Below are 144,179 nucleotides of genomic sequence, written 5' to 3'. Positions count from 1 at the left end.
CTAGGGGCCCAGATATGCTCAACTACAGGCGCATCCTAAGACACGGCGCTGGGCTCCTCTTCATGCTCCTTCATTTCGTCTGCCCCACTCTTAGCGCAGTTCTGCCAGCAACGCCACCTTAACACTACAAATTACCGCTTTAACCGGACAAGGCGGGCACTCGTCCCGCGCTTAGCGGCGACTGGCAACTTCTCTGCGCAGTCCCCAGCGGAGTGGCGAATGAATGAAACCACTGCTACGCTAGACAGTCGGCCCAAAAGAGAAAGTTTTAACTATCGTGAGCTCGTACGGAAGGCACCTCGCATCGGCGCAGCGTGATGAACTGGAGCCTACTTAAAGCCCCCACATGCAGTGGAACTTCGTGTCCCGCCTTTGAGGCAAACGCCATGCACTCCATTGGAGGGTTGCAGGCAAGCTCTTAAAGAGATTGCCCCCTTCAGCCAACGGTCTGTCACATTGCGCAGTTCCTGCTTGAGTTCACGCGTGATAAATCTGGCGAACAACGAGGTAACACCCCTCAGGAATCAAGAGTTGCGCTGAAAGCTCTCATGCCCTAGAAGCACCCGAGGGTTTTTAACAAGTGCATTCGTAATTAGTCAAGAAAACTATAAACATACATGCAGCCACTCTAACTCAGACCGCGTTGTCGGAGTCAGCCAGACACGATACACAGCAGTGCAAAGAAATGGAGGCATTATAAAATGCGAGGAATATTTCTCAGCATCTATCTGGATACATGTTCTACACTAAGCGTAGACAGCTGGGCTAGTTGGTTCACAGTCGCATTATGATACATCGTTCTGGCGCACGAAAAACACGGACGAAGGAAGAACAGACACACACAATCGCCGGACATCAACTGAAGTTTATTCACAGAAACCAGTCCTATATGTACACATGTGACCACCAGGTAACTGATATCAAAAGCACAAAATCGGGAAAACCAAAAGGCAATCAACCAGAGCCACAGGTTCCATATCGCACACGTGTCTTCATGCAAATCGCCCACAATTTCTGTGCCTAGCTGACACGATCAACACCGTTAGCCTTCAGATAATCTAGTTCCTTTCTTCTAAGCACAATAGAGGGAGTACTGACGCAGTGATCTTTATCATTGGCAATACAGAGGGCTTCAAAAATTTCCCGGCTTTTCTGGGTCCTGAACTTTCTTAACACACTTGTTTCTTCCAAAAACGCCTTGCATGCTGGCTTATACGAACAACGGCGAATGTGGTCAGCTAAATGACCTCCGCCACTAATCGAAGTTACTGTCCTGCGATGCTCTAGCAAGCGTTCGTTGATACAGCGCCCGGTTTGTCCAATGTAGCGTTTGCCACAGGCGAGAGGGATGTTATACACCACGCCAACCTTGCAGTCGACGAGGGCTTTGGTGTGCCTAATTTTGCAGGCAGACCTCTTTTTGGGTTCGTTTACTAGGCGGCACAGGCGTCCCAGCTTCTCCGGAGCTGAAAACACTACACGGACGCCGCACTTGTCCCCGACTTTCTTGAGGCGGTGCGAGACCTTGTGCCAGTAAGCCACAACGACAAGTCGCTGTTGCGGGCGTGTGTTATCCACCTGCATGTGCCGTCCACCAGATTTTACTTCGCTAATCTGGCTTTCGACCACTGAGGCCACGATTTCTCTCTGGAAACCTGCCTTCTCCAGACGCCTTAGTTGGGCATGGACACTCTCCCGGACTCGATGCTCACACGACTTGGCTAGAGCAGAGCGGATGCAGTTTTTTGCAATAGCTCTCTTCACGAGCTTAGAATGAGCCGATTTGTAGTTAATAATTTGTTTTCTCGACCGTGGCTTGTACTGCCAGCACACGCGCGTTTCCTCAAAAATAAAGCACACATCTAGATACTGGATGTGCCCTTCCTGCGGCAGTTCGTGCGTGAACCATGCCAAAGGCGTTGCAAACAAAAATGTCAATAATGTCGTCCACGACAATACCCCTATCCCGAGCCTCAGTCGCGTTCATTACTACAAGGTAGTCGTCTACGTATCTAAAAACTTTCAGCACGCTGGCGTTGTAAAGGGATGCCTGAATGCGCTTGTCAAGGGTAGATAAAAATATATCGCTTAAAAGCGGTGCTAGGCAAGAGCCTATGCACACTCCTTCTTTTTGGATGAGGCAACGATCATTGAAGGTGACAATGGTGGATGAAAGATAAAATCTTAAAAGCTCTAGAAAATTGTCGGTAGATAACCCTGTCATATTCTGAAAAGCCACAGGCCCGGCGTCTTCAATGAAAGTTCTGACCGCGCAAAACAGCTCAGGATGAGGTATTGAGTAGAAGAAATCTTCAACATCAATTGAAAAGGCAAATCTTTTTGGGCATGAAGCTTCTACGCCAGAAAAATATGCAATGACTTGAGTGGAATTTTTTACCAGAAAAGGGTCGTCTAAAGAAATGGCACTAAGGTGCTTATGCAGGAACCTTGACAAGGAGCCCTGCCAGGATCCCTTTTCCGTAACGATAGCGCGGAAAGGCGCCGATTCTTTGTGGGTTTTTACCGTGAAGAAAACACTAAGGGAGTTTACATCAGAAGCGGAGATACTCTTTCTTAATCTTTCCAAGTTCATTTCTTCACATAAAGCGATGGCCTTTTTCTTCACCTTGGCTAAAGACACCTTCCTATCAGCAAAGTTTTTTGTCAAGGCCTCGTTTGCCTTCTGACGGTACGTAGAATTTGGCATCACCACGAAGCCTCCCTCTTTGTCCGACACTAACAGGGTAAGATCGTTGCTCTTCAGAAAGTTTACAGTTGATCTAACTGGTATTTTGGGGGCAAAAGGTGCACCACTATACCTCAAACACTCTACACCTTCAGCAATAGAGCGGTCCTGTTCATCTGAGCTTGCTGCCGCCGCCACGTTCCTGACCATGGACAGTAAATGTACAGGTTCTTCTTTTGGTTCAATACAGAACATAGGACCACGAGATAGTGCAGCTTCAACCCTTTCGGGCAAATTACACTCACCAATACAGGTTACTTGGTTCGTTGCCAGTTGCTGGTGCACTGGCGCTTTCTTTAACGCACATAGGTTTGCAAGACACATGTTCCACAGGAACGCGGTGGTTTTTGCAGCTTCACGAGTGAACGTCCGGAAAAGGTGTTCACCACTCTGTCCAGGCACTAGAGAAGCTGAGAAGGCGTGCAGGTAGTTTTGCAGATGCCGAATCTGTCTCCACAGCTCGGAGCGCATGATCTTCATCATTCTCCTGGCATGACGCGCAGACGGGAAGCACGGCGAAAACAAGGCATGAACACCCGGCAGGACAAGGCGATGGTCGAGTGCAAACGTGAGTTCCCTTGCACGGCATGTGGTCACAGCTAAAAGGTTGACGAGCGTCGTAGAAGGATTCGCACACATAAAAGGAGGGATGACAGGGCCCAATGTACTAGAAAGTATATCGCTAAGCGTAGACAGCTGGGCTAGTTGGTTCACAGTCGCATTATAATACATCGTTCTGGCGCACGAAAAACACGGACGAAGGAAGAACAGACACACACAATCGCCGGACATCAACTGAAGTTTATTCACAGAAACCAGTCCTATATGTACACATGTGACCACCAGGTAACTGATATCAAAAGCACAAAATCGGGAAAACCAAAAGGCAAACAACCAGAGCCACAGGTTCCATATCGCACACGTGTCTTCATGCAAATCGTGTCAGCTAGGCACAGAAATTGTGGGCGATTTGCATGAAGACACGTGTGCGATATGGAACCTGTGGCTCTGGTTGATTGCCTTTTGGTTTTCCCGATTTTGTGCTTTTGATATCAGTTACCTGGTGGTCACATGTGTACATATAGGACTGGTTTCTGTGAATAAACTTCAGTTGATGTCCGGCGATTGTGTGTGTCTGTTCTTCCTTCGTCCGTGTTTTTCGTGCGCCAGAACGATGTATCATAATGCGAATGTTCTACACTGCAATAGCCTTAGCCACCATGAGACCTACGCAATGAATTTCGTGGTTAAAGTGTGTTGAAAGCATAAGAGTGATTTCGATTTAGGGCATGGCCGAAATGGATTTTACGTTTCAGAAGAATGCCGTATTGTCGATGACTTACTTTAATGTTGAATAGCGGCCAGTGTTGCCTGCCTGAGAACGCGCAGTACAGGGCCGAATTAAATTGTACTTTAACTTCACACGACGGCATGCACTGCATTCGTATCTAAAGGAAGCATCTCTGATGCATCCAATTGGTTTGGTGTAAGTAGCGGGGATTTGTCGGTCTGCTCCAAAAATGTACACCCCCTTCAAATGCTCCAAAAAAAGTATACACCGTTTCCTCCGAATTCTTGACGAACACTGCTGTTTTGTGCCTAGCTGTTTCGAATAGTGTGTTTTAATTCGCTTTAATTTAGTTGTTTTATTTACACACCGCAGTATTGATGACGTGGCACAAATCGGACAGATCTGTAACGGCAGCCTTCTCCGTTGACAAGTTCTCGCGATACAGGCTACCCTTAAACTGTGCAATATCTCCTATACCATTGGCGCCGCCTATGTCTTCCTGTCCACAGTGCGTAGCGCGACCACTACGAAGAACGACCCATGCTTGCGATTCTTCTTTGCCAGCAGGGGGGCGGTTCGGCCATTACCTTAACGGCAAACTGGTCCCCGGACAACTCTTAACTAACGGCAGGCATTACGGCCGGATTGTTATATGTGCACGGAAGAGAAAAACAAAGATCTGCTCTGTGGCACTTCGGAGGCGCATTGTCTTGACAAAGGCTTTAGTCTAGCAGTTCAGCGTAGTTGTGTAAGACCGTGGTCTACTCTTGCCGTAGTAACAGTGATGGGTTGCTTTTGTCCGCACGACCAAGACAGAAACCGAATTCCGAACAATTAGTTCTTTATTTTTATAAAACAAACTCTGTGCTAGGCGATTCGCACTTCTATCTTGTAAGCCAACGATATATTCAGTACAGTCGATGAAGGAGAAAGATGTGCCAGAAACAACCAAAGGCGACCCTGTCCATACAATTTTATTTGACATCCGGCTATAATACTTAAAAGTTACGTTTTTAGAGCAGCCTACAATATAATTCACTTAAGTTCTCTCTAATAAATTTTCGAAGATTGTGTAAAATTATACTTGTCCATCGAGGTGCGGACAGAACTCAAAAAGCTAGAGTAGTCAAGTGTTGAAACTTCGAAAAAAAATGCTAAGAAGAAAAAAAGATTTTACCTGTATGCAAATTCGGAAATATTAGCTCTGAAACCAATGTTTTCGATATCTTCAGATTTTGTGCACTAAAAGTACGAACTGCAGCTATGACATTAGGCAGAGCTTCTTGAATGACCAAGTCCGCCGTTGAGTACGCCCTTGAGTGAACTGGTTCCTCTTCTGAAGCAACCCTAACTCTACCTGAGCGAAAACACCAGGACAACAAACACAAGACAAAACCCGTACCCGCAAACGCGCATGGCATCTTCCAGGAGGGCAATTCCACTTCAGGATCAGAGTCCCTAAGGGTAGATTCTAAATACGCGGTCACATGTAGTTTTTAGTAATTAAAAATAATGCTAGGTAAATAATAAATAGGCTGTACATTTATTTATATTGAGAAAGGGATATCAGTGGCACTCAATTTGGGTGCTTGAGGTATGGATAAAATTGCAGACGTATAATGGGATACCATATCAGTAGGAAAAAATGTTTGTGCCATGATGTCGAATGATGATATCGTCACTAGAGTCGGGTTAAATCTTGAGTGCCATAAAAGCGTATTCTTCAGAGCGTATTGATTAAAAAGCGTTATCGTGAAGCAGTCAAAATAACAAAAGGGAAACGTTGTGGAACTACAGGATTACGTGAATTTCCCAGGTGTTGAAGGCTTCCACGTACTATTGAGAATGCATTACGCTTCTGCCTAAATGGGCGCAGACAACTTTAGATTTGCTCCAGCGGACGGGGCAAGCCTGCCCTTCATGCTGCCACGTCTTTAGGTGAACTGGTTTGTGGTACCAAGCAGAAATGAGGTTTTTCTCTCCGCGAGCCCATGTTCTGTAAAATTACGCCCCTAACTGTAAGCCCACTCTTCTTGGGCATGGGGAACGCAGAGGCCTAGCGATCATTTCGGTTATTCGTGCGGTTAGACGCACTTATATAACTGGGGCACTAAATCATACACACGATTCTTTAATTACCATCAGGAGCTGGCTCGTGCCTTCGAAGGGAGAGGCCTGCTGCCCACAGTCGTCGTGTCGCTTCCTGAGGAGTTTCTCGAGGCTGGATACGACATTCCCCAAATATCAAAGTGAGTTCGATTCAATTTGAGTTATCTGAAACTGATAACACAGATATGATACAATGCCAAATGTGTTGAACATCAGGACACTTCTCGATCAGTTCTGTCAGCAGTCGACAGCTGATTGTTGTGTGAAATTAAGCGTTGCCCTACCAAAATACCCGTGCTGCTCAGCCTGCTTTTAATTTAGTGAATTTTTTGCAATAACGAAGTGTATGCTTTCTGTCTACTCTTTTTTTTTGTGGGAATAGTGTCCACTGTGATAGTACTGTGATAGTGTGATAGCGTCTATTGTGATAGTAGAGGTCGCCAAGATTGGTTCGCGATAATCTTGGTTAGCGGCGTACTGCGCTTTGGCCCGCCGTGAGAACAGCAGTAACGACGGCCAGCGAAAACCGCAGTTACGCTAACCGCGGTAAAGCGTGTGCCGGTATGACACGGATAACGCAAACTGTTCCCTCCTGCGCTCGCACCGACAAGCTCTCACCAGAGCTGCTTCATGCTATCAGTTCGGACACTCCGCTTTAAGAATTGCATGACTAGACGCAATAGCCGGTTTGCAGAACCAGCTAAAATGCTGTCACCTGATGTCGCCATTATTTCCTGAACAGCTTTTATTTTTGAGTGCCATAGCACTTTTAATGCACATTCTCCCCATTTAGCCGCTGTGTGCTTGTCTGTTTGTTTGTTAGAAAAGCGACAAAAGGAGAGATAAAGGCGCTAAGAATCTCAAATCTAAATTCTGACTATAAATAACTCAGCTTCTGGAAAATGTATTAAAAGAATTCTTGCTGGAGAATATTTATGAAACGGCACCGTTTAACATCCCAGGAATACCGCATCTTTATTGAAAGCCCCTTTCAGAGCTTCCTTAATGCGTCTGTTTTACTGATTTTGTTGCCAGGCGGCTGTGCTTACTTCCTTGCTTCCTTTCTTCATTTATTTATTTATTTTCACTTTCTTTTTTATTTCTTTCTTCCTTCTTTCCTACTTTCACTCATTCGCGTTCGAAATTTTGCAGGTGTTAAGATTAAAGAGCTCTGGCTACAGCCATTGGAGTTTCATTGACTGCAAAACATTTTATTCGGTGGTAAGAGCTTAGTGGTAAGAAAGCTTAGAGTGTATCGAACATTTCAGAATTCCCGCGGTCACTTTTGGTGTTCAATGCTATGCAGCACGTGGTGTAGCCACGGAAATTAGAAGCGTTAATTTGTCCAGGCTCTCTGGGCCTGAGTATCGTTTACCTTGTAGACTTTATTTCGAAGAAAGCAAACATTTCTAGAGCAATCGATATAACGTTGTAAACTTGCACCATCTATTGTTTCAGATCTGTGTGAACCTGAAGGGCAACTGGAAACGTGAGTTCGACGAGGAAGGCAAGTGCCCGTACGTATACTACAGGGATCAGTAGATCGGCTACGATGGTGCTGTCAGCATTCGACACAAGGTATCTACGTACACCCTCGGTCACACTTGTCTGCACTTCAAACGAGATGCTGCAATGAGCACAGCTAAATTATTTTGCAAATTACTTAGTAAACTGCTCTTTTGTTTCGATCACAGCTTGTTTTGGATGTTGCAATAGCTCTGAAGTAGCTTTGTGCTCTTAATTCAGTTACCATAATCGAGTTCCAGCGGTAATTTGTGATTGAAGCTACAAGTGAAAATCACGCAACAATAAGTATTTAATTAATTTACACCATACACGAAGTATATATGTTATTCATTTCAAAAAGTAACAAATCTCAACATTATATATGTTACACAGACTCCTCCATAATATACACTTGAATTTTTTCCCGTTCTTTCCACTAGATCAACTTTTTTCTGCAAGAGGGCTACCGAGGTGTCTACGTGCTCAACAACGACCTGGACGACTTCCGAGGCTTGTGCGGCGAAACCAACATCCTCCTGAAGACCATCAAGGAAGGCCTGAACATCAACAAGACCGAGATTGCCGCATCGTCTTGAGAGGCGACCGGCAGTTTTAATCAGAGAAGGTAACTACTATAGTCACGATGTGCATACGAGCACGTAACAGAGAAATATCACTCTGATGTGAACTGAGAGCCCAGAATTTTTCTCGCGACTAGCGGGTGCCGTTTTTGTGAAGCCAACAGCATGTGTCTTATGTATCTGGCTAGTAGCTGGCCTTGCGTGAACTTGACGCGAAAATTTGCTCTAGGAGCAAACGTCCGCTTTTCGAGCAACCAAGCGTCGTACGCCCGCTGGTTTGCCAGAGCCCTCCGACTGCGGTCTTGACCTTATCAGACTCTACTGCTTCCGGGCATGGCTTGCCTCTGCTGGGAGTTGCGTGCGGAAAAAATTAAGGGATAAGAGTGTTCTTCCATGTCATTAACAAAATAAAAAAGTCCCACAACAGCCATGTTGCCAACATGTAATCGGATGCTGCTTCTATAGCTGTTGCTTCCATCAATGCAGCGTGTTTCCTTTGATCCGAAGTTGGCTAGCACTTGATGGCGCTAGTAAATTTCCGTTTCGCAACAAGCGCCTCTGCGCCGCCTGCTGCGTTAATCAGGTGCATTTACCTCTTCATTAAATGGCATTCCATCAACGATCTTCAATGAATGTTGAATAACATAGGTCCAGATTAATTTGCACAAGATAATCTCTCAACAAAAACAGCCGTAAAGTGAAGCTACTGCTGCCGTAAATGAAAATTGTACTCTTTGTTTTCCACAAAAATCAAGTTTTCTCTATACAGTAAGACGACTGTGACAAAAAGAATGAGTTTGATAAGTGATATTCACACATTTTTACTTATATTTTTTTTTGTTGGAATGGCGACAAGATTGAAAGCTTTCCTGGGAGAAGAAATAACTTGTTTACGTAAACGACCCTTCAGAAAACATAGGACGTAATGCTCTAATACCTACCCAAGTACCTATTTTTCTAGACTTATTTATATTCAAAGTCCAAAACCATAAGCACTACTTAGAAGAAGAAAGCAGAAGCTCCTTTAAAATTGAATGTTCTTAGTGCTTGCAGCCTCCTCTGATGTTGTATTTGAATACACTAAAGACACAAATTAAGACAAGGTGCAACAAAAACTCTTGTTTATTGCACGTACTACTTCCGAAAGATGAGAAAACGTACAGACTTCTTGACAATGAAAATGCCAGCAAGAAAAAGGTGAAGTGGTGCCATCACAAAAGCAGCAATGGTACACAAATAACTGTTATAGATCGTTAAAAGCAGTTCAAGCTTCAGCATCAACAAAATATGCTTTCCAAGGCAGCGTTGTCATGATTAATAATGAAAACAACAAACTTCATCATCAAAGGGCTTGCTTGACGTTAACCAAAAAATGCACGTTACCGATATAAAGTGGCTTTCAGGCCGCCTTTTCTAGGCGGCGTTGCAGAAGTACTTGCTGTTGGGCTAGTTGGTTCATCGTAAAGTTGAATGGCGCAAGGGGACGAACACAGGAAGACACACAGACAGAGAGAGCGCTTGAGTTGGTAGTAGGCGCTCTTTCTGTCTCTGTGTCTTCCTGTGTTCGTTCCCTTGTGCCATTCAACTTTATGATTTTCTAGGCGGCTTATTAAAGTTGGCGCGTTTTCTTCATTTTTTTCATAATCAGCATAAGCCTCTCAACTATTGGTTATCTCTGCAACCATCATGCATATATATTACTGCCACAGAAGTCGCGACAACCTTAAATTTACATTAGTAATTTTTTTGTAAAACAGAAACTACCTGGCTTGATTATACAGATTATGCCCACGTAGCTCGTAAGTGTCTCTTATTCGGCCATTGCAAGAGCGCAAGTGCGTACGAATTGTCTATATCTGGCAGTTTTCTTTTAGTTAGCTCAACTCCTCGCAGTACACTAGCGCGACTAACGTGCCGCTTATTTTCTCGCTTTGTTACTTTTTCTGAGCTCACAGTCACCAGCACCAGGGGAAAAAATCACGAGCTCCATTTGTGCATTCTCAAGCTTTTCTATCAGAACATAAGTTGTCGGCGTGTGTCTCTATTTTTTAGGCCCTGCATCCCCTTTTCCGTACCAATATCACCGCATCCAGAAGCGAAGCCTTAATCAAGTTATTCTTTAATTCTTCGGAACGTCAACATTGCGGCCACGCGAAGTAGAAGTGCGGTGTTTATGTGGGCCTTCTTTTCTCTAAAGACTACTTGGAGATCTTTTATTGTATAACTTAAACAATCTTATATGTTTAAGAGATAACATTCTGCAATGTGAATGAAGGGCAAAAATGGCGTTCATGTTCTGAATGCTTATTTTGAACTTTAACTTCAGGGATACTTTCATGCATTCCTTACTTCAGCATGAGCACTAGGTAGAAATTATAAAGGTTGTTTTGGATCACTCTTTAATATTTCCTCAATTTTTATGAATACATTTGAAATAATAAGAGTGGAACCAAAATTTAGGGTGCTTTAGAAATGCCATTTTTCAGTTCTATATGACATCCGTTATTGCTTGGGCAGGATGAATTTTGGTTGTTTCTGGCACATATTTTTTCTACTTCATCAACCGTACTGAATACATATTAGGTCTAGAAGCTACTGTTGCGAATCTCTCGGCAATAAGATTGTTTTATATGAAATGAAGCAACTCCTCTAATCTTATTTTGAACCTCGGTCTTGCAGCGGAAAGCAGCCCATCTTTATGTTGAAAATTTAGACTACGGGCGTCGATAACTCGGCTAATTGCTGCACTAAATGATGGGCGGGTAAGTTTATTGAATGAAACGACAGAGAGATCGGCCGGAAAGAGGTATATCGGGCCTGCTACTCTGCACTGGAGAAGGGGAAGAGAAGAAGAAAGAGTGTGGCGATGGTGATGATGCGGTGAGAAGAAAGATGAAAATATGAACACGCACAGTTATTGGCATCGCAGTCGCAAGTCGAGGCTCGTGTCGCTAAAGCCTTTGCCGCGGGAATGTGCCTCTGAAGTGCCACAGAAGGTATCTTTGTTTTTCTCTTCCGTGAAAGCACAACAATGTGGTCGTAATGTCTGCCATCACTTGTGAGGTGTCTGGGGAACAGTTTGCCATTAAGGTAATGACTGAACCGCCTCCCTGCAGGCAAGGAACAATCGCGCGCGTTGGTCGTTCTGCCTAGTGGCAGCGCTACGGACATTGGATGGGAAAACATGGATGGCACCAGCGCCACAAAGGGCAGGGTACGTCCAAAATCTTGTCTACACGGAGAAGAATGCCGCAAAAGATCTAGCTGCTTTTTGCTACGTAGATATTATTGTGGTGTGCATGCAAACAAATAAAATAAAACACACCGTTACAAATAGCTAAAAACAGCTTAAGTTGTGCAGTGTTTAAAGCCACATAGGTGACAGCTATCTCCAATATTTCGCCTCAGTAAAAATGCATTACACGGCTTGTTTTATTATGTTGATTGTTGTGCGGCAAGAAAAGGCGTGTTTATTGCTGCGGAAACTGGGTTTTAGAATTTTCCCGCAACTGGATTCAAAATCGCGTCGTCAAAATTGTGTCGTGTCGTGCGTGTCGTGTCGTGTCCTCAAAGTGATTGGCGGTGCACGCTACCCTCAGGAATCCTAATAATCCTAATGCCCAATATTTCGTTTACAAGGAGCCTGGTTCGAGGCGCATATATTCTGTAATGAATTTAATTTGCAACAAAATCTCACCTGAGGAGTGTTCTTCTTTAATATATATTGAGAACTTGCGGCGACACCTACATTATAAGAAAATATTTCAAACAACGGTCTTTGATTATACTTGTTACTAGAGAGAGATCAATGAAATGTGACGAAAGATTGCGAAGTGTGTTTCAAAATGAAATATCTAACAAGTAGTCGGCAGAATGACAAACCATAGCAATAAACATTATAGTATATAATAAGCATTACCTTTAACCGGTGAATGATTGCCTCTCTCGCTACTAATGCGCGTTTAATTTTAAGAGAAGCATATATTCATTTACTATCATTGTTTTGCTTTTGGAAATGCATGTAACAATTTTCAGCAGCAACACCTTGGCCCCTGTTACAATAGGTGGTCTGATGTTTAAAATCAAAGTTAAATTAAGAAAGGAGTTGCTGATGTTTATAACGCACCGATATCAGCATAGGCCGCTCAGATAACGTATGAAGTGCTATCGTGAGGTTTTTAGTAATTTCCTTAGTGCACTTCGGTGACAGGTTTCAACTCATTTTGAAGAAAATTATATTGTGCTTTACAACTTCGTCGTTTACAAATTTTACAACGATCCATGCTTTGTATTGCGCTGCCAAAGCGGTCCACACGCTGTCCGGGTTGCAAGCGAACGTTTTACTGCGCTCCGATCCCTACAAGGGCGATCTTGTACGGCACTGTGCATGCCACAAAGTCGATACTGCGCTCGGCACTTGGGTAGAGACCTTCGGCCGTACTTTAACGTCAGGCTCTATATTATAAAAAATAGCCGTCAATGGTGCATTCGCGAGAATGACTTGGGGTTCACCCTTACTCGGATGACCGCCCCAGCGACGAGTTTAATCGTCGCTGCCCGAGAAGCGTGAAAATAACTGGCGCCGCCGAAAGCGATGGCGCCTTCCCAAGCGGACACGCTGCGGGCACGCTTGAGATCCGAGGGACGTTTTCCCAGTACACGTGCTTTGAGTCTCTAACTTGAGCGAGAAACAATTTTCCTTCAGCCGTTCACCGCTCCGTTCAAGCGTGACAGTGGAGTGTCCATTAGAAAAAAACTACACAATTTGAAGACTTAGAGAAATATGGGCTAAAAACAAAATTTTTCTTCTACTAAGGGCAAGTTGAACCGGAAAACTGAAATCGGAAAAAGTAAGCGTCGCTGCCATGAACAGAAAGGTTGTCCGAACTTAACGCTTCGTTTCCACATGTCCATCTGTGCTGTAAAAAGGAACAGATGTACGGGCATTCCAAACAATACACCCCACGAAAGGGCATCCGCAGCCAGGTTCTAAGAAATCGCCGGTCTCCTGCGACCGTCTGTGGCTGCTGGAGTTCCTCTCAGAGGAAGCCAGTGGAGTCGATTTGAGGCATTTGTCAGAAAGCAAACGCAAAAGCGGTTTTTTTTAGACTCCCCCTGGTTCTTTGGATACAAGTTATTATTGCAACACTTTTTTAATGCACATGAACCTTTCATTTCTTGTTCTCACATCACCTATGGCTGAAGACGGAGCGACGATGCGTCCTATCAACGTCCTAATACAAACGGAAGCTAAAATCTTTTCCCAGTTCCTATTGATATTTATGGCGATGCCAGGTTCGTTTTTTTTTTTTTTTTTACGGTGCGAAATGTCACGGTGCTAAAGGCACTCACCGTATGTGTTACAGGCGTGACGAAACTATCATTTTCTTCCTGGAAAGATTTTTCTCCTTTTATATCGTGCGTAGTTTTGTCATCACTCAATATTTTTTCAACATTTGTCGGCATTGTTATAACCAGTTTCTAGCACCTCTTTTTCACTAATGAGCGCGGACATGAATGGCAGTAGCTGACTGCGGCAGTTCGATAAAGAAAACAAAATAAGAGCCAAATACTGAATCACAGAAAAAAATTGCGCTCACTGCGGCGATCCGCACTGGAGAAATGGGAAAGTATTGCGTTGCTTCTGTGCATAGACATGCAGTGACGTCAGCGTATGTGACGTGATGAAACTTCCTAGAACGCGGGTTTCTTCCACGACGCCGGTACGGGTTCCATGACGTCATCGCGTGACGTCCAAGTGTTAGTTATGTCGATGTTCGTGGCTGTTGCGAGGTCCAGATGTTATTTCGACATCCGTGGCTATTGTGATGTCTAATTGTGATTCTCATGTTAAATTAACTAATTACAACTCATCAACCAATTTTTTTTCCCACAGCAAGATCTCATCATGCACTATATATAACACAATCAAACTTTATCACATTTGTCTTAACAGAACGACATAATCGTGCGGACAACCTTTGCAGACACAAAAAATGGGACGTAGCCTAGCAGAGCTTTCGCATTAATAATGCAGTTGTTTTCGAGGCATACATTTTCATTACAGATAATATGCAGTCACATTTCTGGAACAACTATGTACAGAAATCTGCATGTTTGTATTACTCCTTAGGTGCTCCTTTTGAGTAAGCTAAGGACAAAAACGCTATAAGAAGAAGTAAAGCTATATTAGCTCTACTGCCTCAAACATGGCAAACCGTAGGCTGTGTAAGGACGCGCTCTAAAGGAAAGCACATTAAGATCTTTTGAGTAAAATAAAAAGAAGCAGGCAGCACTTTATAATTGTACCTGTAACCGTCTTATTCTAATCGTGCGCGTAAGGTTTTTGCTCTGAGCGTACGCCTGAGGTTAGATGCTATCGCAACTAGCGTTCAAAAAAATTTTTCTGAGTAGTTTATATCGCAACAATAAGTTATTTTCCTTGATCTCTTTTTCTCTTCGATCGGGACACTCAGACAGGTAATTGGTGATTCTTGTCACACCCTAATATTTTTTTGAAAGGCAGCAGTGCCATACATATGTCGAGGTAGGCATTTTGAGTACCTCTATTGTTTACAGTTCGAGAGCAAAGAATATAATTTGATTGCATTCGTGGTAGACACGAAAAAGAAACCGGATAAGGAATTATTGTAAAAGCACGAAGTGAATTCGTCACACGTTCAGGATTCAAAGACATGGCTGAAGTCTAGATGTGTAAGCCAATCCTCTGTATACTGCTTAATTGGAGAGCTAGCATATTCCCCGAGAGTAGGTCCTCACTGAAGGAGCGCCCTTTTGCAAAACAAACTGCACAAGAGAGCCACGAAAATATCTTAGGTACAATTACTTCGAAGGGTCGCTTGCAGACTTTTATTATAATTTTATTGCCCAGTGAACAATAAAGTGCTTCAGCGTCTTGATTAAGGCACCGAGAAGGCCTTCCCGGGCTAAGGGATATATACGCTAAAAGAAATATTACTCTTTCTAAAGAGGCTAGAAGTGCTCTCTTTCGCAGCATTGCTGACAAAATTCACCAATTAAGCAGCGCCGTCACAATTTCTTAAACAAACAGAAAAGGATGTAGGCTCATGAGAGGCTTTGAATTTTTTTTACTTAAATTTGTCAAAAAGTGTACTTGTTTAATCTCGTATGGAAGAGAGAGTCGGCGGATGAAATAGACCACTGAAAACGTGTGTTTCTGTGCGTATTTCTTTGTGGGTGCACGCCTAGAGTACAATGAAGAACAATGAAACGCCTATGCCCACAGCGGACTAAGCTGTCTGGGCAGCGACCGGCGGCTACACCGTGGCAGAGTCTGTATTCGCGGCGAGACAATAACTACAATGAATCAGCCAGGAGCGGCGCGCGAGTGCTTCGCGATTATTCAGAAGGGCTGATCGAGCGCTGGTGAGTCGGGCTGAAAGGCCGACTCAGCAGTCAGCCACAGATTTCCCAGGGGACCTTTCATTTCTCATTTTGTTTTGACGAGTTGCTATATTATCCAAAGCCGCTGCCCTGGGGGAAATAAAATGCCACTAGAGTAAAACCACGCATAGTGCCCGCAGGTGTCGCGATTCAAAAGAACAGGGCAATGCATATTGCAGATCTGCTGACTGTCCGTGCCCGCAAGGAGTGAAACTTGACACGCCTCTATAGCTTGACTCCAAGCATCTGTTGAGAATTACAGACAACGGCTCTTAAGCAATAGATCTGTACTGCCGGGGTAGGCCGCGGTAAGTTCCAGACATGGTTCGGATCAAAAAGGTTCCCGCTCTTATTCAGGCGGTTAGACAAAGAGTGTTTTACTTTCTTCGCTTTTTCTTTGCTTTCTATTCAATTATGTACCTTTCTGAAAGCAGTGCGTGCACAGGAAAAGTTTCTGCAGTATAGAAAGCCCTCAAAAAGGGTTATGGAGTTTTTCCCCAGCTTTTAAGAGACAAAGGTTGCTGCTGATGCAAAATTAAGGTTTTATCTTCAGATCTCGATTGGGCTGTCAATTTAACGAAGGTGCCTTATCTCGATCTCGTTTTCGGCAGCTGTAAGGAAATATGTCATGCATATCCTTCTTTTATGTGATAAAAAATCTATCCGTGACTGCAATTCTCTTGGTTTATCCCCTAACCGGTGCTACCTAACGTTCTTTCAACCAAGTGACTAGAATGGGAAAACCAGCAGCAACGCATAAAAGGCTTCCCATATTATGGCGAATGCGCGAAATACAAGTGACTCTAAATGAGGTGTGCTAGAACCACTGAAATGTCGCTTTTGTTTGATCAATTTTAGTGCTTGCCCGCGCGATCAATCTACGTACCCGGATCTTCTTCGGCTATGCTTTATTGTTTGGTTTGAATCACACATAGAACAACTGAATGAAATGTAGTGAAATGGACATAAAATGAAGCTAGAGAGCTCCAGGTGTATTTTTCTCCGTCTTTTTACAATTCCGTTATGTGCGTTTGTTGGGCGGTTTTCGTTCTTGGGCCTGCTCTTTTGGCAACGACCATCGGAGCCTGGGTGAAGCTTTCTGATGTGTAATCAATCATTTGCATTAAACAATGTGAGGAGAGAAGCAGTATGTAAAAATAAATGAAGAGAGCAGTTAGGCTCTGTCTTAAGGCCATGACGCGATAGCGTAAATGGGTTAATGCGTATATACGCGGAATTGGTTATTCTCGACTTCGCATTCCTAGATCCCCTGGAGTTTTCATACTATACTGGCGCAGCGGTGCAGCGGTTCAGACATGAGCCAATGCCCTTCGATGGCAGGTGCTGGTGCTGGTGGACCATCTGCGACCCAGGCTGCTCTTCCCGAGCGACCAATTCATAATTTACCTGCCACCTGCCACGGCGCGCAGTTTGCGCCCAATCTGGTGGGCAGGTCGTGATCACACAGCAAGGTCACGTGACCTAGATGGCGAGCCTAAGTTGCTACTGTGGGAATTTTTTTGTGCATTTTTCGTTCACAGCCAATGACGCCGACGACAAAGCCCGCTTTTCTGCGACACGGGCCCCTTAAAGCTTTCTCATCAAATTGAGACAAACGAAGACGTCAGACGAGAGAGTGGTGCAACGCAGAGCGCGTGATGGGCAGATGCGGTCCCATGTGTGAGCCTCTTCGGAGAAAGGTGTGTGACTCAAGCTAGGGAGATCGCAGTCAGGTACTGCTGGCTACGCAAGGCACTGAAAGTGGAAGATTGGCGACTTTATTCTTGGTCAGGAGCATAATACGCCAGCAGGCGAGGTTGAGGAGATCGGTATTGCTTCCTCTCGTGCCAGTAATGTGCCTCTTCGAACATATCACACGGATGTACACAGGTCCTTACAGCTGAAATTTTTGTTTCCTGAATACATCATCGCATGCTATTAGAGCACCTTTCTATTAAGCGCGTATGCAAGCCGCATGAGAGCTTTGACCAATTTCACTTTAGCAAGGCAACCATGAAACAAAGTTAGGAGCGAGCATTGTTTCTTCAAACAGTTCGCACGATGCCGTTACTTGAAGTTAGGAATGTAAAACAAGTGTGTATGCACTTCCAAAGTTGGAGATGGGCCAATGACTTCTCGCAGTTCGTATTTTTTCAGAGCATCTGCCTCCAACCCGTTTTCTTCGCGTTTCCTCTGCTCAAAAGCAAAGCTAACTTGGCTGAGGTTTGCTTTATATCCGGCATAGGGAAGACGTATTTCCCGCATCCCGAGACATATACGGTGTTGTCGATTTACAACACCTACGGTTTTACGTCTATGCTTTATTTTAATCTCTTTACAGCCTGGATAAAACACGAATACTTCACGAACTTTATGAAAGTGATGTCTTCGTTCGCCTTAAATATTTTGCGTTTTTTGTGGGGAAAGCACAAGAGCAGTTGTTCAAACCTGAACTGGCGACAGAACATGCCTAGTGCAGGCCTAATTTGACTACGAAATGAAACTGAGGAGATCGTACCGAAACACAATTAATTATACTACGTTGAAAAGGTGCGCCCCGTACTTTCTGGGGAGGGAAGTCGGCAGACGTGCAGTGATGTCCGTTAGATGCACAATATTAATCGCATTTGTACCTAAGCAAGATTATATAATCGCAGTTTCATTTCCTTGCAGTAGCATCCTTTTGTGTGTACTTAATGGGCAGGGCAATTTTATTTTTAGTTAATTTTTCTGCCCATCCTATTCTTTGGGGGTTCTTAGCCGCCGTGGTGGCTCACTGGTTATGGCGCTCGGCCGTTGACCCGAAAGACGCGGGTACGATCCCGGCCGCGGAGATCGAATTTAGATAGAGGCGAAATTCTAGAGGCTTGTCTCCTGTGCGATGTCAATGCACGTTAAAGAACCCCAAGTGGTTGAAATTACCGGAGCTCTTCTCTACGGCGTCCCTCATAGCCTGAGTCGCTTTGGGACGTTAAACCCCATAAGCCAGTCACATTATTGCATGGCAGTTAGATCTGGTTTTACTTGTTACCATTTGTCTAATGGGCCTTTAATTTTTCTTTCACTCTCATGGTGGCGTAATTTCGATAATAACAAAACGCTTTTAGCATTCAGTGTTACCGCACTGCGTCTCTTATTTAACCAAAGGTTTAGTAGCGTCCGGAAAAGGCCGAATCAAGTTGCGCATACTCGCACAATATATTCATGTCGGCGAGTCAAGGCTTGTCACCCACCTAACTGAAAGGCGTTGCCTTCAAGATGGGTCGCTTCAATACATGTTCATCTTTTTAAAAAATTTGAGCCGGCAGTGGGCTTTGTTGTCGTTTTCGCGCCCACAGGGGCTTCGTTTCTCTTCGCGTGCCTTCCACAGCAGCCACCCACTTCTACGACACGCCGCTATAGGTAAACAGAGATTTCGGTGCTTGAGTTTTGTACCAGAAAAAGTAAAAACAACGCAACTAGTGAATCGCTGGTTTTATGAAAAAAAAAAATGTCTTCTGCGCAGCCGCAAAGAAAACAAAAATAAGTAATTGAAAACCGCTCAAGAAATTGAGCGAAGACGGTATTGTTTAAAACTGAAAGTCAAGTCCGAGCAACTTTCATGGTATGCAGAAAAGCCTCCTGCAGAGTGGTGATAGCAGAGTGGAAGCCGCTACAGCAACAAAACTACCCGGTAGTCTCTTCCCTTCAGTTTTCGCCTCAGTTTGTCGCCTATAGCGCTTTACTTGTTTGTAATTCGTGGTTCTCTGCTAAGGAATTCCACACTTTCAGAAGCTTGGCGATAGCGATTAGGTGCAAGTACATGCGTTCTTTTGAAGAAGCTTTCAATACTTCTAAATGAGCCGCCATGCCTTTCACCATGCAAGCATATGTTGGTTTCCGTCAGTGTGACTCCAAGCCATTCATAGCGCTTGAGGAATCACTTGGGTGTTTTTAGTTTTAGATAACGAACAAAATTGGTCGTTTATACCAGTTAGAGTTCATTTTATGTAAGCATAGTAGTAGCCGAGCCGAGCAGTTTGTCGTCAGCTTTACGCATAGCATTCATTCCCAAAAGAGTAGAAGAGGAATGATGCGATGGGGCAGCAGTGTAGAGGGGAGGCTTGAAAGCAGTCTTACGTTGGAGGTATGATATATTTTGGACTGCGCTTGCGGCACAGGTTGAGACGTGCTCAGAGGCTTGCTCAGACTCACCCTTTGTCAGTCCCAAGAAGAGTCCAAAAATGGCAGCAAATTACACGTTTGAACAGAGTAGTCCTGGACGACCGGTTTCTTTCGGGCTTGTGGGGTGAAGGGAGTGCGTTAATAACAAGAAACGTGAGGCGAATTTTAAGGGGGCTAACAGGCATTTATCAAGGCAGGAAAACCTGTACTGCCGACGTGTTGCTTCCTGTCTAGATCTGTTTCGTGCAGTGCCCGCTTCTGCTCGTCCCTGTTACCAGAGGAACAAACTACTACGAGCCTCTCGTGACAGTGAATAAAGGCATACATTCTTAGACAATTTGGGTGGCTGTCATTCGGTTTTATATTTCATCAATCTTTTTTTTTAGTGTGAAATTACGTTTTGTGATTCCGTCAGTTATTCGGATCAGTAGTCTTGATCGAATAGAAATCAGTAATGCCTCCCCTTTTTCCTAGTGGTAAGTAGTGTGAAATAAAAACAAGGCAGAATAAAAATTAACCAGACAAATAAATCCCCCTCTATTAGCCGAGTCTCTAATGAAAGAAAACGCCCAGTTCGCATGTTGTGTGTTTCTGCGTGAGCCTTTAACTCAGTTTCTCTTCTCCATTTCTTCCTTTCATTCGAGGGTCACGTGAAGTGGCTATAACATCATTAATATTTGTTTCAATTTATGAGATATCGCTACATGCTTTGCATACTTTTTTTCCTTGAGAAAATTAGCTCCGTTTCAATAAAATAAAAATATGAATGGGCTACATGTTATGAACTCTCGTCTAATCGGTGGAGCGCAGCGCGATCTCGAAATTGCGAAAGAACTGCCGGTGGTGTCTTCAATTCAAGTTCGTATTGCCCGCAGCTCATTCGTTCGGTGAAGTTGTCGCCCTTTTTTCTTGAACCTTTTTTCTTATTAAAAACAGCAAAATTATCCACTGGGTCTCGTAATGCTCTGCCGAAGCAAAATATGGAAGGAACAATTCATTCCTTATTTCATTTGCCGGTATGAGAGAAGTACCTCAATTTGAGCTCTCGTTCGGCTTTACCAAAATGTGCACTTGAGGTGCTCTTATACAAAAAAAAACCGTGAACTAAGAATTAAAGCAATGGAAGTTAAAGCTCACTTTTCCTAAGTTTTCAGATTTATATTGGTGCCCTACTCTATCTCTACGGACTGCCCTACTCTCGTGAATCGATAATTTGAGTGAAACAACCACTAAATCCGCATTTACACACAGCCGCCTGCCAAGGTACGGCAAGACCAATATTGACTTTCAAGTCGGTTATTCCGCTCGTTTATTAAAAAGACGATTCCTAGACTGGTGATTCTTAAGATATCTCTAATTGATTACATCGATTCTAAAAGGATGTGGTTTGCGGTAGCACTGTTTTCTGGTATCTTGATTTTTCGTAGCTGACTCTTCTTGTTGTGCACTCAACAAGCTTTCAGTTGTTCGCCGACAACTGTGGCTAACTAATACATCTAACTGAAATAAAAGATATACAAACATTCACAGCAATACTGTACATAAGTACTAGTCACCAACATCCTAGACCGCTTGGTGGCCCGATGTATTTGCATCTAAAGTAGATTCTGATGTGGCAGCTGTGCTACCTACATTCTTGAGCTTCGGTTCAGACCTTCAGAGGTCAAAATTTGAGCGCGTCCTACCGGTCGTGGCGCGAACCATCGAAAGAGATAGGACTATGGCTTGTGGCTGGTCGACTGCAGGCATCAAGTGGGCGCAGTCACTGCTGCATGTCGATGCAAGGGCGAGAGCAGAAAAGGAAGAACTGCACGCGCATTCTGGAATTTTCAAAATCACAACGCGCAGCTTGATCATGAAACATTAAATAAGTATTCATTAGAGGACAATAATTTTTATAACACAATTGTATGTTCGTTGGATTAAACGGCACACCGTTTAGGTGCTCCGCCTGTTTTCGTGAATGTCGTTTTATGTGGACCGGCGTGCTCTTCATCAAGAGTGGTCGGGTAGAAGTCATCGTGGTTCCAAGTACACCATCATCATCAGTTATGCGTCTAAGCAAATGTCAGCAGAATGGGACCTGTGGACTAAGACGCTACAGTTTACTAGCCTTGCTTGGGTGAACACGGGAAGAGACTAAAAGCGCTGAAATTTGCTGTACGAATTACAATAAGAGCAGACGATGCCAAGAAGGCCAGCAAGGCAATGGTGAAGAGGCACTATATCGCCAGAAGTTAGATTCTCTTTGCTGCCGCCTTCATCCACACTTTATATTGGGAATATGGCCAGAAAAAAAAACTTCCACGCTGGACGTTGACCTCAGTTACGCTGAGAAACTTACGGCTCACAGTTATACATATACCCCATATGGGAATGCCACGGTCCTGTCATCACCTGCAACGGAAACGGTTCCCGTGGCGTCCTACTCTCCGGTTGAAGCATAGCTCCGACGGCATCTCCAAAGCCTGTCATGATGCTTTAAGAGCGACGCTCTAAACCATTCTCTTAGAGGTTACGCAAAGAGCGCCCACATGCTCCTGATTAAACCATTGTTAGCCCGAGTTATTCACTTAAGGGTTTAAGACTGAACGACAGAGGAGGGAAAAGAAACGCTCGGCTTGGCGCGCCGGATTGACATTCAGCTTCCAGACACCTTATAACAGGCCACGCACACAGTAAAACTATTAAAACATATCAGACAAAAAGTAGCTAGAGTTACTCTTTTGGAAGGTAAAGGTAGCCTGAGTGGTTTAGAATACAAATAGGTTCTCATATTTTTGTCATTTTCACTTCTGTTTCCAGCTCTTCCGTTTACGGTCATTGCGGTTTACGTCATTCCAGGAGTTTTGCATGAATTTGCTTAAAAGATCAATGAGGCCCGGGCAAATCATTACTTTGCTTTCGTCCTTTCTGTTCTTTATTTAGGATTTCGTATTTTTGTACCCCCTTTTTAAGGTTTCATATTTTTATGCACCCTTCGAAGAAAAGTAAAATGCTCTGTGTCGATCTTCAAACATCCAAACTAAAATGCCTTCCGCGTATTTTTTCAGGTCAAAAGAGCGGGGCTGCCGAGGGAAGAGAGCGTCAAAAAGTGCTTGTAAAATAATCACCTATATTTCTATCAAAATCTGGAAATGGCGGCATGTCGTTGAGAGCGGGGAGGGTTGATGGTGGGGATATGTGAAAAAAAAGAAAAGCAGTACAGCGGAAAGAAATTTTAAAAAAGGTTAGCAAAATAAGCAGCGACCTGCAAGCTTTAAGCCTTGCGCCCTTATTCGGCTATGTCAACAACCTGTCAGCCCCAGCGGCAGGTTTATTCCTGCGGCCGGAACCAGGACGCGAAAAACACACCATTGCAGTTGGGAGAATCACGGTGCAGCTGGAGCGTCCAGTAAGAGCAGCATGTGAACTTTGACCTTTTGCAAGGTAAACATAAGTAAATCGAAAAAAAATTGTCAAACCAGCACGACAGATTGATCGCGACTACGAATAAACGGAAGCCTTCCTCCATAAAGGCTTGCCCTTTTCACATTAATAAAGTGTAATGTGCGCAATGCTCGCGTGGATCCAGTTGCATTTTAATGCAATGTAAAGCACAACGCAAACTTTCAATTAAACGGGGTTACAATGCATGCTTCCTAAATGAGGGTGACTTAGGTAAACGTAAAATTTACTCTCGAGTCTCCGTGAAAAATTAAGTGTACTGCTGGGCTAGAGGTGATAAGCCGGGCCCAAAGTAACCGTTGGCAAGAAAAGTATGGCAAGTAAGAAGAAAAGAAAATAAACATATCGTGTATACAGCTCCTCGCGATCAATAGTTTCGCTTGGTAGGCGAACGACTGCCACGTATTTCTCGTTCATATATTTTTGTGCTCCCTGTTTTGCAGCGAGAAGCTTCACTACGCTAGTCAACACCTCGCTTCGCGCGAGCCGGCGTATGTCGGCGTATGTCGCGAGCACGGCGCAGGTGGCCGCCGCCGGCTCCGTCGCCTGACCTTTCGTCGCTGCCACGCGTGACGCCACGCGCTATGCGTCATAGTTTGACGTTCGCCGCAAGCGCGTGGTTATAATAATAATAATATTAATTGGTTTTTGGGGATAGGTAATGGCGCAGTATCTGTCTCATACATCGTTGGACACCTGAACCGCGCCGTAAGAGAAGGGATAAAGGAGGGAGTGAAAGAAGAAAGGAAGAAGAGGTGCCGTAGTGGAGGGCTCCGGAATAATCTCGACCACCTGGGGATCTTTAACGTGCACTGACATCGCACAGCACACGGGCGCCTTAGCGTTTTTCCTCCATAAAAACGCAGCCGCCGCGGTCGGGTTCGAACCCGGGAACTCCGGATCAGTGGCGTGGTTATCGCGGAGGCCGGCTATATAACCGCTTGCCAGAGAATAGGCGTGCGCAGCGAATGTCCGGACCTCGTAGAGTATCTGTTACGGGTCCAATTGGACTTATTTTTGGACATGAGGCGGAGAGTTTGAACGATGCTTCACTCCCGCCACCGGTTGGCCCGGTATTGCACTGCCTCTGGGATCGGCCTTGTCTTTAGCGCGTCTTTACTATCCTGTCTTTCGATCCCACCTTTCAACTCTCCTACTATTTGCACGTGGTAGCGATTGTGGCTCGCCTTGAGCCAGTGGGCAGGCCTGTGCACTTTATTTTCTTTCTTCCTGGCAGCAGCAACAGCAACATAGGCGTGCGCATTCAACATGGAAGGAGAAGAGAGTGACACTACCGATACAGAAGTGCTACCACGGGAGTTGGCTGTAAAGGAGCGAAGAAATGAAAGGCTGAAAACTCAACGAGCGTCCGAGACACCCGAACAACGAGAAGAACGTCTCGCTAAACGACGTGAAAATGAAGCTGAACAGAGACGTTCGCCCATGTCAGCTTAGAGTAGCCAAGATGGTGAAAGCTAAACCGTAAGCATATCCATAAGTTAAACCATAAGCATATTCATAAGTCAAACCGTAAGCATATCCGTAGGCTAAATCATAAAGCATAACCACAAGCTAAACCGTAAGCATAACCATACGCTAAATCATAAAGCATAATCATAAGCTAAACCATAAGCATCCCCGAACCTTTTCTCTTCGAGATATCCAGGCTTAACCTTAGCTAAGCCCCAGCCAATTTTTTTTTATACACTTGCGATCGGAGTAAACACCAACTTTTCTGGGCATGGAAATGGTTTGAGGTCAACGCACCTCTCTCTTTTTCTCGGAGAAAAGTAGCAATTGCAGGCTCTTTGAAAACGTGCTGCCTACCGTATTATAGGCATTTCGCGCAAGCTTTGAAGCTAGCAGAGGAAGGGTTATTCAGTTTGCTTTGTACAGACGCTGAGCAAAAGAGCTACTCCGGATAAGACGACTTGTACTTCCCTCCGGCAATACGAGATGGGAGGCAAGATGTGAGATAAAGACTCTTGGTTATGATGATGACAGTGAAGTTTTATGGCGCAAGGGCATTTGCGGTCAAAGAGCTCCATGGCACAAGGTATATTTCGTTTGCTCAAGGTGAGTTCAAAGACCCATTTACCAAGCATTTCACCCTAAATAAGTCAAGCACCAGGCTAGGGGAAGCCCGTACCCATTGCATCACCGGCGGATGCCCGGCGGCACTAGGGTTCGAACCGCGTACACCCCGCATGCGATGCGGATGTGCACCCACTAGGTCACCGCTGCGGTAACTCTGGGTCAGTCTGTTGAAACATCTGCAGAGCTCGAAGAAATTGCTTTGTTCTCGGCCGCAAAAAATAACCAAGAGTTGATGTTGCTTTTGTCCGGTCCTTGAATCTAGATCTGTCACCCCTTCATGCGCTAAAGAGGGATGCAAGTTTGTGCACCTTACGAAACTCCGTATTCGGTCCTGAGGTGACCGAAATTCAGCATCGCTAGAGATTAAAGCGGCGGACGCTAGACTCACTCTTTAAATGCATGTTTGCCTTGCTACGAAATTTTGCTACTATGAGGTGGATGGTTAGCTTAGTGGAATTATTTTCTTGGGTACTGACCACCCGCTACGTATAGAAACTGCAATGCCACTATATGAGATGTTCTGACAGAGCCACACATTTTTCCCGATTGCTTCTTACTTTGACCTTAGTCCTGATTACACGAAACCATGACTCATTTTTACCTCATTAAGTCGCACCAAAACACTGCTGACGGTCGCAATCGAATGTATTCTTGGTTTTTAACCCGAGAGCGTTAAGGATCGCCTGAGGCGGAAAAACCTGGTGTCGTTGTCGTCATCGCCGTCACCACCGCCACCGGTCTAAGACTACCGTTGCTGTAGCGGTTTCGTCGCGTCGTTAGTGCGGGAAAAACCTTGCGCAACCTTTCCACTTCTCGCGGAGGCCTCCGGAAGTGCTATAAGTGTGGCGTTGCCGTTTGTCCCTGAGGCAGCGGAGTCGAAAGCTTCCATTGCGCACGGGGGACTCTAGGGGCAGTGCAGAGTGATGCCGTCTTGTGGATGGTATAAAGAGTGGACGCTTGCTTGCTCCTGACATAAGTGTGTGATAAAGCCGGTAACGTGTACGGTTGCGATGCTTTCTTCTTAGTCTGTGCCTTCCCGGAATGCTGATGTGCCATCTACATCGACAAGTAGTAGACCACGAGGCTATCACGTTTCATTCTTAAGGTGGAGCTTAAGAATCGCTCGAGATTTTTTCTCTGCTTATATATTATTCTATTCTCTTTCTCTCTCGCAGGTCTTGTGAGCAAGATCATGGTTCTAAACAGCAGGAATGTTCAATGTAAAGTGGACGTCTGCACGACGTTCGTGCATACGTCCACGTTGAATAACTTTTAAATCATGTCATTTGTGTTGGAATTCTACTGTTTTTTTCATGCGGGAGGCTGACTTCTTACAGAGAGGCCTTGTTTTTGAGTCGGCTATTACAATGTAACGTAACTATCGAGATGAGCTGCAAATCATGATTGATGAGTTAGGCAGAGCAGTACTGTAAGTGCAAAATTGATAAGCAGAAAATTGAAGTAATGTTGAAGAGTCTCAAGAGGGAACAACAGTTCACAATTGGTAGCGAGGTTCTGAAATTGGTAAGGGAATACGTCTACTTAGAGCAGGTAGTGACCGCTGATCCGAATCATGAGAGGGAAATAACTAGAAGAATAAGAGTGGGATGGAACATATACGGCAGGTTCTCTCATATCATGAATGGCAGTTTACGAATATTCCTAAAGAGAAAAGTGTATGAAAGCTGTATCTACCGGTACTGTCCTATGGCGCAGAAATGTGGAAGCAAACGCAAAGGGTTGAACTCAAGTTAAGGACAGCTCAGGGAGCAATGGAAAGAAAAATGTTAGATGTAACGTTCAGACCTGAAGGGGGCGGAGTGAATCAGGGATCAAACACTAGTTAAGGACATCCTGGTCGCAATCAAGAGGAAGAAATGGGTTTGAGCGGGGCAAGTTATGCGAAGGAAAGATAAGCGATGGTCCTTAAAGTGGCAAGCTGTACTCCAAGGGAAGGGACACGCAGCAGTAGGTGTGAGAATGTTAGGGGCGCGGATGAGATCAAGAAGTTTGCGGGGAATGTGGTGGCCGCAACTGGCCAAGGACAGGGTTAATTGGAGAGACAGGGGAGAGGCCTTTGCCCTGCACTGGGCGTAGTCAGGCTGATGGCAATGATGATTATCGACGAGTATTTTCTAACTGCTGGCTTGAACCAGTTCAAGATCTGGGGTAGCCTTGGATTAAATTTTCGCTCTTCAGCCGCAGCTAATTCTGTTGGTCAGCCAGGAATCTCTAAGGCTTCTCTACGAGCGCGTACTCGCCTGCGGAGCGCTTGTGTAAGCGAACTAATGTTAAAGCACTAGACTTTTCTTCCATCATTTTCTTCTTGCCACGATAGCAAATAGGGTCTAAGGAAAGCAGGTAAATTACGAGTTTCTCTTCCCTCAGTTTGTTTCACTGCTCAGTATGTCCTTTTTGCAACCACATCGCTGCAGGGAGAAAACAAGATAAAAGGAATAATAAGCAGGCCACGTGTCGACCTTTTTCTTTCGTATGGCGTCCTTGGTGTTCCCCCATGTACATTATGTCTTCTTCAGGAAATGTCGTTAGAACCGACAACATTCTTGGGTTTGACAAGCTGATTGGAAATGCGGGATGAAAGGCTTTGCTGGCCGCCCATAGCAACCAGTAGAAAAAAAATGATGAAGTTGGAAACGAGTAGAGAAGCGCTGATTGAATGGTAGGGAAATAAAATCTTGCTTTTCTGCTTCACCTTTACGATGCATAAAAACTATACCGCCATGTTCACCGCGCCTCACAATATGAGTGGAGCCTGATTTCCTTTTTTTTAAACTTTACTTTTAAGGTAATCATTAAATTTTTCTCTTCGGGATGCAGAGCTGAAGTTCGCCACTCACTTCGCGGCTCCTGGAACGCAGTTTCACCTATTGACATAGATGACGGTGCATTCGCCAGGTGCCGAAAAGACGTATTTCAAGTCTTTCTGAAAAATACCTTGAGGAAGTTTTGTTTCTTGTAATACTTCCTCCCACACGTGTCCTGTTTTCTCCCGAAGGACTGCAGCACACATTTAAAACTAGCACATAGATTAGCCGAAGCCAACAGAAGATAGAAATAGTTTTATCCATACAGAAGTTGCATCTTCATCGTATTTCGTTCACTGTTAACTTGTTTTCCCCGTTTGGTGGAGCAATATTTTAATAACTCATGCCCAAGGTCGCAATACGTTATCGTATACCGTAGGATTTTTCCCCCACTGTTAGGCTCCTGTGATTAGTGAAGTTGTCCCTTTTGCGTAGATTTGTCCGGTGTTTTACTCAATTTTTTTGCTAATAGAGTCCATGAATAAAATGATACTAACAAAAAAAATTACTACCGTTCCATCTCATGTTGCCCACACTTAAGCACCCGTCTGACCTTTATTGCCATGCCGAGAAGCCGCATGCTTCCAAGTGCTCATGCAGCTTTAAAGATGGCTCGTACACCTAGTTTTTCTTCGACACAGAATGGACTTCCTCTAGGTGTGGAGCGCATTATCTGAATTTAGTAATGCATTTCCGGTTGATACATAACCGCCTGATGACACAGCAAGAAGTAAAATCTTATTTATAACTCGTGACATGCCAACGAAAGGCTGCTTTCTTGCGTTTTCCACCGCATTGGGTGAAGATGTTTTCGGTTAACGTGTGATTGGAAGAGGTTGTTGCCTTTTTCCTGCACTATGACTGACTTGAACGCCACATCCATCAAGTTGGCCTAGGCCAGAAAGATATTAAAAATATCGTCGCCCTGCGCACATTGCTTGACCACCACAAATGGAACCTTATGAGACAGGCGCCCAAATGCCGCACTTGTACGGGCAAGACTATCAATTGATGGGATATTGACATTAAAGATGCGCCACCGCATGCGTCACTGCACATTGTAAGAAAGGAAAAGTGGGAGTTGTTCACGCTGTCCTACTGAATTTTTGCAACCTAGAGCTCCCAAATGGCTGGCACAGTCAGGATTTCCCTCGTAATTTCTCCAAGTCCTGTCTGAGCCGTTGGTAAAGAAGCTTCTAGTGAGAGCTAGGGTAGCGCTCGAACTCTGCAATAAGAACCTTGAAGGTTTTTCTTTTTAAGTTGGTCTGTAAGAAAAGCTTATAGACGCTCCTGTTCATATGAAACTGTTAGCTTAAACATTTTTAATTTGTTGAAAAACTCGAATACGCATGAATCAACTGACAGTCATATGCTAAAATCAACAAAGATGCTAAAAAAATTAATCGAAGAGGAGTTCGAATCAACTACTCTAGGTACGACCGCGTCGATTAGTTGTTCATAATTACCGAAAGAAAATGACATCAAGACATTGGAGTAGACGTAAGGCTTTGCTTCTGAAATTATTATGCTTTCACGCAACCGCAAACGTGCTTCAGATCCTGACCTGTACAAAACTACATTTTTAACGCGCCAGGTTAATCGTACTCATACCCTCTGTAACCCCACGTGGTGGTATAAAAAATGTATTCATATTTTCTCTGTACCCCCGGATTGTATCTGAGTGAAATAGATTGCCTGAATTTCGCTCTTCTCTCGCTCGAGTCCCTATCAAGTGCGCTTTAATTGATTGATCTATATTAATATTTATTTGCGTTCTTTTACTGCCGCTTGAAGTGCATCTTGCTCATTTTTCATTCGTTTTTCTTTCAAATTTCAGCTTTATATGCTCGTATATCTGTTAGAATTTCTGTTTTTTATTTTCGCATATGTTTTGTGCGCCCCTCCTGCCTGCGCCTTAGCTTACGTTTCCTTTAAATAACCAAAACAAATAAAGGAAATCGGATTGGCTCAATGAAGACGTGGAGAGATTTTTGTATGTGGCACAGCAATGAAAACTGTGGAGAGCTTTTGTAGTTGCATCCTCCAAACAAAATTTCATAATTTCTGTAGCGAAATTTTTAAAATTTCTAAAAGCCACTTCTAGAATTGTTTGTAAGGAAGCTTTTATCAAAACTTGGCATCGTTAAAGGTACACCATCGAGAGATTCATTCCGTTTCAAACTGAAAGGTTTACTGGCTGCGAACTTGCGATTTCGCCATGGCGGCGCTCCGAGTAGGCACATGACGTCACAACGCGCGCCTCGCCGCGGATATTTCTCTCTCTCTTGCTCGCTCTCTAGTCACTACTGCGCATGCGCCACTAGTTGCACCAAGCCACAGGCGTTCCGCCACTGCCCAGTGGCGCGCCTTTCCTCAAAATCCAACTTTTAATTTCCAGTTTTCTCTTTCTTCTTTCCCTCCCTCCTCTATCCCTTCCTTTATGCCGCGGTTCGGCTGTCCAGCGAGATATGTGAGACTGTTACTGTGCCATTTCCTTTCCTCAAAAACCAAACAAAACAAGTGAGCCGAGGGCGTTCATAGAGTTTATTGGCGTTGACAACTTTGCAACGGCCGTTCAATTTCACGAAAGGAAAGGCTCACAACCGGCTCCGTGGATCAGTGGAGACCTCAATCTCGCTTTCAAGTAAGTACATGGCGGTAGTGTACAACTGCAAAAGCCTGCTTTTGTTGCGTTCCGCACACTGGATAGGCAGCGCGCCCTCCCTGCCACCTTGGGAGATGGCATGCAGTTAACGGTTGATCGCGAGAGATTGATCACGAAATGAACGCTGCGGCCTAGCTATTGCTGCAGTTCTGCATGTCACCCACAACGCTGTCAGCGCTAATGCATTCAGGCCACATCTCTCTTTCACCACCTCCACATATATAAAAGCACGAATGAGGCGTCCGCATATCCAGGGGGCCATTATTTATGCGCCCTTCCTTTGCTCAAAGGCATCGCCGTCTAGAACATTGGCAACGCCAACGCCAATGGACACAGTGAACGTCGACATTTTTCGCTTTGTATATCCTGGATAAATTGACCTTATCCACATTAATTAGTTTTTTCTGTGTAACAGTTTCTGGTGTTCAGAACAGAACATCCCAAAAGTCGGCTCGCACGATTCGTAGCTATGGTACTCTCATCAACGACTTCTGCTTTTTGCTGTCGCTGAATGCAATGAACGGAAGCAGGACGCGGTAATCGAAGCTTAATTCTGCTCCCTTGCTTTGATTTAGTGCTAGAATTTCATCTTATGTCATGTTTAGTTATTCGAAACCTTTTTCATTACATATTAATTATCTTTTAGATGCTTTACCCCGATCAGCACTTGGAAGACAAGCTGCGCTTGTTCAAGACACCAAATAATAACGCTGCTAAAGACGCAAGGAGGCTTATTATCTTTCTGAAATCACAGGAAACGATACACGTACACGGATCGCCGTCTTCTTCAACTCGAGCGGTCAGGGATCTGGGCAGTGGTCTACTCTTAAAAATAAATAATATTTATTTTGTAGAGGAAATACTGCTAATTTTTGAGGTAAGTTCATATCTCCGGCTGCCAGGGACTTGCTTTAGATGTACGGACAAAAAATTTGCGAGTATAGAAAGAGATCGTGATAATATAATTTCTGCAAAATAAGTTTATTTAAATTGCCAGAACCGTAGACAGTGAGCCTAGAGCGCAAAATTGTGTCCAAATGTATGTATGCATGCGCTGGAAATAAATTGTGCCCGCTGAGGTAATTAACAAAATATAGGGGTGTATAATCACATCTGATACTCAAAACACGAAACCTTACACGGAAAGAGAAGAATTTACATCCATTACGTGATCTGGAATTTAATTGTCAACAAAGAGTTCATATTTGGTGCACGTAGTAGCTAATCGTTGTCGTGTTCCTTATTCCCGGCGTAAAAATGGTTCTAAAATATTCCTGCCCCATAAATGTTGGTGTACCTTAAAAAGTTTAGGCTTCATTGCCAGTGTTCCGCGCACATGATCGTATTTTCGGAGATCAAGCCTTCTATACTTGTCATTGCCTCCAACTGGAGCAGTTCTTTCGCTTAGCTAGGCAACGGTAAGGTATAGCGTTCTGCCAGCGAGAGTACAGCGAGGCGAAACGACCCATATTCCATGCGATCAAAGATGCGGTTTGGTCATTACATGAATGGTAAGCTCGTTCCCACAGTCCTCAGGTGTGATGGGAAGCACTGCGAGTGCAGCAACAGCGGCGGAAGAAAGTGTACCCACAAAGAAAACATGATCTTGTTCTGTGGTGCCCTGGAGTTATATAAAAGTGGCAGATTTTAGTGCTGCAACATAATATAGCTCTCTAAGACGTTATCACGTCGGAAAAACTAAAGGTGCACAATCGGCATGGAAAAGTAATCTATTCTCTTGCAATTTTCTAATTGTTCATAACGAGGTTAAAATTAAATTACCTGGTCTTTTTGTAATTTCACCACATCGACGCTCCAAGCACAGGCACAGTTTATACATACAGTCACCAGTTACACGGAATGATACCTTCAAATATAGCTTTTTCCAAGGGAGATTAAGGAATAGAACGAACTACCAGATCCAGTTGCCATATCTTCTTCTGTCAGTGCTTTCACTGCTGGTTTAGAGGCTCTCATCATCTTTGATATGAATGCGTCTTAGTATGTAATTCTGTTTCTGATGCGCATAATACAAGTGTATTTTGTCTTTGTTCACGCCATGTCACTTTTTATAGATACTGCCACTGTTTTTCAATGTCGTTTCTCGTTCGACTTGGAGCGAGACTTATCTTTTCTTTGTTGTATTTTTTCTCCACTTCTGTAAAGGTCCTTACTTGGGGTGGCAGTATGAATAAAAAAACAAGCAAAATCTAGCAGCGGCTTTCAGAGCAGCGCGCTTACCTGGTAGCAACAAATAAAGTGAGTAAACAACAGCAACTTTGTTCTTCGAAGCGGCACAAAGTTGAGGGAACCACTGTCACTTTGGCCACGACAAGTTCAGGCGAGAGTCTAACCCCATCACGAAGTGTGTCACTTATTTATTGCCCAGATGTCCTCAAAACAATACGCGCAAATGTGCTAATAAGGGCGCCGAACAGGATTAAAAGTTTGTTATACACGTTAAGTCATCTCGTAATAGCTACAGCGCCACGGCTGTAACAAATTACAATTAGAGTTAAAGTGCTCAAGGCCGCCAAAAATCTGACACGATATTCAAGTAAGAATTAAACCGCCTTGGCGTGGCTTGTTCTTTAAAGTTCGTCCCCCTCTCCTGGAGTGTCTGGCTGCCATCAACGCAGTTAGAACACCAGCTTACCCTGGTAAACCAGTCATGAGAATTGTGAGTGCCTGATCTGGCTAGTTATTAGAACGACTCTGTCTTTTTCTCTTAGCGGAAATTTTAAGCATGAACAGTGCACCCGATACATGAATAGAGATAAAAACTGCTGCTCTAATTTTTAAAAGGAATCATCAAAAAACCTGACTGGCACAGAACCCGTGGAGCCTTTCGGACACCTTTCGTTAAATCATCCTGTGGCGATTGTCGAAGCTTTTGTGAATAGCAGCAGCTACCAAGAGCAGCGTCATTTCATCATTAAAAATCATCGTGTCGCCATCATTTCTCCTTCGCAACTCTTGGACTTGTTTAGTGTACAACGCGATGCAATACTTGTTGTTAAACTATGGACTTTGGCGACATTATGTGATGACTTTTTTTTCATACCGTATGCGAAGCACATGATTCAGTGAACACTAAAGAAAAGATTATTCATACACTTGGTAAAGAGAAGAGCACGTAAGGTCGTGCCACCAATCTGACCAAGCCTTCAACATCAGCAATGTTTATGCGACACTCTTTTGATAACGACTGTGTTCTGTATATAGGTTGGGGAAAGAGAATGTAAGCTTTGCTGCACTCCCTAATAGAATGGCAGCAAAACCTCCACTGCATATTCTGCGCTTTGTAAAAGTGTAGTGTATAAAAGAAAAGCACCAGTGAGGTGCTAAACTTAACAGCTCGCTCGCATGTGAGCGAAGTTGCTCCGGCAACCCATATCATGAAAAGACTCGACGGGCAGATGCTGCTGCATTTTTAGTGGTGAGAGATCCAGCAGTGAAGACAGAAAAAAAAGGGTAATCCGTATTTTCCTCTTTGATCATAACAAGGTTAGGGATGCTCCGTGTCGTTCTTCAGTCGCGATACACGTTAAATCTCGTTAGCTGCAGTGTGGGGCTGCGTTCTGCTTGCATCTTGCTTGGGGTTCTGGGCTTTTTTTCCCAAGCTCTTAGCCTTGCCGAAACATAGTGCACGTTGCCCGGTGAAGGGACGGTAATCCCATTCTTTTATAGCAGGGACTGGATTGCAACTGGAACTTTATGTGATCATGCCAAGCCAGCGAGACCATGCTGTGGCCATCCATTACACGTGGCAACATTGTTGTCTCATTTAGAACATCTTGGCATCAATTATAGATCCACCTCAGCTGATACTGAGGAGTGTAACGTTGCAGCTGGACTAACCGTGCATGCGATCGCAGATAACTTTTCTTCTTTCGCAGCATGCAACCGATGAATGTGCCTACTCCCCGACTTTCCCAATCGGAATTTTGTTTGCGAGTTTTGTGTATAGCATGAAGGTATCGGTCAGTGGTTGCTTCACTTCGTGTTACTTGGCGTTATTCGTGCACAATGTTCGTGTTGGCTCGCATAAATTAGGAGGTGTATCATAAGAGGCACATTTGTGACTTACTTTTTCTCTCTTCATTCTTTTCCATTTTGTGAGTGGTCAGCGTTGCCGTTGGAGCTAGTAGTGGTGACTTGAAATGTTTGCCAGGTATTGGACATGATATGAAAAAGCGTACCTGCTATTAAAGTGCATTGTGTTTGAGATGGACTCATGTCACTTAAAATTAAAGACAAAACAAGGCATTCTTGCAGCTCTTGCCTTCATCTTGCATTCATTCTTGCCTTAATCACGATTTAAGCAGCATACGCGCGTCTATGACTAACTTAGCGCTAGCGCTTTTCGAAGTATGAGGCAATGCAAACGGCTGCCTGATGCGAGCAGTACTCATGAAGTGGACTTATTGGGGTGCCTCTTGACAATAGTAAAAGGTACTGCACCACGAAACTTAATAAAACCGCACACAGACAAAAGATACACAAGCACAAAGTCATGAATAAGGAATTAGCTTGCGCCCTTACCCACGTTCTCGCCATACATGGTGGCCAATGTGATATCCGTCAGATAAGCTGATGCTGAGTGTGGATATGGAACGGGCATATCATAAAAACTTTCAAATTCAATTACCTTATATTCTTGGTATGGAAATCGTACATAAAGCCATATGGCAGTATCTGGTGCCTTTACCTGTTCGCTTTGCGTGAAGAACAGACAGCTATACGCTTGAGACCACCTTAGCGGTTATAGCGTTGGGCTGTTGACTCAAAATACATGGTTTCGATCACGGCCGCGGCGGTCGCACTTCTATGAAGGCGAAATCATAGAGGACCCTGTAATGTATGATGTGAAAACACGTTAAAGAACCCTAGGTCACTGCAATTCTCCGGAGCCCTCTACTACGGCGTCGCTCATAGCTAGAGTCGCTTTGGGACGTTAAGCTCTACAAAACTAAAAAAAAACATCCTGAAGCGTCCTCTACTTCTCATTTAGCTTGAGGCATCGGTACCACTGCAGAGGATTGCATCATACTGGCTCTATGAAAACATGAACTGCCGCTTAATTTTGAAGCCGAGTCTGCAAGCGATGCTGGGAGCGCACAGGGATGCTGAGAGAGGAAAAGAGCTTAGCAATAACGATAAAAATAGAACTTTTTGAGCATTCTCGGACGCGTAGACATGATGTCCTTGTCAATGTTAACACCTTCCTTCTTTCGTTGTATTACTGAAATATTCTGCGTTCCTGCAGGAGAAGGTCGGCTGCAAGTGACGCAATGCCATTAAAAGTCCTTAAACTTGCAATTTTTTCACTCAAAGCTGTCATCACTGTCACAGCACTGTCACCATTGTGTTATTCCTTTGACACCTCTCTCACAACTGTGACTCTCATTTACATATTTGGTGGGAGCGCTGTTGTTAAAAAGAGAACTCTGGCTGATACATTGTTTAATGTATCGGTTGTTTTTAGTATGTGTGACGGCTCCGATATGACAGCAAATGTTAGCGTAGAAACCGCAAGAGTTAATCAACTTCCCGACGGAAGCTTCATGCAGGTTTGAGTGCGACGGCGCTAGAGAAACATTTCCTCTTCTTCTTGCGGCGGCATTCAGGCCCCGAACAATGACGGCAGCAGTGAAGGTTGAAGTCATTCGTTGAACCTCTAATTAAGTATCAAACACTCGAAAAAAAGTTAAGCTGCCTTGCGGACATCAAACTTGTTCGTTTCGTTCCCAATAGGGTTTATCGCCCTGAATGTAAGCATGCAGTTTTTGAGTGACGAACGCAGTTTGAAGAGAAGAAAAAACCACAGAAAAGCTGCGTCCATGAGTACATTGTCTTCTACGAGGCCCCCTTCTTCCGCGCCATCATCTACTACTGCTTCCTGCTTTCTTTTGAAGCAAGGTTGGATAGGATGGGCAACCTAGGTTGCTAATGACGCCGTAATGTCTGTAGTTGCAGTGCACGTCCTCGCGCAGATAGTCTACGTGTATTGAGCTTTTATAATTCTTTATTGCTTTTTACAACACAATTATGTATGTTTTTATTTATGTTGACAGCGCCGTTGCAAAACTGCTTTCGATAAGCACGGGCTAAAGTGTGCTAGCGAAGTGTGCACAGAGAACTACGCAACGTGAAGTTTAGAATTCCAATTGCCCCGCCGCGGTGGCTCAGTGGTTAGGGCGCTCGACTACTGATCCGGAGTTCCCGGGTTCGAACCCGACCGCGGCGGCTGCGTTTTTATGGAGGAAAAACGCTAAGGCGCCCGTGTGCTGTGCGATGTCAGTGCACGTTAAAGATCCCCCAGGTGGTCGAAATTATTCCGGAGCCTTCCACTACGGACCTATTTGTTCCTCTCTTCTTTCACTCCCTCCTTTATCCCTTCCCTTACGGCGCGGTTCAGGTGTCCAACGATATATGAGACAGATACTGCGCCATTTCCTTTCCACCAAAAAAAACCAATTATTATTATAATCGCGCTCATTTCTTCGCGTCTAAAAATATCAGTGCACTTCAATACAAGTGAACCATAGCAACGTAAGACTAAAATACTGAGTAATAGCGCACTGATATGCACTATTTGTAGCTTACTCAGCTGTTGTTTATAGAGTACGCGTACTTAAAAATTTGAGAACTGTTACTATAGTCCCTGCGTCAAATTTTGTGGTTTTTAATTATAGTCTGTCATTGCAAAGAGTTCTGTAATTGCGGAGGTTAGCAGCAAGACTCAGAAATTACACAGTCACTTCAAGAAAGCCCGCCCTTTCATTCAGAAATGCGACCGTTAAAGTGCGTTAAAACTGATGCCGCGCATTTCTATTAAACCCTAAGAATCGACTTTCGAGCAGAAAAATTATGACTTCTTAAAGAATTACGCGGCATCCTGAAATACGATACGATAGGTAGAGGGTGTTCAAAGTCCCTTCGAAAGGGCTCGAAAGACGCGGAGCCGCGGCGCGATGCCTGGCCTATCTGATGCAGCATCCTTATTCTACTCAGCATCTCGTAGACCTCGAGAGGCTCTTTCTTCATATAATGGCTCACCTTTACACCCACTTCTAGAGTCATTGTTTCCGCCGGTGTGGGTCCACAGTGACAGCCCTCGGCTACTGAGCAGAGACGGCGGTTCGCTTTCGGTAGCGGTGAAATGCGAAAGACGTCCTTCTCCTGTACGACCAGGATGTCGAAATCAGTGCAGAGTTCTCAACTCTGGCCCCGCTTTTTCTTTTCCCAATTTCATTGCATTATTCATCCCTTCTTTTACGGCGTGGTTGAAGTGCCCGCTGAGGGTGAAACAGTTGCCGCGCCTTCCCTTTACGGAAATCTAATTTTCGCCGAATTTTTTCAAGACAATCGCATTCCTCTTCTCCAGGCTCCATTAGAATAAAAGGATATAGCTGAATACTGCTGAGGGCATCTCGCTTTCGCGCAGCCATCCTTGTCGCTTCGAAGCACGGGGTGGCTGCGACACGCATCGTCACTTTCCACCTATCCGTTTTTCGTAAAATTTTCTTCAGTTCGTGCGTGCCCCTAGTGGTAGTCCCGTTGGCGGTTGGTGGCCAATGCACTTTTTCGTTCATATTTTTTCTTGATATAGCCACTTTCTGATTACCAGCACTTAGCGAGAACTGAGTCTAGTGCGAAAGAATGTTTTTTGTACGCTATCCCTATAGGCCGTTCGAATTTCCGTTATTGGCTTGGCAAAATTATTTAACAGAAGAGCTGGTGAATAAAATTTTAGTGCAAATATGTCCGGCCGTAGAAAACGAAGATAGACCAAATTTTTCGCCCCCTGAACAAATACCTTCGGCATTCGCCCCTGTTGCACATTCGCGACGAAAATGATTAGCACAATGAAGTAACCGAAGCGACGAAAATCGCACCATGCGGCTGGCGCAGCACCGGGCTTCGCGAATACGCCTGGCATTTTTGTTATCGGCGTATCTATAATCGCAGTGCCTGCTTTTCTTTCTGGCTCTCCGGGCTCACATCACAGTGCTCATTTTTTTTCGTCACGATTTCACACTTGAGCATTCAAATGATTTTTCTTCTAGAGGGGTGTTCATGTGAGTTTAATCGACTGCAGCCATCTTATCGTTTCTGCGCACAGCGTAGCTGTCTAGAATTGTTAATCTGTGACTGATAAGCACCGCGGCTTTCTGTGTCGGCGCCTTGCATGAAACTTTAACATTATGGCCATACAACTAAGCAAACACGACAGATGGAGCATGGTAGCTTCCAGAAAATCTTTCTACCGCTACCGAAAAGTTTGGTTTATGGTTTATGGGGGTTTAACGTCCCAAAGCGACTCAGGCTATGAGAGACGCCGTAGTGAAGGGCTCCGGAGATTTCGACCACCTGGGGTTCTTTAACGTGCACTGACATCGCACAGCACACGAGCCTCTAGAATTTCGCCTCCATCAAAATTCGACCGCCGCGGCCGGGATCGAACCCGCGTCTTTCGGGCCAGCAGCCGAGCGCCATAACCACTCAGCCACCGCGGCGGCTGCTACCGAAAAGTGTCTTTTTGGTTTGTACAGTAAAAAACCGAACAAATGAAAGCGTTTGAATTTCCTACTCGTTTGTGGCACTCGGCCACATGGACTGAGATTTATTCGTTTTTTGTTTCGACGTATTCTAGATTTTCGATTTATTATTGGTAGTAGTTCATTGATATCTTTCCATCGTGACCTTTCCGGAAACTTTTTATTGCGTACTCACGGAAGCAGAATACGATAGTTATTTTCTTGGCATGTTTATTCCAATTCAAAATATTGTTACAGGACCACTGTCTCTTCTGCTACCAATACCTTCTCATATCTTTGGTAGCGACGCGTATTCATCTTGCTCATTTTTTATTTCAGAAGTTCTTGCGTCACCTTTGAATCTTGACAGTGATTATCTCCATTTGAGTACGCCGCTCCATGTCCCATCCTATTTAGCAAGAAAACATGTGAGCACAAAAAACCATCACGTCTGCGTTTGGTAGATGGTTCTATCTGAGAAGAGTGGAGCTATGTGTGTGCGCTCTGTGAATGTATGCTGACCTGATCTATATTCCCTGGTGGTGGCGGGACGCGATGAGATTTGCCCGTCCCGCTTCTCAAGCCTGCGGCCTGATTCTCTGGAAGACGCTTCCTCAGGAGTTGGCTCGCCGTCTATAAAAGTGCACTCTGATCTTGTCTCGAGGTTTGGTCTTGGGGATTACGAGTGCCCTGAGTTTGGGCGCTGAATATTGATTTTCTGTTTCCCTTGGTTTACCTCGTTTGCCTAACCAAAGGGCATGCTGCACAGTCGGCCAAAACTGCTTCCGAGTCTCTGCAGCCTATAGGGACCCACGCAGCTTAATTTTGTATCCTATCATCTGCCTATGCATCTGCGTATAAGTTCTGACCTTCTAAAGTGCGTTGCACTAGCTGATATTCATTTCGCGCTGTTTCTCCCTTCCAAGGTTACTGTGTCCCGTACGATTTCAAAAACAAATTATTTGGAAGCATTTAATTGTAAGTAGTAAAAAAAACAAAATCGGCAACTTTTTCGAGAAACTGAAAGAGTGGATATTGTAACAGTATTTTTGGTTCAAGAATTTTGTGGCGACTAATAAAAGACTTACAGGGTGTATACGGAAAGTAATGCAATTCAATCCGTAAAGAAATCTCATTCAAGATATCGTTAAAAGACGTTTATAATTATTTGAAGTAGACCCCTTTCGCATCTACACATTTTTGCCAATGATTCTGACTTACATTCTGTAAGTATCTAGGAATGCTTAGACTAGAACCTTGTTCAGAGCCTTTATCATGGCGGTTTAGATCATTTCGATGAAAACGTACTACTTTACAGGTTGGCCTCGATTCTCGGGAACAGGAAAAAGTCTGGCGGAGCGAAGTCAGGACTATACAGGCGTTGGAACAGTATTGCCAAGTGGTATTGGCCAGGAACTGCCGAACATGCAGACAGGCGTGGCTGGAAGCGCTGTAGTTGTAGAAATGCTACTAATGGCAATCTCTTTTCGCATTCGGACGGCCACATTTCTTAATTTCTCGAGCACATATCCACGTATTTGACAGCGTTGGCTGTCTGCCCATGGCGTGAAAATTTCTGTGCCACACCCTTGACGTCGGAAAGCACAACCCGCATGCTTTTTTAATTCCGACTTTTTCATTCTTTTCTTGGGACGAGCCGACTCCAAGATGTGTCATTCGGAACTTGGGCACTTCTTTTCAGGGTCATAATCAAACCCCTATATCGCCGCCGGTAATGACATTGTCCAAAAAAATTGAGTTCAAATTTCACACCTTCCAGAAGTTCACATGCGACCTCCACTACATTGTTGTTATGGTCGCCAGAAAACAGTGTGGCAAGTTAGCATGCTAAAATTACCACTAACTACGTGGTGCACAGTGGTTCTCCAAATATTGACCTCTACTGCGCACTGAATGTTTTTCATTCATACCTTCATTCGCAATATTTAGAGTCTCTGCTTTCATTCACGCGCTCATTCGACGGTCGGTGTTGAAAAGATCTGAACACGAGATATATTTTGGTCCCTATTGCCGCTTGACGGTCGTCCAGAGCGGGATTCATAATTAACTTTTTCCCGGCCCTTTTTAAACACCTTTAACCGCCTTAAAAGTTTAGAATATGTAAGAGAGGTCACTGTAGGCTTGCTGAATCATTTGGTAGGTGTCAGCTACACTTCTGCTGTGTTTAGTATGCAACTTGATGCCCTACTGTTGTTCGGGCTATCACTCCATCGCGTGGCACATGCACTATCAGGAAGTTGGCGGTAGCATCTATCCCCACACTCCCAGAGTTCGGCGCGGACTAAGCTAGCCAGCGCTTTAAAGTTATGAGGGACAGGGAGCCCAGATTCGTGACCCTTTTAGGATTGCCTGTTTCGGAGGGTCGAAGACCTCTTGAGGTATTCAGTGGTGATGGGAGTACGTTTGGAAGCCGAGGGACGCATATTCGAAGCTATCCACATGGTCCAAATTAAACAGACTTCAAATCAATTGCACTAAAACTAAAGCTATTATATTCCGCGCTAATAACAAATTAGTTGAAATAAATCACACTATAACCTATGAGCACCAAGAAATTGAAATCGTTGACAACCATAAAATATTAGGTGTACATTTTTCCTCACATCTAACCTGGGATGCTCACATTGATCACCTTCGTAAAAAACTTTCCTCGATTACAGGAGTTATATCGCGCTGTCGTACTGTACTTCCACCCAGGATAAAACTTCAAGTATATCATGCTTTGTTTAACTCTCGTTTAAGATACTGCAGTCTAGTTTGGCGCACAACCACAAAAACCAATTTAAATAAACTCCTGGTTTTACAGAAAAAAATCATCCGTTACATAGCAAATATTGAGCCCATGGAAACTACAAAGGGTGCATTTGAATCATTCAATATCATAAGTGTAGACAAGTTGTATGAATTTCGCCTATTACAGTCAATCTACTTTTCCTCCCCTGAAGTTACTAACCTTCTAAAGTCCTTGGCATCCTTAGAGCGACGAAATATTAGCGTGCAAACAAGAAATGTTGATGCGTGGGCAGTTCCTCATTTTCGTACATTTTATAAATATCAGTCACTTACCCATAACCTCCCTACAATACTAAACAAATATAGACACACAGTGGGCTTGAACAAAAAACAATTACATTCCTGTTTTGTGCAGTTGTGATCCATTAATTTTTGTTTGATGTTTCCGCGTATGTGCTTTTCAGTTGTTTTATTTTGGTTTCAGTTCATTACTGGTAGCTTTATGTGATTGACATCATTATTACCTGTCACAGCAACTGTTTTATAATTTACCTATTACTGTCTACCTATGTACTATTCATCTATTATGTTTCTATTCTTTACGCTGCTGCCTTGTAATGGTCTCTTGGGCCTCGTCAAGCTTTTGTGTAGCTTTTAGCCCAAGAGACCATCCAGTTGTCTTCTGGAAATAAAGATGTACTGTACTGTACTAAGAGGGAGCGCACGTCCTCTACCGAGACCTGAAAAGGAGCTCGGCTCTACCAGGATCACTTCATAAATTTCACGCTGTCCAATTCCCGTCTGAATTTACTTAACCCCTTTCCATCAATTTCAACCCTTTTACAACATTCTCATCTATTCCGGCTACTTGGAAGCTGTGATTAGGAGAATCTACGTAGGCCTGTTTCGCCGGCTGCTGTGTCGCGTTTGCTAGCCCTTTCTATTTATTTTCTTTGCCTCCTTTGGGCGAATCAAGCATCTTTGTTCTTTGGGACACAATTATAATTATAACTTAGATGAAATTTGTTACATCTAATAGCATGGGCGAAACGTTAATTTCATATTCGTCTACAAAGCTCAACCGTAACTTTTGCAAGCATCCATGGCCAAATACATATCCCTTATTATTCATATAGAAGCCGAAAAACAAAATATCACGACCGAAATATCAGAACCGCCTCAGCGTTGCTCACCAGTGGCGCTACTTCCGCCTGTTTTTACCTCATCATTGCCTAAACGCTAGCTTCAACTGCATAGTTTAAGGAACGGTGCAAAGAAAATGCGGTGCGTCCCCTACTGTGGGCTAGTGTCCCAATGCTTGGTCGGTGAGCCTGTATCTTTGTCCAACAATCACGACTTCACCGGCTGTGGTAGAGGCTGGCGTGTTTTTTTTTTTTTGCAATCGTGCTATACACGGCTGTCTTCACATCTAAGTACGTACGCACAACACAAGCAGCTTTCGACCAGTCAGAGAAAAGTGTGAGCGACTCGAGAGGAAGCTGGCGTAAAACCCAGAGAAGTGATATCTTCATGGAATGGGATAGCTTTGGTTTTCTTATTCTGCCGCAAATAAACTTACTCCTCGTACCTCAATATTTATTCATTTTAGTACAATTTGGCATTTTGTTTTCTTTAGCACGGTAGGAGGACGATTACATCTGCTTTTTTTTTGTTCACTTCTCCGCATAAAACTATTTTTCTTCACTCCTGTCACGTAACTTCTCATCTCGCCGATACGAGGCGGTAATTAGGCCTAAGCGATACTCCGACACACTGTATGCGCTTGCACATGATTTGTCACCACACACAAGCTGCGATTTCTACACTGCAATAATAAAACAGACGCTATGCTGAAACGGCTTCTCACATGGTTCTTGAGGCGTACACTTATGCGCTAGAATTGCAGCGTGTAGCAAGCTGTGACCACAGGGCATTCGGTTGTGAGCCCATAAGCATCGCCACCTCGACAACCGATAGAGCGACAATCGATCGACCCACAAGTTTCAAGAAGACATAAGAACAACGTGGAAAAAATTGGGAGTTGCACATCATCGCTCCATGCTGTGCCCTCATTTTGCCGTTTGCGCGTGGAGTACCACGTGTCGAATCAGCACGCTTCCCTTTTACTTCGCCTTTTATTTTCTGCCCATTGCAGGAGGCTGTGCAGGAGTAAACACGGGGGAAAAATTCGGCAAGAAGCGAGATGAACACGAGAGAGAAAAGGTACTGACTTCGTCACGAACAAACAATACAGAACGTGGCCGGCTTCACTAATGGCGCGAGGTAGGTTGTACAAAGTTTCTTCCGGTCGACAAATGTGATTCAGTGCGCAGAGGAGACAAGATCACGAGTAGCGCGCTTCTTTATGGTGTGTGTCTTCCTCCCCATGCGTGTGCATGATGGCGCGTATATCTTGTTTCATGCCTTTTTGCATCTGGACTTTCTATAGAAGATGAGCTCCTTCTTTCTTATTCGGTACAAACCTCGAGGTTGCCTTCTGATATTGTTAGACTTAATGATGACTCTAGGATTGCATATTTTTTTCTATATATGCAGCTTGCAATAACGTACTTCAAATGTTCGACTATTAGCTGACGAGTGGGTTATCTATCACCCAACAGCTAACCAGGCCGACGTCACCAACCTTGAAGAAGATCTTTCACGTGTCCAAGAGTGGTGTAACACCTAGCCAATGTAATTAAAGTATGCTGAAACCACCCTTCTTCTTTCCCGCCGCCAGCGCAACCACTAGGATCGTATCTGCAGAATTACCAATATCCCCATTAGGTCAGTAGACTGGTACAAAAATCTCGTCATTCACTTAAGTAAACCGGGTCGCATCCTGTTCACTATGACACTAATTAGGCTATTCAAGTTTTAGGGTACTTGCGCCCTAACCTTAACTTAGTCTTACATTTCATAAAACTGCTCGAATACTTAACACTCGTACGGTGGAAATTAGAGTTTGCATGAATTTGCGTGAGTTTGCATGCAAAGTTCTGAAATTTTAAATTTCATTATATTCCACTTCGTCTTGCTCTTTTACGTTTGGTGAGGGCGATTGCAAAGGGGCAGAAAATATTCAAGCTGTTCTTGCTGTTTCTAACTTCTAATAAAAAGGCGGTGTTTGCAAATTTGGGACGAGTTTTGCCCCAGATTTCTCCTAAACCAAGGAAAATGTTCGTGAAGACGGCATGTTCGCCCACATATTTAGCGTCTACAGAATTGCTCTTTGTCGGACAGTTTCACCACGTGCCTATTTGATATATTTGAAATTCGGTTTGTGTCGAGGCCAAGACTGCCCTTTACTACTTAACACTTGTGATTTCAGCAAAAGGGCCCTTTAAATATGGGATCTTGCGAGAATTTATTGCTCCCAGATGTGCTCCAATCCTTGCGGTAAACGTAGTTAATAATATTATGCATTTAATCACATCAGTGTAAACCATGTAAGCTTTTAATGCAGCGCTCTTATATAATGGATCTAACTCAAAGACAGAGTGCAATAAAGGAACACCACTAACTAAACGGGTATTCGTAAACGGCTGAAGAGAAGAAAAAGTGAATCACTGTACGACTTTACGAGAGCAAATTCTCCGAGCGGTCATCGAGGCTGTCTCATTGAGTAATGGAAGAAAGATTTCATGAAAATCTTCAAAAAGGTTGTTTCAACCAATATTTCGCTCAAATTACCGGTACAGCTCCACGTGGCATGGTTGGTATGCCGTGCAGAAAAGCAGAGAAGTTTATTTTTCGCTTTAAGCGCGTGCTGTTCCTTAAGTATTAATAATGGTACAGTAGTTGCCACGGCTCAGGAGGACATAGCGCTGTTGTTGGAAACTAAGCTCTCATACATATGACGAGTGCCTGTAATTAAGTTTTCAGCTCATGCAAAGAACCCGCTGTTGTTTCAAGATCCGTTCTAAAATTTTGTTCCTTAAATTTACACACCGCACGTGGTAAGGTCACATTTAACATCATTTCATTTTATTTAAAATCCCGCTTCATACAGATACCAAACACTGTGTGCAGATGTATAGAATTCAGAATGCGGGCATGAATCTTGAGAGGCTACTCAAAGGAGAACGTATACACGTGCCGCACCGCTTATGCACCCTCGAGTAGAGGCATAGAGCCACACAATACTGACGACACAAAGGATCCGCATGTGGCAGCGTCTCTAAAGAGCCTTGGCGAGTGTGCAAAACGAATTCAGGGTGAAAATAACATGACAAATTGCACCAAAGCGTTGAACAAAGATCTTTCTTTTCATATCTGCGGCTTTGTGGTAATTCGGAGCTGGAAAAAGATAACAAATGTGCAGTTTTCGGTGTTCATAACCATTGTCGAACATTCCGAATAGGACTCTTTGCAACTTCTTCTTTAGAATTAGTGCGCGCCACAAAAAGTAATGCTTTTTTGGCCTATGTATGACTTCACGTAGCACCGCTAGCAGGATGTTATAATGTTTCTTGAGTTCACTGTTTCCTTTTCCTTCGCAAAAGGGAGTTGTGCAAACTTCCAGTACTAATGTCGTTTGTTGAATGTGTAAATGCGCCTAGAAGGGATGCAATTTTTTATTTAAACCAACACGCTCTACTGGCAGAATTCTCGCAAACGTCTTCCTTTGTTGTGGTGTTGTTTGAGGTGCAAAAATGAAGAATATCTATTATAAGTCGGAAACCAAATTTATAATTGCAGCTAAGTACTGTGGTTACGGTAGCGCTAAACTTATTGTGTTGCGTTGGGTTTACTGGCGCATAAGTATCTAAGGCTACCTTTCACCAAACACAAGGTATAGAAAACTGTGGAAGCGTTAAACTCTACCGGAAAAACTGATTTAAGATATGGCAACAAGAAAAGTGGCTGAAATCTGCTCAACGTTCATAAAGTGTATTTTAGCAAGTAAGCAGTCGTGTCCATGCCAAGTGGAAATTATTAATTCACGCAATTGGCGTGGTATGCTATGAGTACGGTACGGTACGTTATGGCATGGTATGGTAAGGTATCATAAGGCGTGAATTAGTTTGATTTGATTTGGTATGACATGCTATGGTATGCTATGCTATGTTGTGTTATGATATGGAATGGCATGTTATAGTTTTGTATGGTATATTTTACGGTTCAACCATAATAATCAATGTATCCGCGCATCCCTCCTCGGAACGCTCGTATTTTTCTTATATTTATCGTCAAAAACAACACCTTTAGTTTTATATATCTTATCTAACTAATCTGTGGAAGCCAAGGACAAACTTTAAAAGCAGAATTTTGGGACACATCGTATGGTTGTACCATACCTATCATATATTCAACTGTGTATGAATACATCCCACAGGTTGACTCACACTAAAAGTGATGTAAAAGAAAATTAAACTCGAATAGGCGTTCTTCAATACATCACTACCTAAATTTAACGCATGCAAAAGCTCCTTGCTAGTCTGGTACGGAAACATTCATTGCATTCCTTCGAGGTTTGCCTCGAGAAGTGCCGAATTGTCACTGTTGTGCCCACGTTTTATGCACCAAAATAGCCACTCCAAGCACGAAACCATGTCTTCCCTGCATTTGTGCACGACGTCGAGGTGGACGAACTGTCAAACCACCAGTCTTCCTTCTAGTTAACATTGAAAAGCACTATGGTCGGTCATATGCCTCCACTTCGCAGCGAATTATCAACAGTGCTGAGTGTTTTCGAACAGTGGTTGGTATAATAGGCTTGTGTGTAGGCACTTCCATTCATAGTATTTATTCTAACGAGGAAGCCTGAACAAGAAAGAAGAGGAAGAAAAGAGAAAGACCGCGACCCTAAAGCCAGTTGTTTATTCGGGAAAGTCCAATATTGTACTCTAGTCGAATCTTCTTCCTAACTGCCTCGAGGCCGCTCAAAGACTTGCACCGTTTGCGGAGTTCGTTGCGCGCTTATAGCTCGCAAGTTCGTCGACATTTATGAAGTCAAAATAAACGGGGGTTTAGGCAATGTTTAATGTAGTTATTTCAAGAGATAACTATTTGTTCTTTTGAATTTAAGCAAACGGCCACAAGTAGGAATCTCATTGTGATTATGAGCAGCGGTTGCCAAATGTTTTTTCCTGCGTGCGGTCTACTTCGCTTGAAAGCGTTTCACAAATAACTGAGACATTACCTATTGAATGGGTTATACAAATAGAGGCTCATAACTCACATTTCTCATTCTAGCTCTAGAAATACCTTTGATGTTTGGATCATATGCTAGATGGCGGGTAGACACACCTACTATAGTGTAATGAAGTTTAAAGGAGCGGATATGTGTACCGACAAACAATAGCTTTTAACCCTCACAACACTACGTGCAGCACTAAGCACTAAGCATAATCCGCTTAGTGCGTGTAGCACTAAGCGGATTATGCTGGGTTGTGTAAATAAGGTCGATCGCGCAGCAACATCACTGATACTTGTGGCCCTCCACTTCACGATTCCATTGGACTTCTGGCTTGCAACAACTTAGTGATTAAGCAGAAGCCCAAAGTAACACAAGGCACGATCTCGAAAAATGCGCGCAAGGAAAGAAGGTAAGAATAAAAAAGTGCCTAACTATAAAAATTATAAAATATACAAAAATAAAAGTGTTTAAGATCTTTGCTTCTCACTAATACGTTCAGGTGTACGAAGTTCAGCTTGAGTTTTATGTGTTCGCGTTTGAATAACAGAGCTGAGTCCCACAGCGCCACGTCAATACATACTAAACACCCGACAACAGGCTTGCCCAATTTAGATTAGCGCTCAACGTGACGATTGCCCAATGACACGACGCAATATCGCTTCGTGCCCCCAGAACGGAATCAGGCTTGGCATTCTCATATTTAAAGATAGTAGCGCTACCATTGTAACGCAGCCTAATATCCTTGGCCTAATGGGTTACGAGGCGGTTTTTGAAGAGTGAGACCACTCGGTGGTACGTTTCGCGTTGAGGAAAAACCAGAAAGAAAGCAGCATTGCCATACAATTCCAAATTCCCTGAATGGGCCTGTAGTTGGGTACCTCGTCCCTTGGCGCATTTATTTTATTTTGCAGCGATTTTCTCCTCGCCATGATTACTGAAGAAAAGAAACTATCTTCGGCGTAGTGCTGCGAGAAAGAGATTATTCTGCCATTGAAGAAGCGTTTCTTATTGACCACTTCGTGTAAACTTCACAGAAAAAGCATTCTATGAGCAGGCCCGGGTTTCTTTCGCAAGGTCACTTTCAAGAAAGCTTCGGTGACAGCTCCTGGCTAACATTTCTCTCAGGCACGACCAGGCGGAGCAAAAAAAAAAAAAGACCCCCTGCTGCGACATTTCACCTTTAACATGTCTGACACATGGTTGAGGAAGCCATGAGAAACGGGGAAAACGTCCTTTCAGTACCATGTATGCTTAGTATTTATTTTTATTTATTTATTAGTGCATGATAGCATCTCTCAATATAAGCCCTAAAACTGGAATGAAATTTTTGCAGAGCGCTGACTGCCAAAAAATAGTTACCTAATGTGTGACTGGCATTGTTTACTCCTTTCAGAAATCCTTTCCAGTGGTAGGGCCTACATCGGCCAGACCGGCTAATGTATCAATGAGCCGTTAAGAGAGCTGCGCACATGAGTGACTCCTGATGATGCACCAAATCTGCCAAGACACTGCAGTAAGTTGAAAAATTGTACCCGCTCGTTTCTAACGAGAGAAATATTGGTCGCGGTGTGTCACAGCTCGAGCGGGATATATTATAGAAGCGTTTGAAACCAAGAAGCTAAGCGGTGGGTACATCAGTGACAACTCGGTTGCGTTTTCAGCAAAGGAATTTAAGTTAATGAAAGGGAACATTGAATCACGCGTGCTTGATCAGAGTGGTGCTCTACGGCTTTCAGAGTTTTTTTGTTTGTGTGTGCTCACGAGCGCCCCCCTCTATTGGAAGACTTTTTCAAGCAGTAAACTCAGTTCTTTTTCCAACGTTGCCCGTATCTGCTTCTTGTCCTGCGCATATCTTCTTTTTCCGCTGGTTTCTTCTGCGGGTCGCCCTAACAGCCGGGGTTCCTCAGCCAACAAACCAGTATAGTTTTACTCTTTTATAATCAACGAGACATATGTCGGCTTTGTTTTAAGACCATTTTTTATGGAGGAGTGTCTTTTGGTTTGGTTTGGTTTGTGGGTTTTAACGTCCCAAAGCTGCTCAGGCTGTGAGGGACACCGTAATTGACGCTCAGGAAATTTCGACCACCTGGAGTTCTTTAACGGGCACTGATATCAGAGACTACACAGGCCTCACGCAATTCGTCTCCATCAGAATTCGTTCGCCGCGGCCGCAATCGAACCCGCGGAGGAGTGGCTTTTGATTTTAAATAAAGATATTTTGGCTTATTGTGTAGTACTTTAATCCTGCAGAACATTTTCTAAAGAAGGTTCAACTCAAGGAGCAAGTCAATTCAATTAACCAATGTGTAGCAGCTAAAAAGACGAAGGAAGAAATCAGTGCTAAACAGGAGTTCAAATTGAAAGAAATTAAAAAATGGCAAAAGCAGCATGTCAGGAAAGCAGCAGGTGGTGATATTTAATATGCAACAAACGTAGAAGTTCAGTACATTCTATTCTAAACAGACGTTGAAATCGCTTTTAAGGTGGTCAGCGCCAATCTTCCGAGCATCTGCACAACTATGCAGGCTTTACGGAAATGCACTGTGTCTAGAGCTCTTCGGAAAAATGGAACATCTCTTTTTCTGCTCTTTTTTTTTAAGTCAGAACATAAACATTCGTGACCTTCGCCTCTTGACGGCAATTGAGTTTTAGTGTACTTTTTTCTAACGTAGCAAAACTTCCTCACATTAGGAAAGCAGCGCGACTCGGAAACAAAGATGGTTTGAAGGAATTGCTCTCATGTCACGGTCTCAGAGAAGCGGCCAAGAAAGTCGGGAAGATCGCTTCGCGATATAGCGGTTAACCCAAGCACGTCTCGTCAAAACCTTTTTTTTTCCAATCCACGTGTCCGGACAAAACATTTATGTCGGCCACGTAAGTCATCGATGCTGTTTGCTGTTAAGTTTCATGGCTACAGTAATGGAAGAGGCCCTGCTGTCGTTTCTAGCACGTCTCGTCAAAACCTTTTTTTTCCAATCCACGTGTCCGGACAAAACATTTATGCAGGCCACGTAAGTCATCGATGCTGTTTGCTGTTAAGCTTCATGGCTACAGTAATGGAAGAGACCCTGCTGTCGTTTCTAGCAGCCAGAGTCAAAAGGCTAGATAGACACTAAGTACGCTACTTCGCGACATTTTACCCAGTTTGAACTGTGTAGTTGAGAAGAGCTTCTTGGTGCGTTAAGACCTTCAGGTGAGCAAAATAACATTGACATTGTATCGGACAGCTTCCTACTTTCACTGCAGTGTGATTGCTAGCTGAGTAAAGCATTTCATCAGCGTCACTCTTAAACCTATTGCCTTTCACCAGGGCGTATTTTCTACGAAAGCACAGAATAATAATTAATAATTGGTTTTTCGGGGAAAGGAAATGGCGCAGTATCTGTCTCATATATCGTTGGACACCTGAACCGCGCCGTAAGGGAAGGAATAAAGGAGGGAGTGAAAGAAGAAAGGAATAGGTGCCGTAGTGGAGGGCTCCGGAATAATTTCGACCACCTGGGGATCTTTAACGTGCACTGACATCGCACAGCACACGGGCGCCTTAGCGTTTTTCCTCCATAAAAACGCAGCCGCCGCGGTCGGGTTCGAACCCGGGAATAATAATAATAATTGGTTTTTGGCGAAAGGAAATAGCGCAGTATCTGTCTCATATATCTTTGGACACCTGAACCGCGCCGTAAGGGAAGGGATAAAGGAGGGATTGAAAGAAGAAAGGAAGAAGAGGTGCCGTAGTGGAGGGCTCCGGAATAATTTCGACCACCTGGGGATCTTTAACGTGCACTGACATCGCACAGCACACGGGCGCCTTAGCGTTTTTCCTCCATAAAAACGCAGCCGCCGCGGTCGGGTTCGAACCCGGGAACTCCGGATCAGTAGTCGAGCGCCCTAACCACTGAGCCACCGCGGCGGGTACGAAAGCACAGAAAACGTGGTTTTGTGGCAGAGTACGCAGCTTTATTTTTCTCATGGAACTTAAGCAGCTGAGGAGTTAAGTTGTAATTCTCTAGTGAGCGTAAGCCTCGCGAAAAGTAAACCTGCGCAAGTATCAATCAAGTGCTAGAGCAGAACATCATGCGAAGTGCATAGATGGTGAAACGACATTTTGTTTGATTGGTGATGCCTACCGAACTTGCACGCTGTGGCACATCATAAAAGCTGCAGGCATCGCAATTCGTTTCAGCAGCGCTGCCCTGAAACAAAGCTAGGTTTCCCGTCTAAAAGTGGTCTGATTTTGCTGTCGCCAGTACAAGCTACACGTTGGGCTTCGAGTAATTTGCATATTCATATGGTGCCCTCTGTCGGAACCACTGACAACTCAGATTTCGCTTTCATGCCTGTTACAAAATTGGCCGATCCAACTGTGAAAGGCTTCCACACAAACCGTCGGAGGCTGGTGAAATTACAAAGGCACCTGAAAATTGAGGTACCGTTTGCCCTACTAGGGTTTCTCTCTATGTATTGGATGCTTCTTTTCTTCGACTGAACAAACCTTCGTTCGATTTGTTCTCCACTTCAACCGATGTTTGAAAAACAGAATTAAAGGTGACATTCACGCACATAAGCTTGGTAGAAGCTGTACTGCACGGCATAGAAAGATTTGACGCGGAAGTTTTGACGTTATACATTTAGTGGCTAACATTATTTTTGAGGCGGCTAACAAACGTGCAAAATTGCCCCATTTAAAGCGGAAAGCTGGGCTAGTTGGTGATCTTTAGATTCAATGCACATGGTAACTAGTGCTAAAGACAAGGACAGTAGAGAGACAGACACCACGAACGCTAGTTTTCGTGGTGTCCGTCTCTCTTCTGTCCTTGTCTTTAGCGGTAGTTGCCATGTGCCTTGAATCTAAAACTGACCCATTTAGTTGGCTTGGTGGCTTTGGTGCTTCATCACTGATATCGCCGCATTAAACAGGAAAGATGACAAAACAGAGCCTCGCGGCACGTCATTTTGAAAAGGGCGAGACGCGGAGAGAGCCCCTGAAACGCTAACAAGCATTGTGCACCCGCTCAAAAAGCCCTGCCCATAGCGCAACAGGCGCCCACTCTCCCGTGGCTACTGCGCCAAAAGCTGGTTGAGATGCTGACCGCGGCGACCTCATTTTGTCTGAATCAGAATGATAGAGGATTAACGCGGTGTGCAGTGTCAGTGCACTTTAAAGAATCTTGGATGATCGAACTTAGTTTGGATCCCTTCGCTATGCCATCCTTCACAGCCCATACGCGATTTCGGGATGTTACGCCTCACATATATTTAGACCACATTTCCCTCACTAAAATATATTGAAAAATTAACATCTAAAAAGAGATCACTACATTTTGGGAGTATTATTAGTCCTCTGCAACGAAAAGAATTGCAAGCAAATAGGTACACTTTGATATTTCATGCTTCAGTTAAGTTACTTTTTGAGCTGCGGAGCAGCGGCAGGTACCGTTCGCAGAATCATGCACAGGTGTCGTTGTGAAGCCTATCTTTTTAAAATCGCAAGGAAAGCTGCATGCTGTAAAGGTAAAGTATCTGTTTAATAAAGCTCACAGGAATGAGCCAGAAGCACAACAAGTTACGGCACAGTACATCACAGAGGAAAACAGGCAGCATAAAACGCAGACAATCCATGTCACCTATAGGAACCAATGAAGCTTGCTAAACCAGTGTATGGTTGGGTGTTCTTAACAATGCTTAACAGTTTAACACTCTTCATTCGTGAAAGAAAACAGGGGCACGTATAGACTCAAATTGATCATATCCCTAGCGCAGTTTCTTTTTTCGCGATATTTAGCCATGGGTCTGTAGCCAGTCACTTGAAAAATATGAGCACGCCCAAATTGCACAGGAAGAAGAATCGTGATTTCCAAAACTAAACCTTCCTCTGAGATTAATAGCATGCTTGTCCGATTTTCACCTAAATGCGTAAACCATGCGTATGGCGGCACATTCAGTTATGTAGAGTCTCTTGGAGAGAGACACGTAAGCAATTGGACAGCGAACAGCAGCAACACGCCAGCGGCAAGCACCAAGCCAGCGGGAGCAGCCCCGCCTCTGCTTCCCAAGAGAGGCGACAGGGGGCGTAGCCAGCTCTGGGCTCATGGCGTATACGCCAGTTCCTCTGTTCCGCTTCTCTAGCGCTGTTACTGACTATTTCATATCGAAAGACGCGTGAGCTCATTTTTGCGAAACAAATACTTTGCGAGAAGCCAGCATGGTTATCCCAGTGTGCTACTGACGCTCACGCAGCTGACACAGAGTACCATCGAATTCTTCCCGGTGCCATAGACAAAGGTAGGCGAATAGATATAATATTTCTCGACTTCTAAAAAGCGTTCAATCGGGTGCCGCATTCAAAGTTGAAGACTCTGTTACACAGCAGCCAATTTATCCAATAATACGGCTCTTATATTTCAAAGAGGTATCAGTACTTCCCGATACTCGAAACTAACAATACTGGATTGAAAAGCGCATAATTGACGAGGACACAAGGAAAGGAGCGGCGAGACGCACGAGTGCAGCTTTCCTTGTTCTCAACTATTGCCAGGAAGTATTTGAACGAACAGGGCTTACCAAGATTTCATACAGCCCCGACCATTCTCCCTGAGACTTCTTCCTGTTTCCGAAGATGAAACACGCGTTGAAAACGCATCGATACGACGCAGTAGAAGGCGTCCAAAGGGACCGCAACGAAGGTGCTCAACAAGATTCCAGAAAAGAGCTTCCAAAATGCCTAACAACCGCGCGAAACTTCGTGGACTTGCTAGGTCTACGGAGAGGTTTTATCAAATAAAGTTTTTTCTATGCCAAGCCTACTTACATTCAGGACAGACCTTGTAAGTGCCCAGCCTGGGTAAAAGAAGTTATGTTGCGATTACTGCAGCAAAAAAACAGATTATTGTGCTTCTATTATTGTCTTAATTCTTGCGTAAACCAAAATGTACGACAGAAAATATAAAGGCTGCAGTCTCGGAAACTATTTTATTCGAAAAGCTTTCCATTACCCTACAACAAGCACACCGCAAGTAAAGCCCAGAATGGGTAGCTAAACTAATTGCAACATTTGCAATTGCGACATAAACGAAGCAACTTACGTTGCAACTTTGCCCACTTTCTACCGTTGAACAGAAGGAACAAGAATCAAGCAGCAACGACTGGAATCAAAAAATAATGGGGGTGTAAGTGGCGCAATTTCATTCGTGAGACGTGCATTGGGTCTGCCAAGAGCTGATAATCAGGAAGCCTTGCCTGGATAGGAACAAAAGGTTGAGAAATTCGTTCTTACGGTGATGCGGGGCAGAGGCCGCGGCAAACGTATGCTTGTGAATCAGTCTCGCAGCGCAGCAACGACTGATCCTTAAAGTCACGGATGCAGTAGCATCCGCAATGCACGCGACTTTGAATTTCGGAAAGCAAACGCGGGAGAAGCGCGCTTCTGGCTCGTATCTTCTGAAGAGATGAGCGGGCAGAACGGGCTCTGCTAAAATAGCATCGCTTAAAAAAAAGATTGTTACGCTGGAAAATGCACTCTTGTGAAAGAGTCCCTAGCTAGAGATGTGTATGTCGGTCTTGCATTTTGCCATGTGTGCTGCTGGTTTTTGCTGTTAAGCTCACTGCGAAATTCGTAAAGCGTCCACGGGGAAATTGAAAGCGTTCTGCGGAAGTCAACTCTTGCGAATTGGATATGGTAGGTCTGCAACGAAGCTACCACGATCCGCCGCTCCGTTCTGCGCAGTCCATGACGCAGCCGGCAATCACAGAGCGAGAGTGTTCCCTCGACAACTGGAATCTCCATATTGTTCTCAGGGACGCAGTCCTGCTCTGACTAGCGTTCCAAGAAAACAAATTTTCCGCACGCAGAGTTTCGTTTCCGTCAATTCGATATTTTGTCTGTTGAAGCTTGATGCACCGGCTGTTCTTTATTCGTGGTCAGAAGCGAATCAGCCGAGAGTGAACACCAAATGCCTACGCAGAAAATGGCGACAACTGAAATCTTAGAACTTTAAGCGGTTACTGAAATATACCAACCTAATATACCAACACGAAATACCATGGAGTAAATATGAGCGATTACAGGCATAGTGAAGGCTGCAAGTTATTTATAGCCACAATACGGTGGGCAATCGTAAAAATGTAAATCAAAATGTGTGAAGTGTGCATCGCGTTTTTTGGAGAGCGGACGCAGGGGAAGGGAGGAGGCGTTTTCCCCTGCCCATGCGACAGAAAACACGCACGCTAGGCTGCTATTTCAGAACCTGAGTTGCTTAGGCAGAAAGTGCTTGAGAGCAGCGAAACTGTATAAATCTGCCTCACTACCTCGGACATGCTTGGCTGAAGCCACACGTAGAGCCCGACTACCGGACTGGTCTTGATTAGGTGCGCTGAAAAGCAGTGCTATGAATTAACACAGCGTTAGTTGTCGTGTAGAATATGTGAAGTCGCTGCAGAGGTTATAATTCTGGAGGTTTGAGTATAATTCTTTAAGAGCTGCAGAGCTTGGACTGGGCCGGTGCAGCTTTCTCTATACTGTACATAAAAAGTCACTTTTTTTTAGGAAAGGAAATAGTGCAGTAACTAACTCACTTCTCGGTGCAGACCTCAACCGCGCCGTAACGAAAGAAGGGAAGGTGGGAGTTAAAAGGAGGTGCCGTAGCGGAGGGCTTCGGAATAATTTGTACCACCTGGGGATTTTTAAGGCACACTGACATCACACAGCATACGGGCGCCTTTTAATGCGAAAGCGTTTTGTGGCTCATCAGTCAGAAATCCGGCAATGACCGGCCGTCCACGAGAAACGAACCGGAGCCCCACGTGACCAAATGACGTCATCGGCACAGTGCTTAAATCATGAGGAACGAAATAAAATAACATTTCTTCTGAAGTGGATTTGGAACACAGACCAGCGCGAACAGATCAGCTTCGCTGGCAAGTTCACTAGAGCCCTACTCCATCACCACATTTTTTTTCTTTATTGCTTTTATTTCTGAATACAAATTACGTACTCTGTTAATCGGAAAGTTGATCCCGTTTGCACATAACTGGTCTCAATATAAAGGGGTCAAGTTTGTCACGTTCTCTATTGCACTTCTCCAATGGGGTACACATGGCTCAGTTTCGAAAACCGCTACAAATACTTACAAATCTCTGACATGATTATCAGCATGTTGGACAGCTATTCGGCGTTTCTAGATGCGATTTAGACCCAATATCATTATTATATCATACGGCCCGCTATCATTATTATCGACTGCGAAACACTGAATTTCACGGGGATATAGAGGGAAATCGTTCACAAAAGTTGGCTGTTAAACAACCAGCAAAAACCTCATCTCAGCAATCTATAAATACATGCTCAACTGTATCCGGCTTTGTGCACAAAAGAGAACCAACATCGCAAGGTGAAGAAATTCTGCCTTCCGCCATCCATGCCTTCTTTGAACAACATGTTGGGGTTCTCCCCCGGTAACTACGCCATCACCGCAGCACAGCACCCCGCGCGCTAAACTGCCAGTCGGTGATGATGATGATGTCCTCAGGCTTAATGGCACATACCCACTGCGGGGGTTTGGCCAGGGTGCATTGCGGATGCAAGCGCAATCCACCCTGTCCAGTCTCTCGCGCCAGGTTTGGGTATCGTCGTCCTCTTCAACTTCCATTCGGGCGGCGCAAGCAGGTTAGCTTTGCTGACCACTGCATTACAGAGTTGAGTTGAGTTGAGGTGTTGAATGCTACAGGTGGGATTAGCCTTACTTTATCTGCCGGCATTTGCTCCACCGTAGCGTCCCTTCTATATTAACAATGTCCTGAAGCCACTCGCATCTACACCGCTATGCGCACAGTCTCTTAAAATAGCACACTACAGTAGGACGCCATCTCCGCAGCCTAACACCCCGCGAGCATGCTTTAGCATTCACAGCACGTGACTAGTCATAAGTGCCCTCCGTAATCTTGCGTTTCGTTACCTTTGAAACGCCACCGCCGCTGGGGAAAGTGAACCCGAGTCTTCTTGCTTCCCGCCCAATTGCACTGACAAGCGACACCGAGGTCACTGGAGTTCGACCAAGGTCACGGGAAGTGGCCCTTCAGGTGACACTGGCGATCAACACCTTTCAAAGCTGTCTGGGTTGTTTCGTCTGTCACTCATTAGCTGACCCAATTAAGTGATCCAACGGCCAAGAAGCGCAGGGGGCGTTCCAGCGTCCACCGATCTTTTACAGCGTTAGCAGTAGAGTATAATTTGCCAAAATGCGAGCGTTGTTTTGTGTTAGGAGCCGTAGGATAACCGGGACTCGAACCGTGGGTTGCACAAACATATCAGCTTCGCATTGTGCGTTCTCGCAAGCCGCTCACTGTGCGCGAGTTTCTCTTTTGTAAGTTCAAATGTACGATCTTGCTAAACATTTCCATGTTGCGTCTCGAACAATTTGAAGCTACAGATACGCGGCTTGCATTGCCAAGCGCATTAAACATGTACAGCATGCTTTGACAATCGAATAATACGTTTCCTGAAATGCATGCTGCCGCGCATCTTTACAGATAAAAACACTCAAACGATACCACGATGTAGCCGTGAGCATCGTTCTGTAAACAGTACGCCGAGTCTACGTGTAGTACCTGATCTAAAGTTGCGATCCTGAGTCCCGCTCTGTGCTGCTTCTGACACACCCTGGCGCCCTTGTGAAGGGAATAGCAAGCGGGCTTTGTGCAACTACGTGGCATGTGTACAAAAGATAACGGCATGAGGCTCATTTTCGCTTTCATTCGAATTTCTGTCTGCGAAGCCAATTTCTCGTAATGGGAGAATGGAGCGCAAATATATTGGAAGCGATCGTCTATTGACCGAAGTTTAAGAAGCAACCCTCCTAATTATGTAGAAAGAACAGAACGAGTGCTTATTTTTTGAGCTAGTTAAGTAGACGTGCATTATGCTGGCAGCAAGCCCTTTCGGACTGTTTTCAGACCTGTCATTGTTTATGTTTACGTCTTCAGTCCTTCAGAACTAACCAGAGATGTCTTCGGTCTTCAACCACGTGTAGTTTAAGCAATCGCAACACACAAAGAATACTATTTTGCAGAGGAAAAAGGGCCCTTCGGTAATGCAACAGCTTGATTATATTGGCTAATGTACGGCATAAAAGAAAGAAGAAAAATAGTGCCTGTTACTGCCATTCCAGTAAAATTGACAGGACGATCATGAAACCTAATGTGAGAAAGCTGCAATAGCAGTTGTAATTAAGCTGGATGATTACGTTAATGCTTTTTCTATAATGAACGTTTTTACAGCAAGTCGACGCTCCTCATAGGCAAAATATTATTTTTTTTTGGCAGTGTGAAGATGGTGGAAGCCTTTGGATGGGTGATGCGGGGAGTTTCTGAAGGGTGAAAGTGGTAGGAAGAAAGTAAACGGGAAATGTGGGAGCGCGGGCAGCTTTTTACCAAGGGGGTGAAGTGTCTGGTAAGGGTGGTGCTTCTGAAGGTCTGGTGGCTTTCTCACTGCGGTTTTAAATAGATTTCGCCGTAGCATTTTTGTTGCGGTGCTGCACGGTCTTCTTGTAAGTGCAGACCGTGCGGAGGGCGAAGTCATGCAGGTGAGTTGGTGGTAGCTCGTTTCAAGAAGGTGGAGAGGCGAATGGCGCTTCTGAAGGATGGAGGTTTCTGTCCACAACACTTCACAAGGAAGATATTTCATGTCTTCTCACAGACAACGCCAGAATTTTGGTCATTTGTCATTCGTAATGCGGCTACATTGAGCTTATTCTATCTTGTCGCCAAAAATAGGTGTAAGCATGACAAACATGTCTAGAAATGGATTACCGAATTCAATTGGTCCGCTCTGAAATGGTGGTAGCCGCTCTCAAGGGGATCGGCCAGGCTTATTAACTGCCCTCATCCGCTTCTGTTCTTCGAGCCGATTCTGCTTTTCGTGCTTGGTTGGACGCTCAGCGTCTCTTGCTGCTTTTGCTGTTCGACACGCCATGAAACTTGCTTGTTCTTCTTCAGCCTTAACGGCGCGTTTCACCTCCGTGTCGTTATCGTGCGCGGCTACACAAATCCGCGTTAGCAGTATAGCCGACCTTTCCTACCTCTTGGTTCAAATGGCGCTGTGGCACTGCCATGGTGCCAACGTGGCAATTGGAAGCCCAGAACGAAAAGGATATAGATGACAAAGACGACAGTTTTTAAATGTGCTGGCCCCTAAAACAATGCTCGAGAGATTGCGGTGGTGGCCGAGTAGCCTAACGTGCCGGGTTACAAAGCTGTTGGGTTCTATGGCACCGATTGGAATCACGCTCGGAGCTAGGCTTTGTTATAACATTTTACTGGATAAAATTCCCACAGAAACTTTCGGATTAATTAACGAAGGTTTGGCGTCAGGTCTGCCGTGGTCTCTGAACGATAGTCGCTAGGTTTTTCCAGAAAGAGAGATAAAAAAAGTACTTTTTGCATAGTCAGCTTCCAGACATCACGCCGGAGAGTTGAGAAGCACCAGTTTTAGCATTTCCGTCAGATGAATACCAGTTATGTCCGCAGACATCGGAAGGGGACGCAGGGGGAAGCTATGGCCGAGCCTGGCCCGTCGGCGGCTGCAGACATGGAGCGTCGCAGCCGCCATCTCACGCCGCTATGAATGAACCCCGAGGGGTTCATTCATATACTGCTAGCACACATACGTCTCGTTTAGTTTAACGAAGTAAATGAGAGGTTAGTTTTTCTGATCTCTCATAGCCCTCATTCCTTGCCATGTACTACTCATGCTCGCTCGCAGCTTGTCTATGCTTCTTTTATTTCAGACCTTAATTCTACGACACCAATAGCATTCTTAATAGCCTGGAGGTTCTAGAAAACAACCCGGCCCTATTAATCTTGAGAGTTAAACTCAACCTGTAGTACAGCAAACATGAAATCTCTATTAGCTTCTTGTGTTATCTAGTCGCAGAAAAAGCTCACGCATAATGTGCACAAAATCATTAACGAATAACCACAGCTGCTACTCTCTCTTGCTTGCTTTCAAGCATGAGGGCAAACTAATCTGAATAATTTTGCTGCAGAACGCCCTCAAAGTGTCATGAGTTTACCACTGATATTCGCGAACATTTCTAGGCATGTCGAAACGTTTATGTAGCAAAGAATGGCCGCTGCATGAGCAGGCAGCCTCTTAATAACTAGGCAGTGGTAATAGATATTGAACTGAAGTGGACTAAATAGCTATCCTCGTGATCCACCGACTTAGTACGGCCTATCGAACTACTACTCGAGTCAGGGGCAAACACGATAACGATTGGCGCCACCCGTTTTTCGTCGGGTTCATGGGGAAATGTACGTGAAAAAAAACAATAAACCTAACAGCAAGCAGGCAATAAGCACCCTTTGTGCGTCCCTCATGAAGTTTGCGCTGTTTTCATTGTGATTAACAGCCAACAAACCGAATTAATGGTTGACATGAGCGCCATCTCAGCCTCGGCTGAGCTCTATAGTAGTCCTGTGCTCGGAGCTTGCGTTCACATGGGTGCCCTTTATTGCACAATCGATTACGACTTGCGCAAACAGACGCGAATTTCGCCCTTACCCGTCAGCGTTTACGAGAGAGAGGAATGTTTTGTTGACACAGCGCTTGTCCGAACTCTGGTTGACGCAGAAACATCCGTCTGGTCTTTCTTCGGTCGTCCTCATCCAACCCACAGCAAGCTCTTCCGACCAGCTTGCATTAGCTCCGACTGCGCATTCGATGAAATCGATGGTTGAGCACTTCCTTAAATGCGTGAACACGCACACGCGGGTGCGGTCTTTGATGACTGTAAGCCCTGGCCTAACGCAGCTTGCCATTCCAGCCGAAAATGGATTGGTCTCATCGGGACAAAAGCTCATGACGATAACTTAGCCACCTTACTTGGCACGAAGACATCACAGAAAGAAGCAATTAGTGCTGATAAGGGTGCTCTAAATGCCCTTGAAAACAAATGTCTCTTTTCCTGGCCTAGAAGAAAATTTTACACTCGATTGCGATCCTTGCAAACCAAAGGTGAAGTTTCTACCTTTCTACCTGAATATTTCTTTCTTTCGAAAGCGAGGAGTCGTGTAATGCAGCGTTTGCTTGCGCTCGTGCCTGATATTATCTCGTATTTTTTGCCCATGCACAGAGAGGGAATATGAATAGTAATATTTTCACTACAAATCGACTGCTCGGTAGTTCTTTCGCCTTGCTAACTTATGCAATACTACGAATCCAGCTGTGCCAAAGGCACCAAGGGGAATTGACGTGTACACGTTTGCAACGAAGAAATATATGGTGCAGCATTCACTCTGTTACTGCATTCGGCAACGTGTCGAGCACTATGAACAGGTTTATTTCACAATAGTTGTGGCACAAGAATGCTCTGTAACGGCCATAATCTTTCAAAATAAATTTTCCTGTAGTTTTAAAAGCGGTACCCTTTCTCCTCTCTTCTGTACAGCGAAAGTGCAGTCGAAAATTAAGTTTCGAACAGCCCTGTAAATTCCTTAGCGAGAGTAGCTTATTAGCGGGCATCGCCATACGACGCTACATGTAGATAACTAAATTCATCTCTACCAATATCTCGAGCTCGAAGCGGGCGGAAAAATCGATGCGTATCGAATCTGTCACGCTTTCCCTATAGCCAACCAGTACAGTGCTACACCGAGTTTTAACCAATCACTTATAGGCCTGTATTATCAACATTTACCGAGCCATATTGCCTGCATGCCAACAAATTGTTAGCTTCAATAGGAGGGAAAACAGAAATGCGATAGGTTCGAACTAGCAATAACCTCACTTTAGCGAAACTTCTAAGATACTTCTTAAGTTGAAAGACTCAGCTGATAGCAGATAGACGCTTATCTTGCAATATTGGGCAGCTCTTGTTTCATCGAGCTCACGGTGGCCAAATTGAATGAAATCTGTACGGGCCACCGCACACGAGAGTCGTCTCCTATTTCACCCTGTCGAGAACCCTCCAACTGTCTTAAGAGCCAAGGGTATTGTGGGACGGTGAAAGTAAAAGGCAGACAAAGAGAGCAAGGACAATATTCTTCACTTTTCCGTCACAGAGGGCGGCAGGGCAGGATATTTTGGAACATCATAGAGCCTTCATAACCGCCGGCGAGTGTACTCACACGGAAACTCTTATTTCCTTTAGTAGCGGGAATCTGTCATTCTTCCCTCCCGTGGCACCACGGTTCTACCTCTTCCGTCGAGCTCCGACGCATTCTTGATGCAGGCGCATTATCAAGCCTTATCAAGCGTACGTGAATTTGCTCTTTCTTTAAAAATTTTACGTTTCTTTTAATTTTTTTTATTTCATAACGAAATCTCAAAGGAACTTTTCCATCTCACGTAAATCTGGCTGCTTGCTTTTGCACCCAAAGGCGCTTAGGAAAATTCGTCCGTACATTCATTCATTCTAGATAAAAAAAATAAATACAAAATCCTAAAAAATGTACACCATTCTTACTTCCAAATACGCACTTCTTTGGCAAGAAGAAGGCGCTGAAGGGTTTCGTATTCCGACAGTGGCGCTACTTATTCTGAAAGAAATCTCACATCAGTCGTATGTGTAAAGAAGGAAAAACACATTTTATTGGCTAAAAGAAAAAGGGGGAGATACAGGCCACAGACTGCACAGGACGAGTTTAGGTACATGTAGTTCAACGCGCAAATGTTTCTGCCTTTGTGCCAGGCTATTGGCGGCCATGCAGTCGGCTCTTGCCTCATAGCGATCACAATCGTGTGCATTCGCCTCAACAGCTAGCATTCATGGCCCTTGATCAAAGCGTAACTGACCCTATCACGTTCATTGAAATGCGCTCAGTCACTATGCAAAGAAAATAACAAGAACTTATCTATATTAATTTGTGGTTTTTAGGTGAAGAAAATGACGCAGTAACTGTCTCACTTCTCGGTGGACACCGCAACCGCGCACTGAGAGAAGGGGAGAACGTGCGAGTTTACGAAGAAACAGAGAAATAGATGCCGTAGTGGAGGGCTCCGGAATAATTTTGACACCCTGGGAACCTACAACGTTCACTGACATCGCCCAGCACACGGGCGCCTTTCGCGTGTCTCCTCCGTCGAAACGCGGCCGCCACTACCTAGCCGTAGCGCTGGAGACAGTGCAGTGATTGGGAGAGAGAGGGAAGTGAAGAGGAAGGAAGCAGGGGTCACGGACAAAAGAGAGACTTCACAAGGTTGTCACTCTGGGCAGAAGTTTGAGAAATCGGATAGAGGCAGACCATGAGGGGGGCCGAGAGGAGGAGGGAAAAATATGCTTTGGGGCACACCACGCACTTTCACAGGCGTGCGTGGGCAAGTCCAAACCACTTGTGGTTCATCTGTCTGTCCTTCTCAGTTACCGTAAATAATATATACTTTCTGGATCAAGAATTTTCAAAAGAGTGAAGACTTTACTTCATAAAAGAGCACACGAAACTTTCATTTCTCGCTTTTTTTTTCGGCATTAAAAAGACGAAAGTCTTCTGCATCTCACGCTTACTTGAAATTGCTTATTGTTGAAATTTGAGCATGTCTGAAGGATTTGCTATCACTGTGTCTGGTTTGTGAGCCGGGTATTAATCATGCAGTACTTGCCACAGAATACTTTAAAGTATGTTAATTTAGTTTCGTGATTAAAACCAACTCAAAATTATTTAGACATTGCTGCAATTATTTGCTTTAAAGAATTGTACCTAGTTAACAGTAACACTCTATTCACACCACTCAGCGTCGAGTATGAAACGACAACAAAGTGTCACTTCTCAAATATGTATATATTTTAAAGGCCTTCGTAATGATAGCTAGCCAGTGTGTCCTGCTTCCAGGTACCATTCCGCATCCCCGATGGGTGTGTAGTAGTCAGTTGATATTGCAGTGTACTGTTTATTGTGTACCCTACAACTTATCCTACTAAAATTTATTGTAGGCCTATCGGCATCAATAAAATTGCAAATACAATGGGAAGCTCCAAAATTACAATTGAAACGCTTTTTAATTAGCACATTAGTGCACGCTATGGTAGAAGCATTTAGCCTGTAGTTGTCTCCCCCATTCTTTGACTGAAGCCCTTCTACCTCTGTCTTATATGGAATGGAACAATTTAACACTGAGCGCATTATTAATATTGATAGACCAATAATCCTATTTCTTGACGTTTGCTTGAATAGAGTGAAAGCGAGTATTACGTGTGAAGTAGTGAAGGCGCTGCCGCTATAGAGCTTCACAGTGCACGTTTGCATAGCTGAATTGCAAGCACACGCCTACCACGAGCAAAAACGCTGCCCCCCCCCCCCCCCCCCTCCGAACCAATCCTCCGCTTTCTATCTCTTACTTTTCTTCCGACGAGACCAAAATGGTGAGTGCGTCGATAGCGCGCTCTTGTCATTTATCGTGAGGCCAATATCGGCAAGAATGAAGCGTCTAGGGTACTGAACCTGAGGATGAACTTTACAGAGCCTGATGTACCAGCGCCTAGAATATATGCAATACATGACAAATTCAATGCATAAATAAGCACCGCGCAGCGGCGCAGCATGCATACTCGCATTTCGCTTCGCCTGGCCGAGCGCGGGAATGCAGCCTGGAGCTCTTCCGACTTCGCTCATATTTTTTAGGGCTAAGATGAGAAAAACTCGATCAGTGCGCATAACTGAAAAAAAGGTACACGCATTTCCTCTCAACGAAAATCCTATCGAGCATAGCTGAGTGGCATCAAACCCGAGAACTACCGGGCGCTTCATGGCAAAGACGGAATACAGCGATCGCCTGTCGAGTTAGAGGAACTAGTAAAGCAGCGGCGGTGAACAGAGGTTGTGATGGCCCGCATGGGGAATGGGCTTCCGCGGTGCAACCCCTCAGTTCTCGTTTGCGCGTTTAGCGTCCCCTGTTTCATTATTTGCGGTGTATTATGAAATACATAGCATGTCCAAGTGCTGGTCTTGTTTTTGTCCATGCTTTACAAGGTGTTGCACCTAAGCTGTTCTACAGTATTTAAATATGGCTTTTAATTTAAAAGAGCGGTTTTATGGCATAGCATGTTATGTGGTGAAAGGCACCAGAGTACAGCTAAGACATGCTAACTAGCCGGCTGGTTAACGAATATTGAATAGCTTACTTTGTCGTTATTACTCTAAGGCTCTTTAATTATAGTTGCGCTTGAAGCCCACCGTACCTAATATCCACACAAGTTTTTAGAACAATGAAAGCACGGTTACCCTCGACGCTGTGGCCCATCAAGTTTGGGCTATTGTTAAATATTAAAGTCTTAGAGGAAACTTTGTGTAAGAAAAGTGAAAACAGCACAAATTTTTACACAAACCACACAGAAAGACCAGACAGGATAGCGCCCGTCCTGTCTGGTCTTTCTGTGTGGTTTGTGTAAAAATTAGCGCTGTTTTTGCTTTTGTTACACAATGTTACACCAACTAGCCCAGCAAGAGGTACTGTTAGAGGAAACACCCCGTTTATTTCCTGATATACGCGAGAAACTTTTTATGTAGCTTATAAGTGATCAGCAGCGCACCCTATTCTCCTTACGTTGCCCTTTGTTAAAATCCATCTCCTTTGCAAAGAAGCTTTGCATTGCAGCTATAATAATGAAGCCTTACTTGCTCTTCTGACTGTTGTCGTTCCATAATTTGAGCCGTCTGTGCATTCTTCGACGTATGAATTTCGCCAAAATTTACGTGGTGACGAGGTTTCTTGTATAGCCACGTTGCATAGCCTTTTTAGCTCTATGTATGTATGTATGGTATGTTGCATAGCCTTTAAGCTCAGAAAATGTGTAACATAATGGGAATGCTTGTACTAAACTTCCGAGACATTTTTATCTTTGGGGATACTGTACGAAGCACAGACTACTGCTCAAAAGCACTCACTGCTGGCTAATTACTTTTGGTAAAGACGGTACGTGCCTTATACTTGCATGTATGTATGTATGTATGTATGTATGTATGTATGTATGTATGTATGTATGTATGTATGTATGTATGTATGTATGTATGTATGTATGTATGTATGTATGTATGTATGTATGTATGTATGTATGTATGTATGTATGTATGTATGTATGTATGTATGTATGTATGTATGTATGTATGTATGTATGTATGTATGTATGTATGTATGTATGTATGTATGTATGTATGTATGTATGTATGTATGTATGTATGTATGTATGTATGTATGTATGTATGTATGTATGTATGTATGTATGTATGTATGTATGTATGTATGTATGTATGTATGTATGTATGTATGTATGTATGTATGTATGTATGTATGTATGTATGTATGTATGTATGTATGTATGTATGTATGTATGTATGTATGTATGTATGTATGTATGTATGTATGTATGTATGTATGTATGTAATTGATGGATGGTTGGATGGATGGCGCGTTGCTTAAGCGACCGATTGTGACTATGCAGTATGCATGTCCTTAGTCGATTTCCTTGCTTTCCACCCCATCCCTCTCTTCCATGTTACCATTTTACATCACAAGTCAATCAGAAGTCAAGCGAAAAGGCTTTAGTGAGGCGCAACGTGCGTATGCGAGCGCACTTCAGGCTCATAGATCACGTGAATACTCGAGTACAAGGATTGGTCACACTCCGTGCACACAAGTTGGCTGCATTGCTGAAAAAAGAAAAACATCAAAATAGGTTAAAAGAGGTTTGTGGGGCACAACGAACGCCATTTTGACGCCCCACATGCAGCTGCTGCGCTGGTGACAAGCATTAAGAGACAGTGTATTCATACAGAATTTTTTCCCTTGTGTTCACCTTTTTGGAAACCTCACTCGCTCGGAAGAAATTCTCGCTTGATGCATGTTTATCGTTCTACTAATGTGTACTTTTTAGCTTTTCATAATTCCTGCTCGGCGGAGCAAGTGTACAATGCTCAGTGCAGACCACTGCAAGAGATAGCACATATTCGTCCCAGAAAAATGTATTTAACAGCAAATCTCAGGACACTTGTCCGACGGAGGTCATGTCGACTGCCAGGAAAGCGCTACAATGTCATTGCTGAAGCAGAAATTTACGACGTGATGCTTCAATGCGCTGTGCTTCAGCAAGCATAATCCTTTTATTCACGAGCAATCACCCTCTTTGCTGTGGAAACTTGAAATAACACAAATCGTTCTGAAATTAGCAATTTATTTCCTGATACGGTAATATCTAATGCATTTCTTACTTCCTTTACTTTATTATCGCTGTTTTCCTCTCTTTACGGGAAACTTGCTCGGTAACGCCGGTACAAAGCTAACGACAATGAGACAGCAATTTGGTATAAACAAAAAATCAGAAATTGCCTTTATCGTTGGAATATGCTAAGCATTACATGTCAGCGGCAATTTGTGGTAAATCATAATTCGCTTTGCTGCGACGACACCAGTAACAGCTTCCTTCCACCGACATAGCGTAAACAGCGAGCTCCATTGGCGCTTTGGTAAAACGTACGGACATGTGTTCGCCATCCTTTCATAAACAAAACAGCAAAAAACACCCAGGAAAGCAAGAGTTTTAAACATTGTGATTTTTATTCACGCAGGCATCACGTTTGTTCAATGTATTTGAGGTCCGCTCAAATTGTGCTCATGCTCAAGCACTAACTGGAATACAAAGAATTCTAGGCAGCACTCCAAATATGGTCCAAGAAGAATAAAGAACGGCGAGATGACTATGAACGCGACACACGGGAAAAAAATTAAAACACTGGATCGATTCTTGTACCGACATAGAAAACCAATTAAAGGAACCGGCGCAATTTGCATGGGGATCGATTGCAATGCCCGACGCGCACAGGAAGAAAGATTCCACAGATTCTTGTCTGCAGGCTCAGTGAGAATTCTCAACGTGCCGGAAGTAGTTACTGAGGAAGGACAGAAGGACCAAGTTACTGACGAAGGCCAGACGGCTGCATCTTTCGGCTCGCTTATAGGAGGGAATTTTGTTCACCTTGGTAGCAAATCGATTTGGTTCCCGGATCTTTCTGTATTTCAAAGCTGCATTTCCTCACAGCTGCATTTATATTATATGCTGAAAGACTCCCAGGAAACTTTTTCTCTGCTCGAGTGCAATCGTCTGTCGTGGGCGTTAAGCATACGAAAACCATGCTCCTATGAAGTTCAAGAGTGCACTGATGTTCCCGATGGGTTGAATATAAGTCGAGCCTGGCACCAGTTCTACTTGCATCTTTGTGCAATTCTTCTTTTTTTACTTCGCGGGCTCGCAGAGATTGCGTTATAAATAGCGAATGAGCGAAGATAGCTAGAGTCCCTGATTCTGGCAGCTTTTCTTTATTCAGCGTGTGTGGTCCTAGAAACTGCCACTGCTACGATGTAATTGCAAACTACATATTGGGCAACTTTAAGTTGGGGGGGGGGTGGGGGGGGGGGGGGTGTAGGTTGGTGCTTCAAATTGAAGATTCAACTTCTGTGAACTTAATAGCCGCTACTTAGCATCAGCGCTGCTCATGCTTTTGTTCCAATATCAGAATATAGGCTAAATTCAGACGTCCACATATCGGCTCTGTTCCTGCCAAGAAATACACATTTCCTCCCTTTCAAAGAGAGCTATCTGGGAAGCCCAGTGCCATAAAGGACTGTTTACTTAGGAAGAAGCTACTCTTTGAATTTCAGTATTTGAGGTTATCCTAGAATGAAAATGTGCTCAGTTAAGGGGGGGGGGGGGGGAGTGTTTATATAGCGGAGTCTTTGACTTCTTAGCGCAGGAAGGGCGGGGAATTTTTTTTCTTTAGTTTTCGCAATACATTACTACAGTTATGTCATCTCCTTTGCAAAAGAAGAATAGTGTAAACATCTAACAGGACGAACAAATGTCTTCTTTGTGGCAGTCGTCTTCAAGATGTTTTATTTACAATATTTAAAACCTCTCAACAGCGGGTATCAACAGAGACCCAGTATAACAGCCATGGGTTTTGGAACAGTGACGTTTCGGACAGGGCAACACGCGCACGGCAGGTTGCAATGAAAAAAACAAACAAACGCAGATTAGTGGTGCAGGCTTCGACTCTACCACTACACGCCGGAGAACCACAACAAATATGTCCCATGTTGCGCGTGCTTGCCCTCTTTAGAAAATGGGTACATTTTTTCTATAGTCTCTGTGCGAAGGTTTCTAAAATTACACTTAGTGCTTTACGTAAAGGCATTTCACGTTTTCAACGTAACACGTTGCGTTCCTATTTACTCTCATAACTAATCCTGCGTGTCGACGCACTACGGTTATCGCCAAAATACCGCCTTTAGAACGTACAGTCTTGGAGACACGTTTACATGATGCAGAAGAGTAGAATACGTAAATTTATTGCTGCTTTACCTCGCTACTAAGTTTTACGGGTATTCGCGCCAGTGAATACAGAATGCGCATGTCCTCAATCTCCAAAGCTTTTCTCTGAAGTAGTTAGACTCAGTTCTCATTAATGCATTTTTTCCCGGAAACCCATATTTTGTAAAATATTTTTTTGACTACGTTCGTGGCGAGCATGCAGTATTGAGCAAAGTGCTGTACGGAAAAGTTTATATTGAATAATGATAGGCCTTACATGAGATTGTGTGTGAAGGTTCTCAAATAAAACATTTTGGGAAGAAAATATTTATGGCTAAAAGCAAAGTGTTACATCCTTAGCTAGCATCAACTAGCCAGCGCGAAGAAAGATCTGCAGGTGTGATTTGTCGGAAGGGCTTATAGAGAAGGCAGAAGGCCTGACATCTACATTCGGCGTGGAGTAGGTTTCTGCCTCGCCGGAGTGGTTTAATGAAGTTTCTTCCGTAGGCTGTCTTCAGCTGCGATGTGCCATTTACGGAACCTAGCTGTTTATTCAGGATGTCGGCTAGCTAGCTCTCATGGTGCGTGATGTGCTCCACTCGGTGTTTGGTATGCAGGTCACACCACTTTACTGCCACCACGCATGCTCATTTTGATGTCCCGGCTTTGGCGCTGTTTTGTCTTCACCTTCGGACGTAAGTGTTCAGGCTTCTATCTCTCTCCACGAACCGACTCATCGCTTTGTCTTCTTAGATATAGTATCTTGGTGTCGGGCTTGCTTTTGTTTTGCTAATATTTTGTCTAAGTTCTTGGTATTTAATTTTTGCACTTTTCCTTCCTGCTATTAGATATTTTTAAAAGAAAACGATGGCGTCGTGTTAGCAGTTACTCGAAAAAAGAATGCAGCTTCTCTTTTGAACATTCAGTCCCCTAACAGACGTTCCGGATATACGCGTATCCGTGAGATCACAGTTCATTCAATGTCATCATCCACCAATCTCAGACAACGTGTGCACATGAGAGTTCTACCACCAATCGGAATGAACCATAGGGTGGCCTGTTTCCTCTATTGTACCGTAGTTTTAACGCCATAGACCAGTACAGATGTTTTACGGGACCGTCCGAGGTCTGCAATATACCTTGTTTTCCGAATTAACGTGGGTCTAAGTAGAAAGCTTTACGGCAATTCGGAGCATCTTCCCTCTTTTATAAAAAATAACTTGCTTTTTGCTCGCGCACTAGCGTCAATTCTGCAAAATGAGCAGGCCGAACACAAGAATACCTGTGCCGTCCTACCAGATCGCATTGGGCTACCTGAGACTTATCTACCTTCAGGAAAGATCAGAGCAAAAATATGGGCTGCCCGCATTACGCCCCACATCATAGGCGCAACGTGGGAAATGCTCACTGCCTCCGTTAAGCCCTTTTTGAGCTTAGTGTAAGCAGCTCACATTGCCAATATTGCCACAGTGCTTACAAAAAGCTTCAGGTGGTTCGCTCTGATTGGGCTCACATGTGAAAAAATAGCGCACGATTTACGGTCCCCTCCGGTTCACACTGGGTATGGGCAGCCCTTAACGTAACTACATAAACGCCCTGTTAGGAACACGCGGGCAAGCCCACATACGGCAGGGCGGCCCGAATGTGGGCAGCCCCACATAGGCTCTCTGCACCACTTGCATCACTCGTGCATGTGAGAGTCCACTTGCCGTCGAGTCTGGCTGCGATCCGGTCGCTCAGGAACATGGACACTTTTTGCTGGAGGTCGGACAACCGACTTTCACGCAGTGGACCTTGGCGTCTTGCTGGAATCAGGTCTCTTAGAGACAGTGTTGGGTAACGAAACAGCATCAGACTCCAACACTGGGACAGGCGTCTCAGTCGGTTGGGTTTTGGGACCACCAATAAAGGATATTCGACGGTGCAGAGCGCTCACACGGAAGGGGCAGCCTCCGAAACTCGCTGGATGATCACCACCGCAATTGGCACAAGCAAAATCGGACTTGCAGGTTTTATAGTCGTGGTCGCCACCGCACCGCTTAAAGCGTCGATCCTTTGTGCAAACTTTGGCTATGTGCCCAAACTGTTGGCATCTAAAACACCATGGAGGAGCTTCAGTGAAATCGGCAACTGCGGATTTCGTGAATCTCAGATCAATTTTTTTTCGGGGCGCTCTGAGCTGGGAGCGAATGTCAACACGATAGAGTTGGTAGGTTTCGCGGCCCATTCTTTTTCTGGAGACTCCACACGACGCACGAGTCGTTTCACTTGCAGAACACCTTTTGGTTTCAAGCAATCAAGTAGGTCGCGTTCTGAATACCACTTTGGTACGCCCTTAATAACACAAGTGTTCGTCATGTAGGAATGGAGCAACCGCACGTTAACTTTGATGTCGCTAATCTGAGAGCACTGCAGCAGCTTGTCAACCTGCTCTTCCGTCGAGACATCCAGCTGAAGAGCCCCATGCATGGTGAACCGACTACGAATCGGAGCTGATCCCAGCAGTTATTGAATGGCCACGAGAAGCAAGATGGGATTCCTCTCTTTTAAATAAACCCGTTTCTCTGTGGGCTCAACCACTACCGGGATCCCTACCGTTCGTTGCTTGCGATGACTCACCAACTTGAAGCCCTCGTTGTCCCCGTCAGCCATATCGGCCACTGACTCGTCACCGTCCACGATCGTTGATTGATCCCCACTAAGCGATGAGGTCTCACTGGACGGGTGGTCGAGTCCATGTTCTGGTCGCTCCACAGCCTGAGAAACCTGGCCGCCTCTTTCGAGCCAGCCTCCTTTTAATGGCGTGGTCCTTTTAGACATGCCGGCGCCGGAGCAGCCGTACTCTTCCCATAGGGACAGTACCGCCTTGAAGATGCAGCCGTCCTCGAATATTCAAATAAAACTAGGTAAAATGGGCAAAATTAGGTAAAGAACCAGAGCCGAGGCGATAGTAGGTCGAACAAGGTCTTGACTTAAAGTCACCGCGGCGGCTCAGTGGCTTCAGCGTTCGGCTGCTGATCTCACGGTCGCTGGATAAAATCGCGGTAGCCGCTGCCATATTTCTATTGAGGCGAAATACAAAAGCCCTTACGCTGTGTGAAGTCAGAACCCTCTGGTGGTCTAAATAATAAGAGGTCCTCCGCTAAGGCGTCCTTCAGGTAATGTGTCGCTTCGGGATGTTAAACCCTGCATATTTACCAAATATTTAACGTTTGCTTCAACGTTGTTTTTGAGCCACATTTCGCTTTACGTTAGAATCTTAGCACGTTTTTAATGAGTGCTATAGGAAATGTCATATGGAGCTGTAAAGCTTACGCCTGTTAACACAAACTATGTCGTTCACACTGATTTATTCCCGGAAAAAATTGGTAGGTACATTAGGTATTTGTCCTTGCGGTACCTGAATTAACTGAGTACCACACTTTTATTTTCTTTTTGCAGTGCTGGCTTAGATAACATCCTTAACACATAACCGGCACATTAGGTTTAAGAGAAATACAATGTGCTTTACAATCGCAAAAAAATGTTTTTTTGGATCCTAAAGACCACACAGAAGGCGGAGCCTAAACAGAAATTATTTGCTAATTTCTCTTCTCATTAAATCAGGGAAATAATCGCGCTTTCAACGCAAACTTCAGGAAGTTTGCGCTGCTTTTTCAGACATGTGTGATGGCACGTGCTTTCTTCCAGCTCAAGAATCACGCCGTACCCTGCGCACTCAATTTAACGCACTAATGAGTGGTACTTTCTGAGAAATAACGCGTAACAAAGGCGGGCGCTGCCTGAACAACGCCGGCCAACCAGAGCGCAGAACCCTTCGCGATGTTATTGATTTCCAATTATGCAGCTGTTACCCGCATTTTCCACGTCTTCTTTTTTGTCAACCCTTTGTCTCGTGTTTTTTTTACATGGCTTTTTTTATGAAAAGTATACTGCTCTTATATCTTTGCAAACAAATCATCATCCACCAAATAATTTCAGACTGTATGCATATGGCTCATTAAGGTCAGTTTCTAAGGCTAATTAATGCGGGCTTTTGTGTTAAAAACAAAGTTTTTCTGGGGAAAGCGGAAACACATTTGTCAGCACTATTTTTCCGACTGAACTTTCCGCGAGAATTTGATGCATATGGAAAAACATTACATGCCACGAGGAGTTGCTATTCATGAAACATAGTTTGCAGTGAGGCATTTTTTTCTTGATTTATTTTGCAGTCGATAGTCTACATTGTTTCCCGCATATCTCCTCCTATGTGATTCACGCTATTTTATCAAAATTTAGGCTTCTTTAAGGAGCTAAAAACTGGCAATAATTGACAGTGCTTAAGAAAACAGAGATACGGTGCCAGAAAAGAATCCAGTTGCAACTCCTGGGACAGATTTTTCTCCTGAGCGACAACATTTGTTCTCTTTAATCCCACGTTAACAAACTATTGCAGGCTATGTGAATGTAATATCCAGGTCCTTTGATTTTTTCTCAACTTACTTTAATAATATACCTGTCGCTGTAGAATGTCCGACTCTCATGCTTTACCTCATTTATCGCTCATCTTTGACGTATACGTGCGACGACTGGTAAACCGTCATCACACTAGGTCTTAAAAAAAAACAAGTCCAGTTAAGCCTCATCTTTTTGTGTGTTTTATGAGCTTTAAAAGGCCTTCTATCACAGCAAATGACATTGTCAAGAAAGAAACAGGCATTGTAGGTTCAACAAAAGGAACTATCACAGCTGTCGCTTCAGACGAACATCGGACATTAGATTTTTAAATACAGTTTCAAGGAAAGGAGTTCAGTATCACTAAAGGCTCAGTTTTGAAGAAAAAACGATTATTTTTGCAAAGGTATAAATTTGAGCGAGTCGGTAACGGTGATTCATGGTATGTGAGTGTAGCGCAAAACGGTACAACGGACAAAGAAAGACGCACACAACACAGGCGCTAACTTCCGACTGGCAGAAACATTGGACCCTGTTTGCGACCCTTTATTTTACTAGTCTATTCTTTTCGCTTCCAGGTTTTGTATATGGTAAGTTATCATGCTTGATTGCTCGATATCAGCCGCGGCAACAAAAGCATTGCCTACCAAAATAAGATGTGTAAAATAATTCAGAGGTAAAATAATTGTCCGAGTACCATCACCACCAACCTAACTGCGTCCACTGCAGACAAATGCATATTTCATATTTCTTCAATGTACCCGGCCATGAGCCAGCTGCGGCCACCTTATGCCCGCAAACTTCCTAATTTTATTATGCCCACCTTACTTCTTCGGCCCCTGCTACGCTAGTCTTCTCTTGGAATCCAGATCATTGACCTTGCCTTCGAATTACATGCCCTGACTATGACCATTTCTTTCTGATTTTTAATGGGATGTCATTAAGTCGGGTGAGTCTCCTGACACACCCATTTTCGTTAGCTTCCATGTTTCTGCCCCATGGTGAGTTCAACGAGTCCAATAGTCAATCACTTCATACGCATGCTGTGAAAACATCATCAACAGCGCATACAAATACTTATGACACAACAATTCGTTGGTCCACATGTCCACACAGTCAGCGAGTCATGCTTGACGTCGAAGAGAACACTGCAGGGGGGTGCGTCCATGTCCATGTCTGATCATAATCTGTTTCCCTTGACGTCGAAATAGGCCTCACGCCTAATCGCTCCGCTCTCTTGCCGTGCTACGTTCGAAACTAACATCGTAAAGAATTCGTCACATGTGACATCAACACATGCGCACAGGACGCTGATTCATCGATGACAAAACCTATTCTTCAGGTGAACCGCGCCTGGACACGAAAAATCACAACCTGACAGAATACCAGCCTGCTTAAAAATGCAATCCGCTATATGGAGACAGCCAGGAGAGCTAGCAGCAGCAATTCCCGCGTTTTTTTGGTCGAAGTGTTCCGGCAAGATCGCTGCATAAAACTGACATAGCTGTGTCCATGTTTCGGGGGGGGGGGGGGGGGGGGGGGAGGTGATTTGTATGCGGAAGGGTCCGTGAATTTCTTTTGTCATTTTCTCAGCAACGCAGCCATCGTTCCGCTAAAAAGAAATGTTTGCAGTGTTTTCGAGTAATATTCTGCCTATGTTGCTTAGATGGCTATTTCCCCGTAGTGTACCTTTAGTTTGGTTTTCCCGCTTTGCACATCCATGAAATGGTGTCCCTGATCATGGTGGCGTCACGGTAGCAATCCCCAGATCTTCCACGCCATAGAAGACAGGAACTGCATCGATACATTTTGCATTACATATTAAAGCGACCGCATTTCACTCTTGTGCAACGTGAGAAAGCCAACTTAACGAGCATTCAAAAGCGGGTTCTAACGTTCGATGACTCTCAGCATGATACCAATAGAATTTTTTCGAAGCAATCTCACTGCTCGTGTTCATGGCATTCAACTTCACAGTGTAATGTTTTGGCTTAATACCTAAAGTTGAAAGCTATTTAGTTCATTTTACAATGTTATTTACGTTTCATTATTCTCTATACTACAAATAATATCTGTCTTGCCGTCCGATCCCCTAGCAAAGACCGCGCAGGCGTATCTTAAGCAGCTTTAAAATAAAATCTCTAAATAACTTGAAGCATGAGGTGTAACAGTTAACCATGAACCGGTCATAACCGTCACAACAACCATCAGCCAACTTGTTGTGATTGCGCAGCCTTTCGGTGGCCATGTCGCTAAGCAGATGTCACTGTCCACTAGCTGTATTATTGGGGGAAGCGCTCCTGATTTTTTAGCACGCAAGAACATTAAATTAACCGACAAAACCAAAATTTTATCTTCTAGAGGAAGAACCAACCACACATAATGGAATTTATAAAAATTAAGTTCGTTGTGACAATTCCTCACGAACTCTAAAGAAACAGCATGAAGCCCCGTAAGAACGCAGCATGTAGGTGGCGTGTACAAATTGCTGTCTGTTGTAGAGAACGACCAGTATGGGTGTAGTTCCTGGCACAAGGTGCTGAAACAATAAAGTGCTCCTGCGGGAAATTATAATGTGCTATCTTGGCTCCGAGGAGAAAATAATAGTCTCCCATTACACCTGGGGCTCATGTAATTAAGAAATTCATAGTGTTTATTTATTCAAATACCCTCAGGGCCCGAAGGCATTAAATAGGGGAGTGGGAAGGACATACATTGGGTCCGATACAGTGCAGCAGAAAAGCAAAATAGAAGAAACAAAAACGCGGCGAAAAATGAACAAAACATAACACAAAATAAGGCAAGAGAAGGCAAAGGGAAAAAACAGCAATTCCCAAAAAAAAGAGAACATTTCCGGCAGAGAGCAAAACGACAACGAAAACGAACGCAAAATAAAACTGACTAAAATCTACAAATAAAGATTACATAGGGCAGTCTTAAAAGAACTTGGATTAGAAGTATCGACAAAAGAACTTGGGTTAGAAGTATCGACAATGTGCCTGGGAAGGTGGTTCCAACTGTCACAAGTTTCGGGGGCAAAAGAAGAAAAAGCGTGTTAAGTATGGCATGACGGAACGCCTACTTTGCGAAGATGATCAATGCGGCCTGAAACATATATGTAGGGGTGGTTAGTAGCCGGCTCTTAAGGACGGGATTTTAGTAATAGATCTTATTAAATAGGCATAAGCGCGAAATTTTTCTGCGGAGTGAAAGATGTGGCATTGATCAAGTAGTTTATGGCCTTCATGAAGTTTAGAATTGCGTCCTTGGAGTCCATGATTAAAATTAAAATAGTTTTAAAAACGCGACTTTTAACTGCCTGACGAAGGAGATTGCTACTACGGTCTCATTTTTACTACAGCTGCCAAGTTGCTATAGCTCTTTTTGCACGCTACGTTAAACATCCATTCTGCACAATGCGCAGTAAATGTTTGGCTTAAACTCCTGGCATTACAACTGTACGTCTTGTTCCTGCTATATATGAAAAAGAATGACCACGTAACGCACCAAATCAAGCGAATTTTAAGAAACCTGTACATTTTGTCTGGAGTCCGCGTCTCTAATGCGCGCAATGTCTTTTGCACTCAGAGTACACTTCGCCTACTGTTTGCCCTCATACACTAAGCCGCACACCCGAATATTAAAAAAAAAGCTGGTTTTGAAGGTGACAGCACTTTTATTGCGTTTCCGATTTGGTGTAAATTTCTGGGATATGTTGGGGTGGGGTACCGCCATTTTATACTGGGGCAAAAGCAGGAGGTAAAATTTAGAAGAATTGCTGATGTGGTTAGTACGTAATTCCTTCTAAACAGTGCACTAAGATTACCCTTTCAAAACTCCAGTGGCTAGGGAACTGACGTAAGCAAACAGGGTCAACATGTGATGCGCTCCAGTGTTTACATCAGATAGGAACGATTTCACTTGAGGTACAATAAGAGTTAAGCGGAAAAATATTCGAATATTCAAAAGTATTTCCAAATAAGCCCTACGATATCCAATATCAATTGAACAGCAGGAAATTTTTGTTGTAAATTTCAATAATGAATTTCTGCGCTCCTATCTTCTAGTGTTGCGTGTAAAATGGCTTTGAAGCAATCGAATAATCAAGAGCTTCAAATTTCTCCGCCTTTTCTATGTCGTTCTTTATCTTCTTTTAAGCTAAATGTCCCTTCTCATTCCTCATGCAGTGGAGCTTTATTTTCTTCTTGCTCTTTACTTTTTGTGAACCGTTGCAGGCACCGTTCTGAGGCTCCTTCGGCTCATCCACGTTCCCTGTTTCCTTTTATTTCCGTTATAGCACATATCTTCAGCCTGGACGCTTACTCTGCTTCCGCTACGACGCTCAAATATTGCCTTGCATTCCCGTATTGCAGTGCTTTCGCAATGCTGGTGTCTGGTAGCCTGAGCTGAGCCTTGGTATCCATCGTATCGGCGGGGTGATATGATGTGCTGCTTTGAAGTGAAAAAGCTCATGTGCATGCCAGTTCCTTTGCTCGTCTGTTGGAATTTTTTTCGTAACTTCTCTGCATTCCACGGATTGCGCCGCATGCCTGGAGCTGTTTTCGTGCATTTTGGATCAGCAAAAAATTGAGAACAATTCAACAAAAAATTCTTTCTATAAATAAAATAATCGCTGACTTCATGTTGCAACCTAGCAACAGTCTTATGTAAGGAGAAAGCATTGATAGGGACTTGTTCTCTTTGCTGAAATTCTGAGCGCAACATGATCGCTGCTGGGTATGCGAAAAAAAAAGATACAATGGAAATGTGTAACACTGGAAGCTAAAGCCCAGAATTCGCCACAAAAAATTAACTCTCACATATCGAGTAGCCATGCAAGCAGTCTTTAAATGCTTGATAAGCCTGAGAGAAAAAAAATGAAAACCACCGGTGATAGCAATTTCTTTTCCTTAAGAGGCACGCAATGGTGCGAGCTTCATATTACCGTTTCTTTATTAAGAGGGTGTAGATACAAAAATATATTCGTCAAGAGTATAACTTCAAAGACTGAAAATATCTCTTCTTAGGATCATGGTCACGGTTGTCAGAAATGTTTCACAAAGTATAATGAGCAAGATTCATATAACAAAGTAGAAAATAATTTCCCTATTCACAGTCCAGGAAAGTTAAACATCATAATGAGTGGACCTTCTATTCTTTCTTGATGAGCCAGTACTTAAGTAGACAGTTACATAATTGCAATCCTCTGCTATGTCTCTGCCAAGAAATAAAAAAGTGACAGTATTGCTCGAGAGTTTATCGTGATGAGAGAACTCTATACAGCCTGTGTATGTCAATCAGAACGCAGCATACGTGTTATGGAGCTTACAAAATAATGTTAAGTTGGAAATTTCATACTTAAATTACCCGTATATAGAGGCCAAATGCGGATTTTCAGGAAGAATTTATGGTGAGTTAGTCATTGTTGGTCTTAGGTTGCGAGAGCGGTAATAAGTCTGCCGAGCCGGAAAAGGAGTGGTGGTGATGCAACTGAAGGCTGATGAGAATATCCTGCCTGCACGGAATTTTTTACACTCACGCAATTAGAGAGCAGCTCTTAGGCGCCCATTCATGGCTTCCGCGTTGTCATCGGCGCCGACGTTGTTGGCGTAGTCGGCGTAGTTAAAGTCACTGTTCCAGTGACTTCAGGCATAGTAGACATAACACGCCACTTGGCAACCGTGGAAGGTAGCTGCAGAAATGGAAAATCCCGGGAAGATCCCGGTAAGATCCTGGAGGGTGGCTAGCAGCGCAACACGTCATCTGCCAGTGGTGACATGTGTCGTGTAAAAAGCTGCGCTCCAATTTCGCATTACTGACTATTGTAATCGTGTGTAAATTTTTGACCGGAAGAGGACTATAACGGAGCGCCATTTGTTTCTGAACTGCACCTTTGAGAGCATTGGTGTCACGATGGTTGAGGGAATAGAATTTTTTTTTACATAGCCCTAACTTTGCTAAACACAAAAGATATGATCCGTTATAGATAACGAGAGAAAATTGGCTTACCATTTTCTGGGCTGCTCTCCATATTCAAGGATACATAATAGCCTGAAGTTTGTTGCCAAAAAAAATATTTCTCTCAAATTCTCTTCTTGTTTATAAAGAGGAAAACAAACATATTCCCAACTTTTGTTGCGACTGAAAAATACACCCTTTTATTTACGTGTTATTACGGTGCGCCTGTATTTTAAATTTTTGGTCCCAGTTACAGTGTGGTTGTAACACTCAATTCTTTTATATCTTCTCCATTATGTCGAATTCCGCAGAACACACTGAATTACTGAATGCAATTATTGCAGTTCCCATGGCCCCTCTTATGCAATACAACTGACACAAAAAATTTAAATGTTTAGTTTAACTACCCCAAGTGACAGCCTAGGATCGACTCCATAGTGGAGGGCTCCGAATTAACTTATACCACCTAGGCTTTTTTAACGCGTGTTGACTGTACATTTCGCACGGACGTTTTTGAATTTCGTGTCCGTCGAAATACGGATCAGCAGCTGAACAGCAGGACCACTAAGCCACCGTGTCGGTGTTGAATATATAAGCCCTGTGTAGACGCTACATAAAAAAACGAAATTAAATTAAGGCTTCATATTTTACGTAACACTTTCTTTCGTGCACTGACAGCTTCTGCCAAGGAAGTGTAATAGTCCCTCCCGTCTAAACGCTTACGTATTACATGCCTGCAATGATCAGTGGAAATTGCAAGTGGGTGATGGGAGAGCCTCGTAGGGAGCTGGTGTAGGAAGAATGGCGTTCCTTTAGGGTGAAGGCCTCCCTCGGCAACGTTTCAAATGCCGTATTTAGGGACGTTCGTCTACTAGTTAGTGGGAGTGTGTTGAGCACGTGGGTAGTGGTTAGCGCTTCACACGCCGCTGTTATGTTGAACGTCGCTCATAGTGCTGGCGCAGTAAAAATATTTTAAAATGGAGAGTAACATTAGCGTTTCAGAGATTGTTCCTCATTCTACTGGGTAGTACCAGGTAATGTCAATTGCTGGTAAATTCGGACAACAGCAAAACACCTGTAGTAGTAGTAGTAGTAGGAGGAGGAGGAGTAACGGGTCTGTGTGATCTTACTTTTTCACTTCACTATTGCATGAAGTAGAAGTGCCTACGAAAATTTCTGTGAGTTTAGTACACAGGCGAAGACTTCGTTGTGAATTCAACGCTGTTTTAGGCACGTCCTGGAAATCTGTCTTCATTCAATTAGATCCTCTTACCTCTCTTAGAATGTACGATGGAACGTTGACTACATTTGCAACTTTCACTGTTAGTTCATGCACCTAAATCAGTTGCATGAGCGTCTGGGTGCTCCTCATTATGTAAAGCCTAATTTGCTGCCCTCAATCCGCATTACGTGTTAAGCAAAATGTCTCAGTAAAAGCGCTGACAACTACGTGCACTAGCTCTGGCAACGTATACCTCCTCGCGGAAAATATGCATTGTTATTTACCGAATCCTAGAAGGTTCTATAATGTATTTACCTTCCTTGTATGTTTTCAAAGAAACAAGAGCAGCACCTCCACTAATGGTACCTGCTTATCACACTAATCAAAGAGACCCCACCTATGTTTAGCCCGGGAGGTAAATTAAACGTATATTTTGTTTTATTAATTCCAACTTTGATTAAACTGCACCGAACTGTGCTCCTGTTTTAAGCAGTCTAGTTGCTCACTCCGCCGCCCTGCGGCTTAGTCAAAGTAAAAAAACACTGATGGCGTGATTTCTTTCTCCTGGTGAATGCGTATCCGCTACGGTGAAGTACAACAAATCGGCCTTTTGTCAAAGAAGAAAAGCACATAGCGGCTTGTCCAATAAGTCAAAGCGTTACTAAATAGCAGCGCACAACGTGGCGTGCAATAAAATGTGCTGAATTGCATTGTTGCATTGTCCTGAAGTGTCGTGCTGGGATTAGGGTTATAAGTAAAAACGGGCAGCGAAGGGCTGCTGCGTAACCGCCATTTAAGAGCAAACAAAAGCGATTTTTTCCTTCATAAGCAATGTTTTTCGAGCTGGATGCTCGACAAAACGCAGTGATATCGGCTTAGGGGACAGCACAGCCGGGAAACGAAACAACGAACGCCGCTTTTTACTGTCTGTCGCTAGTGCGATCCCACGTGGTAACACAAAGTATCTCATCGTTTTGCTGACTCATAATACCTTCTGAGAGCGTAATCTTGCCACCTTTGGGAAGTATTGCTGAACACACTAACGAACGCGCGCTAAAGTTGCTCACCGTTGCTCCGTAGCACAAGGCCTAACGAGCGGAAGAAGAATGGATCTTGACGCTCAGCACTTTCATGACGCCACTACACGACCTTATTAGACGTACGAGCATCTGATATCTCCCGAAGCCACCCGAAGCGTTTTTCTGCCTGGTAAGGTTTAGAAAACGAATATTTTTATTTTTACTCTGATTCAGGTGTCTCTCATACCTGAAAACGGGGTCTTCCTTTGGTTGTGACCCAAATACGTTGGAGAGATGGTTTTTTTCGTCGCGGAGGGGTAGAGTCGTAGCGCTGCCTGGACACTCGGATTAAGGCTATTAGTATTGAAATAAAATTTATGCCTGTCCTTCTGCGCTATTTAAGCCACATTTGACGAAAAAAATCTGCACTCTGGGGTCTCATTATTAAGTAGTAGTACGGAGGGTTTAACGTCCGGAAGCAACATATAGACTGTGAGGCAGGACGCAGTGGAGGACTCCACATTTTATTTGACCATGTTGTCTTTTACTACACGTGCGCGTACCAGCTTTTACGGACAACGAGCAACTACTGCCATCTATTGGCCACCCGTAGCTAACATAATAATAATAATAATAATAATAATAATAATAATAATAATAATAATAATAATAATAATAATAATAATAATAATAATAATAATAATAATAATAATAATAATAATAATAATCGCATAACTGAAAAGGGTGATTTTAGTCGACTCTTCCTGGCTCCAAAACCTTTCCTATAAAATGCTTCCTGACATAAAATGAACTTTTTTACGACAGCCTTACAAAATCAGAAAGGATGTACTCAACATTGCAAATTCGGGCTCTGATTTTGAGCGTTCAGCGCCACGCTAATCGTGGTGGCAGCCGTGAAAACTAGAAGCGTTTGCCTAGATTTCATGGGCTTGCTCAGATCGCACAGCACAAGGACGCTTTGGTGCTCCGTCTCCATCAAAACGGGGTCGCCGCGACCGGGGTTTGATCCCACAACGTTCCAAACAGCAGCCGAACTCCAAAAGATCCCGATCCACGACTGCAGGTCGGAGCCTGATCATATAACAAGTATGTGGGACATTAGCAAACAATAAAAAGTGAACGCTGCTGAATAAATATTTTCAAATACTGCTCTTTCTCCAACACAATAAATTGTTGTAATATACTGTCTGATGCACTAGTTTTAAAAGCTGACTAGCGTGCCGATGTAGATATTCTTATTTGAATCTTATATGCCCTTTTCTCACAGGGGCTTTTGCATTCCAAAAGTGTATGAAAACAACGGTATTGGTGAATACTGCATTATTTTGCCCATATTTGTCCCGTCGAGTAATGTATATTTTCTGTTCATGACAATAACAATTATGCTCTTTCGCGTGCTATAGTTTACATTGAATAGATAAATAAATAAAACTGGTGATTATAAGATTTTCTTCGCTGTTACTGAAGCAATAGTAAGATTATGAATACTATAGAAACAGAAACGAGAGACTTAAGTCTCTCGTTTCTGTTTCTACAATACTCAGCTATAACACTATAAAGGAAACACTATCGACCGTATTGTCGGCGGCAGCCCAGAACGCAATACTAAAAGGAATTCCGTGCATTTAACCAAGCCAAAAGGAAAATTTTAACCACATAAAAAAAAACGGATGCCAGAAATGGACAAGACAGCTCTGGCTTGTTCACTTATTTTCTGTGTTCTTCTTTATAAGCTTGTTGAAAATGTGGGAGGATTCCAACTCACCAAAATGCCGTTAAAATCAAAGCAACTTTACATCAAATGCCTTCTTTTCTTAAGGGTTCTATAAACATTATCAGTGTTTGGAAGGGAAGATTCAATACATCTTGAATGCAACAAGCCCCGCTGGAAAGTCAGTAGAGAGGCTGGGATTTGGTATTCCATTACCCTTAATGTGCAGCGATGGAATTCATGCAATTTCATCTTTTTTCTGTTGTGAGTCGCAATGTTCCTCCGGCTGCGAGAAGGGCTGACAACACTTGAATAGCATTTCGGGATGCCGAGCAGTTGAACCTTCACAGCGCTACCCTTGGTTCTCACGTTTGAGTGCTCTGAATACTACGTGCCATTTGCGCCCATCTCATAAATCCTAACTCCATATAAGCGCAGTTCGGCATAGCGGCAGCGAAAAATTAAGCGGAATGCTCCGCGTGTTTGCCGAATATGTCACACGTTCTCGACAAAAGCCTTCAACCGACTGCTATGCTTCTCTTATCGCTGAAGGCTTTAATATATGCATTTACGATTCCATAGAGAAGGCTGGGAACTAAGAGGTCAATTTTTTCTTAGAGCACCTTATCCCTAATAGCAGGTTCTTGAGGTCCGCGGCGGTGGCTCAGTGCTTATGATACTCGGCTGCTGACCCCAAAGACGTAGGTGCGATCCCGGTCACGGCGGTCGCATTTTGATGAACGCGAAATAATAGAGTCCTGAGTACTGTGCGATGTCAGTGCAGATTTAAGAACCCCAGTTGGTCGAAATTTTGTCAGTCCTCCGCTACGGCATCCCATAGCCTGAATCGCTTTTGGACGTTAAACCGCATACAACCACTAGCAGGTTTTTTGTTTTAAATCTTACTTATTCACAGTTTTCTGCATATATTTCACACTTTTTGCTGCATTTTATCTAAATATGGTATTTTTAATTGACACTTTTTTGAGTACGTTTTGTAACAATATTCCTGCTTTCATCAAGATTTTCACTTCTTTTCTGGATATGAGGTCGGCTCCGTCGCTTCAGAGGGCACACAAGGTATTATAAGCATTTGTAATGACAAGACAGACTTGTACATTATCATAAACTCACGAGACTAGCTCCTCGAGGAGCAATTAAGTGAGCAGTTCATTGAAAACCCGCGTTTAAAACTGCAGCCGGCGTGTACTTAGAAAAAGAGGAAGCTTTTACTCTAAGCCATTGGATACTTTGATTGGGTAGAAGCCTTTGCTTCGTATCTTCGATCTTCGTAGCTTCTATCTTTATATGATCTCAATTTACCACCCAATAACGACACACTTGAGATACAGACAACACTTCATTTTACATTGCAGTCATTTAAGTCCTTGTAGCACCTTGTTTTTGCTCTAATTTTGTGACTGCCTGTCTTTTCTGAAGGCATGTAGGTTGCGCATTGCTTTCGCTCAAGAAAACAAGAGCCCAAAATTCAAGTGCCAAGATGAACTTGCTACTCTAACGCAGCATAAGCAGGATCTTGTGTTTTATGTTTGCGTATTTTTTACTAACATTTGCCCATACATAACAAAGCATACTTGTTTACCTTCAGAAAAACGCGGTCTCTTCATGGCTGAAACTTACCGAGTCCCAAAAGAAGCACACTTGTGAAAAACGCAACTAATAGCAGTGTCAAGAGATATTCTACCTCTCAACTCAGTTGAGAAGAAAGAGCGGAAAAGCACTCAAGATTTTCTAAATCGTTCTTTTCGAACATTGAAGATTACGAAGAGGTGCAGCAGATTTTTCAATAACGTTGTCTATAACTCAGATGTTCTGGTGCCAGATTCAAGCCTCGCAAGAGCTCAATGTGCAAAGCAGAACACAAGAACTTGAAGAAATCTCCGTTCGTTGGTTATTTAAAACACACTATCTGCAAGCGCGGCGCATAAACGGAAGCAAAGACACGAATCTACAAATGGAGGCTTTGTCAGACTCTATCCATGCTCAGCCCCTAGTAAACGTTCATGGTATCATGAATACTAGAAGATCCCGCTTTTCATTTGAGAAACGCCCACAAAAAATTATTCCATTCAAGCAGATCAGTACAGGGAGTTTTTCCGGATTCTGTTAGCAGAGTTTCAACAATTTTTATGATTGAAAAGGTACTTTTTCCTCCACAGTATTGACTCTGGCAGTGGACTCAGGAACAACTATAGGGCGCATTAAATGTAAACACGAATACCTAAAATCTAATAGTACAATGTTCAACTATTCCAGATACACGCAAAATTCAAACAGATATTTGTAGCTTGCCGTTAATAACGCCAGTATTGATTCCCATGTTTTCATTGCGAAATGTATTTAACGGCTACATTTTTACCTCTAACTGTCCGCAAACGTTTTTCCTTGCGACCGTCGATCCACTCCTCTAAAAAATTTTCGAAATACACGAAATAATGTTTCGTTCCATATGTGTTCTAACCTAAGCCACTTAGGCACGCAATCGCTGGTTCTAACAGCCCGACTGTCGCTGCATGGATGTCTGTAGCGTTTCTAGCTAGCATTTCACCTCATATAAAAACCATATAGTACAAAGGTGATGTGGTATCGATGCTGTGCCTGGCTGTGCGATTTTACGGCAATGGTACGCTGTCAGCGGCTGTTCATGACAGCGACAAGCAGACGCAGGTCTCATCGCCTGCGCTGCGGTAAATCGCACAGCCAGCGCCTGCGTCACTGCCCTGTCATCTTTTAAGCGACAGCGCACCCACTAAATGATCTGCTAGTTTGTAGGCGGAATGTAGGCGGCTCCTGGTCGGAAGCGAAGTATTCGGTGATAGGGAGCTCAGTAAGATATCCTCTACGGGCCCTCGGTGGGACGAAGTAACAACTCGAAAGACCAGCGCACGCGGATTGCGCATAAGCGGTCGTGCCTCATTGCTTTGGGAAGTCCCACACGTGCTCGCCGCCGAGGTAGAAGATGATCGGCGGTGTAGAGAGACCGAGGAACGGCGGACTGTCGACAAAAACCTGGCAGCACGAGACTGGCGGTGGCAGCAAGGCGAACCTTCAACTTCTGAAGTTCCTTGTCTCAAACAAGGTTCATGCTAGAAGGGCCGCGCTTGAGCGAGAGCGTACGATGTCTTAAAGTGAGCAGCCGCCGGCCTACACCTATTGTTTACCTTGGCCGTTGCATACTTTAGCACATTTTTTTATCCCTTTCAGACTATGATGTTTGCTTCCACTGTAAGTGCAAGTGGCGGGTGCAAATTCGTAATCAAAATCTCTGGATGCGGATGCCACCGAATGCAGAGTGATGCATCATTTAGGCGTCATTTATCATAGTCGTAGACGAAATGCGTAGACAAGAACAAAATACAAATGAAATTAATCTGAGCAACAAAAAGTTCCCTTGAGATCGGCGTGGTTCTCGCTCGGGCATGCACCTCTGCGCTTGCTTCTTGTGCTTGGGCTGGAGATGGTCAACGCCGGATAAGGAGCTGTCCTGTTCTTATATCTCCAACTTGACCTCGCATTTTATATCTTGATATAGTGGTGATATAAAGTAACACTGGATATCGAATCGAGTTGTGCAGTGAGGTGAAAGGAGGTGATGCTTATGCACATTACCGAAGCAGCGCAAACAGCTTGCTGTGCTTTTAGGGTAATGTGAGCGAATCCTTTTTCCTGAGGTTTCAATCATCCCTAAGTTCGATCCTCTGTAGAAGAAAATATAAAAATAAAATAAAGTTGAAAGAAAACCCGCACCCTAAGCACATGCCGAAATTCGATTCACTTAACAAATAGAAATCTCTGGCACCACATCTTCCTGTGCACGGCGGAGACTGGAGCAGATATCGATGCAACATTGCACCGCTTTCATTGATCGCATTCCAAGTAGTAGTATTAAGGGTTTTTTATTAAAATAATAATAAAAAGAAAGGAAAAGATTTTAGCTAGCCCCGGCACCTGCCATCGATACTGAAGCACCTGAGCTGGGAGCGGAAATAAAGGATAGCAGGCAGAGAAATGTTTTGTTCAAAGAAATGTATGCAGGTTTTTCGTTTTCTTTTCGTTTTTGTTAACGGCGCATCAGAGGAACATTTCCAGAAAATCTTTCCTATGCTTTCGATGAGCTAGTTTAACATTAACGTAAGTGAAGTGCACTTCGAATTGTACAAAGAAAATATTAGTATTAAACAGAGAACATTAGGCATTTCGTTTTTGAACATTTATTTTTATGTTAAGGATGGCGAGAACATGGCTGTTCTGCACAATTATAGTGTTACAGGTTCTTTTTACAAAAGCTATTTACATAGGCGGGTGGACACGAGCTTGGTACGTCAGCAGGAAGATGCCGAGCTTCTTTTTCGTACGCACTTCTTCGTTGTTCCTTGAGGTTCCATAGGTAGCGCGCGACAATAGCCCTGATGCAGCTTTGCTGCTCAGGCTATATCTGCGGCTGCACGGCATCTCTACAGTCTGTTCTTGGGTGCAGTCGTGTAATATCTGACGCTACAATGTTTCTTAGGGACAGAAAATACCAAGAACATTAAACGATTTGTATTTTTCAGACAACGGAGAGTAATTCCTGCTCATGTGCTTGAACCGAAGCGCAGTTTTCAATCACTTGTAGTGCAACCAACAGGGTGCTTCCAGGTAGACGAGAATACTCTGACAAGAATTTTCAGAAGTAAGTGCACGGAATAAGTTTTCAATACAACCTAATATAATCACATGAAGCGCGCGAATCGTCATAGTGCACATCTTTTCATTGTCAAGCCAACTCTTTGAAATGAACTTATTATGACCCAATGCACCCAACTCTATTCCAATAAAACGAAGGTGGTCGTGTTTCGCGAGCGAGGCAGGTTTTTTACCTGTAGATACCATGATTAGTGAAAATCGTGATGATGAATTGTGCTCTGCCCGCACCCTCACGATGAAAATAGAGGCCAGCGCGCTTTCGATAGCTGAAACACGTGGTACCGCTTGAAGTGACATCTCGAAGTTCATGTGAATATTGGAAGCATGTCAAGCTGTCTTATTTGTCTTGAGTGCAGAGAACACAAAAACAACGCATCTTCAGACGCTGCACCGCTTTGAATAACAGCGGTTTGCACGCGCCATCGTGATCAAGGCGTCTCATTCTCTACGGCACGGATCATTGAACGAAGAGATTCATGGATTTGAAAGAGGGAAAATTGTCATAGTAGGATATAGAACTAGCTATCGGATGTTTTGCAGTCACATGGGGAAAACACGGGATACCTTACGTTATTACACTAGTAGTCAATCGCTGAAAATATTTTAGTGGCCTAGCTTATTACGGTCGAAAAGCCGTCGGCGTAGTAAGTCGGCACCGCGTGTCGGAATTAATTGGGGCTGCTTAAAAAAAATCTATCATGGTGAATTGCGCTTCCATTGATTGATGATTGATTTGTGTGTGATAGACGTTGAAGACTTAATGAAATCTTTGTAATTAATTGATTATTCGATTAACCAAAGAAATGAAAAAATTTAAAAATAGAAGTTCAAAGGTGTCAAAATGCTCACAATGAAAAAGTCAATGCTTGTTTATGGTAATTAAGAAAGTTTAGAGTGTGTAATTGATCAATTATTAATTGAAACAATTGAAAAAAAAATGCGTTCACAGGTGACTGACACTGCGCCATTTCCTTTCCCCAAAAACCAATTACCAATTATTACTATTCACAGGTGTTTCCAAGGGGCAAGGCTTTGCGGTGAACGGGTTATGGCGTTCCGTGGACTTCCTGGCGCGCTGCAACATGCTTTTGCGTTCCACTCTTAAAGCTTAAGCGTCCTTCATTTTTTTTAGTATATCAGGTGCCACTGCAGAGTAATTGGCCCATCATCGTGATGTATGCAGCCTTATTCACTGCAGCGTGCAGCATTAGCATACAACTTTAATCACTAAATGAGACAAAACAATCATAGCCCCGTTTCCTTCTCGGCGCATGGATTGGAAGGACCAATGTCAACTCTCAAACTGTCAGTGCTGTAGGAGTTACCGAAAAAAAGTAACAACATACGTTACTCGTTACGCTGAAAAAAAGAAGGAACGCGTTACCGCGCTACGTTAGCTACAGTAAAAAGTAACGCATTACCGTTACCGTTCCCGAAAAAGAGTTTCGCACGTTACTTTGCCGTTACTCCATGGCCATAAATTTTATTCAGTGCGTCTTCGCTGCAAGAACTCAAGATAAAAATTTTATAAAGCTCATATTTCGCAAGAACCTTCTAACCCAAACATAGATTTTACCCGAAATCTTGATTTAAAGAGAATACTTTGCAGAAATGTACAGAATCTTAGCAATGTTAGAGTGGCCTTAAGTTGCCTATAAAGTTGCGTACATGTGATGGCTTGTAACTGTGGCACATGGTGAACCCATTTTCTGCATGTGACGTCCAACACAAAATGACACTGCATCATCAATTCTAAGTTCACAAAGCAAACATCGCTGAACCCTCAACAAATTTACAGTTATTCTGACAAATGTGATATTCCAAAATGCTCGGCATACTTGCACTCCTTGGAGTGCTGTGTGAGTGAGTGGTTTGGGAACCGGAGGTAGCTGAATTCAACTACCTCCGCTTCCCAAACCACTCAAGATTACGAAAACGGATTCACACACTTGCCGTAAGGCGTGTGTGTGAATCCGTTTTCGTAATTTTTGGGCACCTGTCTTTATTTTTTAATTTGGGCGCATCATCATGGGCTGGTGTTTTCTGGCATGCAACAAGGGTCGTCAAGAGCACCTGTACATTTTGTTTATTTGCAATATCACTTTCGGCACATTTTTGTTCTGAAAAAGGGGCGGAAAGGGGACAATTGGAATAAAACTTAACAAGTAACGTGCCACCTCACGTTACCGAAAAATGTTGACCTAAGTAGGTTACCAGTTACAGTTCCGAAATGGTAACGAGAATGTTACTAAGTTACCGAAAAAAGTAACGCGTTACCGTCAACACTGCAGTTGTTAAGCACTAAACTTCTCGAGCGATGCAGAGAAAATAAGTGCCTGGGCATGCCGAACTAGCAGCGCTGGTTGGCTGTGAGCTCACCTAGCAAATCTTTCTCTCAAGTCGATAACATTAGCGCGGACGTGTCATAGAGCTCAAGGAAACTTGGCTGTCTTTAGTTTCGAATGAACGCGCGGAACACCCGCCACAGATGCATCGCAGGCCGCAGCAGACTGTCTCTGCTCTCAGATTTACCTAACGCGGCAAAGCAGGAGAAACACTGGTGCAGAAAAGATCCCGGCCATGCTGTGGCTGGCGGTGCTCTGCAAACAGGCGCATCTTAGTGAGTCTGCAGCATATTGTACAATGGCCCATCACCCTTAAGCTTCACGCATAGCCTCAGTTGTCCGAGTACTGTCATATGGTGGCGACTACAGGGAATCAGGAGAGCGAAATACAGAACTTTGAACATTTCAACTACGGCATGCTTTAGGTATACATAGCGTGAGTTAGCCTTCATTATGGTTCGCTTTATACAGGGGCTTAAAGCCTCGAGCATGTGCATACCTCCCCCCCTCCCCCCCCCCCCACACACACACACTCTATCCCAGCCACTGCAGCTATTGTTACGCCGATTCTTCACCAAAAAAAACCGCTGCGGCGCACTACGTTCAGAAGTACAGAGTAGAGAGTTCAGACCACATGGAGAGGACGGAAAATTAAAGCAGACAGCGCGCTTAGAAGAGTACGTAAAGCACTGTGACCGCTGTGTAGGCAAGGCATCCTGACGCGAGAGATACGTAGTTTTTTACGCAGAGAACATTCGCATGGAAGTCATGAACCGTTCATCACAAATAGATGGCATAAACGCTAACTCTCTTCCGGAAGATATAAAAAAATATATAAAAGAGCAACACTTGCACCCCTCAATGTATGCCATTGCATAGCACTAAAACAAGCAAAAGGCGAAGACGAAAACGAAAAGTCGATTTTCCGTGCTAGCAATCACAAGTTCGGTCCCACCTCGGTTCCGTTAGGAAAGTTCCACTGCCCTGCCTCCACCTCTGAGCGCTCTTTTCCTTCGTTGCCACGAAACTCCCGGGGATTCTTGGGTTTGATGTCATTTTGCTATGCTCGGTAGGCTTTGCTTGAACAGGAAATGCCTCTAGCTTTCCCGGTCGTGTGCCTTGATCGAGTGTTTCCTATCTAAGCCCTAAAGAAGAAAAGAAGAGTAGGAAGATCTGCAGTCTGTATTACTGCGCTCGGTCAGCCGCAACGCAATTGGAGCAAGCCTGTTCCGCTACTGCGCGGCGCTTGTATATGCATAGAATTTATCATGCATGTGTTTTCTTGACGCCGGTGTATCGAGATCTGTGCAGTTGATCATCAAATTCACGAACCCAGGCTCTTCATCCCTGACGATATCAGCCTCGGGATAAACTGCAATAGCGCATTGTCGGCCCACTCTACATATTCTGGTATCAAAATACCTAAAAGATGCCCGTTTAGAGCGTAGTGTCTTTGAACGTAGAACGTGTGTTCTTACAATTCAGCTATGCAGACGAACACTCTGGAGGTCTAGCTGCTGCGCCTTCCCAATTTCGCACGTAAAACCCAATTTCAGCTCTATAAAAATCCCACGTACCAAAAATGAAACACCTCTTTATTAATATTGTTAGGATGCTCATCGTAAGATTGTTGGAATTATTGTGAGATTCAGGCCGAAGGATTTCAGCCGAGCGCTGATATAGGCGACTAAGGCCTAGCGGAGACTTCCAGGGCAAGCACTATAGCTGATGATCAGAAATCGTGACAATTTTAATTGTGCAATTGTTAATTGCAGTTGCAAATTTGAGTATCCCAATCAGCACGCAAAAACTGCGTCAACGAAAAAAAAACGTATAATTTTGAGCTTCAGTTGGTTGCCAAGCCAGGAGTCGTGTCATCCGAAGAGAAGCCTACTTCTTAGGTGCCAGATCGAAAGAACATCGGCGTACGTAATATTACTACAAATCGCGGAGGAAAACTTACAATCTCCTGCATTGCACTAACATTCAGTGTCTGGCTACCAGGATGAAAAATCAGCACATATGCTCCTATTTCAATACCCTCCTGTTACGAGAGTGCTGCATGCAACCGCAGCATACGGGAGAATTCTACAATGGTGTCCGAAAGCATCTTTTGTGCGCTGAATGCCGCATGATAAACGGAACAAGGAAATAAATCTGGTTTCCGTACGGGACTCCCTCTACATGCCTTTAACGTTCAGCTGGTGCAAAACATTACCGGCATCTTTGGATTTCTTTTCAGTGGAAACTAAAAGAAAGCAGTTGGCAATGTTGTGTATATGCATTAAATATTATCTCCTAACAATCATTTCTTCTTTGCCAATGCAACGTCGTTAATTTCCTAGGGCTCTTCTTAAATTGAGAACCTTGGCTTCAAACCACTTCGAATAGTCTCGAAAATCGTTCTAGCGCCCTTATCTGAAGCAATGGATTTTGTGGACCGAAGTGCCGCGTACAACTATAGCTCCGATAAGAAATGGAAGAGTCAGCTTGAGCACACAAAGCAATTCTGTAGTTATACTCCTGCACTGAAGTCTAATATGCCTCAAGGTGAATTTTCGTCCAGAAGCAACCTATTGAGTGAGCGCGGCAGCACTACCAAGATGCCAGATACAAACCCGTTCCTTTTTGTGATTCAGGTTTCGCGTGGATTGCTGCTGGTATCGTCAGGACACTATTCAAGGCCGATCGCTTCCTCGGATCTGTTCCGGCCGCCGGGAATCAGGAACTTGACTTGTGCATTCATCGAGGTCCAGACGGCGACTGCGTCAACTACATACCGAACAGCGCCACACTATCAGCAACGGCAACATCAGGGACGACGACCGTGACGTCAGCGGACTGGTATATAAGCCAGAGCTTCCGCAGAGAATCCTTCAGTGGGCGGGGCAGCACTACCAAGATGCAGGAAACAAACCCGTTCCTTTTTGTGATTCAGGTTTCCCTTGGTTTGCTGCTGGTGTCATCGGGACCCTCTTCAAGGCCGATCGCTTCCTCGAATCTGTTCCGGCCGCCTGAAATCTGGGAACATGACTTGTGTCTTCACCGAGGTCCAGACGGCGACTGCGTCAACTACATACCGAACAGCGCCGCACTATCAGCAACGGCAACATCAGGGACGACGACCGTGACGTCAGTGGACTGGTATATAAGCCAGAGCTTCCGCAGAGAATCCTTCAGTGGGTGCGGCAGCGCTACCAAGATGCAGGAAACAAGCCCGTTCCTTTTTGTGATTCAGGTTTCCCTTGGTTTGCTGCTGGTGTCATCGGGACCCTCTTCAAGGCCGATCGCTTCCTCGGATCCGTTCCGGCCGCCTGAAATCTGGGAACATGACTTGTGTCTTCACCGAGGTCCAGACGGCGACTGCGTCAACTACATACCGAACAGCGCCGCACTATCAGCAACGGCAACATCAGGGACGACGACCGTGACGTCAGTGGACTGGTATATAAGCCAGAGCTTCAGCAGAGAATCCTTCAGTGGGTGCGGCAGCACTACCGAGATGCAGGAAACAAACCCGTTCCTTTTTGTGATTCAGGTGAGAAAACGCTTCGGCAAAACTTTCCGTAGCAACAACCTTTGTTTGATTTTGCTGCCGTGCCCACTGCTGCTGTTTGCATGGTTATGTAACATGTTGGTGTCTTTACGATCTCTGTTGTTACTGGCGAGGGGACGTCGAGACTAATCCCGGGCCCACAGGCGAAACAATTGAACAGCAGCTGAAACCGATCGCGGAAGACATTCAGGAGATAAAACAAGAGAAAACGGTGACCACCCAAAAACTAGGTTCAATAGATTAAACTGGAAAAAATCGGTAAGATTGAAAAACAGGTCATAGAATGCGTGGAACGAGTTGATAAACTCGAAAAAATGGTTGTATCCTTGACGAAAACTCTTGATGATCTGGATAACAGAAGCCGGAGGTTTAATCTCATTATATATGGTATTCAGTAACAATAAAATGAGACCCCCTAAAACATACAGGACACTGTAGAGAAAATTCTTGAAGAAAAGTTGCAAATAAAAACGGCAGGATTTGAAAGGATCCATCGTCTCGGACGAAAGGAAGCATCGGACGTTTCAAAGCATAGGCATGTTATCTTAAAATTATTTGACTACCGAGATAAAACTAACATACTGGGAAACTGCACTAAGCTGAAACAAACTTCAATTGGAGAAGACTATTCCCGAGCTGTGCGAGAAGTAAGAAAGGAACTCTAGGAGTGAACAAAAATAAATCGTGATAAAAAAGATAAGGTTTGCCTTAAATACAATACAATGAAAATAAACAAGCGTCTGTGCACATGGGACGAAGAAAAACGCCACATTATTGAGGTTACAAAAAACGAAACCCAGGACGACACTCCAGCCCGAGCAACTCGAAGCCGCCGACGCCCCTAACTGTTATCAACGTTAATGCGCGTAGCCTCGTAAACAAAGTTTAGCAGCTAAAGGCAATCTTGATTGCTCTAAACCCTGATATTGTTTGCATCACGGAAACGTGGCTGCACGCAGATATCAAGAGCCATGAAATTGCTCCTCCTGTCTATACCATAGTTCGTAAAGATAGAATAACTAGAGGTGGGGGAGTGGCTGTGCTTCTGAGGCAAGGCATACGCTAATCACTAATGTCAGACGTTCCAGGCGTGGAAGCAGCCTGGTGTAAGGTTCAGCTAATCGGAGCTCTGCCTGCGTTTGCGCTGTCTACAGACCCACAAACGCAGAGCCTTCCTACCTTGAGCCGCTTCTTGAGTATATGCAGAGGTACCTGCTGGGAAGCGCTGTAATAATGGCAGGAGACTTCAACCTTCCAGACGTAAATTGGAACTTGTTAAGCCCGTCCACGGCAATAAACAATCTTCTGGTAAACTTTTACTCACTCTGAATTTAACACAAGTTGTTTCTAAGGCTAGTCGGGTGCAGGGTACGTCAAGCTCTATTCTGGATCTTATTTTTCTAACTGACCATTTTCTGAAGGAAAAGGTTAGCGTGGATATTTTCGATGGTTTATTGGATCATAATATCGTTGTATGCACACTATCGTATCCAGCCCGGTTTCGCCAGAGTGGTTCTATAAAGCGTGTATATGTCTTTAACAAAGCTGATGATGCAGCTATCATGACATACCTTGCACACGAATACCTTGATTTCTATAACCTATGCACAGAAGGCTCTGCAGACATCGATTAAATATGGCTGCTGTTGAAAAAGCATGTACTGCACTGTATGAGGCAGTTTGTCTCTCTAATAAAAAAGACCACAAAAAAGCACAATCCATGGATAGCTCGCGAAATAATTCACTTAAGACGTAGAATTAAAAGGTTAAGAGATTCCAACAAATCAAGCCCGGTCTCAGACTTCTGCCAAAAGGTTAATACAATGATCAAAGAATTGAAGTAAAACAAAAGAAGCAAAGCAGCACTTCTGTAAAACAACTCTTAGCAACTTTATCAAAGAATCACCGCACAACTTCTGCCGCTATATTAGTGACAAAGAAAGCCTTCCAAACCCTTTGCCATCTTACGAAGAAAAAAAGCAGTCGGTTGCGTTTAACGCATTTTTCCAATCCGTATTTACACCAGACAATGGTATTACGCATTCTTTTAGGCATGAAAACAGAGAACAATATGGTGTACTGGATGTCCCAGTCGTAAGAAGGAGTACTATCATCGCTGTTAAACCTTGATGACAAAAAGTGCAGCGGTCCGGACGAAGTTACAAATGTCTTCTTGAAACGTTATGCCGAACTCATGAGTAAGTTCCTATGCCTTGTGTTCAATAAGTCCATATGCGAGCGTTGCCTCCGAGTGGAATGGAAAGTTGTAAAAATAATACCAGTTCATAAACCAGGTCATAAGACTTGCCAGTCAAATTACAGGCCTATTTCTATTACGTGAACTTCCTGTAAAGTTTTAGAACACATTATCCTAAAATCAATGACAGAGTTTTTTAGTCAAATAACATTCTCCATCCCCAACAACATGGCTTCAGGCGTGATCTGTATGCTGTTACACAACTTGTCGAAATTTTACATGATTTCGCAAAAGTAATCAACGACCAAATGCTAACAGATCTAATCTTCTTAGACTTCTCAAAGGCCTTCGATCGGGTCTGCCACGCCAAACTGCTACAGAAGCTGTCATATTAGGCGGTGGGTCAGGTCCTTTCCGGTGTACCACAGGGCTCTGTTTTAGCCCCAATTCTCTTCCTTCTCTTCACAAATGACATTGCAGACCAGGTAGAATCGAAACTGAGGTTTTTCGCTGATGATTGCGTACTATATAGAGAAATAAAAATCAGAGATCAAATAAGCTTAAATCACAAATTTTTTTTGTATCTAGAAAAATTGTGTGGCAAAAGCGTAAATGTGAAAAAATAATGCCGTATTCAATACAAACATTGATGCATTAATTTCGTCCGTTCTTCTCTAGTCGTTGTGTTTTACTAGCACACTCTTCCGCTCACTATGGCAAACTATTCCAGGCTTCCGTATTGGTGCATTTGACAACAGTGAACTTATAGGTTAACAATGACGCGTCGAAGATGTGAAACTACACTGTTGATACTGATAAGCGTCAGGGCTAAAGGTCACTGCTCACAATTTTGCCTATTTTCAATGAAGTCTTAAAGCAGGGATTATTGACCCTTTGAATTCAATTAAATGTTTTAGAATCGCATTTCTCTCTTAACCGGCAGAATACAGTTACACCAATATCTTTTTGTTCACCGTAATTTTATGATGCGCCTAGTCAGTGGTCGATGCCTTAAGAAGGGTTCTTTTCATAAACATACTCAAGACAGCGCCATCCAGATCAGTCGGTGCATTCGTGACTGCAAATATCTCACGTCCGGTGAAATGCATCGCTTTTGAAATGCCCGGTTAAACTTTTGAACACTAAGCTTCCTAAACACCTACCAACCACTCAGAAACAAATAACACTTTATATAATCAACAAACCAACTTCTTGGATTCATCTAGAGCCGTAATTCGCGGTTCTATGAAGGATTACGCCTTCTCGCACACATTGTGAACATTTAGTCAGCTCATTCCCGAAGATAAATTAAGTTAGAAAAAAATACATGACGACAAAAATTAGCACGTTTGTTTATTCACTAATAGCGCCTAATTCAAAAAGAAAGAGCAAGAAGTAGCTAAAAAAACTGCTACGTCACCGTCGCCTTCAAGAGTAATTAGTCAGGGCTTGCCTCACCGCTTCTAAAGCGGGCATCATTAGCGTCATTAAAGGGAGCCTTAATTGAACGCATTACTGAAACAGTGGCTAAAGTTAAGCTTAGGCGGGCACGATAAAATGCGTGACTCGAAACTTTCGCTACATGAAATTTTGTAGAAAACTACATATGATGCAATAATTCCCGAGTCGTTTGCGTAAAAACAAACACTTAGGAATGCAAGTTTGTCTGATCTTCAGTTCTTCGCACCTTTGCACCTTACATCACTTGCGACTACAGAGGGATGTATGTAGATTCTCGGCTCCCGTCTTCACTCAATTGTCAGCACTTGCTTACCTTTAAACACCAGCTAAGTAAATTGAACTTTTTGGCGACCCATTTCGAAAGCGCTACAACATGGGATGAGACAATCACGCCTTGAAAACTGGCGCTATGGTGTCTATTTATGAGGCTCTACGTTAAATTAGGAGCACTGAATTATGTTTTTTATCATCACCCTTTTTTCTCGCCTTTTTCATGCTAACCATTTTTTGTCTTAGTACGTTGCTTCTAGCGATTTCTCAGCTTATTTTAAGCGCTATCGCTGTCTACAGAATAGGAAGAGGTTGAAACTTCAGAGGACCAACTACAACAACGCCGGTCAGTGTCGGCCGTATAGAGGCAAAGTTAGCCCGCTGTCCTGAAATATAGGCCGGCGAGAAGGGATATATATATATATATATATATATATATATATATATATATATATATATATATATATATATATATATATATATATATATATATATATATATATATATATATATATATATATATATATCTGAATGAGACGCTGCGTAGACGACGTGCCGAGGAAACGAAGAGTTCGCAATTCAACTAGGGTTAACCAGAGCTAAAGCACAGCCAATTTTTTTTCTTCAGAAGAAACAACGAAGGCATCTGTTTCAAATGACACCTTGAGAACCTCCAATCAACTTTATTGTCTTGTTTGTCCGCTTTCCCGCCCAAACAAGTTGGCTAAGCTCATGTTGTCAGGTCCGGACATAAGACTTATTCATTTTGGTCTGAAACGGGAAGCTTTGTTAAGCTAGATTTTCCAGTTCCTAAAGGCAAAATTCGCGCTAAAGAATTAAATGAAGGAGTAAGCCATTCGCTTCTAGAAGTGCGCCGTCCAGGCCCATGCAAGCTGGACAAAAGGGCTTACAGTTGGATGTTCGAGCCCCAGAAAAATAAGACCCAGTGGATGCTTCTTAGTCCCCCAGAGTCCGAATATTGGTTGCGCCAATACACGCTTTCCCTTTCTTTATCAGGGACTGACGGATGACCACGAAACGCCTGCCTGTTTGCCTTACCCATAATCGATTGTTTGCGCCAAAAAGAACGCCTTAGAAAGCTGTTCGCTCGAGACATGTCTTCCAAGATCAGAACGGAGCGGTGGGTAAGCTATTTCTATAGTCCTATTTTTGTTTACCGGTGACCATGTGCCATTTCCAACAGCGAACTCTTCATTTTGCTGTTATATATATTTTTATTTCACCGTGTCTTCAGCTTTGAACGTAATGAATGCTCTGTTGCGCAGATTACTGGCGTGTTTTTTCCTGAAATATAAGCTATAAACTTGGGCGAAGTCGTGGTTCGGGCTGGCGCACTGATTTGGCCACCGTGAAGCTTTGTAAGCTCGCCATTATTGCAAATTTATTTTTTGCTTTTCAGCTCACACACAGGTAGTTCTACGAAATAAAGACGCCACAAGTGGGTAAATATTACTAAGTTTGCACATAACATCAGAGAACTGTTTGATATGTATATTGTATATAGTCCAATAAAAGTTTCATGTAAAATTGGGACGGAAAACGTAAATTTTATATTGTGCATGTTAACAACTTTAACTTCAATTTCGGTTCGATGTTGCATATTACTTGAGACAGGAAACAATAGTCCCTTTACCACTAAAAAAAAATAGTAGGACGAACGAGCGCTGGTCCTACGTCGTTCTTTGGCTGTGTTCGTTTTTGCAGGCGTCATTGTTATCAGCCTCAAGTAAAATGCTAAAAGCTTTTCATTAACTTTGCCCTCAAGGCGCTGAGTATAAAGGCAGGTAATTTACAAAATATACTTAATGAAAAGAACTAAACATGAGTAAGATCGGTAATATTGGCGGTGGACACGGACATATGTGCAATGCTGCCTCTTGCTCACCTTTGTCTTTTCTCAACTTCTATAACGCCGCAGTACTGACGTTGTACGAAGACTACAGGAGTGCACAGAACCGCGACAATAGGTGTTAGGGGAAGTGCAGGATCTGGTGACTGTCGGTTCTAGAGATAGGCAAAGGGGAATTGAAAGCTAAACCAATATTGATGTTAAAACTAGAGTTCTATACTAAGCAGCAGAGTAAAGCTATATTGCTTTTTTTTAGAGTTGTGTGGGTGTGTGTGTTGAAATCTTCTTTAAACTATGGTAGTGCCCAGCTGGAGCCTTGAGCTTAGCCGTCAACATCAATGCGCATAGAGAATTTAATTCGAAAGCTAAACCATGGCTCTGGAATTCCGACAAGTTATAAGCATGCAGAAGAGCCGTCCCTCTAAAATCGGCTGTTGTTACATCGATGGTATTAAAAAAGGTGGCGGCAAAGCCATTCCCTATCGAGCCTTCGCTTTCTTTGCTCAATGTCGCTGCCGCATCGAGCATATTCCTGCGTGTCTTTTTGCGTGGTGATATAAGTTCCGCGACAATAATCAACAATCTCCAGTTTAGACTATTCTAGGCTTCTATAACCTTCCCATCGGTCTCTGCTATAAATACGGGCAATCGCTCCCTCTTTTCCTTCGCCTAAACCGCATGTGTCCCTTGGAATCTGGGGGCAGCTGGCGCGGACAAAGCATAACAAAGCAATTTCTCTCAAGGCCATTCGGAGTTCATACAAGCTTGTGCAACTTTCGATGACCGGCAATGGCGAGTGAGCTAAGCTGAGCACAAGTGACGCACTGACGCGGTTGCAGCAGAGCAAAGAATAACATGGGACTTAAGCCATCACCAATGCTATGGTGGTGGTGATGGCAAGAGAGAGAGAGAGAAAGACAAACGGAAAGGCAGGGAGGTTAGCTAGGCAGCGCCCGGTATGCTACCCTACACGCGGGAAGGGCAACGGAGGGATGGATAGAAAGGAGAGAGAACAAAGGAAGATGATAACTTTTGCACATGTCCGTTGGCCATTACTTGCAGGGGCGGTGGCAAAAACTTTACTGGATGCACTGGGGTGGATTTTAAGGGAGAGTGGACGGTTTCATGGCTCCCTTGCCTGGTTGGTAGTCCTTATTTCGGGACAATATTGGTGGTAGCGGCCGCCCACGTTCTTTGAACCAGAGCCCTATGGGACTCTACGTCCAAACAGGCGAACAGCGTCGCCTCCCAACCCTCTCTCGTTGTCTGGTTTAATCTCTTTATTCCCGGATTTTTCTCGCAGGCCTGTACCTTATCATATGCGTCTTCCCACGTGTCACAAAATTTACAGTACCAGGAAAAAGTCGGGTATATGTGTTTTAGAATCACAGGGCTTAGAAACGACCCCGTTTGTAGCCTTCTGAGGCGTCGTTCCTCGGTTATCTCCAGGCATATTTCAAAAGCCCCCTTCAACAGCATCTCTAAATAGAAGCTTTCTAAACTGTCCTTCAAACTTACATTTTAGAAGCATGCTATTTCGGTACATAGATTCCGTTATTTGCAATCCACTCCGGATGGTCGAATGCGCCCATTTTTTTCTTAAGTAGTTTTTCTCCTGACGAGAGCTATTATTTGCTCCAGATCTTCGAATTGGGACGCCGAAGTAAAAGAAAGGTTGGTTGTTGAGTGCGCTCAAAGGCGTTCTTTCATACAGGTCTACTTTCGGTTTCCCCATTCTTTTATATCGATAATTGTACAGTGGACTTTCCGGTTACTGGACTCCTCACCGTTGTAATGTGTCACAACATTGAATCTGTAATCTGACTGCAAAGCTAACAAATGGCCTGAATATTATTCATCCCTGGCGTAAAAGGCACCAATTTACAAAACAAAATAGTCAACAAAAGAAGATTGATCGGGTTTCATCTTAAGATCAAGCAAATTATTTATACATCTCTTCTCAAAATTCATTATCATATTGAAACACTTCTACCTGAACTTGGACTTTTCTCAGAAAGTCGGACAGCTGGAAAAACTAGCCTTGCCCAGGACCGCAGTGATAATCTGATGCTTTCGCTTCTGACGAAGGATTGCTTGCAGCAGTGTTTAACTTGACGCTGGTTAGAGCGTACGAGCTTTGAGTCGAACTCTTCACTTGGGAGGGAAACACGAACCACCTTTGCAGGCTGAGTGTTTTAAACTGGGTTTGCCCCCGAAGGGGCGCAGCGGGGTTTGCGGAGCCTCCTCCAAGCACACACCCCTGAAGAAGCCGGGCGCCGGGCCGGGGGTGGCTTGTACTCATGTTTACCGGTGGGTGTCCGGGTGTGCATTTTGTGCGTCGATTATCACCCATACATTTTTTCCACTGCACATATTTTTCCGCCTTTCAGTCACCTTTAATTTAGTTCATTATTCTCGTCACAGGCATACTCAGCCCAACAGTCCCGTTACGTAACCCACAAAATCAAGCAGCACATATCGTGACAGATAGACATCCACAATATACATATCACCGATTTGCTATAATCATGCCGTATTGCTAAAGTCATAACAATTATGTTAAGCTAGCAGAACTTATGTACATGTCGTCTATGAAAAATGGATGTCCCAACCTGCTGTATACCCATAACATGCCAAATCCAATAGAAAATTTTAGGTGAATTTTTGGTGAATAACCTTTCACCAAAAGTTTCTACAAACCATGATAAGCAGCCAGCATTGTTCTTAGGCATATCTAATTTGAATTAATTACCATATATTGTAAAAACTTGCCCTTCCTAATCATGATTTAAAACGGCATTATAGCACTACTTGTTAGCAAGTCTGACGGAATAATGCTTCTCTCCTTTTTTTCATTTACTGCTGTTCATTGCTTGTTCTTTTATTTGAAGTTTTGCTACTTACTGCTCATTTTCTAATTTTATATGGTCATATGATGTTTCCTCTTTGTAGCAATCATTTTTGGTCTATTAATTCATGACCTTTTTTCTATTTTATTTCATTCAGTGTATTCATTCATACCTCTTGTTTATTCGCCAATTACGCGATCCCCTTGATAATTTTTGATTTTGGGACCTCCTTGGGCTGTATACATCCTTATTCCCTCGTCTTATACATATCATTTCTGAAATGAATCTTAAATCTCAAAATCTCCAACAAACCACCGCTGTTCGCTAGGTGCTTAACACTGGGAGGGGCTAAGGTGTAGTTTAAGACAGAAGAAGCGTAAGTTCCCATACGCTCAGCACACTCGATCAATGCCAATAATCCCACACTGACGTCACGTTTTCAGCATTTTCACGGGCTTTCAACTCAAATCCGCGTGTCTCGCCGGTGCGCCTTTGGGCAGGCTCTCTTCCTTTTACCACCCTCCTCGCAGACACAATGAGATTGACGCCAGACCTGCCGACACTGTAGCGGCGAGTGGAGCCTGGGGAGGCGAGAGCACTCTAGCAGTAAGCAGGGCCTCTTGATTTCGTCGCGCCGCTATCTGTTGGATACTTTACGAAGTTCCACGCAATAGCATCTTCCCGGTTCTCTAATCAGCAGCGATGGCTTTCCCGTCTTTTCTGCTCTGAGGCCTACCTAGCCCATCGTCGTCATCTGAGACAGAAGGTAGTCCGTTCCTAATAATGAGCAATATGTAGCTCTTCATACTGGATTGTTTTGGGGTTAGAAGTGGGGGCATTCTCCCCGCTTGTGCTCTCTCACTTCTTTGTCTCGGGGGCGGCAACGTGTTAGAGATTAATTGTCGTTGTTATGTATTGCGCGATGCCCAACATATCTTAGACAACCTTTTGTTCGCTGTTGTGTCTCGTTTATTTTCTACCTGCTTCCTTCACGGATTAAGAAAAAAGAGATAACTATAGGACAAATTAACTGTCTCTCACTCAAAGAGCTGCTTCCTATTTTTTTTCTGACGGCCTTCTTGTACGTAATTAAAATTAATAAAGCAATTAAAGCAAAGTAATTACAATACTGCTTCACAATTTGATATTGGCCTTGAGGTTGACCTCGGCAAACCATAAATAAATAAATACAATAAATATCGCCACGGCTGGGATTCCAACCCGCGGCGGCGAAAATAGATCAGCTTCTCAAGCCAATGCACGAGAGCACGAGAGGCTTTCGCCGCAGCTTATCACGCCTCCTTTTCAGCTGCTACACACCCTCATGCTGTGCGTATCACATCCTCTTCTGCCTCAACTAATGCCACTATCAAACTAATACTCGCGCTTTGAGCTATGTGGGGGTAGCGGCGGAGACATGGGCGCTGCATGCGTTGTCATGGACAACGTTGTGGCAGAAACACGGCACTAGAGTCATACGCGTTGGCGTTGACAGCATTGCTGCAGAAACGCGACACTGGAGCACAGGCCGCCGGCGTACAATGGGTAAATTGGCATTGACGATGAAAAAGTTGAAGACGCGCATAACTGGCTCCCTGGGCCAATGAACAACTCAATCGCGCTTTCAGGTACGAGGCGAAAGTATCTCCTTGCAAAAAACCTTGGTTTATCGCAATATTTTGTGTTTAGCCATGCTAGACCACCAACCATTTTTTGTTAACAGCCTAATTTTTTTTGGTCTTGCTTTCATGCCTGACGATTTCCAATGTAATGACGCTGTTTGCATTTTCCAGGGGTCCTTCTATCCGTGATAACAATTACGTCGTATGTGTTTTTGTTACGTTCAACGTGCTTAGACATTGAAGATTTCTTTGTTAGTTCACTCAACCAAAGACGCAAACATAAAAATTGAGCAAAGCTCAAAAAACCCAAAAGAAGCTTACAGCAAGCTTTAGGTACGAATATTTCACTCACTCGAAGAATAAGTTCCTGGATGCCTTTTCTGCATGATTAAACTTCCCCGAAAACACATTCTCTCCAAACGCATTTGCAGACCATCCCTCAAAGCGACCAATTGACGTAACAGGCAGAAACTACACAGAAAGAGAACAGAAACTGCGCGCCCGTTTGCGTTTGTACACTGCCCACGTAGCTGAAAAGTTATTTTTCTCGTTATTCGCGTGGGGACGCCACAGCGTGTAGTAATCTCCACAGAGCGTGCCGCAGGTTCGCGACGCACAGACGCACAAAGCGCGTGGACACGGAGGGTTGTTTACGCAAGGTACAGCAACGTGACACCACGGTATCTTTGGGCTGTTTTCAACTAAAAAGATCGGCGATGCCATGCACGCCGTGAAACGCTCTAATTCGTATGCGAAACGCGCTCTCTAAGTGGAAGGCGCTTGGCATGCAAGTCGCGGCTTCGTAGCTTCAAACGCTTGAGCACAAACGCCGAAATGTGAACAAGCTGGTGCAATTGCACTGCCGCAGCAATATGCAGGGCGAAGTGAGAGGAGGAAGGAAGAGACTGAAGTTTATTCCGACTCCGCTTAAATTTCAAACGCCTAACACAGACAGCATGCAGCTCAGGTTTCTGCAAACTTACTGTACAAACACGGACGGGAATATAGGCTGAGTGGTTACAGCATGAACGATATTTTTCTTCCACTCATCCTTCATTGATTCCCTGTGCAGACAAAAGGCCGTTGAAAAGTCGCGTGGAGTTTACAAAAGCCATCCGATTTCCCTGCGAAGCAGTTTAGACTTTCAGCGGTTAGGGTTATGCGCTTGGACGCAAAAGGCATGGACTATACATCAAGCTGACTTATCCGGTTAACCTTAAATGAATGTGCTCACGTCCTTTTCACTTCGTTCTCTTCTGTGAAGCTTTCAAACGAGGTACTTTTCCTTGTGTAATGCCTATGACTGAAAGTGTCCGCACTGCGATGCAGAATGGAAAATTCCGGAAATTCAGTACAAAATAAAAAAGTTTAATTGCACTTTGAGACGCATCCCTCGATGCAGTCTTCTATCGAACACCGGATGCATTAAGACAGCACCCAGAAGGCCACATTGCGTGCGTGAAGCACTGGTTACAGCAACCAGACACAAAAAAAAAGACCGCGAGCACAAGCTTCCCCTCTTTTTATGCGCCTCCTAGAATCTCTTGACATCAGTGCTGAAATTGCAGTCAGGTTTGCTCTGATGACTACCTAAAGACGATTTGCTTGGCCGACAAAGTTTTTATCATTTCGAAAGAGTTGTCAGATCTTATATCTAAATTTTGGCCACTATACAACATTTAGTGTCACTCGTCACTTTCAGAGGCCCACTGTTTATCACGCATGAAAATGTAAAGCTTGATTCCCTCGAAGACTCCTTAGAAAATTACATAACAAACAGGTATACTGATCCTGTTCTCATACTGATACGATTATTCAAGCCGGCTCATCCGTTTAAGATAATGTGAATCCACGAAGGAAAATAAACAGATTCCTTTTATGAGAAAGAAATACACAGCTCATTCAAAGAAATATCTTAGGGTGAGTTGGCTTTGCTCAGTAAGAAGTCCAGCTAGTACCTGTGAGTGCCAATTTGCACTCGATTCGGAACCTGTCCTTCTGACGCTTGTTTTATCGGAAGCACTTCAACTGTATTTTGCTCAATGTTTTTCAATAAGCTTTTTCATGATCAGTTGTGCTCTTGAGAGAATAGAATGTCAATAGGTCTTCAGAATCGAACACATTAGTTAGACGTTTGTGCTTTAAATTGCGGCAATTTGAGGAAGCTGATACTCTTGTTCGAACGGTGGTCCATAAATATATAAAAACGCACTGCTAAGAGCACTGCCAGCCTTATCTCAGTGTTCCACAGAGATTTTTCGCGCGTTGCATACTTGTATTTTCTATTTCTATGCGCGGTGTTCGTCCCGTCGCATTACGAGAAAATCCGGGGGCGTGCGTGCGTTTGTGCGCTGAGTACTTGCAGATGTTACAGAGAGAGGGAGAAAGAGAAGTGGTAGAGGAAAGGCAGAGAGGTTAACCAGTAAATTTTCCGGTTGGCTACCCTGCACTGGGAGAGAGTGATGAGGGGGCATAAAAGAATAAGAAGTAGAGAAATGCGGTCTGTAGCAAGCACGACAGGTAATGACACAAACACTGTAAGTCACAGGCCGCCGCAGCTGTTAGGCCTTTCGTCCCGAAGCCTCTACAGTGCCGGAAATGCTTGAAGGTAGGACACGTGAGTAGTGTGTGCAATTTCCCCTTCGTGTGCCCACGGTGTACTCAGCCACACAGCGGCGATTCTTGCCGGGCAACAGTCCTTAAATGCGCCAATTGCCGCGGCCCTCATGACGCTGCCTCAAAAGATTGTCCTCGCCTGATAAGGGAAAGGGCGATACTCAAACAAATGACTAAGAGACAATTCCACACACAGAGAAGCTGCCTCTAAGGTGCGACGACGTCGTCGCCCTCGTCACAGACCTTCTAAACGTGTAGCGAGCATTGGAAAGGAACGTCCAGGAATTTCCGCAACTTGTCCTCCCCCTCCGCATACTACTTTAAGTATTGGGACCAATATGACTGGCAAGGCACAGACGGTAGTCGCAGACGGGCCTTGGCTATCCCTGCCTGAGCTACGCACACCCGCAGTGACTAAACAGGTATTGCGTACTCAGAGTCCCGAGCCCATTGCTAATCAAGCACAAGTCACAACTCCGGTCCAAGACCGGGACCGCCAAGTGACTTGGCCATCGCTCCCGAAGCACCCAGCACCCAACCCACCCCAGCACCGCGCACCCAGTTTGTTGAGCCTACTGCTGGTTGGGTAGTAGGTCAGAAACCGGACCAGGTCGCAGACGAGCAAGTGATTGCAATGCTAAAGCCAATCGTAAATGCCATGCGTGTGCTGCTTTCCAGCATGCACATGCCAGCTGCACAGAATGCACTGCAGATGCTGGATTTGTTTAATCCAGTGCTTGCAGCTGTACAATAGCTGGCACAAAGCATCCCCCAGCCTCATCCTTTCGAGAAGAAGTCCGATGCTTACGTTGTCATCAACATCATCAGCCTGAACGGCAAGCAGCTTTTCTTGACACTGAAACGTCTGCGCTGCCTTGTGATGGAGGACCCTCGATCTGTTCCACTCAGGTCGCAGCAGTCGGCAGCAGATGTTACAGAAAATCCCAGTGAATGCAATAGGCGACATCATCAAGCGGAATTATTACGCACACAGCAAGCCGGACAACGCCAGTTCATACAATCCTATGCGTGCCGTTCGCCGACTTCTAAGTGGGGCCAGTTTTCCCGGCAGCATTTGTACACACAACTGTGCCGCAACCATGTGTCTTAGGCCATTTAGGGTTGCCTCGTATGATTCCTCGTTGTGCATAGTTTGCATGTGCTGGTCAAGTTGGAAGGTAGCTTAAAGAGATCCAAACCGACGACATGTGCGCCTCCATATGTATGTCTTCCCAGGCTCTTCTCCTCTTAAGGTGCGCTTGAGGTGCCCACCTAGATGTGATAGTTACTGCGCTGTCGTCTAGCTGAACATAATTGAGATTTCAGGAATGGCACAAGTTTGCATTTACCTCATCACTGTAAAGCCTGCGGTAAAGAAGACAAGATCATTTGTGTGGCGAGGCTGAAGGACACCAATATCTTAAAAAGGAAAAAGGGTAAGATAGCCCATGAACTGGTCGAGGCCTTCCTTATCAGAAGCAGGTATTGATTGTGTAAGCACCCGATCAGTTACCATGTATAATATTGAAAGTGTTTTTTTTAGAAAGGATGAGGTGAGATAAGTGTCTGCGGTTTTTTCTTCCGAGAAGCATTTCCTTGTGCGAATGGATGGGTCCTCCTTACAATCTAGTTATTCTTCATATATTCACCCGCTCACGCCATGAATAAACAGTTGGAAGCTGCGCCTGTCCAGTCTTTCTTGCTTTGTGTTGTCTGGTTTGGCGCATTTTTTTTCTGTTGAAATGCACCAACTAGCCCCACAACATGTTCTACAGAAAGAATGTGAAAATACAAGTTCATTTCTCTCCATCGCGATTATTTATTGCCTTCGTATCCTTCTATAAATTGTAATTCTAGCTTCAGTCCCTCGTAGCAAATGCAATTTTGCTGCAGAAATTTAAAAAAAAATAAAATGTTTCCGCGCACAATTGATGATCTTTGCGCCAGTAATAACAATATATTTTGTAATGTGAAAACGCGCCCGCTCTCTTTGAGCCCATATGCGGCATAACCACCCTGGCGCAGTGCAAAAGCGCCAAAATCTAGCGTCGATGCACTTTTTCTTTCTAGATGAGTCTGGTGAAGCCGTCTTGTTCATAGGACCGTGTCGAAATCCGCGGTAAGCTGTGCCACATTTGCCCCTTCGCACATTTGTTTTTCGCGATACATTCTAAAACTGAGTTGCGTAACTCTGCGTTTACCCGTTAAATGTACCTTTACCTTGTCAGTGCGAGTAGTCCATGCAACGGTCCACTGATTACTTCAAGTTAATATACATCTCCGCACGCGCCTAATTAGCAAGTCACCTGAACAACAGAGAATACTACGGCTTTTGTACAGTAGTAAGGCGAGCAATGTCAGCCATATTTCAATTTCCCGTCGCGTGCAAGTTATCCCTGCTTTGTAAAGATAGCGCATGGAAGGCAGCTATTTCGCTATACGCGAAGATGACGATATCGTAGACAAATCATTCTTAACCGAAGTCATTATCAAGCGTTGCGCGATCTGGTTATGATCCCATCTTTAGTAACAGCTTGGTCCCCGTTCTCCCCATGGCTCAACGTTTATTAGTGCGTATTCTCCTCTCAAGACTTGAGCAAGCGTTGCAGCGTTGAGCATTGCATCTTAGAAGGGCGGATCAATACCGCTCCTCGATGGTAAATGGAGCCAAACTTCTTTCGCAAAATCTTAAACTCTTTTTTCAAAAGGGCACAGCCAATGCAGTGAAGCGCATAATAGCGAGCTGGGCTGAAGCTGCGCGCATCTTGAATACAAGCTGGCCATTTCACGCAGCAGGCTCCACTGCCAGAGACGCATAATGAGCATGGCACCAATTGCAATTACATCATATTTGATTGAGGGAAAAATAACAGTAAGCTGAGTTAGGGCCCCGCAAAAAGCTAGATGTGTTTTGAGGAAAAGTTCGGGAAAGGAAAGTTCCGTTGAAAAATGCTTGCTGATTGCATGCAACATTCCAATTTGAAAAATAAAGGATGCGCACGCTTTAGTAGTGAGGGTAGGCAATAAATATAACTGAGCACATAAATCGCAACTAGTGTCCTGTACAGTGATACCTACTTGAACATCTTTAGGCTCGTTTTCCTAAACAGTGCGCAAAGGAACTCCTATCAGTTTAGAATCGGAAAATCCATCACATATTTGGGACCCGCACCATAGTTACCCGATGCAAAATTTATAAGCAGTACAAGCCAGTGCAGTTATATTCGCTCGTGCGGATTACAGATTATTCACAAGTGTCACTGAAGAAACGTGCCGGTCTCTCACTACTTTTTCATCTCTGTGAAGTTGCCAGGCTTACACCTTTTCATAAATTTATGCTTTTACATGTTACTACCCAACACTTGGCGTATTCTTCTTGGAGGTTGTGCCGTAGTACTAGACAACGGTAGCTTCATTACGTTCTGCTGTGAGAGTGCGTTGTCGGCTCTGGTCACCGATATCAAGCAGCACCCCTGTCCTGGATGCATTATTCTATCGACTGGATGACTTTTTTTTGTCCGGTAGAGAATTGCGCAGCACCAGGCTTCAATTCCGGGTCCTCTAGAACGCCAGGCGGATTTCGAGGCACTTCTCAGAGCCACATTTATTGTCGACATTTCGATCGTCGTGCCTTCGAAACACCTTTCGTTCCTGAACATTGGATGAGAACACCAGAACAGAAGCAAAATTGAAGTGCTAGCGCCCCTAAGTCGCATTTGGCCTAGCTACGCAAATCGACCGTCAATTTTATTTCCGTGCATGGAACTGAACGAGGGCGTCTTTTTTGACCAAATCCTGTTTTATTTTGAGCGTCTTTTATTGAGCATATTTCGTTCCCAAAAGTTTGAAGTCATTACAGAAGAGGCTATATAAAATTTTATCCCATCTCAAAATGCAATTTTAAATGCAAGATAACGCTGTCCAATCCTTCCATGATACGAGCACGCAAGCACGGATGCTAAATGACTGACGCAATTACATGCTAAGCTTCCTGATACGAAAGGAACTAGGAGGCGACGAACAAAGAAGTACGCAGAATATTTTTACTTAGCGTACAAACCCCTATGAACACATTGTGTTGTGAACGCACATAAGAATTGCGTTTTCAAAAATATTTGTTTTCTAAGACAGACGTGACGCTTTTTGCACTGAGAAGGTCTTGCTTGACTCTGAGATTGCAAGGGGAGAGAAAAAGCCACGAAGAGAAATAGAGTCATACTGAATATTAAGCTTTCTACTACAATAAAAATGCCTACGATTGTGTCCTCGCTTAAAATTAAGATTGTCTTTTAGTGACAATAACTGTTCGTTGACATTAGTATGCTAACATTTTATCTGAGAAAATCAGAATGCCCCATACTTCGTTTTCGGGTAAAACCTGGTTTCAGCGAATACTGGCACACCAAGCAGACGTTTTTAAATACGTGTTGAAGAAGGTTTGTGGCGGAAAATACACCTTCAAAATTGTGTCCTTTGACAGTAGAGAATTCTAAATGCATTACAAAGACATCACTATTCGTGATTTTAAACCTGTTTTAGCGACTCTTATTTGCGGCGTTGCTTAACAGGATGCATATGTTAGGGAGAGGCCAAATCAGAAATAACTGGCCACAGATTTGATGGCACTGCCGCCTTGACTTCATGGTTCTGGTGCTAGACTGCTTACGCAAAAGATACGTATTCGGTTTCTGCCGTGGTGGTCGGATTTCTATGGAGGCGAAAGATTAGTGACCCGTGTACTGCGCGACGTCAGTGCATGTTAAAGAGCCCCAGGCATTCCAAATTCTCCGGAGGTCCTCCACTACGGCGTCCTTCATAGCTTGAGTTATTTCGGGACATTGAACGCCATAAAAACCGAATTTTTTTTATTATCCTTAAATTAACGCTACCCAATCTAAAGCTGCGCACCTAAGTAAGATGTGATTTCAAATGTTTTCTGGGTCTTTCAGAGAACGCAGGCATGTATACTAAAGCCGCGCAGAAAGAGGCAAGTTTAGCACAAGAACGTCGAACTCAGATTTAGAAAGTCACTTTAGGAGTTTCTTAGAGGAAGCAGTCATTTATACATTGTTCATGAAATTTATCGTTGTCATCTTAATCAGCCTTACTAGGTTCACGGCCGCACAATGCACCCACATCCATCCAGCTGTCGTATGTCAGCTGCGGCCACCTTATTGGAGCAAGCATCGAATCCCCCCCCCCCCCCCCTCCTCTGCTGCGCTTGTGCTCTTTTGGAATGCACGTCTTGTGCCTAAACAAAGACTACAAAATTCAGGATATTAAATCGCGTATATAAACATGGACGGGCATTCAAATATTTAAAGCGCAAAAAAAGTGGAGAGAGCCCAAATTCTGATTCTGCTTTTGAATGAGTTGATCTTTACTACAATTGGAATCAATAAAATACCGCCACGTTTAACCCCTCAAATGCCGAAAGAAATTAAACCGAGAAAAGAGGTGCCAAACCTACATGTTATGAAACCCTCCATAATGCAGGTGAGGGGCGGTGAAAGTATTAGATCTTCATCTTTGAACCACGCGGAATCGGTCATGATGATATTTCCTCCATAACATGACCAAAGAACACGAACATTAGAGCACTAATTGCGCAGCTAAGGAGGAGCCGTTTTCTCTGTGAATGTGTTCAGCGATGCGTCTGAGCGAAATGAAACGCTAATTCACCAGGAGACCAAAAATTGGCGCGTTATTAAGAAAGGCAGGTTTGACGCCAAATGTCACGAATATCTCATTTTTTTCTCACAATTTCTTCTCATGCTTACAGCCTGTGACGAAATGCGTCATGCAGGTCACACGCTAGCACTAAGCGGCAACCTCGCAATGATCTCTGAAGCTAGTGAAGAATTACTTCAAATGGCACTGGAAATGCAGGCTTCAACTGTGCTCGTTTTTGAATGAAAAGATGGGTAAATGGCAGCACCCACGGCATAGCGTAGGCGCAATGCTTTGTGTGATGCTTTTACAAAGGCAGAAGCGATAAAATATGCCAGAAACATGTTTGAGTGCTACTTGATGACCGGGAAGAATCTAAGCATAAAATCATGGTGAATTTCAGAGATGCCACACATCGCAGATAAGAGGATTATTTCTGAGCACAATCAATTGATACAGCTACCACTTCAAAGAACAGCTTCGTTACTACCGGCGTTCATTCTACTGCCATGTCAACCGGAGTAGTTTATACGAGAGAGAACATGACCGTAATTCAGTGAGGTATGTCCTTCTATATAGCACTCAAAGGCATTTCCTAACGTGTAGTCCGTTGGGCAGCAAGAATTCAGATTCTTCTCAGACGTCACGTGCTTAAACTCGTCTGACACAGCCGATGAAAGTTTTAAAAATCGCAGTCATGTACTCATCACACAAAGATGGCACAGAAGGCAAGCACACTGCCTTTGTGCCGTGCTCAGAATTATGTTTTTTCTCCGTAACTCATTGAATCCACTATATGTTAGTGGTACAGGGGTAAGCATCTTTTTCTTTCGCGCCATCATGGTATACTAGTTTCTTTAAGGTCTATTTGTTGCCTACTCCCGTTTCTGCAGCACTACTGATATAGTAATGAAATCTATGAAAACTAAATACAAATACAAGCAGGCAGTGCCCCTCACTGCTATTTCGGGCGACGAAGTGTTTTATTAACTTTGGTGATGCAAGAAGGCGTGCAAATGAAAACAGATATCGTAAAGTCGGGACACCATCTTTAGCTTCTTGGTGCTCAGACCTAATCTTTGTGTAAACATTTTACATGTTTTTGCATTTCACGGAACCCAATTTCAATTATCTACGCTCTTCAGCTATGATTGCTTTTTATCTCTCACTACTTTTATTTTCATTCATCACTTCTTATTTTGTTATGTTGCCTAGCTAACTCCTTGCTCAGGAAATAAATCTCCAGCCAGTTGTCAACAAAAACCGAATAATAGCATGATTAAGCAAATAACGACTCGGAATATTATGCGAACTTATTACTTTTATAAAAAAAAGATAAGCACATAAGATAACGTCATAAGAAAGAAGCAAGAAAGGTAAGTGATGTTCGCTTCCTTCAAAAAGACTGGAACCCGTCACAGTACAGTTCAGGGCATTGTCTACCCGAGTGGAAACCAGACATGCAGAAGGGAGGCTGCACGCCTTCTTTTAACATTTCTGCAGGACACGGACCTTGTTTCTAAATGGTGACAGCAGGAACGGACTATGGCCTACTCTGATTGAATGTGTACGTAGATGGTGTCTTCCGGAATGGACTACGTTATACTGTGAGTGAATGTGTGTATGGATTGTGACACTACTATGGCCTATGTTCTACTGTGACTGAATATGTGCATAGATGGTGACTTCTGGAGTGGACTGTGATGTGGACTGTGTGGATTGATTGTGTGCATAGCTGATGACTGCGGGAGTGGAATATGTGCTATTATAAGTGACTGTGCGCATAGCGGGGTAGATGCGACAGGCTTTAGGACATTATTAATATAGAAGGGACGCTACGGTGGAGCAATTGCCGGCAGATAAAGCAAGGCTAACCCCACCTGTAGCATTGAGCACCTCAACTCAACTCAACTGAAGGTAAGCACACCCCCCTACGCTTTTATATAGCGAACGGCGCGTCACGCGATTTCCGTCAGTTGCGAGAGTGCCGTCACTCGACATGCGCAGCTGTGACCGACTTTCTAGTAACGTTGGCTGTGGCGAGGTGCAGCGAGTCACGTGGAATGACGTCAGAGCCAAGCCTCCGCTCCTCTTGGTTTGAAGGTCCAATTTCATAGGCACATCACCTTGAGCTTTGCACGGAAGAATTATAACTTTCACTGTAAAATAAATAAAATAAATATCCGCGACGGGAATACGAACCCGCGGCGGCGCGAACAGATGAGCTTCGCTGGCAGCTGCGGGACAGCACTAGGCTGTCGCCGCAGCCGAACACGCCTCGTGTTACACTGGAGCACACTCTCGCGGTATGCGTTGCACATCTTCTTCTTGATGAACATATACTACTATGAAACTATTATTCGCTATACGTGCTTGTAGCTATCTGGCGGTAGTGACAGAGAGATTGGCGCTGTGTGCGTTGGCGCGGACAACGATGTGGCAGAAACAAGTCACTAGAGCGATACGCGTTGACATTGACAACACTTCTGTAGAAACGAGGCACTGGAGAATAAAACGCCGGCTTATATGGGCACGTCGGCATTCTGTATTTTGGATAAATTGGCCTCCTGCGTGAGCGGACACCTCAGTTGCGTTTTCAGGTACGTGGCACTAGTGTACACCTGCAAAATGATGCGCTTTCGCAAAACATTTCGTGCCTAGCAATGCTAAACCCCAGCTATTTTTAATGTATTATTTGCCTGCAAGTCTCACCTTCTTGCCATTCATCGCGGCAGGTGTTATGACTGGATTCACGATTCTAGAATTGTTATCGGCTTTTGACTTGTACCAATCGGCAGCGGCTTAATGCCGATTGTATTTTTGAGCCAGATCAAGACCCATTAACGTTTTCGTCTGCGAAGGCGAAAATTTCGACCTCTGATAACTTCCAGTTTCAGTAGTAGTTCCGGTTCTCTAAGGTTTATAGAAGCGTACGCGCAAGCTACGATGACGGATCTGCCTTTCGATATTTAGCCCGACGTTTGGGCCCCTAGTCAGGCTCGGGATACCCGTTACATTAGGAATGCTGCGTCTGGCTCTGTGCGGTCTAAACCTTTCGCGAGAGTACCCCGCATTCATGAATTAAATTAGCCTCCTGGTATGTATTAAAACCCCACCGTTCATTTTCGTCATAACGCCTGCAGTTGATAATATGTGGCCGCTAGCTTTTATATTCCAGTGCTAAACTTGCTATGAAAAATGCCCTAATAGATGTTTCGGTATAATATCGACCTCACTCAGTACATCAGCCTGCTCCGAAACCTCAGTACGAAGGTCTTTTCTCATTCGGCGTCCGTTATAATGAGACCGACCCAGCTAACATCACAGTCAGTGACTCGTGCTAAGTCGCTGAGAGACATATGAGTGAGTCTGTGGCTTTCATCGACTTATGTGCTCACGCTGTGCGGTAGGAATGGTTTGCCGTCAGTGTAAATAAATTTTTCGCAGTGGTTCTTTATATTACGTTTGAGATGGCTAAAAAATTTCTGTCTCTCGTCACTGTTTCCAACTCTCGCTCAATGGTTTCCGCGTGCGATAGCCCCACGGGATAACAAATAAACATTGCACCTTAGCAGTAAGCCAGGGATGTCGCATCAACACACATAGCGGCTTTCTCTTAAAAAGAGTCTGAGGGGGACAACGGCTTAGAACGAAAGACGTCCAAGTGATTCGCTTTCCTCCGAAGCGGAGCAATATTTTTCTTCCTATTTAAACGTCAGTACACTGATGCAAGAGGGTGGAACGGTAGATGGTATATCACCTACTGTCCTTAGAACCCCAAGAAGTGTTTAGCAGGAGTCCACAGACACTGAACTTTTGCTCCAACGAACCTCCTTTATCCGGACGCCCTCAAGGAGCGACCTGTTTTTTGGTGATTTCTGATCAGGCGAACTCAGAAAGTTTCTAATTCATTCTACAACAACTCATTCTTTTTTTTTTGTTTAAGAAAATAAGGAACAGGTTCTGCCTCAGCAGCCTTAAAGCAACACTCGGCGAGCCTTTGGATGTACTTTAGGAAAAAAAAATGGTTGCGAAGATGTTCGCCTGCGGCGCCTCGGACAGTAATAAGAAGCATCAGCACTCTTCCGCCAAGGAGCTGTTTATGTTGAGTTTTTTTCTCAACGGCAGAAAGAGCTAAAAAAGAAGTGCCGTCTGCTTCTTGCCTCCGATTTGTACGACTCTTAATTCAGTCTGTCATACCGGTTCTTACATTTATTTTCATGTTTGGCAGCACCACGCACGAATATGGCAGGAGGCGACAAGAAGGAACAGAGAGCACAAATGCATTATTAACGACCTGCACTGTACTCTCCCCTTGAAAGGCGGAAAGGGGGGTGGAGGCTTTCAGGTATTTAACGAAACTGAGACGAACAGTGCCTAAAAATTTCTTGAAATACGACACGAGCGCGGCGCCAGAATAAGGTTCGGAATTTCTTGGATATGCGGAGAAGACGTTATTTAAGGATATCAAAAGTTTAAACATGAGTAGGATTCAGCGTCTCGTTGATGTTGGCATTGGCATACAAAATTTAGTATGCCTACTTAATGACTGAGACCTCGTAGACTAAAAGTGTGCAATAAATTTAAACACTCGGAATGGGCGACGATTTTAGAGTTTGTAGATATAAAGCAGACGCTTTAGAAGAAGGGGAAAATATTTGTCAATAGTGAGAAATGAAGTGAAAACGTTAATTTGTGTCGAAGATTCATTGGTATACGTAAGATAGCTGTTAGCGCTTCCAGGCAACACAGATATTCTGTACGATTCGACGGAGCAGGCTTTCGTGTGTAAATGACTTTGTGAGGGTGATTTACTTGTTCACTTAAACTAAAACAACTCACTTTTGGTGTGCTCCACACCTCTGATACTAAAGCTTCATCTACAGTATTTTTTCGCGAAAACGGAAACAAATCTGGTGTCCCAACACCGGCAGTTGATATTCACTTAAATTATGTACAAAGAACACTAATTTAACAGTTATAAGTAAAATTAAAAAACAAAACAAAATGACGGGGTTCTCGGACAATCCCGCTTCAGCCTTCGCGCGGGCCGCTCACGAGCCGGCCAACGCGTGATTACGAAGAACATCCAACCAACAGAACGGCATGAAACCACCAAGCCGCCGCTTGCTGCAGACACATCAATTAACTTCACATTCAGCAGGGACTGTGGGGAAATGTAATCCCTTATTCACTGCTGAAATGCACTGTTTCAGGGGCCGAAAGATTAGTACGGAACAACTGGCATATTGCTATTTAAGACAGATGGTTGCCATGTTATTTCACCGACTCTAGACCGCCTCATCAGCTAAGCACATAAATCCAGCTTTCAGAAAGAAAAAAAAACTCATCATTTCAGATGCTCTCGAGAAGCACATCAATATATCGAGGAGGGGTAATAGTTTAAATAAGATGGCTGTAAAGAAAGCGATTCTTCGCCCTTTCTCCGCACTTTGTTCAGCATTGATAACTGTCAAATCTTCATCCTTGGATGGAAGAACCTTGATGCTGGAATTCGAGTGATGTGCTCTTGACTGCAGCAAAAACAGAAAACCTTTATCTTTTTTTTCGTTTTCTCAAAAGAGACCTCCAGGATTGCTTCCAAGATAACGATTTTTACTATCCCTTGATGTGCCAGCTGGTTTTTATGACTGCAAACTTTTATGTCCTACCACTCTAAATCTAAGTCTTCGCTCGTACTTTCAGATATTCCTCCACTATCCTATACCCTACACTGTAATTTTCGTTTTCTGACTTTTCCCTGGAAATATGTACGTTGCTCCAAGTCTCCAGCCGCACATATCTGCAAGTGGAACTGAATCCTGCGTTTGGTTGGGCATACAAAAGAAAGAAAGACACAAAAGGAGACCGAGTGTCGTACATTTTCGCCAGCTGTCTCGTTGACAGCGTCGATGATAGCGACCTTCTGAAAACACGCGCCATGGTTTTGGCTCCGGTTACCTCCCGGGAATAGGTTTGCCCCGTGCTTCTCTGCAGCTGGGACGCGTTTCAATTTGGCTACTGTATCGTTTGTATATTTGCTCTTTTAAAAAAAAACATAAGAAAGGGCCGGAAACGCATGCAAGAAGAAATTTACGGCTTATTTTCATGAGCCAAAACATTTTTGCATCCGCCGTCAAGCTCTGTAGTTTACTTTATTGTTTACATCTGCTTTATGCATATCTTAAGTATCATATTAATTTCATACTATACGTGATTTCGTAGCGCCTAAAAGGCAGCTTCTTTCTGTGTTCTCTTTTTTTGCCAAAAGGACATTTGAGCTAGAAGAAGAACGTGTTGTCTTTCTCATAAAAAAATTCATTCCTACTTAGTGGTCCAATAGGAGACAAAGGTATCTGCGAAGGGTTTGATGGCAGGCAATCGATAACAGAACTATCGCCCTTTTATTCAGCTGCAGGGTGTAAAAAGGCGCTGTGAGCAATGCACACGAAGAAATACACACAAATGGCCAGGTGACCTAGTCGTTGCGGTATTGGAAAGTTTTGTTGTGAAAGGTAACCAGATGCGATTAATGAAATGGGACCGCAAAAATGCGAATGCTTGAGGTGCATCTGAAGCGTTCCTATTTTTTGTGTCCCATATGCTCGAGAAAAGCGTTCGCAGAAATTGGGACATCCTTTCTCACTCCCCTTCCACCTCTCCTAAGAAAGCTGGCCCAGTTCGCCTTTTACCAGGTGTGAGCCGACCAGCTGGTTTGAGCGAATTTGGCGCAGGGCCTCCTATAGTCTTAGTGTCACGTCGGAATAAAATTCTTCGCTGTCTGTCATCTAAAGAAGGCGATGCAGGCAGCGGTAATTGTTTTGTTACAGAAAACCTGCAAGAAAAAATCTAACAGAGTCGTGCACCAAAACGATTAGCTAAAAGAAGAGATGAAGGAATGGTCTGTTTGCATTCGAGATGTTAATGCAAAATATTAGTGACAATGATTCTTGCACCTCGTTATACTCTACGAAGGCTCTGTGCAGCGCTTTTTGCCACCTACTTATCCTAGAGTAATGCAGCACGAACAGGTTATATATAAGCACAAGTAGAATAAAAGCACAAAACAGATTAAAGTTCTAAAAGGAGCAAGAATATCTATTTGTACCTGTTTTCTGTTACCTAAGCAGACGTCATAAAAACCACATGGACCATCAATGTTTCTTCGCTGTAATTAGCTGCGCTTTGCTAGTGTTTATTTTGAAGTTTGCGCCAACAAAACAATCCGTTTTCTACCAAGCTCCGTAAGACAACCTTGCCGGCTAATGAGCCGTAAAGTTAACCTTGCTAATGAGCCGTAAAATTAAAGGAAACGTCGTAGCAACCGCACAGAAGAGACAGAAACCGGCAAAGAGGTCAGAGGAGTTGCGCAAGTGTCAACGTAAGATTTATTTCTCGTAATTGGTAGAAGCCCAAAAATACACCAATGCCATCTCTGTTGCTTTGGAGCCCTTGTGTGATTGATCACGCAGTGGGTCTCATCGACGTGACACCTTAATAATCGGCTAGCTTTCCCCTCCGATGAGAGCACCGAAGCCGCGATTACTGGCACATAAATCTTGAAACTAGCGGCGGCAAGCTCTCTCGAAGAAAGTTCACTTCCATGCTGACACTATCTGTTGATTATGATTTCTTCTGCGCTACTATTGCTCGCGGATCACCACGAAGAGCCCCCCATAACTTTCTTTTACGCGAACTTAACTCTTTTCATCCACTGCTTCAATCCATTGATGTGTCCAGCGTATTTCGGAATTGACATGTCAGAGGTTGTTTAGTGTTCATGTAACAGTGAAGACTTTCGGACCAATATCTGACTATGAATGAAATCGCTCTCTATTTTGAATATGCATAGGTTTGCGCCTTTGCTGTAGCAGAAATTTTCTGTACTAGAAGTGGTAGTACATTATTGTGCTTCGAAGTTTTTGCGCATCTGAGCTGATGTACAAGGGGTAAAAGTGTTTTCCAAGTTATATTGTGGAAAACCACCATATTCGTTTTCATCTCTAAAGTTAATTACTCAATACTGTACACTTACACTAAGAAAAAGGTATACAAATTGAGTCCTATATTTCTATGCAGTTTACAAGCGTTTTAAGATTTAGTCACTGAGAAATTCCTTAGTTATAAACATTATATTCTCTTGAGCGAAGGTTTTAAAAAGAAGTGTTAGATCGTAACTGGGTGAAATTAACGGCATAATATTTGCCGTCATGCGGTGCTCCTCGGGGTATTCTTTATGTTACACTTAATTACTTGGCTTGACTAAGATGATTTTTTGAAAAAGTTGTTATGTTCAGTTTAGGGCCAATTTGCGTTTGTTGTTGCTCTTGAAGGGGCTCAGAAACAATCGAGTGTTTTTGTGGCAGCTTACTCCCAGTGTGGTCCTTTTTCTCGCAATTATTGAAAGGCCTAGAGTTCGGAAAAAAAGAGACACGGGGATGAAATCGATGAATGCAGATTAAATGCGACAACATTCTTTATCAGAGTCCAATCTGTAACGACTCTCTTTTAATTCGGCTTCTGATTCTATTGTCTTTTATTCAGCGATACATTGTGTTTAACCTACGAGTACAGGGTGTTTCACCTAAGAATTTACACTATTTAACAAGAAATGGCTTTTTGTGTTAGACAAGCGCTTACCTCTTAATCTTTCGCAAGTGTGAGAAAAATTTTCTATAAATACGGAATAAGTTATCAGAGATGTAGTAATGAAACTGCCAAAAGCATTATTCTGTAATATGCTACGAAGAGAATTGCTCAAAATGAATCAGCATAGAACTGTGCATTGGTTTTCGGTCCAATTTTACACAAACCAGACACCTGCACATAGAACATAAAGAAATATAAAACACTTGCTGAAGGTTTAATGTTGTTCTGAATATAGTGCAACCAAATTCCTTACCATTAATTACACGCTCCCTAAGCGTAGTTGACTTTTGTTGCAGTGACATAACTGTAACTTCAATGCAAAGGTACACTGCATACAGGACTCGCGAATAAATATAATCTTCATGCGTTAGAAAACTTGCTTCAGTTGGTTTTTTGTAACAGCACACTGTTAGCAGGTACCTTCAAACCACACCTGTAGCACCACTCCCTTCTTTTAGAAGCACAGGATGCCATCTTTGTTCATCTGAGGATGTACTTCGCAGCAAATAGGGTTCGTATTGTCGACATGCGATTAGAAGACTGAGGTCAATTTCATAACGTTGTCGTCGTGTGTCCTCGTCACCCTTTAACGCGATAGCTTTAACGGTCCCGTATTTTAAAAAAGCCGGCTTCCTCGTCAACGGTGGCTTCGTTGGCCATGAGTGAAAAACCCTGTTGGGAGGAATTAAATAAAAATCAGGAACAGATCAAGGAATGTTTCAGCTAAGGCTACATTTCTCAACTTGTTCCTGTAATCTAAGGAGAGTAATAAAGTTGAAACGAAAACTCGGTTAATTTGTGTTTGGGTGGGGATCGAGCTTTAGATCTTCGGATTCTGAGAACGGCACGCTACGTGTAGGTCACGAAGGCTCGTTAGTTCACGCTGATAAAAGGTATACGTAGTGAATGACTTGTGCTCTTTGACTTAGCTAACTGTCTTAGAGGCATTTACTGCAGCGTACATGAGTAATTATGAGTATGCTCACAAGGAATTAGATCGCCATGTGAGTGTTTCGTCGGCGATGCGAAAGGGACCCGATAATGTTATGGCGTACTACTGTTAAGGGCAAAGCATAAAAGTGCCCCAGTTTCTAGCCTCTTTTTCGCTTTCTGCATCGAGTCCGTCATCGCAGTAAATACCTGGCCATCCGGACGATGAAGAAAAATAAAACCGACACATCTGGGCAGCCAAGATCGACAGAAATGCACCAAGGTAGTTCCTTTCTGAAGAGAGCAATACTTCTGCTGCGCAGTTTTATTGAGACGGACAGGACAAGGGAACAACTGACACGTGTCAATTACGGCGACCATCCATCGAAGCCAGCTTAAGAGTTGTTGTACGTATATTGGGTTTCGCGCCTTGTGTGGAGAGAAATGTTTTCTGCTCTCATGTTGTCCAGTTCGAGCTCGTGTTGGCGAGATTTTGATCCAATCAAACGTCTAGTGAAGGCCATTACATGAAGAAATCGACAGTGCGCTTGACGTCTGCAGAGAAACTACTGCTGTCCGGAAGAGAGCCCCCTGAAGGAACAGTAATCAAATTCAGAATTTACAAGGCCGAAAATGAATGCTGCAGAAGACAGTCTAACCCTCAGAAGTGCATATCTGAAGAAATGGAAAAGTAAAAATATAGTAGTCGTTACACAGGGCAAAGACGACAAGAATTTTCTCTAAGCTCCTTCATAAGTACGCTTGTTTCCACTCGCTTTCGTCCTATATTATATGTTTAAGATAGTTAAAAAGGATATTTGGTTTCGCTTGGCTTGGCCACGGAAGTTCTTCGTTCCACTTGCCTGCCTTCACGTTCCAGAAAATGTTACGTGTACTCCATATCTTATGACAGCATTTTTAAGATTGTGCGTAGAACTGCCGCCATAAACAACAACTTGTAGCTTTTCACTTACATGTGCATGCTCAGAAAAATAAAATACTCGGTAGTTGACATTTTAATTTAGCAACATCTATTTCTGCAACGGTTCAAAGCTCAAAGCCTCCTATTGTGGCCGTGTTTGCGTAGGCCTTTGCTATTCAGTCACTGGTTGGCTTTCGGATGAGGAGCGCAAAGAGTGCGCGAAGCTTTAAGAGATACAGAAGTAAAGTAGCGAGATCGAAAGTGTGAAAGTGTGGCACATCTATTTATTTTCTTATGATAGCAGTGAGCGGAGGATTGCTCTCCCAAGAGCAACAGATTCAATTTGCCGAGGGAACACTGCTGTGGCACTGTGCATGCTAGCTGCAGCAAGCACTGTTCAAACCGGAACGCCGGATCATAGCAGCTATATACGTTGCGGCAAGGCCATATCCAATTCTCTGGGGCGCAGGCTTCTGCAAAACGCTTTCAAATTCTCTGCGACGCTGGGCGGACATCGCAAAGAGGAAAAAAAGAAAAAAAAACGTGTGGAAAATTAGGCAACATCGGAATAAATTTTCCGGGCACTGACGCCTTCTCGCCGCTCCATTTTTCTCGCGAAAAAACGCTTTTAAAAGTATACTGTTTTCGCAACGCCAGTCGTGCTCGACCATCTCCTTGTGAAATGGGAGCCGGAAACGCACTTTTCGCGTACATTTTCTTTCAGAAATTGAAAATTTCATCGCCTGTAGCTTCTACTACCTCCTCAAATGCAAGGATCCATCGTTTCAGTTACACTAAGATTGGTTCAGCCCATCCGCTTCCAATTGTCTCGTTCCCGCGTCGCAAAAAAGAGTTGCTCACGTTTCAACTGCGATGCAGGCAAGTCTTGCTGCACATCCTTTAGGCATTCTGTCGTGTATTGATTTAAATTGTTCTACCTTTTGCATAACACACGGAAGCTGCTAAAGTTGTAGCATATATCACTGCCGGACTGGAGAGGCGTTTCGTGTAAACTTTTCTGTCAATAAAAAGCAATTTAAACCATTTATTACTTCAATGATTGTAACCTAGGATCTTTCCTCAGACTAGACAGTTATGAGAAAGGCAATTCCCGCAGTTTCCTCGGGGTGGGCTCAATATTTATTTAATCTGAATGCTTGGTCTGCAAAATACACACTTGTAGCATGCCAAATATACTAGGAGATCAGAAGAAAGCCTGTTGGAAGGTTCGACAGTGGTTTGCTGGCTTTCTGTTAAGCTAGCCGAATATCAATACAGCAACGTTTTCTCATCCACGGTAATGCTAGACTTGGAATAGTAGCGGGCTGGCTAATATCACGCTAATAATCAAATTAGCCTGAGCTCTACTTGACAGCAGCATGCATACGTATGTGCTGACGAAAACAGAAAATTATACAAATGAAGATGCATTATTCTTGACAAATTTGGTATTTGATAAATTTGGTACATTTCGCTTCTATAAGTTCGCTTTGCCGTTGCGTCTTTGAATTGTATTTCACCATTGCGTTTTTTTTATCACAGTTCTGCTTGGGCTTTTCTTGGCTGGAAGCTTTCTGGAAATCGAATATGGATGGCTGAGAGTCGATGAGGATTCTTGAAGATGGAAGTAGGTGTGTTGGTTGATGGTGGCGAGAGGCCCAACATTGGTGGGTAGTGGGTGAAGGCCTTCTGAAGGCTGGAGGTGGCATCAAACAACACCACGAGGACATGCGTTTGAAGTGGGTACTATTAATGGTGACGCATTCACACACACGAACAATGGAAGAGGAGACACCTCGGACACTAGGCCCGTAGGTTAGCCGGCCTGTTTATGCTTCTGATATCCTTTCCAGTGCACTGGGCCCTGTCCTTCCTCCTTTTGTGAGTGTTGGTATTTCATCTACTGTTGCAAACTTCATAGCTGTGACTGCCTGACGAGGAAGGGAACTCACTAATGGTCCGATATTCCTGCCTGATATCCATACCGTGCTTTCGCTGAGCTTCCCTTCAGCGCGAGAAGAATGTGAGAAGAATTGTGAATGCTGTGCATTATCAGCTGTGGAGATAGATTAGACGTCTGCAAAGCTACCTGCTTGTTTACTTTGCGTGGCTAATGCCTGGACAGAATGGTGACTTTTGCAAACCATTATTTCCGAAGCTAAAAAAAAATGATTTTTGTAGAGTATGTGAGTTGCATACTTGTGTGCGTCTGCCATCCGGGGTCTCCACTATTGCTCTCTCTGTAGTGTTTTTGCGCTGGAAATATTATTCATAGCGTAGTAGAATATATTTTACATAACTTCCGAGAGTATTCTAAGTTTAGAAACCAAACCTTTGACGCTTTCTGGACGCTCGTGTTGAAAATGTACACTACTAAATACACCTGGTACAAATTTCCTACAGAAAAACGGAAGTACCTGTTATTGGTGCGATCATTAAAATTTTTCGGTGGTCCAAACGAGCTTTAAGGCGTCTTTCCTGTGTGTTTCTGCTCTCTGTTCTTTGTGTGTATTTTAACGCTAGTAATATGTCGAAGTCTGTGGATGAAAAAAAGAACGCCTACTAAGAATTACAGGATTTGAGAACAGCTGAGGATAACGTCTCTAAACTTTCTCGTAAAAACTATCTTTTTCGGATGAGTTTGCTTTGTGAGTGTAATTAAGTGTGGCATTAATTGAGTACGAGAAATGCAATATGCCCCGACTTCGTAGTGTTTACTCGAATTGCTATCATTTTGTATGCAGTCAGTAGCATATTGGCGGCACGATTTAGCTCTTATCGATAGCCCTCATTCGCGTTTTAGCAATTCGTTAGAGTATTTTCATATTTTTTGTTACAGCTGCATCTGCACTTTGGGTGGAAAATCGTTGCATTGATGAGAGTTGTTTCTATTCTCTTTATTGTTTATCCAACTTCTAAAATAGGCAGCAGCCTGACCGTTCTTCCTTTACCGTTGAAGCCTCGACAGCTGACGTGGCTTAATGAGCTGTCAGCGAGCCATATTACTCTATGAGCCGATCAGCGATATAGGACTTGAGCAGATGATTGATGGTGACTTGATATGAAAAATAAACGAAGCACACGTCAGCTTTTTTACACGCTGCTCTCTTGTTATCTACGCATCAAGATGCTGCGTTTTGATCACTTTGTTCAAAGCCAGGTTAGGTACCTTGTTTCCGCATTACGGCCCCTTTTATTTTAATAAAAATCCTAAAAAGCTTTGCAGAAAAGCAGGTGTCTTTTTTTCTAGACATGCATGGTCAGTAAACCGAACGCCTACCGCATCCGTTCTGAGCAGTTTGTCGTTATATTTAAATTGTTGGCACTAAAAAAGGCAGTTCATATTTTACGCTATTCAGTCTAAGGTACATTAAGTGGATCACCGACTTGATCTTGGATATTCAGGTCAAAAAGAACATAGAGTAAAAGTATGCAAATAACAACACGCACCGGTGCTATTCATCGTTGGCAGTGAATGAACAATTGCGTGCTTTTGTTATTGGAGAAAAATTGCGGGCTTCTTGAGTGTACAGAATTTATAATTAATATTCTTAAAACGTTGCTGTAGAAAATACCCAATCCTGATTTTTCAGCGAAGCAACTACTCAAGGAGAAAAGATGGATGGGAAAGTGCAAAGCAGTTGCTCACGACATAGATCCAGAAGAGTTTGCAAATAAAACGTGGCAGAAAAAAAATGGGCGCAAATAATTTGGTCCCATAAATGACTTGAAGTTTATGGCGGTGTAACGTCCCAAACCGACTCAGGCTATGAAGGTCGCCGTAGTGAAGGACGCTCGCAATTTCGGCCACCTGGGGTTTTTTAATGTTCACTGACATCGAACAGTACACCGGCCTCTAGAATTTTGCCTCCATCCAAAATTCGAGATCCGCGGAAGGGATCGAGTCAGCGGCAGATTTTGGGTCAGCAGCCGAGCGCCATAACAACAGAGCAACTCCGGCGGTGGTCCCAAGAAAGGCAATTATACAGACAACAATATGAACATCAACATCAACAAATGTGCAAAATGCCATCATATGTAAAAAAACTGGTCTGAACCGGTACTGCACGGAATTTTGTGAATTACAGAAGAGTGCTTACAGAGGCTGACAGATAGAGGTCTTCGCGTGTGTTTCGGTGTTACGCAAGAAACTACTAACTGTCTAGCTATTGCAGAAATACGGCAGCCTCCATTTCAAGTGCGGCGAGCAGCTAAAACTTGGCGGCACATCTTCAGCTTAATGACGCAACATGAAATACAATTATTAATTCCCCTGCGGCAGGACCGAGATAGAAGCCAAGTTTTTAAGCGTCGCTTGAACGTCGAGAACATCTTCCAAATTATCAAAAGTTATTGGTTAAAGGAATAAATAAAATACGTGGCTTGATGACACTTCCTGCTCGCAATGAAGGCACGCCAACTCGCCTAAATTTCGTTATTGCTTGCTGCTCACTAGTTTGCCCTGCATCAAAAATGCATGCGTCCTGGTCATGCATGCGTCCTGGTCATGATGTCCTGGTCATGGTGATGTATATACTAATGGCCCAAGTTTTCAAAGTTCTTTGACACCCGGATTTTTAATTCCAGAGCAAAGTAAAGACGAGCAGTTAAATTAGTTAACTGCTATATCAACGAGTGTTTAGATATGCGCTATTCATTTGGCACTAAAGTACAACCTTTGGCCGTAAAATTTCCAGACTGATTTATATTCTTCTCTAGAAACGATTCCCTAGAACAAATGTTGGTGTGTATGTGTACGCCATCTTTCCGGTCTAACATGAGCTATTTATGTTAATGGCTGTGGCAGCCGTTAGATGGCACTACATGCAGAAAAAAAACGTCACTAGTCGTCTGCGCATTCTAATGTGAGTGAATGTGGAGAGATGGACGTCCACCTCGAGCAGCGTGTAAACATACAATTCTCTGTGAAACTTGCCAAGACAGCCACACAGACGTATGAGCTCCTTCGTGACGCTTACAGCAACAAGATATTATCGCGGGCGCGAGTTTTCGAGTTGCACAAGAGGTTCGTTTCGGGGAGAATGTCGGTGGAAGACGACACAAGGCAGGGGCGCCCTTAAAACTCACGGAATAAAAACAACGTGGCTCGGACCAGAGAAACCGTACAGCACAATCGCACCATTACAGTCTGCATGCTATCAGATGCTATTGCCATTATTAAGACAACATGCCACAAAAATTTGCGTGAGAACTTGGCGAGACGAAAGTTGAATGCCAGATTCGTGCCGCGCTCCCTCACACTTTACCAGAAGAACACGCGGGCATCAGAGAGCGGTGATTTGCTCTCCGAGGCAGAGAAAGATGCTGCATTCGCCGACAGCATCATTGTTGAAGACGAAACATGGTGTTTTCAATACGATCCTCAAACAAAGATGCAGAGAGCCGAATGGCGGTCCACAAGCTCTCCGGCGCCGAGAAAGGTGCGGCGGCTGAAGACCAAAACAAAGACGATGCTGATAGTTTTTTTCTATGTCAGAGGTGTCATACACCGCGAGTTCGTCCCACAAGGGCAGACGGTGAATAAGGAGTTTTATATCTCGTCCTCCAACACATGTGTGAAGCACTGCGTCGCCGTCGGCCTTACTTATGGGCATCTGGACAATGGAGGCTTCTCCACGATAGCGCAAGGCGCGCACTGCTCTCAGCGTAACAAAATTTATCGCCAAGCACAACACTACTGTAGTTCCCCATCCGCCATACTGGCCTGACCTCTCCCCATGCAATTTTTTCCCCTTTCACCGTGCGAAGAGAGCCCTAAAAGGTCGCCGGATGGGGAGCGTGGAGGCCATTCAAGACGTCACGACAAAGGAGCTGACAGCCCACTCAAAAGAAGCGTTTTCCAACTGTTTCCAAGACCACAAGAAGCGTTGGAAGCTGTGTATAGACTGCAAGGGAGACTTTTTCGGAGGGGTGCGGCACAAATAATTCCAATGTTAAATGCATTTTTTAATGTACTCAGTCTCGGAACTTTACGGACAAAGGCTGTATGTAGTACCAGTAGGAGATTCACGTTTGTCAGTAATCTTCAGTGACTTGCGCACTGCGTTAAAGTTCCTTGACAGCGCCGGTTCAATACGACGGCAGGGTAGTTTAATTTATGCAACGCGAAAGAATTGTCCTAGCAACAAAAATGCAGCAATCAGTGGTATTTAAATGGACGTCCAATAACGGCCTTATTAAAGTAAATGCTAATGGAGATTCAGCAGCAGGTCAACTCATGTCAATAATACTAGTCGTAGCCTGAGATTCCCGGGCTGAGACAGTCGCACTCTTGATGTCCACGCACAATTCTATGCATAAATAAATCTAGTTCAAGCTACGTTATACAACTTGAAATCTTTATCGAATCGACCACCATTCACGGTTTACGCTCCCGCTATTACTTATCAGAAGTTTTGAAACTCTCACTAACAGCTTATGATTGGGAACAGCTTAAACGAAACGCTTCCTAAATAGAATTAAGCGTGCAGTAAACCGACGATGCACATGTGGCCACGAGGACGAGGATGTAACTCATCTGTTATTGGAAATCGCAGAGCATGACAGTTTTAGGAACTCGACTGCCCTTCATAAGAGGTACTTCAGCTTACAAAAGATATTAGGTGTATTGTCAGCGAGTGGGGTACAAAAATGGGCAATCTTACTGCTTTTCTCTTTATCTGTTTCTTTTTTCCTGGCATCCTTGGGAGCTACTACGTATGGCGCTGGATTAGTATATTCTGCCCTTGATAGTCTTGGCTCGTGATGTCCAGTGTATGCTTGCATGTTACATGATTGTGGGTCCTCTGATAATGACTTTTATGTACTGCTATTGTGTGTTTGATACATTATTCTCTTAATGCTATGGTACCTGCTCGCTGTTTTTCTTGAACTTATGCTATCTTCAGGATTATTTACCGTTCACTGAAATCAGAACATATCGCTACATATAGTTAGCTTTCTGGTGTATGTATGCTTTTCGGCCCTGAGCATTTTAGTATCTGTATTGTGAATTATGTGTGCTGTAGTAGTGGTTAGTTGAGCTTTACGTCGCGAGTTGCAATGTCATTTTCTTCTCTCATGGAAAAAGGAGTAGATGGCGCCGCTATCAGCAACCAATAGCCTCTTTTATGTCTAATAAAAATATGAAAAAAGTGATATCAGGAAATAAAATGAATTTGAACCAGAAAAGAGGGATCTGGAGCGCGACACAATGAAATGAGGAAATTAAAATGGTTCGGGTTCAGCAACAGCTCGTCACCCGCGCAGCGATGCCAGTGGCCTCTTTGGCACTATATAACGTACCATGAGTTTCTTTTTCGTCCTTAATTACTTTTATTTTACAGGAACCAACATTGTACTCCTCAGATTCTTGCAACATCACAGAAACAGTGCTGCTATAAGCTTCCACGCACACTCTGACAGCCAATAATGATGCGAGCGTTTCAGAAGGAGCGTCGACAATCTTAAGCTCCAGTAGCATGGTGATTGTCTAGGTTTCGGTTCCCAAAAATATTACACAGTTTACAGCCTTACACAGCTTAAAAAATGCTTCAACAGCTTTCAATTAATGCATTACAGAGGGGGCTTGAGGAAAGAGCTACGGTTAGTGCCACTTTCGGAGTAACCTCGGCTGGTAGTGGAAGCAACTCCTGCCGATATAAAGAGACCTGCATGAAAAAAAAAATTGAACCCTGAAGCGACGCATTACCTGTCTTTATCTGTCTCTTAAACTCGGTTATAAAATATGGTAATCCTTACCGAACCATGCTTCAGCTACTCTTTTATTTTTTTCTGATGAAGTAGTCGGCAGATTTTGTTCGCAGTTACAGCGGCTACAGCCTTTAACTACGTGTATTCGTATGCTTTACCTTTCCTTTCATCTCACGTTTCGATTTTTACGCAATGCTCTCTTGCACCGTTTACAAGACACGGGACACTACTAAAATCAGGATTCATATCCATAGAAGATTCTGCACAAAAAAAAAAAAACTTCACGATGAAGCACCTTCAACGGAAAGAAAAGAATGGGACACAGGAGCACAGACAGCAAAAACAAGGAAGCATCGAAAGAAGGGAGAAAGCCAGGAACGAACCTTTATATCGATTCAGATCGCGTCCTCCCTTGAAGGCAAGATGTCTATGGTCTGAGCTTTCGCGGAAAGAATCGATGAAGACAGAGAGAGAATTGTTCTATTCAAAAACACAAATCAAGCCCTAGCTAAATATTGCGCCTGACTCACCAGAATAAACGGATCTCCCACCGAGGCCGACGGCAGCCGGATGCTCCAGGTTCAGAGTTAAGGGAAGGAGTTGATAGTGGACAGGCTGACTGAACCAGTTATACGTTAGTGGTCTAGACTTGCATCAAGGGTAGGAAAGTTTGAAAAGGAGTGGTTAGAGTGGAGCCTGAAAAGAAACAGACAGACATGTGTAATGAAAGGTGTTTCTTTGTAGACTGCGAAGATATATGCTAGAGGAACCGGATGAAACTAAAGGACACGGGGAATAGTTTGGATGAAAGTGTTATCTAATTGCCGCAATGCAGGTGACGAAGGCTTTAGTCAGGGATCACACCTTCCTGATGCACCTGTGCACTTAGTGCACATGGTGCACTGATGATGCACTAACGTATCCAGAAAGTAATAGGAAAACTTTAGGATTGAGCCAGAAAATCGTCCCTCACGACCCCGAACCCGGCGACGCAGAAGCCGTCTCTAAAACCTTCACCATCAAAATGAGCGACAACCACATTTTTACAGACTCCCAAGACGCCCACAGAGGCTACACGAGTGGTCGTGGGGTCGAATATACCTGCATGTGCTTTGCTCGCTGTGCTCATAAAAAAATGCTAAGAATTTAAAATTTCAAGGTAAGGAATTCTCTCGTGTCATGATATCTGCGCGTTTTTCTTGTGGACCTAAAATACAGTCCTCACTCAGTTTTACCCACGCACACTACATCTTTCTTACCACTTCACTATGAACCCACTGGGTTTAGAGGTATGTTGTAAATAAACAAATAATTGTAGGTATTCTTCGTTAGAGAGTATTGTGGAAAGACCGGCTACTTTAATTGGATCCATGATGCAAGTAGCGCTACGAACTCTTTGTCGTAGCTCTGTTCAGAAGCTCACCGGAATCGCGTACTCCTCCTACGCCGAATGAAATGCTCTAAAGGAAAAACCAGTCCCAGCGACTTTAAAGAGGGGGCATGTCCAGCTAGAATTTCGATCACTTCAGATCCAATTATTACACCTGGTATAGGGTTAACCATGACTACGTTACCGTCTCTCCAAAAGCCACTAATCAAATTTCGAAACAAACCGCTTACTTTTCATGCAACAACTTAACTGTTCAGCTGGACGATCGCACTTTCCTGGAACTAACGGATAGGATGCCTCTGAGACAGCCGACCCTGCCTGCGCTATATATAGAGAAACTGAATAAAGGTGACAAATCTGCGGACTACGAAGATGCCGATCGATGAAACCAGAGCTATCAACAGAACTCTTAACTGTGGCTTTGGTTGCTTAACACTTTACTTAGTGTGGCGCGTTTAACCCTGTATCGAAACAACCAGGTATGTAGCCGACTAATCAATGTCACAGTGTTGCAAAGGCTTTCTCAAGTATTGTCGGTAGCTGCCAGATTGTTATGTATACGGAGGAAGGAACCCTGTTGAAACTTGTAATATCTTTAACACCGGTTACTCAGGCTAGCTACTACTGGTCTCGCCTCTGAATATAATGCAGAAACCATAAGAGTACAAAGTCGGTGTGACTTTCTTTGCTGCTTTGTGCTCTCCCGGTCTGAGAAACTTTCTCTGTCGTCTTCATGAGCAGTACGCAGGGCAGTAAAAACGCACCAAACAATTAAAACCTTCTCGTAATTTTTTGCCTCTCTTGGTAAGTACTTTTGCCATGTCATTTTTTGGTGTCCGCTTCTCTGCGACCGAGCGCTTCTTTCAAATATGTTTTCCAAAATTCATAATACGTTGTAATCTGTATCTTCACACCTACTTGGTCTTTTGAAACTGCATTATGCAGTGAATAAAATAAAAATAAAAAGTCTGGTAGCGAATAAATTGGATTAGCCTCATCCTAAGCATCGACCACTCTTAACCAGAGAAAATTGCCCACAATCTGATATTTGAGGACGGTGCCTACAGTCCATGAATGAGATTGCCACGGCGCTCGACGCTAAACGGATTTACCGTCCCACCGCAGTCAGACGGGCGGCGAATGGAGGAGGTAATATTATTAAGGTGTTGAATCCGTGAAGGGGAACTTTTCTTGTTTCGTTGAGATGTACCCTAAAGAACATGCTGGCATGAATGCGTGGTGCCTATGTATTAAGCAGACGGAGCACCACTGTGCTCTTGAACGTGCTTCAAGAGAGCGTTGGAGGCCAGGAAGGCGTGTCGCTTCAGGATACGTACGTTCTAAACTGCTTCATTTGGGCGCGAGGTTAAACCCGCGTTGTTTTATTTTTTACTGACGCTAGTACTTCTGAATTATACTTGTATGCCCTGAAAAACGGAAGCCACTTTTATAGTACCTGTATTTGTAATAAGTGCTTGATGTTAATGGTATTATAAGTACAGTCGAACTGCATCTATTTTGGGAGTTTGTGCTTGTACGAAATAAGAGATGCTTTTCACTCCATGGGGTACCTTTAAGTGCTTATTAGTATCAGCTTGTGGGAAGCCTGCTAGATTTCCGCCGTGGCGTCTGCGCGGCATCCCGCGTCGCTCTCTTTCCCTTTCTCCCGCCTCGGGCGGCGGAGAGACGGCTGGTGGTTAATCGCTGTCATTCGGCCGCAGCTCCGCCCCCGGCTTCCCAAGGGCCTTTGCCATTGGTGACTTTTGGCGGGAATTCGGGACCCGTTTGGGGTGGTCGCGCGACCTTCCGAGCGGGGCCCGGAGAGACGAGACCCCTCCGAGACAGCGTAAGGTGCGTACGTTACTGTTCGTCCGGGCCGGCCTCTGCCGTTCGGACCAGTTCATACTCGAGCTCGCCAGCGTGGGTCCTCGATCCGCCGCGGCTCGAGCCTGTCCAGGGGTCCAACGACCTCTGACAGGCGCACCTTGCGTTGACTGCCCACTCTCTCTCGCAAACGGCCCATCGGCCGACACGAGAGAGATCACAGCACTGCCGCGGGGACAATCTCCTGCAGCGGCGTGCTAGCGGCGCGCATTTCTCTTGTTGCCCCGAGCGCGCACCGGAGCCTTGCTCTGAGCGCGCCCCGGGACGGGGTGACTGTTGAGTGTGTGTATGTACCGCTGGAGGACGGCGTCAATAAACGTCTCCTTTGTGAACTTGGAGGCCTGTTTCTTGCGGCGAGCCGCTCTCCTCTCTTCAGAGGTTGAACGCCGCCGCAGCGGTGCCCCAGGGTGCGTGTGGTGACGGCTGATCGGGGCCCTTGGCTCGCGCGAAGCTCGAACCCGCGGTGGGTAGTGGCCTGTGCCTACTGAGAAACCCACAAGCTACTCAACTTAGGCTCTTAGAATGCACCGTTCCAAATCTCACTGCAACTCCTTCACACCACTCTTTTATGAGTTTTGAGTTTTTTATCGTAAACGATGAACTGAGGTGCTGTTTCAAAAACTCCTTTCCTTTCCTTAACGGATACATTTGCGCTTTTTTAGCCGCATCTATTTGTGATAAATATTGAATGCATGTCCTGTTTTGCACTTTCGTTCAGTAAATTCGGTGCACAGAAGTATTCTTAAATTGTGGAACAATGTTCAGGCTCTCATTGCTTTGCTTTAGTGTTTTAATATTGGGCGGATGGTGGCGATCAGAGGAAACACGTTACGAGAAAAAAAAAAACAGGGGAAAGAGTACCCACCAAGCGCACGCATTCGCCTGCGCTACGTTCCACTTTTTCTGGCTTTCCATTTTTTTCCTTCCATATTCTCCTTCAAGTCACTTTCTTCTAGCCTGTTCGTTTCAGGCAGCGCAGCCGCCACAATTCTGCATGTAATTATTAGACCCGGCACACTTATGCGTAGCTCCCTTCCTAGTATAAGCTTTTAGGTACACTAAACGAAAACACTTTAACAACAGTTTACGAGCTCTTGATGCTTCCTTCGAAAGTGAGAATAACGTGTTATTGTTTTCTGGTAGCCAGTCTTTGGTAAAGAGCCGAACACGTGAAGCCCTTGTGTTTGTGTCAATAACGCGACGAGTTGAGGCAAATGGGAACATATAGTGTGCATTCAATTCGCAGGAACATACAACTACTGTCCGTAAAGTTTCGAGACTGAGTTATTTTCTTCTCTGGAAATGATTCCCCAAAACAAATGTTGATGCGTATGTGCAGCGCAGTTTTGTCGGACTAACCTGAGCTATTTATTTTAATTGCTATGCTAGCTGCTACATGGCACTACTTATAGAAAAATGCGATGTCACTATAGTCGTCTGTGCATTCTGTGAGAGATGGACGTCCACCTCGAACAGTGTGTAAAAAATTAAATTCTGTGTGAAGGTTGGCATGACAGCCACACAGACGCATGAGCTCCTTCGTGACGCTTACGGCAATGAGACATTATCGCGGGCGCGAGTTTTTGAGTGGCACAAGTAGTTCGTTTCGGGGAGCACGTCGGTGGAAGACGACACAAAGCAGGGGCGCCCTACAACCTCACGGAATGAAAACAATGTGGCTCGGATCAGGGAAATCCTACAGCAAGACCGCATCATTACAGTCCACATCCTATCTGATGCTCTCCACATTAGTAAGACAACATGCCACTAAATTTTGCGTGACAACTTCGGGAAACGAAAGCTGAATGCCAGACTTGTGCCGCACTCCCTCACACAGGACCAGAAGGCATCAGTGAGCGGTGATTTGATCTCCGAGGCAGAGAAGAATGCTGCATTCGTCGACAGCATCATTGCTGAAGACGAAACATTATGTTTTCAATACGATCCTCAAGCAAAGAGGCAGAGCACCGAATGGCGGTCCACAAGCTCTCCGACGTCGAGAAAGATGCGGCCGCAGAAGACGAAAGCAAATACGATACTGATGGGTTTTTTTCGATGGCAGAGGTGTCATACACCACGATTTCGTCCCAGAAAAGCAGACGTTGAATCAGGAGATTTATATCCGCGTGCTCCAACACATGCGTTATGCAGTGCGACGCCGTCGCCCTGACTTATGGGCATCTGGACAATGGAGCCTTCTCCACGATAGCGCAAGGCCAACACAGCACTCAGGGTTATAAAATTTCTTGCCAAGCAGAACATTACTGTACTTCGCTATCCGCCATACTCGCCTTACCTCTCCCCATGCAATTTTTTCCCGTTTCATCGTGTGTAGAGAGCCCTAAAAGGTCGCTGGATGGGGAGCGTGGAGGCCATTCACGACGCCGCGACAAAGGAGCTGACAGCCCTGCCAAAAGAAGCGTTTTGCAACTGTTTCCAAGACCTCTAGAAGCGTTTTAAGCTGTGTATAGACTGCAAGGGAGACTATTTCGAAGGGGTGCTGCAAAAGTGATTTCAATAATAAACGCATTTTTTAATGGACTCAGTCTCGAAACTTTACGGACAAAGTGTGTATTAATAGTGTTTCACGCGATCGCTTCAGTTTTTGAAAACACTCAAATAACCGACAGTATTACCAGGACAACAAAGCCAGCTATGGAAAGGAAATGCACGAGAACGGCAATCTGAGCTACGTTGTGGTAATTCGTTCCGAGGAATAAGCAGCGTACGAAAAACGAAGACGAAGGAACACCGAGGAAAAGAACCAGCGCTGGAGCCACAATTAAGATTTGCAGATACGAAAAACGCAATACATACAGCTGGCAGCGCATGACACGAGTGAACAGCAGGAACAACAGAAAATCCAGAACCTAATGCGCGATGCAATCATTGAAAGCGCGCTCCTTAACTTGCCGGGACAAAGATGTCCGATAACACTCATCTTTAAATTTATCAATATAATGTTTTGCCTCTATAAAAAAAAGACCGTTCCAGCTGCATTTTTATGGAGGCAAAACGATAAGGCGCCCGTGTGCTGTGCGATGTCATCGCGCTTTAAAGATCCCCAGGTGGTCGAAATTATTCCGGAGTCCTCCACTACGGCACCTCTTACTTCCTTTCTTCTTTCACTCCCTCCTTTCTCCCTTCCCTTATGGCACGGTTAAGGTGTCCAACGATATATGAGACAGATACTGCGCCATTTCCTTTACCCAAAAACCAATTATTATTATTATTATTATTATTATTATTATTATTATTATTATTATTATTATTATTATTATTATTATTATTATTATTATTATTATTATTATTATTATTATTATTATTATTATTATTATTATTATTATTATATAAGAAGTAATTAATGATCCTTAAGGCATTGAAGATTCCGTCCGCGTGGAAGTGGACGACATACGTTTAAAGTTCGCACTGTCCGGATGTTGGGCACGTAGATCAAAAACATAGCGATTAACTCTTCCACAACACATAAACTGCGCTCGACACGTGAACGTGTCAACAGGATGCTAGCTAAGGTCACGGCAAAGTAGACGGGCATGATGAAGTAGGAGACACTTCACCTTGTGCAAGCTTTTGTCGTCAACGGAGTGGTATATGCTAGGCCATACCTAAAAACCAGGAGACCAGGCACTAAGAATCTGGACGCCATAATCAGAACATCATACAAGAAGGCGATGAGACTGCCACTGACGAGCTCAGCCTAAAGGCTGTTACGGCTGCAGATGCACAACTCGATCAACGAGCTGGTCGAGGCGCACCTGACGGCCCAGATCAGAAGATTATCCGCCACCAGGACGGGACGGAAAGGGTTTGAAGGCCTTCTTATCAGGTACCCCCTCCATATCGATGTCACAGAAGACATTCCAGCCCCTTGGCGAGGACAATTCCAGATCGCTCCGATTATACCATGAAACATGTGTCCTAAAGAGGGCAAATAAGGGCTGGTTGGTACATGTTTTACGAGTTGGAAAAACAGCGCAATCAAAGACGAGACACAAGACTCAAGCGTTTTGTGCTTCTCTTGTGTCTCGTCTTTGATTGCGCTGTTTTTCCAATTCGTAAAAATGTGTCCTGAGTTTCACTGGGAAAGAAGAGGAGCTAGAGCTAAATCCCTGGAGAGACACTGCGGAGCTGACGAAGCCATATTTTACGTCGATGGCGCGGGGCCTGGGCGGGCTATAGCGGCGGTCCCCTTAGTGCACCAAAATCAGGTTGTGGATGGACTGCCGTACGCTACTCAGGATGCGTCAGCAGAGGGAGAAATGGTGATAGCCTTAACTGCTACGGACCGCGCATCACAATGCATCCTAACAGATTCACAAAACACGTTATCGTAACTACATCAAATGCAGGATAACGGTGCTTGTGGCTAGCATCCTAATTAGGAACCAAGACAGAGGCTGCAAACAACAACACAAACATTTAGTATAGGTACCAGGACATCTGGGCACCACAGGCAAGAAGAGAGCACGCGAATCAGACCGAGCATTTCTCCCCCGGACACCCTACAGGGATGTTGTCGAAATCCCTTCGACAGTACTAGCCTTCACCGACACACTATAGCACATGAGGCTGTCCCACAGGGTATACACCCGCCGGACAAGACGTTAGATGAGGTTGAAGAGGTCTCACTTCGCAAACATTAAGACAAACACCTTTAATACTCCATATAGGCTACACGCCTTAGAGCCGCACTCATTCGACTCGAAATGCAAGTTCTGCGTGGAGAAAGCACACTTCATTACGTGGTATGGGCCTGTCAGGAAAACAGGCGCATAGGCGTAATAGAAAAGCCAACGCAGAAGGGATACGAACCAGATCTTTCCAGCTCCGACTGTACGGACCAGAAGGCCCTCGTCGCAAGAGCCAGGGCAGCAACCTTCGCCAGCGGAGTCCTAGAATAAGGATGCCGCCTGTCAAGACCTCATAAAACTGTCATAAAAGCATTTTTACCACACCCACCTTACGGCCAAGGAGTAGATTCCAAGAGAAAGTAAACGCAGTAGGAGACGCAAGACAGTCATTCGGGAAGATGTGAGTTTGGAAATTTGCGGAGAGTGAGGGGAGATGATGCAGGCCAGGGCTGAGGAGAGGTTAATGGGAATGAACTCACACTGCAGCAGGCGCAGCTGGCGTGGTGATGGTGAGCCTTGTTAGGTAGTTTTATGCTTCTACTTTATATTAGACGAAGGCCTTTGTGATGCTGGAATCTTCTGGTTTTAGTCATATTTGTTCAGCCCACAGACTCTGGCGCGGAACTTAGATGGGAAGGGGGAAAAGAAATAACAGTCTAATGCCCACGGCGTAAGGCTGAATAGCGAAAAATCTAAAGAGAGAACAAAAACAACATTGCGGCGACATTCTTCGTTAATTTCATTCAATGTGCGTGGTCGCCTCCTAAATTACCTTTTTTTTTCTGAGACTCAGGACTTTGATAGCCCTATTTAAGATCATGATTTCGATAATCTCTTCAGGCAGTATAAATAAATGCGACGTTAATGCGTTAGGCGGAGGTTGGGGAACGCTTTGCTGAGTGCCTAGTTAGTTTGGGGTTCAGAAGTACTCAAGCGCTGCTAATTATGACTGCACAAGGCATTAGGCAGATTTACTCTAGCGAAAACAATTTGTTGCATTATATATTTTCTTCTTTAATTTTTCTCGTGTTTCCAAACTTTTTGAGTAGCAATGCCTAATTTATTGAACCTTGTGTTATGATTAGAACAGCCCGAAATTGCAGGGTATAAGAGAAAAAATGAGGCAAAGTTCCTAAACGGAAATGAAGGTTCATAAAAAAATATACACCATTTTGTGCCTCCTATATTAACTAAGTTTAACTCCCTTACTGGATTATTTTTCTCTTGTTCTTCCATGCCAGGGGATTCGTTTTTTTTTCCTCAAAAATGTGCTTCACTTTTGTAATGTTTATTTCAATAGGCAAAGTTTTGCTTTCATCAAAGCATATTTTTGCTACGAAAAACTGCTGCTCATATTCGGTGATGTAAAGCGATATCCCCGTGCGGCTTAAATTCACGTAGGCTTCCACTTCGCACTTTGTTTGCACGAGCACTTCTTTTGCCAGTAATTAACGCAAATGTGCTTCTATTTAGCGCTGTTTTTTGCTGAGCGAAGTATATTCGGTATTTGATAAGCGAGAACGTGGGAGTTTTACAATGAAGCCAAAACACCAAAAATTGTGAGTGGAAATCTTCTTAAAACTTGGTAGTCATTTTCTGGTTGCGTTCTTTGTTGAATGACATATTCGTGGTTTATTTTTCCAGATATTTTAGGCTAACTATCACATCACATTCTTTGGAGTTTCCTGCCACCGGCATACGAAACTGTTTCCGGTCACCGGCATACGAGAACTGCTTTAAAACGGCAAAAACAGCAAACCGAGGCCAGAACTCCGATTGAGGACACGGAAGATGCCCGGCTGACACAGTGATAACCTCTCACACGTTTTTTAAAACAATCGCGCGCGCATTGAATGGTTGAAATATGGACTGTAAATGACCAATTCGTTCATTAAATACCTGAGACTGCCTAATATAAGGCTTAAAATTTGTTTCTCGTTTTCGGAATGGGCAGTAATTTGCGAACAATATTTTTTTAAGCCTTGCAAATTATTATTTCAAAGTAAGAGATCGTAGGTGCAGTCTGTTGAGCTCGATTGTAGAGCAAGACAGACGTTATGTATCTCATATGTATCAATTATTAAACAACTTTTAACTAAAATTCACAAAATAAACGTTTACATTTATTTTTAGGGTGCTGGGATATTGTATATTTTGAAATCGATGGCCGTCAACGTCGAAGGCGAGCTGTGTTTTGAATGTTCGTATTCGGAAGTATGTTTCGGAATATCGAACGTCAGAAATAAGGATTGGAAAGCTCGATGAGTTGATTTTTCTGCATTGTATATATGCAAACTGGCGTTTCTAGAATTTGTTATTCTTCAAGTACAGGTGCAGTTGGTGTGTTTGATGATGTAGACAAAGGTAACTTCATTTCGGCGACAACACCGCACGCAGCGACATCATTTTATAGTAATGGTATGACTGCATCATAAGCGTCAAACGAAACACGAACAAAACAGCTGAAACGCGAGCACCAACGATAAAAAAAATATTAGCGGTTGGAGAGGAAACGCAGCCGCTGCCACGTTATTCCAGTAAACTTTTTAATCATATCCGCCCACCTAACCTTCTGCCGCACCCTGATACGCTTGCCTTCTCTTGGAATTCAACCTGTTAACCTTTAACGGCCATTGGTTATTTCGCCTTACCATTAAATACCCTGCCAAAACCTATTTCTTCTGTGTTTTGACCTGGAAATCATTAACTCGCGTTTATTCCCTTACCCACTCTGCTCATTTCCTGTCTCTTAACGCTCCACGTATTATTTTTTCTTACATAGCTCGCTCAATTTTTCTCAGTTTAAAATGGAACTGTTTCATTAGCCTCCACGTTTCTACCCCACAGGCGAGGACCGATGAGATACAGCAGTGACATACTTTACTTTTATCTGGAAGGATATTGGCAACTGTCATTCATGTCCTGAGAATACGTACCATGTGCACTCTACCCCGTTCTTATTCTTCTACTTATTTCACTATCGTGTTCCGGATCTGCGATCAATACCTGCCCCAAGAAAACGTATTCCATTACCACTTCCAGCGCCTCGCTAACAATCATTAACTGCTGTTCTCTTCCTTGAACGTTTTGTTAACTTAATAAAATAAAAATTTTGACACTGATCTGACATTTCAACAGGAAGCATCTCCATTCTTAAAATTCAGACCTGGGGCAGCTCTTTATGCGTTTCGAGAATTTCTACCTCATGAAAAATTTAAATAAAAGAGAGCGCAGAATGTTGGCTTGGGTAGCATGGAAACACTGAATTAGTGCATTGATATTAGCTGTTCTGTGTATTAGTGCATTGACATCAGCTGCTCAGACAAATTAATGTAGGCTCCTCTCTGAGTGACCCAAAATAACTACAACTTAATGTTGTCATGGGGCGTAAGTTTTAACTGTCACTCACTGTACACTACAAAGTTGTATGCACTTCACTCAAAATTACGAAAAATTGGCGGTGGTTTAGCTCTGGTTACATCTGGAGTGACGCGATAGCTACAGCTGGCCGAGTGGAACTTGGTCACGTGACGAACCACGTGATCAGCCACGGCGCCGCACCGCCGGCAGCTGCTCCGCGCCACGTGGCCAACCACGTGACAGTGTGGTGGCGCGGCCACCGCCGTGGCGCCGCCACGCTGAAGGCTCGAAATGCTATCGTAATGTCGCTATCGCTACAAAGGGAATTCGGCAGTGATTGTTCGCTAACAAATAATGAAGGCTGCTTATGTGCCAGAACACCATATTCTGCATGCTTTCGTAGTAAAGGCTGCACGCGTGGAATGCAAAAGGTGTAACAGCTACGGCTATAGAACTCTTTACACAGCTAGCTGCCACACCGCAGTGAAACTAGCACGCTGTACGGAACAAATTCATAGTTTTCCGCACCCAGGCAAACCTTAATAACTCAACAAACTTTTCTCT

Source organism: Amblyomma americanum, chromosome 3 (assembly GCF_052857255.1).
Source record: "Amblyomma americanum isolate KBUSLIRL-KWMA chromosome 3, ASM5285725v1, whole genome shotgun sequence".
In the NCBI taxonomy this organism is placed as follows: Eukaryota; Metazoa; Arthropoda; class Arachnida; order Ixodida; family Ixodidae; genus Amblyomma; species Amblyomma americanum.
The sequence above is the reverse complement of the archived record's forward strand: the minus strand, read 5'-3'. Positions refer to the sequence as shown.